Genomic DNA, 134,496 nt, shown 5'->3' with positions numbered 1-134,496 from the left:
TATCGACCAAACTCTTAGGGAGTGTTCTGCTCATCATCAACTCTGATCGTCAATGCCTAGCTACGACAGAACGGAAACATGTAATTTCCTCCCACAAGACTTCTAAAATATGATGTTGGATGTGCTTTTGAATGTATAATGCTTATAATTTCGCCTACAACCAATGTCCAGACAACGGGAAACCAAACTACTCTTTGGAAGAGCCATTCCTTTATTTGGGTTCTTGAATAATCCCTTTATATACATACTTAACAGTTAACATACCAGCAAAATCATATTATTCATTAGACAAAGAATAATTTTTTTTTTTAGGATTCTTTTCCAAATTTTAATTAAGTTCTTCATCACATAACCTATAATTATAATTTAGACGATTCACATTTCATGTATTTTAAAAATATATGATATATATATTGCTATAAGTCTATAAGATTATATTACAATTATTTGACAAAGTTATCGAACACTTGGAAAAAAAAAGAGAAAAAATCATGAGCGAGAGAACGGCGACGGTGACAGGGATCTGGAGGGCAGGATGCGACTATGACTGATGTCGTTGAAAAGGGAAGACCGCCGGGGGATCCACCAGATCAGACTGGGTTGTGGGTGTCGAAGGTGAAGGATATGACTGCCAGAGGGATGCCAAAGCCAGAGAGTGTTTTGGATGATGCGTTTGTCACGGAGAGGCTGAGACTCGAGTTTCCGAATGGAGAGGATGGGGAACCGGTGATCACAATCGAGGAGGAAGTGATCGAAGCAATGCACGGGTTGTGGAAGCGTTGTATGATTGTGAAAGTGTTGTGGAGTCATGTACCAGTTTCGGTCTTGAGTAAGAAATTGAGAGAGTTGTGGAAGCCGTTGGGAGCTATGAACGTCATGGATCTACCAAGGCAGTTTTTTATGATTCGGTTCGAGTTGGAAGAGGAGTACATGGCGACCTTGACAGGAGGGCCATGGAGGGTATTTGGTAATAACTTAATGGTGCAAGATTGGTCACCAACGTTTGATCCATTACAGGATGATATCGTTACTACACCAGTGTGGGTGAGACTGACGATCATTCCGGTAAGTTATTATCAAAAGGCTATCTTGTTGGGGGTTGCAACAGGGCTAGGGAATCCGCTTCGGGTGGATATGACTACTCTGAATTTTGACAGGGCAAGGTTTGCGAGAGTGTGTGTGGAAGTAAATCTGTCCAAGCCATTGAAGGGGACTGTGGTGATAAATGGAGAACGGTACTTAGTGGCGTATGAAGGGTTGATGAAGATTTGCTCATCTTGTGGCTTGTACGGACACTTAGTCCATGCTTGCCCTACGGGAAGTTCGCAATCAGCTGGAATTAACGGTACTAAGGGGAATAAACCAATCGCTGAGTTCCCGTTGGTAGTCAAGCCGGTGCCGGAGAAGACCCCAAACCATGGGAATGGCGATGGGTTTACGAGTGTACGACGGAAAGGGAAGCAGTTAGCCCCCTCTTCGGGGAAGCTGGTTTTCACGGCGGGAGTGACCAAGGGTGTATCGGAGATGAATATTCAGGGGATCGCGGTTCACGGGGATCTCGCGAACTCGAACAGATTCGGTGGATTGGGAGAGGATTCAGGATCTTCTGTGATAAGGGAAGTTGCGGCTTCGTCGGGAGAGAATAAGGAAAATGAATATTTCCCTAATCAAGGGAATAAAGGGTGGAGTACCCCACAAGATACGGCACAAAATTTTCGATTGGATCTTGATAAAGGAAATAACGGGAATCGGAGTGGGCCCAAAGGTAAAAAGCTTGGGGAGAAAAAGACAAGGGAACCCAATGGGCCGAAACAGAAGCACGGGATTTCAACCAGGTCCATGCGGGGATTAATTTTTGGGCCTACTCGAGGTAAAGAGAGTTTATCCGCATCTGGGAAACGGTTAAGAGTGGAAGTTGATAATATGGGGCGATCCGGAGGTGCGTTTACGGGTGTTCGGGACTCACAATCTCATATCAACAATGATTCACAGGTTGGTATGGATATTGCTCAGATTCAGGAGAACGATGGTCGTAGGGCGGAGCGAGTTCTAGGAGAGAGTGAAGCAGGTGGAGGAACGGTGCTGGTGACAGCTTAACGGTTTTCCCCGGTGGTTTGGTTTGCTTATCGACAATTATCTATGAATTGTTTATTATGGAACTGTTGGGGGGCGAATAAACCTAACTTTAGGCGAACGATTCGGTATATGCTGAAGAAATATAAGACTGATATTCGTGCATTATTTGAAACGCATGCTGGTGGAGATAGAGCAGGACAAATTTGTCAAGGGTTGGGCTTCGAAGATTCATTTCGAGTTGATGCCGTAGGTCAGCGGGGAGGATTGTGGTTACTATGGCGGTCGGGACTTGGGGAGATGGAGATTCTTGAGTCCTCGGAGCAGTTTATTCTTGCAAAGTTGTAGTCTGGGGTAGAGGTGGTTTACATGGTTGTAGTGTATGCTGCTCCGTCTGTAAGTAGGCGAGCCGGTCTGTGGGATAAGCTTAGCGATGTTATTAATGCTTTAGATGGTCCGCTTGTCATTGGTGGGGACTTCAATACCATTGTTAGGCTTGACGAGCGGACATGAGGGAATGGCAGATTATCACCGGATTCGGTTGCGTTTGGAGAATGGATCAACAGTTTATCATTGATCGATATGGGATTTCGGGGTGGTAAGTTTACATGGAAGCGCGGTAGAGTGGAGGATACATTTGTGGCTAAGAGACTTGATCGAGTTCTGTGTTGTGCGGATGCACGGTTGAAGTGGCAAGAGGCATGCGTAACCCACTTACCTTTTCTTGCCCCGGATCATGCACCCTTGTATGTCCAAATGTGTCCGGAGGTGGTTAGGGATCCTAGCAGGAGGCCATTTAGATTTGAGGCGGCATGGTTGACGCACACTAGCTTTAAAGAGATGTTAGCGGCGTCGTGGGATGGTGGGATGCAAACGCCATTGGCCTTGAATGAGTTACGGATTAAGATGAAAAGGTGGAATAAGGATGTATTCAGAGATATCCAGAAAAAGAAGGAATCTCTAATGGGGGAGGTAAAAGTGATTCAAGACGCCTTGGAGGTTGATCAAAGTGATGACTTGCTGCGCAAGGAAGATGGTTTGTTAAAAGAGTTTGATGTTGTGTTGGAACAGGAGGAGGTGATATGGTTCCAAATACTTTCATACCTCAACTGTTATCCGTCGAAGACATAATCGGATTGAGATGTTGCGGAATGATGAGGATAATTGGGTCTCGGGGTCGGAGGAGCTAGAGTCTTTAGCGGTGAACTATTACCAGAGGCTCTACTCGATGGAAGATGTGCCTACGGTTGTGGATAGTCTTCCGAGGGGGGGGCTTTACCGCATTATCTCAGGTTGAGAAGGTGGGATTAACAAAAACGTTCTCTCCGGTAGAGGTGGTAGAAGCAGTTAGGACCATGGGTAGGTTCAAAGCCCCAAGACCAGATGGGTACCAACCTGTTTTTTACCATGAGTGTTGGGATGTAGTTGGTGAGTCGGTAGTACGGTTTGTTCTGGAGTTTTTTGAGATTGGAGTATTACCGCTGGGTACGAATGACGCTTTAGTTGTGCTTATCGCCAAAGTTGCTAAACCAGATCGAATTACCCAGTTTTGACCTATAAGTATTTTTAATGTCTTGTTTAAGACCATTACCAAGATGATGGTTATTAGGCTGAAAGGCGTGATTGCTAAATTGATAGGTCCGGCTCAGTCAAGTTTCTTTACGGGGAGGTTTAGTACGGATAATATTGTGGTGGTTCAAGCGGAAGTTCACTCCATGCGGAAGAAGAAGGGGAGAAAAGGGTGGATGTTGTTAAAGTTGGATCTAGAGAAGGCCTATGATAGGTTTCGGTGGGACTTTCTTGAGGACACCTTACAGGCCGCATGTTTTGATGATGGTTGGGTGAGCTGGATTCTTCAATGTGTGAGTGGTCCCACTATGTCTATTTTATGGAATGGTGAGAAGACGCAGTCGTTCAATCCGTCTCGGGGGTTGTGGCAAGGCGACCCTTTATCGCCGTATCTCTTTGTTCTTTGCCTGGAACGGCTATGTCATATGATTGATTGTTCCGTGGCTGTTAAGGAGTGGAAAAATATACACTTGTCGCGGGGAGGACCGGGTTTATCCCACATATGTTTCGCGGATGATTTGATATTGTTTGCTGAAGCTTTGGTGTTCCAGGTTCGGGTTATTCGCCGGATTTTAGAGAATTTTTGTGTAGCCTCGGGGCAAAGAGTGAGTTTAGAAAAATCAAAAATTTATTTTTTGGAAAATGTCTCGAGGGAGCTTGGAAAGATGATAAGCGATGAGAGTGGTATTAAGGCCACAGTGGATTTAGGCAAGTATTTGGGGATGCCAATTCTTCATAAACGAATAAATAAAGATACATTTGGGGAGGTGCTCGAAAAAGTCTCTTCACGTCTTGCGGGTTGGAGGAGTCGTTTCTTGAGTCTTGCAGGAAGAATCACTCTCACGAGATTGGTTCATGCTTCGATCCCGGTCCATCCAATGAGTATAATAGCCTTGCCTAAATCAGTGTTGAATGGGTTGCATCGAATATCTAAATCTTTTTTTGTGGGGCAGTATGGTTGGGGCTCGTAAGCAGCATCTGGTGTGTTGGGATAAAGTTTGTACGCCACAGAGTGAGGGGGGTCTGGGAATTTGAAGGGCTGTGGATATGAATTGAGCGCTATTAGGAAAGGTAGGTTGGCGATTGTTACATGATCATACAAGTTTATGGGCTAAGCTTTTAAGTAGTAATTACAAAGTGCGTGAAATTACATAGCGGGGTTGGATGGAAGCGAGAAAGCCAGGATCCTCAACATGGAGAAGTATTAAACTGGGGCTGCGGGAGGTTGTGTTCCAGGGGTATGGCTGGGTAATCGGGGATGGCCGTGGGGTTGCGGGAGGTTTTTTTGGACAGATAAATGGTTCACAAATGTACCATTACGGGACAAGACAAATCGGGACCTACCGGCTGGACATGAAGATCTGTGGGTGTGTGATTTTTGGCGAGATGGGTCTGGTTGGGTATATGATAGGATTATGCCTTATGTTCCACATAATATCCAACTAGAATTGAGTGCGGTGGTGGTGGACCGAGTGTCTGGGTCGCGGGATAGATTGTCAAGGATTGGGGCTGTGGATAGTCGGTTCTCAGTAAGTTCAGCGTATTCGCTACTCACGACATCAGAATTTTTAATACCAAATATGCGGTCTTTTTATGACCGATTGTGGAGAGTTATGGCGCCAGAGCGGGTAAGAGTGTTTCTCTGGTTGGTTACAAACCAAGTTATTATGACTAATGTTGAATGAGTTCGACGACATATTGGGACTTCTAGCGTTTGTCAAGTATGTAAAGGGGGTGAGGAGACGATTATGCATGTTTTACGGGACTGTCCCTCTATAGCTGGGTTGTGGAATCATATTATACCGCCACGGAAGAGAGCAGAGTTTTTTCAGAGTTCGCTGTTGGGATGGTTATATGGTAACTTGGGAGTTGCAGATGGTGGGGAGTCAGGGGGTTGGCCAACGATGTTTGCTATCGGGCTGTGGTGGAGCTGGAAATGGAGGTGTGGCTATGTTTTTGGGGCTGTAGGTAAATGTAGGGATAGGGTGAAGTTTATTAAAGACCTAGCAAAAGAGGTGGGAGTCGCATATGATGTGCACCATCCACGGGGTCCAACAGGGGAGAGAGTTGAGCGCATGATATCATGGGTGCCCCCAGCCGGGGAGTGGATGAAGTTTAACACGGATGGCGCGTCAAAGGGAAATCCAGGTTTGGCTGCGGCAGGAGGAATATTGCGGGACAGGGCAGGTCGTTGGAGTGGGGGTTTTGCCGTGAACATTGGCTCCTGCTCGGCCCCTTTAGTTGAGTTATAGGGTGTCTATTACGGTCTGTATCTAGCGTGGGGGAGGCGGGTCTCGAGATTAGAAGTGGAGGTGGATTCAGAGATTGTTGTTGGGTTCTTGACTAAAGGAATTGGGGATTCTCACCCTTTATCCTTCTTGGTGCGTCTGTGCCATGGCTTTCTTTCAAGGGACTGGATAGTCCATTTTTTCACATACGTATAGGAAAGCTAACCGTCTTGCAGATGGGTTAGCTAACTATGCTTTTACTTTACCTGTAGGATTTCATTTGTTAGAGTTTGTTCCACCTTGTGTGATGCTGCTTTTAGAGGATGATGTCCGAGGAACTGCGATTCCAAGGCATGTCCGCAAATAATGTTTTTTGTACTTTTTCTGTTTGAATAAATTCTAGGGGGACTTCCAATCGGCGCCACTGGCTCACCATCCAGTCATCTCTTGTTACTCCCCTGTCTTCCAAGCTTGCTCTAGGTCCAGTCTGAATATACCAAAGGTTCAACGGACTACCAATCTGATACTCCGGTCATGCTTCAGCGTCATCCCCTTTTCCCCTCCTCTTCTCACCCGGTGGGTTTCCTCGGCGAGCTGATTCTCTTGAGCCCACATCCATTCTCCGCCAAATATGAGCCTTTGACCGCCGCGCTAGCACTAGCCTCCGTTCTGCTCACCGGCTTCCCTTGAAGTCAAACCCAACATCTCTTTGCTCCTCGAACTTAGATCCCCTCACCAAGTGTTCTACTTGGATGCAGCTGGACGGGAGCTCTGTTTTGACACTAGAGATGCGTAACATCTGGACAAGGTTTTATCATACAAGAAGTGTACTCCATTTATCCAGGTCTGTCCCAAATTTCTCTTTCTCTTCCTGTAACATAACTTTTTTTGAATCCTTGGAACCAATTGTCCGAAGACTGCAATTGGTATGGAATCACTCACTGTTGCTAGTTTGGAACAATAGTTATTTGCGAAACCTGCCTTTAGAATCATATAGGGACACATCTCAAGACCGCCAATGTTTGCTAGTTCACCGGAATGTTTTGAACTTTTCCTATTCGTTTCATGTGATTCATGAGCCCTCTCAATTGCTACTTTGCCACACCTAGCATGATATAAGAAGATCTAGGAAGAGCAACATTATGATCTCCTCTCCAAGAAGAGGTGATTACCGACGCTTCCTTCATCTTCTCTCCATTAACACCCATGAACAAAAATCTCGGTTTGGGATGAGCATCGATCGATGCAGGTTGTGCATCAGTCGATGCAAAGTCGGTTTTTGCGGGACGACTTAAGTGAAACGCTAGCTTGGTTGCGTTTTGGGTTTGGGGAACACTAAGAGTCGAGTATAAAAGGTGTATCTCGAACTCCTTGGTCGGGTTTGGTTGTTTTTGGTGGTAAAAGAGAGAAAAGAAAGAAAGAAGCTGTTCTTAAGGTTTTTGGAGATTTTCCTCATAACCAAGCGGTGATATGAGTTTTTTTACCATCTAACTAATTCTTTCGGGATGCCGTCGAGTAATCCACTAACCGAGTTTATAATGAACTTAAAACAAAATCTCCTATTTATTATTTGGGAAGCACACAACTTCTTTTTTTTTGTAGACTATATAATAGTTACAGGTTATAAAGTTATAGTTATTATTGATTTATTAGTTGGTTATAAAATAGGTTATATAGATTTGCTTTATTACTCATACACAAGATTTAGGGGTTAAAATAATTACTTTACATGCATTATTATTAATTACTAGCAATGAATACATTTAAAGAGTATATTCCAAAGAATAATACAACTTTAAAAATAAAATCTTTAACAAAAAATTTCTCTATTTAACACGTCTAATAGAGTATATTTACACAACCATATATATTGTTAGGCAATTAAAGAAATAGAATAGAATCTCCAGAATTAATTATATCAAGCAACTAAATTTATAATTTTGTAATCGATTTTATTTGGTTCTTCGTCTCACTTCTTTAGATTAACCATTAGTTATTATAGATATAATACATTATAAATTTCAAAAATCTCAAAATATTATAAATATACATTTAAACAATCTTAAACACTACATAAAACAAACAAATTAACAAATAAATATAATTTGGAATTTTAAAAAAATAGTTTTGAAAAACTTTGCTCGCGGGTTAAGTCCTAAAATTAACAATCAAAATAAATTTATACAAATTTAAACACTACATAAAATAAACAAATTAACAAATAAATATAATTTGAAATTTTTTAAAAAATAATTCTAAAAAATTCACTTGCGGTACACCGCAGGTTAAAATCTAATAATATTTAAATGGCCAAACGAGAGTGTTTTAGTAAATTTTGCACATGAGGTAAATTAATCTCTAACCTAGAGTTATACTAGAAATTCCCTTTAAATGGAAAACCGTCTATTGTAGATCCGAGTGTTTCGGGGAAAAATATACCGTGAATGATATTTCATTTTTGTGTGAATTGTTCATCATATTGTAGTTTTATTAAAAATTCGACCTACAATTAGATGATATTTCTAATTAGGAGGGGTGGTGGTGCACTTGAACTTATTCAGAGACTGACACTAACGTAATTAAGGCCCAACAGTCCTCAGCGCTTATGGCCTTTTTTGGAGGTAAAAGTAAAATATACATTCAGTTGTGCCTCTTGCTGATTGCGCTGAGCCGCTGAGCCTCTAGCATTAGCAAGTGCGGCATCACTGTATATATTAGCTGGTTATGGTTACGTGATCTACAAGACTATTTCACCTATAAAGATCACTCCAACAACATAAATACTTTAAATTTATGAAAATTATAATTGACAAAGAGAGAATACAATTACAACTTTAATAACTTATTGTTTACAAAGACAGAATACAAACACAACCTGTAGATTTTATTCATCTCCTAAAAAACACTGAGCATCAAATTTTGAGTATGACGATCTTGTTCAAGGTTAGGAACATTCTTCACTTGATGATCTTCTCTAGATGATGTTGATGTACTCTGTCCTAGTAGAGTTGTAGGAGTATAGATGTAGGAGCATATTTTTTCTTCGTAACATCAAACCTAAGATCGATTCTCTACATGGTCTACAAAGTAGTAAACTCTATGCAGGTCCGGCCTTTCACCCATTCTGATGAAACATTCGTATTGGGCCTCAACATTTCGAAGCCCATTTTGCAGGAATTTTTTTTCAAAAAAAATAATAATAAGGCCTCAAAACCCCCCAAAACTAGTAAAAAGGCCTCATCATTTTTTAAAATGTCCAATAATAAGCTCCAAAAAAATCCAAAAATTAGTTAAAAGGCTACATAATTTGAAAAATACTACATAATTAATAACATAGATTTTAAAATTAGAAAAAATTATCAAAATTAGCAAAAAAAAGTCTCCATAATTAGCAAAAAAAGTCTCAAAATCAAAAAAGTTAATAAATAAAAATTTGTGAAGGTCCCATATAGTTAGCAAAACAAATATCAGCTAATATTATTTTTTAAAAAGAAAAAAACCTTAAACTTTTTTCTTTTTTCGTATTGGGCCTCGGATTTCACCGGACCGGCACTGACTCTATGATCATTTAATTATAAAATAAAAGAAAAGTTTAGTAAAAGAAAAGTTTAGTAAACTGTTGCAAAGTTTAGTAAAAGAAAAGTTTGTTACAAATCCAATTATAAAATATCTTCTTCTGTATTGTTCAATGTACCCGTATAATACACTTTGACTCTGTATCTATACTAAAGATAGATCATGTTTCTGTAGAAGACATCACAATGGGCCTCGACACAACCTCAACAAAGGCCCAAATCCAGTCAAGCCCACATGTTCAAACACAAAAAAAGAAGACAATGAAGACAATGACTCACCCTGTCGCAGTCACGCCTGCAAGCAAGAAGACCGTTAGTACGAAGGTGATAACGATGTCCTCAGATAAGAACAACTGCTCAAATAAGAACAAATATGCACCTCTGCAATCTCTGCAAAGCACAGAGGATGACTCACCCCTAGACAGTTGTATATTCTAGATTGTTCTCAAGTAGTGTATATAAGAATCTGTAAACACTCAAAAGATAATTAATCGAAAATCAAGTTTGCTTGACAAATTCACCCTTTTCCTCTATGTTCTTTCATGGTATCAGAGCCATTCTAAGCTCTAACAGACACTCTAATGGCTTCCTCATACCCGTTCCCAAACAATGTCCATGTCTCGAGTTCTGTCACTCTTAAACTCAACGACAGCAACTATTTGTTGTGGAAGACTCAATTTGAGTCTCTCCAATCGAGCCACAAGCTCATAGGGTTTGTCAATGGAGCTGTTTCTCCTCCAACTAAGACACGTCAATTTGTCCAAGACGGTGTCTCCAGTGAAATCACCAACTCGCAGTATGAATCTTGGTTCTGTACCGATCAGCTTGTCATGCCGTGGCTGTTTGGAACTCTTTCTAAAGAAGTGTTAGGTCATGTTCACAGCCTCACCACGGCTCGTGAGATTTGGCTCGCTCTCGCAGAGAACTTCACCAAGAGCAATAATGCCAGAGAGTTCTCTCTCCGACGCAGTCTTCAACTTCTGTCAAAGAAGGAAAAGTCTCTTTCTACCTACTGTCGTGAATTCAAATCCATCTGTGACTCTCTTAGCTCCATCTGCAAACCAGTTGACGAATCCATGAAGATTTTCGGCTTCTTGAATGGTTTAGGCCGAGAATATGATCCTATAGCAACTGTCATTCATAGCTCCTTGAGCAAGGTCTCACCTCCTACGTTTAACGATATTGTGTCAGAAGTCCAAGGATTTGATAGCAAACTCCAGTCATATGATGATTCATCCTTGGTCACTCCTCATCTTGCGTTCATGACCGACAAGACAAATCTGTGTGCTCCTTAGTTCCAACCCAGTCAGAGAGGTCGTGGTGGTCGATTTGGCCAAAACAGAGGTAGAGGAGGCTACACTACTCGCGGCAGAGGCTTCTCCCAGCACCAGTCTGTCTCTCCGTCTCAAGGACAGCGACCAATCTGTCAAATTTGTGGCCGTATTGGTCACACGGCCATCAAATGCTACAATCGTTTTGATAACAACTATCATACTGAAGTTCCCACTCCAGCGTTTGCCTCTCTTCAAGTTTCTGATGACAGTGGTCGAGAATGGCATCCGGACTCTGCTGCTACGGCTCACATAACTTCCTCGACGTCTGGTCTGCAGGAGGCAAAAGCTTACGAAGGGACTGATGCAGTGATGGTTGGCGATGGAGCCTATCTTCCCATCACACACGTTGGATCCACCACCATTTCCTCTGCTATAGGGGAACAATTCCTTTACATGAAGTTCTCGTATGTCCTGATATGAAAAAGAATCTCTTATATGTGTCCAAGTTGTGTGATGATTATCCATGTGGAGTGTTCTTTGATTCTAATTCAGTATATATAATTGATTTAACCACTCAGAAAGTGGTGTCAAAGGGTCCTCGTAGAAAGCAACATGTTTATACTGAATTACCTGAAATTCCTTTAGCAAGTTCACCAACCAGGAAATCTCTCTTACAACATACTGCATAACAAGGTACTCAGACTCAGCCGAGGAATGAGAGGCCACTTGTTGCTTCTTAGATTTCCAGGAAATCAAAATTCAAGGACGAGCCAAGAAACATACAGTAGCCAGAAGTTAACCTCCTAGTATCCTTGCATGATCCCCAATCTGCATCAGTGAATCCCTGAAGAACAAAGTTTGAATCTGCGGAGTAGAAAAGAGCTTCTCCAACAGTGCCTTTAATGTAACAGAACAATATTATTTGTTTATTTGTTTCAATTATCATCCTGTAAAAACCCGACTCATATCCACCAATAACGTTCTTTGCTGTCAAGAAACCGCCCACTGAATTGATTAGATTCAAACTCTTTCTCCGCTTTTCCGAGAAGAGTTTGAAACTAAACTTGAAAAAGCAAGAGACTAGCACAAATTAGCGACTAAAAACAGCTCGTATTTCCGGTATCAATCTAGTAATTTTGTAAAAACAATGTCAAATTAAAGAGAACTTAAAAGAACTTTCAAACAATGACATTACGAAGAAAACAAAAAGAGTTTTAAGAAAACACAAGATAGAACATTAATTTGCTTCAATCTTCAAAGTAACGTCTAACACAATTAGGGCATGTAAGTCAAAACCAGAAGAAAGAAAAAAACAAAACACAAAAAATTGTATGGTAAGCCAAACAAAGTGATCTGGCTAAGTGGCTAACGCTTTTTGTATTGTTTTTTCTTGTCATCGGAGAGATTCCTCTGTTTTAGTCGTAGACGGTTTCAGATGCAGATCTAGTTATATAAATTTTAAAAGGCTTATACTAAAACTTTTTCACCTAAGAATGATTCCAATTCATACAAAAATGTAAATTTTTTGAGAGTTGAAACAAACATTTCTTACGAATATTTATGGGAGTTAAATTAGAAGCTGACATTGAAATTGAAGCCACAAATCAGTCATATTCAATTTCTTTCCTTCGGTTCTGCTCTAAATAAAGTTCTCAGGACTCCTGTACCAATTTAGACCCTCTAAATAAAGCATGTCCAAAGAAGGTAAGTCTTATCTAATCTCTTAACATCTATTATTGCTTTGTAACAACACTTGGACAGAAATTAGATCCTTATAGACAAAATATGTCAATATTCTATTCTGTAAAACTATGTTCCCAATGCAAGATGTATCTAAGGGCAGCCCCATCGGGGGTTGCTTATGCAATTGCTTTTGTCTAAAAAATAACAAAAAGAAGAGAGAGAAGAGAAAACTAGAGGAAAGTTGCTTGTTTGAGAAACTGGAGAAACGTTTCTCAGAATAAAGAGATATGTGTCATTTACTCAGTGGTATATATATTAATAAATAAATAAAGAAGAAATATGTATAATAAAAATAACTTTTTAAAGAACTTGATATGAAGAGGTGGTGGATTTGGTAGCCTAATCTAGATCGGCCCTAACGTAAGACCCAATAAGCATGGGCTTTTAACCATCCAATTTTTTATTTACTTTTTTAATTTCTTGTTTTTGGAAAGATAGGATTCAGCAATGATATGGTATAAACAAGTGAACTTGGTGGGTTTTTTTAAATTGTTTTCCTTCGGAAACTCGAAAGTTCTTGGTGAATCAACGGTTAATATGAAGTCATAAGCATTGTGTTCATGGAGCAAAATGTAATCTATCTAACTCTTGTCTGAAGATGCATCTATTGACATAAGTGATATACTAAAATAAAAGTAGTACAAGATATGGATCAGCAGGATTAAACCAAAGAGGAAATCTATTAAGGCAGTCAAGAGAAGGCACATGGAGCAAAGAGGAAGTTTCTGGAAGAGTAAAGACTTTCTTGTTATAAGGATAAAAGGAAGTTTTACAAAGTTTGTTAATTTCCTAAAGTTTAAAGAAAAGAAAATTAACAATTCCTAGTTCAATTAGAATTGGGAATTAGCCTATTGTGTGGCTAAGACCAATTAGTATAAATAGGGGAGGCTGGGTCTTGAGAAAGATCAGCACTTCATAGATTGAGAGATCCTAGCATTGAATCTTAAGCTTTAAGAAAGAATAGCTTGAAGATTCAAAGGAGGCTAAGAGCTTAATAGGATTAGAAAACAGAGTTAAGAATAAACCTTGTAAAAACTTATTTTCTAATAAAAAGATAGTTGTTTGAATTTCTGTTTAATATTCTGTATTAAAGATCCAAACCGTTTAGCTCTTACGTTTTTATTGTCAACATGGAAGTGATTAAGGACAGATAGAATTAAGTTTACTCTTTCGCACAAAAGAAGTGAAACCGTATATATGGAGCGGTAGTGCTTTGGGATATCAAACCAGTAAGAAGCTTATGGAAGGTTAAAACAGAACCTGTTAATGAGTTTTTTAAAAAGGTTGAGAGAAAATAAAATTAAAGAAATATAGTAGGCAATTTTTTTTTCATTGAATCGATAAAATCCAATTCATAGTCAATTCCCACTACACAAGATAACACAATTTTGTGGAATCGAATTCCGGTAGGATGTTGTAGCTAAGTGACTAAAGACACTTACCCGAACTAGACAATTCTTTTGCATCAAGATTTTGATGTGTGTTTAGTTTAAATAAAGTACAAATCTTTCATTATTGTTGGCTGTGGGTGTGATAGGTAAATCGTTAATTAGTGAAACGAGAAGCAGTTTTCTTTCTCTGGACGATTTTCAAAGCGACCAAACAAAACTTTTCTTGGTTCTCACTGTTTCTGGTCGGCGTCGACTTCTCTGACGTCGGATATTGTTTTTTTTCTCTCTAATTTCTACAAAGCTTTAGGTATTACCACCGGTAAATGATCAGGGTGGGTGATCTTTAGATGTTAGTATTCAATTGTTTCATTATCTTTTTCTTCTTTTGTGAGATTCTCCTTCTGACCATAATCCGGCGAGAGTCTCGGAATAGTGTCAGCGTCTCTCCACTCATAAATTTTTCACCCGGAATCCTTTGGTTCAAGGTTGAAATCATTTGTATTCATCACCGACTAGTAGATGACTCTGCTTTCCAAATCCAGATCTCGGATTTTGTGATGAAGAAATGAGAAAGGGGGACTCTGAATCCTGATCTGGATGCCTGTGGGGGAGTGTTCTCCAACAATTTTGCTCAAGCATCTTTCATGTCCGTTGTTGGTTACACCTTCAACGATGTCGATTTGCCTCGCCATTTTCAGATTGAATATGTTGTGTTTCTATTTGAAGTTTGGCTTGAGATTTTAGCCGTGAATCAATTGAGGCATGTTGCAACTCTTCCTTGCAATTGGTGCCTCGGATATGGGATCCAGGAATTTCATATTTACAAAGGATCAAACTGGTGAAAGGGAAGAAGACATGTTTTATAGAAAATCTCAGAATTTTTCATCTACTGTTGTTGAAGAACGTTAACAAGAAAAAAAGAGATTATGGATATATCATGGGCGTTAATTACAAGCAAAACAAACCCATCGCCTGGTGCGGGAGATGGAAATGGTTTTATGGTTTGCGATGTAACTGATGGATTTGTTTTGCTTGTAAATGGATCGCGACCTTTTGATTTTCAAAAAACATATTGGAGTTTCATGAATGAGATGATAGCCAAACAAGAAGATCAACTTAGACCGAAGACGAAGATGATAAAGGAAAATAGCAAATTGATAAATTTGTTAGCGTGTAAGGCTTACCTAAGAAGAAAAGCAACGTGTAATTTCACTTTTTCGATTATTTCGTTATACTTAAGCTTTGTTTGTATGGTTTGCAGAGCCTTTAATTGTATGATTATTGAAACATTTGTAATCTTTTACTAAAGTTAATAAAGAAGGTGTTAAAAAAAAAAAAGGTAAATCGTTAATTTAATTCAACAAGAATACCAACTAGATATTAATTTGTCAGTTATTTGGTAACATTTTTAACTTTTGTTTGTTAATTTTATTTGTTTTGTTTAATGCGTATATCTAATTGTATTATGATTTAACTCACAAGATAGTGCAGAACAATTTAGTTTTACATAATATTAATTTAATCAACTTAATTACATATGTCAATTTCTCTAATATTGATATTGTTAACAAAATATTGAAGTGATTTTTTATTCGTGTAGCAAAGAATTAATGATATTTTAAATTTAAATTAATATCTACCCAAATCTGTTCAACCATATAACCACGTCCGTGATATTTTTACTCGTGATACACGGTCGCAAAAAAAATCATAAAATCTAAACATATTATTAATATTTTAAACGTTTTATAAAGTTTAACTTTTTTAGAAATTAAATATTTATCATATTTAAAATTCTTACAAAGTATAAATATTTCTAATATTGAAAATTATAAATGTTTAAATTCTTTAAAATAAAGAAACGGAATAAACTAAATAAATTTTTTAAATTTGAATGTAAAATCAAGCTTTCTAGTTAGCTATAACGACAAATCCTTACATATATTTTTGTCAAACAAATTAGACATCATCCTTATAAAATATTTGAGTTTAGTAAGGATATTAATATCTGTTCTTGGCAAGAGTGAATTTGAAGAGTTTTTCACTGGTCCGATAATAAATGTAATAAGATAGATTTAGATACACACAACGATAAGTGTTCGAGTTGAAGCGTGATCCCGACATCTTGGTGCTTGCTAGTAAAGTTTTGGGCCATCTTGCTCGGGCAGGTGGAGCAATGACTTCTGATGAAGTGGAGTTTCAGGTTCAATTTGCTGTAAAAAGGCGTTTACGTTTTCAAATGGAATCTATAAGATCGTTCTAGTAGACAATATTTAAATTATAATTTTGAAAGGGGGGACGGAAGTTACGTATTCCTCCCCTTTCTATCACTGGCTCCGCTCATAGTTGCTCAAGTCTTTCTCTCTTTTTTGTACAGATGAAAACAGCTTTTGATTGGCTTTGCGTAGACAGGGTGGAATATAGTCGTTTCGCCGCCGTTTTAATTTTAAAGGTAGCCTGATTTTTCAGCTGTCCTATCTTAAGATAAGCTGCAGAAACACATGTCATTTTTTTTTTAATTACGCCGAAAGAAATTTTTTGAACAAATCAATTGGATTATGGATGGTTGAAATGATAGTGAGGATAACTTTCCAATCCAGCAGCTTAATACATATATGGCTATTTTCTTGCAACATTGCAGGAGATGGCAGAAAATGCTTCTACTGTATTTAATGTTCATGTCCCTGAATTTGTGGATGCTATCTGGGTTGCACTAAGGGATCCCCAGTTGCAAGTGCGAGAACGAGCTGTTGAGGCGTTGCGTGCTTGCCTTCGTGTTATTGAGAAAAGGGAGACTCGATGGCGAGTGCAATGGTCTGTATTCTGTTTTCCTTTAAAATGGTCGAGTGTTTTAAATGTTTTCTGTTGGTAATATATTTGGTATGATATTTTTATGCGAGGCTTTTCTTTGTGTTGTTGCAATACTTTCATTTTCAATCCTGTTATGTGGTTCCACCCTCGTTTAAGTACTACTTTGCATATTTTATTGTGTAAATGCAATTTATATTAGCTTTTTATGCTGCGGTCCCCCCCCCCCCCCCCCCCCCCCCCAAAATGATGAGGTTTGAATATATATTCTTCCCATGGTGATACATTTTGAGCATATGTAACATGATCAGTGTAGTCTCAATGTATATCAAGTAGATGGGAAATGTAACGAACCCTATCTTGCTTTCAAGGTTTCTAACGGACTTGAAGCTTTTGTCAATTTGAATTGTGTTCTCTGACTTGCAGACTTTCTACTGGATTTAAATATATCATTGCCAATGCAATGCTTCAAACTATCAATAGAAGTTTCCATGTCTGAGCTAGCTGATCCTCTCTCCATTTGGCTTTTACAGGTACAATCGAATGTTTGAAGCTACACAGGATGGGTTGGGCAGAAATGCCCCGGTTCATAGTATTCATGGTTCTTTACTCGCCGTTGGCGAGCTGTTGAGGTAAATGCAGAAGCCATTATCTATTTTGAAAGCATCCCATTCTATTAGACAGACACTTAAGTTTGATTTTCCGTAGAAGAACTTGTTTGTCCCCATGATGCTCATTTTGTTTGTTTGTCATTGTACTGTAGTTTCCATCGTTAAAGAGATAGATAATTCATATATATTCCTCTACTTTAAGTGTATATCTGAACAAAAGGATCTTGAAGACGAAAATTGTGTTGGTTTCTGTTAAGTAGATTGATTTCATGCCATATTTGGTGTTAGAATTTATGGCTTAATGCTAGAGGTGGTTTGCAGGAATACAGGTGAGTTCATGATGTCTAGGTATAGAGAAGTTGCCGAAATTGTCCTCAGATACCTTGAACATCGTGATCGTCTTGTTCGTCTTAGCATCACCTCGTTACTGCCTCGCATTGCTCACTTTCTTCGTGACCGCTTTGTTACAAACTATTTAACGGTAAGTGACTGAGAAATTCTCTAAACCAAAATACCAAAATTGATCTGGAAACGTGACATGAATTACTTTCTTGCAGATATGCATGAATCATATTCTTACTGTGTTGAGAAGACCGGCTGAACGAGCCAGTGGGTTCATCGCCCTTGGGGAAATGGCTGGTGCTTTGGATGGTGAGCTTATCCACTATTTGCCGACAATTATGTCTCATCTGCGGGATGCCGTGAGTCAAATTTTTTTTTGTCCCTTTAAAGTACGCTTTAATACTTTTGAATTAAGTATCATCTTGGGTCTAATAAGTTTTGAAAATTGAACTAGACAAGTGATTTGTTGACTATGTTTTCCCCTGTAGATTGCCCCACGTAAAGGTAGACCTTTGCTTGAAGCTGTGGCTTGTGTTGGTAACATCGCGAAGGCAATGGGATCCACAGTGGAAACTCATGTTCGAGATCTTTTAGATGTTATGTTTTCCTCTAGTCTCTCTTCTACACTTGTTGACGCTCTTGATCCGATAACCATCAGGTAAAGTTGAGCAAAAGAAGTTTGTTATTACCTGCATTAATGTGTATACTTTTAATGCTGAAAATTCTTGGGGTCTCAGCATTCCTTCTTTGCTGCCAACGGTACAAGATCGGCTTCTAGATTGCATTTCGTTGGTTCTTTCAAGATCCCCTTATTCTCAAACAAAGCCTCCTGTTCCTGTTGTCCGAGGTAGTACAGTGGGCATGGCACCACAGTCTTCTGACCCTAGTTGTTCAGCGCAAGTTCAACTAGCCCTGCAGACTCTTGCTCGTTTCAATTTCAAGGTCGCCGCTCTTTGCTGATAACATTTTCGAAAGAATATGATTTATATATTGTATCTAAACCTCTGATTTCTGCAGGGGCATGATCTTCTTGAATTTGCTCGGGAGTCAGTTCTTGTTTATTTGGATGATAAGGATGCAGCCACAAGAAAAGATGCTGCTTTGTGCTGTTGCAGACTAATTGCAAATTCATTATCTGGTGTCACACAATTTGGCTCAAGCAGGTCAAAACGAGCAGGGGGGAGACGAAGGCGCCTTGTGGAAGAGGTGTTATATGAATACTGAAAACCCATTACACTTTTTCTTATTGCTTGTCTTTAATTTGGCCTTTTCTCATTACAACAGATTTTGTTTTTATTCTTTTCCAAGTCTGAACTCCAGTATGTTAAGTCTGCTTCGTGATGACATTTGTAATTTCAATACTTGTAGCGGTTCCAATTTTCTGCTTACCTGAGAAATGATGTTTGGGTTCTGCAGATTGTGGAAAAGCTTCTCAGGACAGCTGTTGCGGATGCTGATGTAACTGTTCGCAAGTCTATCTTCGTTGCTTTATATGGCAACCAATGTTTTGATGATTATTTAGCACAGGCTGATAGTTTGACTGCCATTTTTGCTTCCTTAAATGATGAGGTATGTACATGTTATTTGTTTGAATAAAGTAGCACCTCATATGGCATAGTGCAATTCTATTCTCTTTCGGATCTTTTAATCTGTCTCTCTTGGGTGAATGACGGATGACTTGTAATTATATTGCTTTTTGTAATTTGATTTCGTGGGTTCATGAGATTAGTACCTATTACAGAAATTTTGGTTACGAAGATGTAGCTAGATTTTTGGTCTACTAATTGGCTTCTATTGTGCCAGAAAACAGTGTTACTTAAGTTATACTGCAAAAGTGCAGTTGAGATATTTTAATTGGATGATTTGTGGATGGAATGAATGCCTTTTGTTGGTGGATGCACGAAATGCATCCTTGTGACACCCCTGTCAACCTGATAGAATACTTGGCTTATGCTTCACTCCACCTGGCTACTGCATTAGCCATTTCAACTCATATATTACAATATCTTTGTTCAACAGGACCTTGATGTCCGAGAATATGCCATCTCAGTTGCTGGGAGGTTATCTGAAAAAAATCCAGCATACGTACTTCCAGCACTTCGTCGCCATCTTATACAGCTGTTAACCTACCTTGAGCTGAGGTAACAACAACTTTCTTTAGTTCATATAATAAGATTCGTTTCCGATTAATAAGTATCTGTTGCATTGACTTCAATTGTAATGTCAGCAGTGCAGATAACAAGTGCAGAGAAGAGAGTGCGAAACTCCTTGGGTGTTTAGTTCGAAATTGTGAACGACTTATACTTCCATATGTAGCTCCTGTCCAAAAGGTTTATTTTCTCTTCACTTCTTAAATAGTATGATTATTAATTTATTATTGTTGTTCACGGGGGTTGTAACTCTTGTTTTCTAGGCACTTGTTGCAAGACTTAGTGAAGGAACTGGAGTGAATGCTAACAATAATATTGTCACTGGAGTTCTCGTAACTGTTGGGGATCTTGCAAGAGTGGTAAGTTGATATATAATTTTGGTAAAGTTTAGTTTCTACATTAAGTGCCGATCCAAACATAACTGTGTTTTGGCTGCGCGATAAAGTTGCAGTCATTATTTTGACTATTCATATCTGTGTTGGCTAAGAGTATTTCAAAATTCAGTGGCCTAGTCAGTAGTAGGTATCTAATATTGTTTTTTTTTTTTTTTCTCTAAGTTGACAGAATGTTGGTACTTTATATTCTTTCTAGTCCTGTTATTTATTGTGTTTGGCTAAGACATTCCCCTCTTGGTTTTTTTTTTTTTTTTTTGCGTTGCTTGCTCAGGGTGGCTAGCAATGAGACAATATATTCCGGAGCTGATGCCTTTGATTGTTGAAGCTTTAATGGATGGAGCTGCTGTAGCAAAACGTGAGGTGGCTGTTTCTACCCTTGGTCAAGTTGTTCAAAGTACAGGGTATGAGATATTTACCTTCTTTTAGGACTTAAAACTTCCTTTTTTGTTTTATTTGATAATGGTACTAGGTTATTTTGAACATACTAATTTTCTTGTAAATTAAGAAAATTGTGTACTATCTTGATTGGCAAAAGCCTGGTTTGACTAGATTGAAATACTGGATTTAGTGAATTTTTGACATAATCGGTGCTTCTATATTTTCTGGTTAGCTAGGTAGCAACCTGAGCTATCCTTAAGCTATTGCTCTGTGTTAATGTATATATCTTCTTTTTTCTTTGTCATCATGTTAATGTTAATGTATATCATATGTCAGAATTGGTCATATGTTTTATCATTTGGATTACTAGGAGTGAGAAATCTAGAAATTATAAAATTATTATCCCAAGCCAGTTCTTCCATCCGCGGTAGATCTTTGTGATGGTTTATTGTTCGTCTTTCCTGAGATTCGTCTTTCCTGAGATGGCTTAGTATTCCCAGAGAAAGAATATTACCTTTCTGTGTTGGAACTTGTCATGAGTTGTTATTCTCTCTTTGTCATGCAATAGGATTGATTTACGAGTACCTCGAACAATATGCTGCCTAGATATCTAATCATATATATAGTTCATGTTTATGAGGTTGTAGACATTCGTAGATAGTGAGGTGATCAACTTGCATGCTGCATTTAGTAGCTTGGGATATGGTTGTCATGTGCTAACCATTGTGCACATAACTAGTACAAATTGAAGGGAGTTTAGAAGTTTACAATCCTCCCTGCATGTTATTTATACCTCTCATTTCATTGTTAACGTAGGTATGTTGTGACTCCATACAAGGAATACCCATTGTTGCTTGGCTTACTTTTGAAACTGCTGAAGGGTGACTTAGTGTGGTCTACCAGAGGAGAAGTGCTCAAGGTAGTTTCTAGAGAAATAATTTTTATTCTAGACTATTCTAGTAGTTCTTTTTTGTGAGAAACATGGTTATATCTACAGGTTCTTGGAATTATGGGCGCTTTGGATCCTCATGTGCATAAACGTAACCAACAAAGTTTATCAGGATCACATGGTGAAGTTCCTCGCGGCACTGGGGATTCAGGTCAACCTATTCCATCAATTGATGAGTTACCTGTGGAACTCCGGCCGTCATTTGCTACATCTGAGGATTATTACCAACGGTAGTTCTTAATTTGTGTGAATTATCGCAATTGTAGTCTGAATTGTGCTCATATCACTTTCCTCGTTGTCATAGGTTGCTATCAACTCGCTTATGCGAATTCTTAGAGATGCATCACTTCTTAGTTATCACAAAAGGGTTGTTAGATCTCTGATGATCATTTTCAAGGTAACACAAACCATCTTGACTGTTTTTAGAATAAACTTGTGTTGGAATTGCAACGAACAAGTTAAAACATTATCACTTCTTTGTTTTTGCGAGGTCAGTCAATGGGATTGGGATGCGTGCCTTACCTGCCAAAGGTAGCTGTATAGAATATTGTATCTCCGGCAGCTTTTCAATCCATGCTATCTCTGTTTTACGTTTTGGTAATTTGTTGGATTGGGTCCACCTCAGTTTTTGAAGGTTTTACCTGAGCTTTTTTCACACTGTTCGAACATCTGATGAGAACTTGAAGGACTTTATTACATGGGGTCTTGGGACTCTAGTTTCCATTGTGCGCCAGGTATATACACCTTAAAATTTTCAGTTATGGTCAAAATACGATCGACTTGTGAAAACTCATAGCGTATGTTATTTGTCTACAGCACATACGCAAGTATCTGCCAGAGCTGCTGTCACTAGTCTCTGAACTATGGTCATCCTTCACCTTGCCAGGTCCCGTCCGCCCCTCTCGTGGTCTTCCGGTAAGTTGTATGCGCCTAGAGTATGCTATTATTATTATTGATTTACGGACATATATCTTATGAAGAGTACTTCGCCTCTCTTATTGATAATCAGGTTCTGCATCTACTGGAACATCTTTGCTTGGCACTTAATGATGAATTCAGAACTTATCTTCCTGTCATCCTTCCATGTTTCATCCAAGTATTAGGTGACGCGGAGCGGTTTAATGATTACATCTACGTTCCTGATATTCTCCACACGCTCGAAGTGTTTGGCGGTCAGTAATACTTGTCTTGTTTCATATCCTCATTGTCATTTGTATTATTTGGGCATGCGAGTTCTAGTAATTAATGGATACATTTTTTTTTATCGGAAGGTAAAGAGGTTCCACACTATCATATTGTGTAGTGTAAGATGATATATGTAGTTTGATTATGATATGCATACTTTGTTTTAGTATAGTATCTTTTGATAGTCAGGTTGTTCTCTCCTGTAATTTCTATTTTTTCATCATGGCCAAACTCTACTCTGATGGTTGACCCTAGTCCATATGTGCAGGAACTCTTGATGAGCACATGCATTTACTCCTTCCTGCCCTTATTCGATTGTTCAAAGTAGATGCTCCTGTACCTATAAGACGCGATGCCATCAAAACTTTGACAAGAGTAATCCCGTGTGTCCAGGTTAGGAGCTTTGTTTATTTATTTTGCGTTATTTATTATCTTCTTTCCTTATGCTGATCCAAAAAAAAAAAAGCTTCTTACACCACCTTAGGAGCTTTGTTTATTTATTTTGCGTTATTTATTATCTTCTTTCCTTATGCTGATCCAAAAAAAAAAAGCTTCTTACACCACCTTTTTAATTATCGGTATATATCCTCAGGTTACTGGTCATATCTCCGCTCTCGTGCATCACTTGAAGCTGGTATTAGATGGGTGAGTTATGCTGATTTCACTACCTGGAAATAGTGCATTGTTTGCTTTTTCGCAAGGTCTTTCGACAATTTGATATGTTCAAATATCCCTCCAGAGATTTTAGCAACACTACTCAATTTGATATGTTCTTCGTTAAATTTAAAGAAAACTTAAACAGGACAGCCGTTAATTGAGTCACTGGCTATAATGAACAGCAAACTTGTTTCCTGTAGCTATGGACTATGGATGTGCTTATTGAGTGCTTGTGTTTTAGCTTAGGCAATAATAGTGTTCAGTAATGAGTTGACTACATCTTCCCAGACTAGAACAAAAAGTGCTTAGGTCACCATTTCGTTAGTGATTGCACCTCTTAGCCATTCTACTGGAAGGATGTAAAACACGTTTTTTTGTTGCTAAAACCATAAATCGAACAATCTGTGGGTGTTCATGGAAACATGATATGTAACTTTTATTTAATCTATTATTAATCCAAATTTCTGCTTTATACTCTTTCGTTTAACCTATATTATGGTAGGTTGGATAAAGAATCATACATTTAGAATAAAACCAACCTACCTTTATGTGTGATCCTGTTGCTTGTTCCTGTCACTTGTGCTTGATTATATCATTACTCTTCTTAGGCAGAGTTTATGGAACATGATGAGAAGCCTCTTCCCATTGATATTCGTCTTCTGGGGGCACTAGCTGAAAAGGTTTGCGTCATGAATTCCCTAGTTAAATTAGCTTTGGTACCTCTTTTAGTATCATATCAAGCATTCATCCGATTTTCTTGGTAATGGTGCAATTTCCTACTTTGTAGTGTCGTGTTTTTGCAAAAGCTCTGCATTATAAAGAGATGGAATTTGAAGGTCCACGATCCAGGAGGATGGATGCGAACCCAGTTGCTGTTGTCGAGGCTCTTATACACATAAATAATCAGTTACACCAGCATGAGGTACACTGTATTTTGTATCCTATTTCGCCCATCTCACTCACTATCTTTGATATTTGTCATTATTGATGGTTTGGGATTCTTTTTCATAGGCTGCTGTCGGCATACTAACCTATGCTCAACAACATCTTGATGTGCAATTAAAAGAATCATGGTAACATGAATTTCTGAATCATGATGCTTATTTTGGGTTCTGTTTGATAGGCACGCGGAAACAAGATTGTGGTAGCATTCTTTGATCCTAATCAGTTGAAAAGCGCTAACGTGTTTTTTTCTAGGTATGAGAAGCTGCAGCGGTGGGACGATGCACTCAAAGCGTACACTTTGAAAGCATCTCAAACATCAAAGCCTCATCTTGTATTAGAAGCCACACTAGGTCTGTGATCACCCACATTATTGGCGGGATTTACTGGGGTTTTTTTTGTCTTCTGTAATGTTTTTTCTAAGTAGTTATGTGGGCATTTCTGGTCGATATTCAGTTAGTAGTTCAAAGAGAATTGTGGCTCACGACATTTTTACAAGTTAGCAGAACAAAAACTCAATGCATATTTTTCCAATCTAACATTTTCAGTTGAACATAGATATGATGCTTCGTTTTTCCTTTTCATGAAATGTCCTGAGTCTATAGCTTATTATTGACCACGATGTAGGACAAATGAGATGTCTTGCTTCCCTTGCACGATGGGAAGAACTCAACAATCTCTGCAAAGAGTACTGGAGTCCTGCTGAGCCATCTGCGCGTTTGGAAATGGCACCAATGGTTGGTAACTTCTACTTATGCTACATTTGGTGATACAGCTACATAGTTACATAAATATCTGTTTGCAATCATACTAGGCTGCAAATGCTGCGTGGAATATGGGAGAGTGGGATCAAATGGCGGAATATGTGTCTCGTTTAGATGATGGCGATGAAACAAAGCTTCGGGGTTTAGCATGCCCTGCTTCTAGTGGTGATGGGAGCAGTAGTGGCACATTCTTCAGGGCTGTTCTGTTAGTTCGAAGGGAAAAGGTACACTTAAACCTTGTACTTTAAATCATATCTGGCTTACTTATAATCTATTTGCAGACACTAATTTCTGCATATCTGTGTCTGTGGATATTTTTCTTTCCTTTTTAGTACGACGAGGCTCGTGAATATGTGGAAAGAGCTAGAAAATGTCTCGCCACAGAACTTGCAGCGCTGGTAGGATTTCTTCCCTTTCTGGCAGTATTCTCGTATGAAGTTTTGTTGTGAATAAAGGGAACAAAAGTATATCAGGAAGAGTATTTGTAATTAGTCTCATCCTTTTCCATTATGTCCTTGAAATTTATTTGAGTACGCCATGGGGTGTTGGAAGTAGGAAGATATCTTTTTGACTTCTTAGTTACATGTTGAGCTCTATATAAACAACATTTTGTGCATGTTATCGTTGGCTCCTGCTATAGAAGCATCATATGATCACCACAGGTACCTTGTTAGTCGCTCACTTAGACTGAAAAACTTGTAAATATCTCTGTTTTTCTGTATTTGCGCTTTCTACAGGTTTTGGAGAGCTATGAGCGTGCATACAGCAATATGGTTCGTGTTCAGCAGCTATCAGAACTAGAGGAGGTTAGATCTCAATTATTGATGATCCCTTCTCCTGGATACCCTCCCTAACCACCTAGGTTTGAAGGGGAAACAGGAGAAAAGTCTAAATGTTTATTTGATCATATTTTGTATACATATACATGATGAATTTTTCTTGTTTTTTTTTTCTCCTGTTGTATCGATAATAGGTAATTGAATATTATACGCTGCCTGTGGGAAATACTATTGCTGAAGAACGGAGAGCTCAAATCCGTAATATGTGGACTCAGCGGATTCAGGGATCCAAGCGTAATGTGGAGGTATGTTATTTCTTAAGTTACCATGTTAGTTGAACCACTGAGTGAATGACAAGTCATTTAGTATTCTAAGCATCAAATATTGCGATATGGTGACTTTAGTAAATGAATCTTCCCTACGATCAAATTGAATTTTTTTTTAAGGTTTGATGTATTAATTTTCCTTCTGTTGATTTATATAAAGTAAAGTAGCTTCTCACTAGACTATTAGTCAGAGCCTGAATCATCATAGGCGCATAAAAAACTATCCAAACAATGAAAGTCACTGGCATTTTATGAAGTGATCTCAGTTGTTCTTTATAAATATGCTTTCTTATTTTTTTTACATTCCCAATATTGCTCAGGTGTGGCAAGCACTTTTGGCTGTCCGGGCCCTTGTGCTACCTCCTACAGAAGATGTTGAAACTTGGCTCAAGTTTGCCTCGCTATGTCGGAAGAGTGGGAGGATCAGTCAGGCGAAGTCTACTCTACTCAAGCTCTTACCGGTCTTGACCTTTTGCCTTTATGTTTTAGAATTTTCTCTACCGAGTGTAGCTTAACTCTGTTATGTTTAACTTAGGACCTCATTTTGTAGTTTGATCCAGAAATATCGCCAGAAAACATGCAATATCACGGACCTCCACAAGTGATGCTTGGATACTTGAAATACCAATGGTCACTTGGAGAGGAACGTAAGCGCAAAGAGGCATTTACCAAGCTGCAGGTATGTCATACACCAAGTAGCTACTAGCATTGTCTGGGGTTTATTACTCTTTCTCACATTTTCCCATATTTTTCTTGGACGGCCATGTTATGTCTTCCCTCGATCTAACTTTAAATTGTTTCTAGATTCTGACTAGAGAACTCTCAAGTGTGCCACAATCTCAATCTGACATACTGGCCAGTATGGTATCTAGCAAGGGCACAAATGTGCCACTTCTGGCACGAGTAAATCTCAAACTGGGAACGTGGCAGTGGGCTCTTTCTTCCGGTTTGAATGATGGGTCTATTGAAGGTGAATTGTAGTTGCTTTTGACTGTGTAAGTGTTATCAAACTATTTCTGACCATAACACTTTGGTGATGCTCTTTTCCAGAAATTCTTGATGCGTTTGACAAATCTACCCGCTATGCTCCTAAATGGGCTAAATCATGGCACACATGGGCGTTATTTAATACAGCAGTGATGTCGCATTACATTTCAAGAGGTCAAATTGCTTCCCAGTTTGTTGTTTCTGCAGTCACTGGATATTTTCATTCTATAGCATGTGCAGCAAATGCCAAAGGAGTTGACGAAGTTTACAGGTAAAGCGTATGCATCCATGGCTTTTCCATCTTACACAAACCAAACCCGTGTCTTTCTTTCCATGTTGCTACTTCCCTCATACTTGTTGACGTGAGGAGTTGTTTTACCATACTGTTGATCTGTTAAATTATTTTCCACTTCTGTCTCATTTCCATAGGACATACTGCGTCTTCTCACGTTGTGGTTCAACCATGGAGCTACAGCTGACGTCCAAACAGCATTGCAGATAGGATTCAGTCATGTCAACATCAACACCTGGCTTGTTTTACTGCCTCAAATAATTGCTAGGATACATTCAAATAATCGTGCTGTCAGGGAACTGATACAGTCTCTTCTCATCCGCATAGGCGAAAATCACCCACAGGTTTGCAGTTTTACAGAAACTTGATAAATCTTCATCATTATTACAAATCTATGATAGGAATTAAGATATATACATGAAGTTTTACTCTTGCCATTTTGATCGCATGTTTACCTAAATCGGTTTGGATGCATAATTTATCCTTGACAGTTGTTCTCCAAATGTTCTCAGGCACTTATGTATCCCCTTCTCGTTGCATGTAAATCAATAAGCAATCTCCGGCGAGCTGCAGCTCAAGAGGTAGCTGATAAAGTTCGCCAGCACAGTGGTGCACTTGTGGATCAGGTTAATAGTCATCTCTTCTGTTTGTCAATTATATTGAATTTTTTTTTTAACTGAGCTAATTAGTGACCCCCTTCCCTTACCTTCACAACAACGAAAAAAACAGGCGCAACTTGTATCACATGAACTTATCAGGGTTGCCATACTTTGGCATGAAATGTGGCATGAAGCACTAGAAGAAGCTAGTCGCTTGTATTTTGGTGAACATAACATTGAAGAAATGCTGAAAGTACTTGAACCTTTACATGACATACTCGATGAAGGCGCAAGTAAGGACACTACGACCATACAGGAAAGAGCATTTATAGAGGTAGGGATATTTCAGTCCCTTGATTGGGCATTTGGGTGTGTGTTCACATTATTTATAATTTCATCTTTCTCTAGCACGGGTGTACAGCATTACTGCAGTATCTAGTTTTTTTTTTTTTTTATGCAATGTTACTTCTTACTTGTAGTCATATTTTTTCCTTTCGGGATTTAAAGAATTAAAATCAACCATGTTGCCCTTGATAGAATCAGATTATTACTGCGTAGACTGTTTCATGTCTCACTTATTTCAGTCAATGTTATTTGTTAACTTAACAATGTTCTTTAATGTCAGCAACTAAAGTTAGTATATTGTTGATGCAGGCATACCGTCACGAACTACAAGAGGCACATGACTGCTGTCGCAATTACAAGAAAACTGGCAAAGATGCTGAACTTACACAGGTAATCAGAAATTTAAAACAAATTGTCTGATTAGTGTTTGCAGTCTTCTTATGAAAGGGACGGAATTGACATGTCTTTCTTTTCAATTCTTTATCTTTATTAGGCTTGGGATCTTTACTATCACGTTTTCAAACGGATTGACAAACAGCTAGCCAGTCTCACGACATTGGATTTGGAAGTAATAAGATATTCTTTTCTTTGGTTCCCTCTCTCCTTTCTTCTTTGAGTTCTAATCTGACTGGCATGTTACTTGTTGGATAGTCTGTTTCTCCTGAGTTGCTGTTGTGCCGTGACTTGGAGCTAGCAGTTCCTGGAACATATCGTGCAGGTAACAACAGACTGAACTGCCAAGGTTTGCCTGAGCTGATTTATGTTATTAACCTGGCTTTGTTTCTTACATCCATATTTCGGTTTTCTTCTAATTAGATGCCCCCGTCGTGACGATTGCATCGTTTTCACGCCAACTTGTTGTCATAACCTCTAAACAAAGACCAAGGAAATTGATTATTCACGGAAATGATGGTGAGGACTACGCCTTCTTGTTGAAGGGACATGAAGATCTAAGGCAGGATGAGCGTGTTATGCAGGTAATTCTCCAAAAAAATCAATTGTGCATTGTTTTGTTAATTCAGCTTGAAGAATATGCAAATGAAGTTTACAGTTCTGCACTTCACATATATTCAGTTTTCAGCTACAACATGACATCTATGCCTTTCCTCTTATTTGTGTTTCAGCTTTTTGGTTTGGTGAACACTTTGCTTGAGAATTCCAGAAAAACAGCAGAAAAAGATCTTTCCATCCAACGTTATTCTGTAATACCACTATCTCCCAATAGTGGACTGATCGGATGGGTTCCGAACTGCGATACCCTTCACCATCTTATTCGAGAGTACAGAGATGCGCGAAAGGTTAGTCTTGCAATCACTAAGGTTTTTACTCCTGAAACTATCTGCAGTGTACAGTGATTCTTACACATGCCTTTCTAAAATTTTCAGATCATTCTTAATCAAGAACAGAAGCATATGTTAATTTTTGCTCCAGACTATGACAATCTACCGCTCATAGCAAAGGTTGAAGTATTTGAGTATGCTCTAGAAAACACAGAGGGAAATGATCTATCGAGGGTACTCAATTTCCTTAATCTAGTAACTCTATTTTGGGTAAATTACCTAATCTGGAATACCAAGTTGCTTAATAGTCTCCTTTTTGGTAGGTTCTCTGGTTAAAAAGTCACTCGTCAGAGGTATGGCTGGAAAGAAGAACAAACTATACTAGAAGTTTAGCAGTTATGAGTATGGTATGTAGTTGATTTCATCCTTTGTTCTCCGCTTGTGTAGCATCAAATTAAAATTTTCGGGTGTTTTAACTCGCTAATAAAATGAACTCCTTGCATTACTTTTGTGTCAGGTTGGTTATATTCTTGGGTTAGGTGATCGACACCCAAGTAACCTTATGCTCCATAGATACAGGTATATAAAACTGAAAATAAAAGAAGTTTACATTACAATTACAACTTTTGGTTCTATTTTTTTATCAATGGTTTTAATTGTGCAGTGGAAAAATCTTGCATATCGATTTTGGAGATTGTTTTGAGGCTTCTATGAATAGAGAGAAGTTTCCTGAAAAGGTATTCATTTTTATGTTTTCCTCGTATGCATGTTTGCGAGAATTGTGAATATCAAAGAACCGATGAAAAGATTGGTTAAATATTGGTAGGTTCCATTCCGGTTGACAAGAATGCTTGTCAAAGCGATGGAAGACAGTGGCATCGAAGGAAACTTCCGCTCAACCTGCGAAAACGTTATGCAAGTTCTGAGAACCAATAAAGATAGTGTAATGGCAATGATGGAAGCGTTTGTACATGATCCTTTAATCAACTGGCGTCTTTTCAATTTCAATGAAGTCCCTCAATTAGCATTGCTCGGTAACAACAACCCCAATGCTCCTCCTGCTGTTGTTGAGCCTGAGGAAGAAGATGAAGATCCCGCGGATATGGACCTTCCTCAGCCACAAAGAAGTACCCGAGAGAAGGAGATTCTTCAGGTTTCTTTTGAAAATCTTTTATCTTATTTTTTTTTACAAAGGGGACTTTTTTATTAATTGGATTCTTTTGGATTATTTCAGGCTGTGAATATGCTTGGAGATGCTAATGAAGTTCTAAACGAGCGTGCAGTAGTTGTTATGGCACGTATGAGTCACAAGCTTACAGGCCGTGATTTCTCGTCTTCTGCAATTCCGAACAATCCCATTGCTGATCATAATAACTTACTCGGAGGAGATTCACATGAAGTCGAACATGGTTTGTCTGTGAAAGTACAGGTTCAAAAGCTAATCAATCAAGCGACTTCCCATGAAAATCTCTGTCAAAACTATGTTGGGTACGTTCCTCTACACTCCTCTTTTTTTTTTGGTTTTCTTTTCATTAGCATAAGTTTTGTTATATTAAGTCAATTTATATTTAATAGAAGTACAAGAATCCAAAAGATTATTCATATTGATACACAGAGAAAGAGAACATAAACGCTGGAATTTACAGATGATCTATTATGCAAAAATGTGAGGGCTTGGAAACTAAATTGTGAAGCTTATTTTTACTTTTGCAGGTGGTGCCCTTTCTGGTGAGGTGATGGGTCATCTGTACATTTATTATAATGTAAATAGGCATTTGTAATATTCAACTAAGTTGAATTTATATGGATTAAGATTGAGAATAAACCATGTTCTTTCTAATGTAAATAGTTTATTAGTTTGCTAGTGTGTATAATAAGATAATGTAGCGTGGATGAATAAAAAAGTGGGTAAGTCACATTTTTTTTACCATCTATCTTCTTCCGATAGAATTAAAAAAATGGTACATATCTTTTATGAAGTATATAGTGCAATTTTGTTGTGTGGGTTGGTAAGTAACTCAAGTTGTTGGAATCTAATCTTTTATTAAACCTGCCAAAACGAGACAATTTGGTATTACACTGTTAAGCTACCATGAGTAATGATGTTCTTGCATCTATGAATTTTTTTTCTTTTGGGGTCTCTTTATATCTATTATTGTTGATTGTACCAATTTAATTCGGGAATGGAGACAAATTACGAGACGTGGAGTCTCGCGCTACATTACCATTCTCATTGCGGCAAATTGTAGCAACCACACACACACCTGACAGCCTCAGCGCATTTTAGCAAAAAACCTTTTATGCGTGCTAAAAAACGCTACCAATAGTTAAAACAGTGATGATGATAACTCTGCCACCGTTGTCTCGCAACCACTTGCTTCAAATATTTTTTGACACAACACACAACAAACATAAATATTTCTCCCCGATTAAAGAAAGAAAAAAATCCAAACAAATAGAATTTTGCCGTCTTGAGTTTATCGTAGACTCTCTCTAATATACGCTTCTTCTTCCTCCCTGGATCATGAATCTTTCTTGGAACTGAAGAAGAAAATCGCAAATTAAAAGGAAAAAAAAAAAAAGATAATGGCTGCTTCTCTGGAGATTGTTAAATTCTGTGTATCTTCTCCTGTTTCGATTTCCCGCCATAAGACTCCCGTTAAATTGGAATCTAGGAAAAGGGTTTTCAGATTAGCTGATTCCAGGACTTGGGTTCGTCTCGGTAGATGTGTTAGGGTTCGTTCATCTGCTCTTGACGGCGATAATAAGTCCAAAGGTCTGCCCTTTACTTCCTTCTTCTCTTGCTCAATTGATGTAGCGAGTAATCAGATTTTTTCACTCTTTTAAGACAGGATTGGTTTGTGATTAGATCTTGTAATCCTTTTTTGGTCAATCACTCACTAAAAGCTCTGTATTGATTAATGATATCTACTTGTTTCGTTATTGTTGTAAGTCAAAACATATATCTTTGGTTTGGGTTGTTTCTTACTAGTACTACTAATTGTCTATGAATTGGTTGAATCTGGAGTTCGATAGGAGATCAGATTTTGATTTGTTTTTGTTTTGGTAGGTGAAGAACCTCCAGAGTCTTTGTTTATGAAAGAGTTGAAGAGACGAGGTATGTCTCCTACCTCAGTGCTTCAAGACTATGAAGTGGACCAAGATGAGATCAAAGCCGGTAAAGATACTGGAAACAGCTCTAAAACGACTGCAACTACTCCAGCGTTTGATCCAAGCTTGCTAAACCAGAGAGAGAGATCATTGGCTTTAAACAGCGAAGGCCTTGAGGTCAGTTTAACACTTGTACCTGCTTATTCATATATAACAGTATGTTCTTTATATCTCCGTAGTTCATAGCAGCTTGTGTAGTTATACTAGAGTTTGATTTTAGGAGTTGATTGGTAGAGGTCCCAATCTTACTTGATTTTCTGTAAATACGAGAAATTGGACCATAAGTTTTTAGAAACATGGAAGCAAATTACATAGTTGATGAACATTAGGGAATTTGTCAAGTATTTATTTGTTCAACCAAATAAAAGAAAAGCATGGTCTAATTCTTGCTACTTAAGTAGATTCGGTATTCCCCATCTGATTTGGTCGCTGGTTAAGCATTTGATCAACCTGCAACTCCATCATTAACTATTGAGATGTATCGTTTATTGTTGTTTCAGGGATTGATTCCGCGGGCTAGAGTCTTGCTGACAATTGGAGGAACTTTCTTTTTGGGCTTTTGGCCATTGATAGTCTTGACTCTTGGTGCCTTCTCTGCCCTCTACCTCGTAAGTATTTACTTTACTTCATTATAATTCTTGAATCTTAAGAAAGAGTCGAATGTATTTTGGCCATTTTGGTGAAGAGATCTCTTAACTCTGAACCAAAACCAACTGCTACTGACATGTTTCAGAATGAGCTTCTAAGACTAAGGTTTTCATTTCCACAAACTGATTCTGTAATTTTTGTTGTTGTTGTTGAAAATGTAAAAGTACTTTGGAGCTGATTTCGTGCATGACGGAAGTAGAACTCCGGTCTCACCACCACCGTACATTGATCCATATTCTCTACTGGAAGATGAGAGGATATCAGGGATTGATCCTCGTCTAAATTAGCAGCAACAAATTGTTCTTTGTGCTCTACGCAAACTAGTAGTATATATATAATATTATTGGGGCTCTATAGTCTACGTATATATTTTTATTTACCGCCTTTCCTCTTTCTCTATTTATGCTTACGGATGTAAAAAGAATTGTTGCTGCTTCTTCTCTGTAAGGGTTCAAAAAGTTTCAATCTTTCATCATTTGTCTCACTTCTTTGAAAAGGCAAAATTATCTCTCTACACCTTGCTTCAGTAGAAAATAAAAATGACTTAATCTTGATTATTTCTCAGCGATGATAATTGACATTATATCATTTTCATCTCAAAGTTCATAATAATACGTGATTTTGGAAACAAGCTAAATTGTATTCAATTTTATTTTTGATCTCACCCTAACAAAAGGTTCAAGTTATATCATTCGATTTGATCATAGAGATAGAGAAGCAAGACGAGTCAACAACACACAAAGGAACTAGATAATTGAGAAATCAAAATTATCTGTCTACACCTTGCTTTGCTTCATTAGAAAATTACGTAAGCTTGATTATTTCTCAGCGATGATAATTAAAATTTATATTATTTTCATCTCAAAGTTCAAAATAATCGTGATATGGGAAAAAAAGCTAAACTGTATTCAATTTTACTTTTGATCTTACCCTAACCTAGCATATATTCAAGTTATATGATTCGATTTGATCATAGAGATAAAGACCGCAAGAGAGAGACGAGTAACTAGATAATTGAGATAAAATGGCTATTTTCACAAGCAAGAGACAGAAATGTAGGTTTAATGCATCAAGTTTTCGAGAAACACACAACTAAGAACTCGTAAGAGTTTCGAGCCCATTCCACAACACGAAATAATAGAAAAACCAACACAAAATCCAAGTTTTATAGAAACACGCTTCTTAGTATTCCTCTCCTTCATCATCCTCATCGTCACCACCTTCAGCACCAACCTCTTCGTAATCCTTCTCCAACGCAGCAAGATCCTCACGAGCCTCAGAGAATTCTCCTTCTTCCATACCCTCACCCACATACCAGTGAACGAAAGCACGTTTTGCGTACATAAGATCAAACTTGTGATCAATACGGGAGAACACCTCTGCAACACTCGTGGAGTTGGAGATCATACATACAGCTCTCTGCACTTTGGCAAGATCACCTCCTGGGACAACAGTTGGTGGCTGGTAGTTGATACCACACTTGAATCCAGTGGGACACCAATCCACAAACTGGATTGTGCGCTTGGTCTTGATGGTGCCAACCGCTGCGTTCACGTCCTTGGGGACAACATCACCACGGTACATCAAACAGCAAGCCATGTACTTTCCGTGACGAGGGTCACACTTGGCCATCATGGAAGCTGGCTCAAAAGCACTGTTTGTGATCTCAGCAACTGAGAGTTGCTCGTGGAAGGCTTTCTCTGCAGAGATGACTGGTGCGTAGGAGGAAAGCATGAAGTGGATTCTTGGGTATGGGACCAAGTTGGTTTGGAATTCAGTGACGTCAACGTTCAAGGCACCATCAAACCTCAGAGAAGCAGTCAAGGAAGAGATAACCTGAAACCAAATAAAGAGAGTACACAATTAGAAACAAAAGAACAGCAAGGTTAGTGTTTAAAGGGTTATTTGATGCTGGCTGGTTCTATACCTGAGAGACAAGACGGTTGAGGTTGGTGTAGGTTGGTCTCTCAATGCTCAAGGAACGCCTGCAGATGTCGTAGATAGCTTCATTGTCGAGAAGGATAGAGACATCAGTGTGTTCCAAGAGCGAGTGAGTGGAGAGGACACTGTTGTAAGGCTCAACAACAGAGGTAGAGACCTGAGGAGATGGGTAAACTGTGAAACCCAACTTGGACTTTTTGCCGTAGTCAACAGAAAGTCTCTCAAGGAGGAGAGATCCAAGACCAGATCCAGTCCCACCACCAACAGCGTTGAAGACAAGGAATCCTTGGAGACCAGTACAGTTATCAGCGAGCTTCCTGATACGGTCCAAGCACAGATCAACAATCTCTTTCCCAACTGAGATAAGATTTCAAAAGCAAATCAGTTAGTTAATACACAATGGAATCAACAAAATATGGTTGATGGAATGAGATATAAAAGGGAAGAGTATATCATACTGGTGTAATGACCACGGGCGAAGTTGTTAGCTGCGTCTTCTTTACCGCTGATGAGTTGCTCAGGGTGGAAAAGCTGACGGTAAGTACCAGTCCTGACCTCATCGATCACAGTTGGCTCAAGATCAACAAAGACAGCACGTGGGACGTGCTTCCCTGCACCGGTCTCACTGAAGAAGGTGTTGAAAGCATCGTCACCTCCGCCAACAGTCTTGTCACCCGGCATCTGGCCATCAGGCTGTAAAAATCCAGATACAAAAACACCAAAATCAAAAACCCAAAGACATAGAAGCAACGATGAAAAGAGAAATTCAAACCGAATCCACATTTTTGAAAACCAAAGAATCGCATCTCGCATCAACCAAAGCAATATAATAACAAGACGTCGAAATCAAACACAGATCTAAAGAGGTTCTCGTTCATCGAATAGTTTTCAAAATAATAAACGGATCTTTTCATCAACGATACCAAAAAAATTCCAAGAAATCGAAATCAAATACAGATCTAAACAACTAGGTACTATATAGATCCGCCATTTTAATTATAAATCCGAAAAAAAAATAAGAGAAATGCAGCACCAAATATCTCAGATCTAAAATTCAAACCACTAGAAAACTCAGAGCCTAAACGGAATAAAGGTTGAGGAAGAGGAGAAGAGACGAACCTGAATGCCATGTTCAAGGCAGTAAAGCTCCCAGCAAGCGTTTCCGACCTGGATACCAGCCTGACCAATGTGGATCGAGATGCACTCTCTCATTTTCGTTTCGCGGAAGAAAAGATTTAGAAACTAGTTTTACAGATGATGAAGAAGACGAAGGGCGTTTATGAAGACGCTCTTCTTTAGATGCTTTTCAAAAAAAAAAAAAACTGGATCTAGGTTTTACGAAGGTGTGTGTATTGATGCTGTGTACATTTTATAGGCGAAAGTATCCATCTGTATGTAACGGCACGTATATGACACGTGTAATGATATAATTGGTCTGTTGTTTAACCACGATTTGCTGGTATCCTCGTGATCTGCGTATTTTCTAATTTTGAATTTTGCTAGCCTTTATGACCGTTTCTTTTGTATTTTTGAAATAACAAAATCCCTTGAATTGCGCGGATTTTAACCGGAAATTTAATTGGAATTGAACCGGATCAGACCGATACCTAGAGTAAACCGAATTGATGAGGACCACTGGACCAAAATCTTCGAAAGAGGAACAAAAATTTCGGAATCTTTTGATTGAATAATAATGAGAGCCCTGGCGGCTGCACGGCCACCGTTTGCCGATTTGCCGAGTCTTGTTCGTTCATGGCTTCCACCTTCCAGCTTCAGGACGTTTGCTTCTGTACCTTCGGATTCAGACCTTAGGAATCAATCTCGCGGTGGCCTTCCTCGGTTCTTCTCCGATGATCTTCCGTCTTGCAAGGTATACTCACTCTCTCTCTCATGTTCTTGTTGGTCCATTTGAATCTGTGGAGAACTCAATCTTAATCATAGCTAGAGTAAATTAATCACTGAGCATTTGAGAAATTTCTGCTAATTCACTGTAATTCTATCAGATGATGCTTTGTAGTTGAGATGATTTTGGTACCATCGTATTGGTTATTATATATTCTTGTCACTTATTTTGCGTGAAATGGTAATATTAAGCTTCTCTTTTTTTGTATTATAGGGTGGAAGTGTTCGTGTTCAAGGCTCTGAGTTTTGGCATATGGCTAAAGTTCTAAGACTGAAACAGGAGGACAGGTATTAACTACATTCAAATACGTTACTGGTATTTCGCAGTGTTGCATTCATGAAAGCCCTTTGTAAAAATTGAGTTCTTGCCTCAAATTCTGTATTTTGTTTGCTTGCATCCATGTAGCTAGAAGTTTGCTTCCATCTAAACTGTGTGTGTATGTATGTATATGGATAGGAACCAAAGAGTGATCCTTTTAGCAAGATCTTAGTAACCATTTCATTTTATGCATCTTTGCCATGATGAATTCAGTGGTAAACCAAAGAGCCATCCTTTTAGCAAGGTCTTATTAACCTTTTTATGTATCTTCTTTGACATGATGAATTCAGTGGTTATTTATATGATATTATCAAAGTAACTCTTAGATAAGATTAGGAGAACATATTCTTTGCTTTAAAATCACTTACCAGTTACCACTAGAATTTGGTAAATGTAAGTAATTACTTGCACCCTTTTTCTATGCAAGGGTAGAACTCTTTAATGGCAAAGGAGGCTTGGTAGAAGGTTGTATACAAAGCATAGACAAAACTGGAGTTGATTTTATCGCACAAGAAGATCAGAAGGTGATTCTTCCTCAGGGCATGCAGTGGCAGGTGTTTGCAGCTTTTGGTATGATATGGGACTGCTCGTAATGTTACGATATTGCCAGATTTTTTATTCTCTGCATAGCTCGGGTCATGATTTCTTTAAATATGTGGGTTTTAGGCACTCTGAAGGGTGGTCGAGCAGATTGGCTAATTGAGAAATGTACAGTAAGTATTTACTTCTAGACTTCTAGTATCTCTGTTCTAAGTCACCTGTGAATATCGTGCCACTAAATATGTGTATATGCTTATATCAGGAACTTGGAGCGAGTAGTGTCACCCCACTTTTAACAGAAAGATCTTCCATAATCTCCGAAAACCGGGTTGACAGATTGGAACGCGTTAGTTTTGCTGCGGCTAAGCAATGTAAGTAACAATAATATCAGGTAACATACTAACATTTGATTAATTAATCTTGTTCCTGTTTTACCTTGGTATGATCACAAACTATTTGCCTTATCTTTTACTCTCACAGGCCAAAGGCTACATCAGATGGTACTGAACCCTCCAATCAAATTTGATACCCTCTTAGATCATGTATGTTTCAACATCTCTCTAAAAAGACACTCTAAGATTCTTGGTTTCTAAACTTGACATAATACCTTTTGGTGTATTCTAGATTTCCAAGTCGAAGTTATGTTTGGTTGCTACAGCCGAAGCTACACCTCTCCTTAATGCAGTAAACTCGTCACCAAAAGAAACCAGTGGAGTATTAATCGTTGGACCAGAAGGCGGTAAGAAACCCTTTCTTCAATACATTATCTGATGTGGTTGTCTTCTGCAGAAGCTATCATTTTTTAAAAAATTACTGGTTAGACACATAATGAACAGTAGCTACACAAGTCTGGTAGACTGGTACAATCTAACGTCAACAATGAAATTGGTGCAGACTTCACGAAGAAAGAGGTGGATATGATGTTGGAAGCAGGCGGTACAGCGGTTGGACTTGGGCCGCATCGGTTGCGAGTTGAGACCGCAGCTATCGCTCTTCTTGCAACTCTAGTGATGTGGTCTGACTCTCAAGAGCCGGTCTAAAAGCTGGTTAGGCTTTAGTATTTGTTGCCTTGTCTTGTGTTCTGAGATTTTTGTTAGGTAATGTCTCTGGATTTCATTGATAAAAACAAAAAGGATTGTTGAATATTATATAGCCAAGAAAACTTCGATTACGAGATCTGATATATTTGTTTCCATACACTGATTATTAAAGCACTGCCAAAAAAATTGATTACTAATACGTTGCACAGCTCATGCTAATGCATGCTGAATACATAAACACCGAGGAAAAAGCTTTATTTTTTTGTCGTCAAATTGAAAAGTTAATCAAGTTGGCGGTTGGGGTACGGAGTCCATCCAACGTGGGAGCACAAACTGGGATAACATGACGACTCCATTGCAAAACTCTTCCAGGTACCCTGCAGTATCTGAATTGTTTATGCGACAACAATCACCTTCACAACTACTCCTATCATCTGATTCTTGATGAACAATAAACTCTTCTGTCCGCAAGTTACCAGATGCCAAACAACGGTCTTGACGTAACCACAGATAGTCAATACCAGAATCAAACGGATTCATTGCCAGTGGGAAACAGTTGACATCAGATAAAACAGACGGCTTGTTAATTTCCCAAATCAGCTGCCACCTTTCACTGATATCTTCGTTATTCAGCCTCCATACACTCAATCTTCGATATATAGCTTCGATGAAGATAACATCTTCTCCTGAAGTAGTCAAGCATCTCCGAGCTTTTTTGTTATCCATGCCAGGAAGAGGTATAATCTGGCATTGATCATCTGCTTCAGGGCCATAAAAGTCATGAGCTATAAACCTATCCCACATATAAAGAACCCCGTTGAGAGAATCAAAACCATAGTTGCCGACGGCTCGGGTGGAGAAAAGTTTCTTGATAGTCCATAAACCTGTCTCAGACGAATATACACAAACTCTCCATAGATCAACCATTTCCATTTGGATCGTTCTAACCATTTTGAAGCTCGAAACGATGCCGGTGAACATACTTGTTGAACCAAATTAGGCTTTAATGCATGTGATTGGAACCAAGGTGGATTTGTAGATGATAAACTCAGGTTTTGACCTCTGTCACATTTCAAACGCAAATTCTGTTTTTAATACTCTTCTCGATATAATTTAACCATGTTTATGTTAATTGCAGAACCATGTTTACATCTTCAGCGTGGTCCCGATTTTTTGACTCTTTGCTGAAAACCTTCAACCATAATTTAACCATGTTTATCTTAATGGTTTTGGTTTGTGATTGTTGTACAATGAGAGGATGTTTGAGAGTTAAATTGAAAATTGTTTTGGTTTGTTTGGTTGTTGCTTGTAAAACAAGTTCTCTGATTTTTCAAAAAAATTGGCAAAGAAACTTGTTTAGAACTTTTACCATTTGGAAGGGATAAATTTTATTCAATCTTAAAAAGTTTTTTAGCTTAAGAATTTGTATTTTTTTTGTAATTATAATATTGCTAACAAACTTGTTAAGAAATTTACCATTGGAGATGACCTAGCTCATCTGAATATTAAGTTCTTACAACTCTGCAAACAGAAGAAGGAGAAATCTATTGGACAGATGAAACAATCGACATTTACAACAAGTGTCATCAATTTCAAAACCCCTAATTAATAATAGCAAAAGACGAAAAACCTGAATTTTTGCACCAAAATCAAACTATTTTCTAAGAAAAATTGAATCTTTAGGCCAAACAAAATCGAGAATAGCCAGAAAGGTAGATCCTTTATGTACGTGTGAGTGTGACCCTCTGGCGAGCATGATCAGAGATGCGTAGGAGGAGGGACCAGAGCAAAACAGAGTTTACCTCTTCCAGATCGGAAAGACCAGAGAGGAAAGAAGTCGTCAACCTGAAACCCATTAGCAGCAACCACATGGTTCCAACCAACAACAAAGACATAATTCCAGTTTCCACTCATCTTCCACTTCCTCAATTCAAGGGCGTGCTTTTTCATCTGAGGATCAATCAAATCAACACTCACACCTTCTTTACGAAGCTTCATCGCTTGTTCATCTATGATCCTTGTCTCTTCCTCTGTCAAAAAGTCTGGATTTTTAACTTGCTTGAAAGGAACTGAGAGACGTCCTTGAATTTTACCGAGATCAGTCTTGTACAGTTTCCTCGTTGAGATCAACTTCGGATTGTATCCCTTCTCTTCTCTCCTCATGATCACTTTCAAAAGCCAATCCGGTGGACTCGTTTGAATTGGTTCCGCCTCTAGAGGACGAACGATTCTGTGTTTCTTGCGACTTCTGATCTCCTCCTGATCTATCGTCATGACGACGTTTCTTGAACTGGGTGACGCAAGAAGAAGACCAAGGTTCCGATTCTGATGCATTAGGGTTTTGTAGTACCGATCTCTGTTGTTCGATCACACGCGTCCATGGTGTTACCGTCTTGCGAGAAGAAGGTGATCGGCGAACTCTCTTCTTTCTCGGTACTTTATCCCCAAAGATTCTTGCTTCCATCTGTGTATCTTCTTCGCCAGTGGTCTTTGATTTGTCATGAGGACCGAACTCTTGATCGTAAACCATGGCAGCGACATACAACAATATGTCGAGTTTGGACTGTGAAAAAACCCTAGGATCATCGGAGTTCTCCATTGTATTGTCTGAGAGAGAGAGAGAGAGAGAGAGAGAGAGAATGAGAATGCGCGTAATAGGAAGAGAGAAGCGTTGTGTGGTGTATATATATGATGTCACACTAAATCTACTAAGATCTTCTAATGTTCTCTGACCCTTTAGTCATATGACCGTTGTGTGATTTTGTTAAAATATCATGTGGCTAGTCTAAGAAAAAATTACCAATGTATTAGTAAATATTATTTAAATATTAATAAATATTATCCCCTACATGTTTTCAAAATTATTTTCAAAACCTATGTATTATAATATAATAAAAAAATATAACATGAGAAGTAAAAAGATATATATTTAAATCAACATTTCAAAAATATAAATAATATTATTTCTTATTGTTTAAAATTTTTTGACCATAAAAAATTGAAATTAATTTTGAATAATAGATATTGGAAAATCTTTAAAAACCAATTTGATGGCATCTTAAATTTATTTTAAACTATAAAATATTTAAACTTATGAAAATAGTAATTTTCAGTTTTCCATATAGAAATAGAAAATTTATGATATATAAGACTAACGTATATTAAAGATTCCTTAATTTCAAAATTAACATATGAAAAAATATAAAATCTTATATATTTTTTAATATTATTTCTTAAAGATTTCGAGGGACGGGTTTTTATAGATAAAAAAATGTTATACCCCTTATGGAGTATGGCTACCGGATGGGTTTGACCCGCTTAAGAATTTAGGTCATTCGTTTCGAGAAGTTTTAATCTTTTTGATGGTTTTTATCCGTTTCATAATTTACAAGTGTTATACAATTCTGATTAATCACTAATTCGGTAAACATTAGATTCGGATATGTTGTTTTGTGAATCTTAATTTTATGCTGAAACCTTTATTATTTCAAAAATCACAAACTGAATGAAACCAAACTGATATAAGTTTGAACTATAAATGATTTAACAAATAATTATATCTATAAATGTAATTCTATGTGTACATAATATATTACAAATTTTATAGTAAACATAGTTTTTGAAATCAATCACGCACGTATGTGCGGGTCCGTACATAGTAAACCCTTAAAACCAAAACATAAAAAGCTTTTCAGTGAATCAGATTGTAATTCTTATTTTAAACAAATTTAAATCGAACCAAAAGGATTTTTTATTTTTTTGTTTTTAAGATTCGTTTACCCATCATGTTTTTTTTTTCTTTTGCATATGCATGCTGTGACAATAACAAGAGTCCACCCAGAGTCATTATTATTTTTTTTTTTAATATGAAGCCCAAATGTAAAATATTCATGTACAACAAAATCTGGAACACACTTTTAAACCTAAAGTTTCCAACTCATATATCACCTAAAACTCTCTTTACATATTTTTACACAATCAATGATACAAGCTAACGTTAAGTATACCTCATGCATGTCCCGTTCTTCTGCCAATGCCAATAGGAATCACTTGTTTCTTCTTTTGATTTGAATATTCGAATAAACACAACTCTAAAATGAACAACTGCAATTTTACAAAAACAAACTGTTACAAATGAATAATCGCAATTTTTCGTAAAACACATAATTAAATTTTATTTTACAGATTTTTTTTAAAAATTATTCAAAAAGTATGATTAAAAAAACACAATTTTTAGTGGCATTTATTCGGATTGCTATTATATATAAATTATGTTTGAGAGAGGTCGTAAATGTTTGGAAGATTTTAAGTGGTTTTTATAAATTTTAGTTTTTAGTTTTTAGATTTTGAAAAAAGTAATTATAAACTTATGGAAAATTGAAAAATTCTAGATCAAAAACAAACTATTTGTTTAATTTTTCAGACTTGGTAGATCACTTTTTTATCTTCTTTTGAATTTAAAATTTTTCGCTGAAGACTTTATGAGATCATTAGAGAAGGATTCATTGGCAAATATTTAGGAATAAGTAGAATTAGAAAGAAAAAACAACGCAATGAAAATATCAAATCAATAGAAGGTAAAAGAGAAAATTACCGTTGATATAATTCCCAATGAGAAGCCTTGCCAACGTCAACCTAGAATCACAAGTAAGAGACTGTGGTCTATGTAAATAGGATGCATAACCAAAGATAACATCGCAGAGCTAATTGACCTTATATACTGATAGTAAGCTAGCGATTATGTTATGATTATAAACCAAAATACATATTAAAGAGAAAAAACAAGCTTTTGCAATAAGCAATTGAAATTTGAAAAGTTACCAACTCCCTAAGAAAAGGACAATCAATTTGGTGGACGGGGCACCGAGTCCATCCATTGTGGAAGCACAAATTGGGATAATATAATGGGATATACATCGTGAGTAGCTTCCATATACCCATTACAATCACATGTGTTTATGCGACAACAGCCTTTTGTACACGGGCTAGCAAATGGGTGAGATTACTTTTAAAACTTCGTTGGCATTTAAGATCCTCGATTCTGACCTTTTTGGTTATTCGATCAAGAATAGACCAAGTCTTGAGGGCAAAGACATCGTCTGCTAGTGTAAGCCATGTTGTTAGCTTAAGAGGCAAGTGCAGAGAAATGAAATCCGCGGTGGCGAGGGCTTCGCTTAAGCTGACTAAGCCAACACCAATGGCATGTGCACTGTCTGATGTGATATAGGGATCACGAGCAATGACTCGCATACCAAGACCCTTGGCACGGCGAGCAACTTCCGTCCCAACTTTGCCTAATCCCAAAACTGCAAGGGGCTCTCCCACATGTTTGTTCCTCTCCAACTCTCCTGCATTGAACTAATTAATTACAGACATTAATTAAAAAGACCATGATGGCATAATCCATCAGAAGAGAGTTCCACTAGTCCACAGTCACACTACCACACACAAGCTAAGAAGAATCAGAACCAGACTTTTTTTTGAACTGTAAATTTTTATTAGTTTTACTTAAAATTTTGTATATTTATTATAAAAGTTTTAAACACTAATATATATATATATATATATTTATGTTTATTATATATAAATTTGATAACATACATTGTACCTTGGTGACTAATAACAACACTAATACAAATTACCAAAATACATATTGTAATCAACCTAATTTCTATATTTTTAAAATTATTTTCGTTATTGTTCTTTGATCATTTGAATTTTTTTTTGGAACTGTAAATTTTTATTAGTTTTACTTAGAATTTTGTAGATTTATTATAAAAGTTGACATTGTGTGTTTTTTATTGTTGTTGTGGAGAGAATTGAAGATGAAGACGAAGTTGAACTTGATAGAGAAGATAAATGATTCAATTATCGTATAAAAAAATAAATCGAGTCAAAGCATTTTGAGTTGGCATTTTGATTTTGAATGGTAATTCACAAATGTGAAAATGGTAGTAAAAGAGGTGAAAAATTGGTTCAATGATAGATGACAGATATTGGAAATTCATTATAACGTACACATTGCACAATAATCAATGCATCTAAGTGTCTTTCTTTATTTCTTTTTACGTCTTTATTAACTTTGTGAATTGTTTTTTTTTTCTGTTTTTACATTAGATACTACATTGATATATCATAATACTAAGATTAATTATATATATATATATATATATATATATATATATTGTGTCTGTTAACAACATACACATTGTACCCTAGTGACTCAATAACAACACTAATACAAATTATCAAAATACATATTATGATCAACCTAATTTCTATATTTTTTTTTTTTAAAAATTGTTATTGTTCTTTGATAATTTGATTTTTTTTTTGGAACTGTAAACTTTGATTAGTTTTACTTAGAATTTTGTAGATTTATTATAAAAGTTGACATTGTGTGTTTTTTGTTGTTGTTGTGGAGAGATGTGAAGATGAAGTTGAAGTTGATAAAAGAAGAGAAATGATTCAATTGTCGTATAAAAAATAAATCGAGTCAAACCATTTCAGCTTTTGATTTTGAATGGTAATTCACAAATGTGGAAATGGTAGTAAAAGAGGTGAAAATTTGGTTTAATAATAGATGATAGATATTGGAAATTCATTATAATGTACACATATCACAATAATCAATGCATCTAAATGTTCTTCTTTCTTTCTTTTTCACATCTTTATTAACTTTGTGAATTGTCTTACCAAGTCAGACCCTTTCACATCATCTTCTTTCACTTCTTGATAGTCTTTCATGTCATCCACCTCTTTAACTTCACCACAAGAGCCAGACCCTTCCTTGTTTGATATAAACACCAAATTTCTTCTCTTTTTTAACAAAACAAGAGAGTCAAAAGCTTTTGGTTTCAAGTAAAGCTTTTGGGAAGGATGAAGAATGGGGTTTGGACCTTTTGGTGCCATGAACAGGTTTTGGGAAAGACAAAGAAGAGGTTTTGATGAAAGCTAAACCAAAGATAACATTGTGTGTTTTTTGTTGTTGTTGTGGAGAGAAGTGAAGATGAAGATGAAGGATGAAGTTGATAGAAGAAGATGAAGTTGAGAGAAGAAGACCAATGTATCAATTGTCGTTTAAAAAATAAATCAAGTCAAAGCATTTTGAGTCTTTTTTTGTTTTGAATGGTAATTCACCAAAGTGGAAATAGTAGTAAAAGAGGTGAAAATTTGGTTTAAAGATAGATGATATAGATATTAGCAATTCATTATATAACTTACACATATCACAATAATCAATGCATCTGATTGTCCTTCTTTATTTCTATTCCACGTCTTTATTAATTTTGTGAATTGTTTTTTTTTTTTTACATTAGATGCTACATTGATATATCATCATACTTAGGTTAATTTTTTTTATATTTTGTGTTTTGTTAACAACATACATTGTACCCTAGTGACTCAATAACAACACTAATACAAATTACTAATGTGTTGCGTTGGTATAGGTCATAGTGTATGTTGTTTCAAAAATTAATGAATTAAAAAGTATCTAATTAAACCCTTAAAACCAAAACATAAAAAGCTTTTCAGTGAATCAGATTGTAATTCTTATTTTAAACAAATTTAAATCAAACCAAAGGATTTTTGATTTTTGTTTTTAATATTCGTTTACCCATAATGTTTTTTTTTCTTTTGCATATGCATGCTGTGACAATAATAAGAGTGCACCCAGAGTTTATATATATATATATATATATATATATATATATATATATATATATATATATATGAAGCCCAAATGTAAAATATTCATGTACAACAAAATCTGGAACACGCTTTTAAACCTAAAGTTTCCAACTCATGTATCAGCTAAAACTCTCTTTACATGTTTACACAAGAGTGTGTCGTTCATCAATGATACAAGCTGACGTTAAGTATACCTCATGCATGTCCCGCTCTTCTGCCAATAGGAATCACTTGTTTCTTGTCAGAACTAAAAGATATGAATATTCGAATAAACACAATTCTAAAATGAACAACTGCAACTTTACAAAAACAAACCGTTACAAATGAATAATCACAATTTTTCGTAAAACACACAATTAAAAAAAATTTACAGATTTAAAAAAAAAAATATTCAAAAAGTATGATTGAAAAAACACAACTTTTAGTAGCATTTATTCGGATTGTTATTATATATAGATTATGTTTGAGAGAGGTCATAAATGTTTGGAAGATTTTAAGTGGTTTTTATAAATTTTAGTTTTTAGTTTTTAGATTTTGAAAAAAAAGTAATTATAAACTTATGGAAAATTGAAAAATAAAATGCTAGATCAAAAACAAACTATTTGTTTAATTTTTCAGACTTGGTAGATCACTTTTTTATCTTCTTTTGAATTTAAAAATTTTCGTTGAAGACTTTATGAGATCATTAGAGAATGATTCATTGGCAAATATTTAGGAATAAGTAGAATTAAAAAGAAAAAACAACGCAATGAAAATATCAAATCAATAGAAGGTAAAAGAGAAAATTACCGTTGATATAATTCCCAATGAGAAACCTTGCCAACGTCAACCTAGAATCACAAGTAAGAGACTGTGGTCTATATAAATAGGATGCATAACCAAAGATAACATTGGAGAGCTGATTGACCTTATATACTGATAGTAAGCTAGCGATTATGTTATGATTATAAACCAAAATACATATTAAAGAGAGAAAAAAAAAAACAAGCTTTTGCAATAAGCAATTGAAATTTGAAAAGTTACCAACTCCCTAAGAAAAGGACAATCAATTTGGTGGACGGGGCACCGAGTCCATCCACTGTGGAAGCACAAACTGGGATAATATAATGGGATACATCGTGAGTAGCTTCCATATACCCATTACAATCACATGTGTTTATGTGACAACAGCCTTCACTACTAGTCCACTTCTCTGATTCTTGATGAACAATAAACTCTTGTGTCTGCAAGTTACCCGTTACCAAACAATGGTCTCTTTTACGCCATAGGTAGACGATATCAGTATCAAATGGATTCATCGCAATGGGAATAGAAAACGAAAAAGACCATGCCATGTTGATTTCCCGTGAAAGTTGCCACCACCCGTTCTCGGAGTTGTCATTCATCCTCCAATGCTTCAATTTTTGACCTCGTCGTACAATGTAGATAACATCTCCTCCTGAAGTAGTCAAGCACCTCTTACCATTAATTTGGTTAAATTCACTAGGGTCAGGGAGAGGTATAACTTGACATTGATCATCATCTTCAGGGCCATAGAAGTCAAAAGATACAATGACCTCATGTTTAGTAGAAATAACTCTTCGTTCCCACATGTAAAGCGTCCCGTTGAGATTCACGGGAGGGTGGTTAACGGGACGAGAGTTTAAAAGTCTCTTCAATGTCCATAACCCTGTCTCGGACGAATACACATACACTCTCCGTACAAACATCCCCCGGTCTCTAGCTTCAACATTTTGACAAGTCCTAACGACTTTGAAGCTTGAAACGACGCCGGCCTCGTCCACACGCGTTACCAAACCCGTTGCGGCACATGGACATGGAGGCGGAGGTATTTCAACCCATTGTTGTTAAACTGGATTACCAACGAAGGATTTATAACTGCGAGTCGTGCTCTCAGTGACGTCAATCCAACTCAATCCGTTGGAAGAAGCAACGTAGAAGTATTTAGTGGTAGTAGGGAGATTCGGATTCGTGATATAAGAAGCTAAGGGTTTGGTAAGATTCCATTTCATGCATCCATGAAAGCTTATGGCTTCTGTAATGGGATGAATATTTGGTATCATGATCAACCATGACGAAGAGGAGTTCCGGTGCAAAGAAGTGAAGACGAGGTGGAAGTAGGACGATTCTATGACTGTTTTCCAGCTTTTGCACACCAGTTTGAATCCCGCGATGCTTCTCAATGGGAACATCACGAATATCTCCACCAATATGGCATCTGGGATTGTTCTTACTTCGGTCTCCATTGGGATTTTGCTAAAGCTCGTACAAGTCTGAAGATGGACAACAAAATATGGAATTAGTAATGGCTTGGATTAATTTGGGTCATATATATTGAGGTTATATATAGATTGTTGGACCAGCCCTGCTTTTAAATCAAACAAATTCCACATTTGGCTTTTACTTATTTCTGTTTTGCTGTTTTAAAGATATATATCAATAATTAGATAAAATTATCAATACATTTTAATTAGATATACTAATGTCACTAAACAATACTATTATTCTTAAATAAAAATTATGAAACATATCTTCTCACTTTATTTATATATTTTCAAATAAATATATAAATTTATTTGCATTTATAGATTTGAAGACATTATAGATTTTGCATTTATATCCTACAAAAGGAGTGACAATATACATTTATTTTTTATTTTTGGTAGGAAGAGGGAGGCTAGCCTCACAATATACATTTATTTGCATTGTCTATTAATTTTGCATTGCTCTTTCCCATTAGAATACCCAATACTGTACATATGATCTCTTGGAGTTTATAGAAAGAGAAAAAAAGTATAAGATAGGGAATATAAATATAATTTTGGTCAGAAATTATATGGTGATATTCGTATGGTGTAGGCACAACACAAACATGTACAAGTAATTTAAGAATGTGATTTGAGGAAAACATTTGACCATTTAACAAGGAGACGATGGATATTAGCATCCATGCGAGTGCCAACTCCACCCCACACTAACATGTCAGCCATGTCTCCCATCGATGACCCGCTCACTTCTTTCACTTCTTCGAACCCAATTCTTCTGTAAAACCTAACCAGCTGATATAATGAAATATTCGGCTCGGTTCAGTACTTAGGTATAAGTTAAACCGAATGGAAGTCCAAATCAATTCGGGTTTAGTTCCATCAAACAACCAACCGGGTATGTTGACTCTAGGGAATATACAACCAGAACCGAGTTTAATGTAAAACCCCTAAACCCATAGAAACCAAATTGACAATGGAACCGAATTGAAAGGTTCCATCTTAGATTTGGTTCGGTATAACCAAACCAAATTCTCAATTTCGATTGAACGAGTAGAGAGAGAGAGAGAGACCTTGGAATGGTAGAGATCGGAGTCGTAGATAGCGAGAAGCTGAGCAGTGCTGCAACCACAGTCGTAGCCATGGCGAATAGCTACAGCTCCGACGTATAAACCAACTCCAAGAACAGACTTATCCATAGCCATCGTCTCTTTCGTCAGTCTTATCGTGTCCAAATGCAGAACCAAGCCGCGTCCGAACCATGGACGCACCACTCCCTCTGCTCTTCCCACCTCATCGCCTGTGTCTGCGTTCTTCCCCGTCACTCTGAAAAACGGTCCTAAAGTCTGGATCTTTAAGTCTAGCTTTCGCGCTCTTGATGACGTCAGGATGTCTGACATCGACGGTATGGATTTGGGATCCCCTAGGGATTTGTACGGTGAGAGATTAAGTTTCGGTGGGCTCAGAGCCATCTTCATTTCTTCTGTGTTTCGTTGCTCCTGAAAGAGGTTCAGATATATAAATTAGATACAATGAATGGGGATAATATAGGTAACAAGGACGACACGTGGCGTCCACCTAGAGAACCGAACATTTCTAAAAGGGAACACTTTTACTGACAAGGAAAGCTCAACTATGGAGAACATGAACAAGGCTCACGAGTTTTGATTGCTCTTTGTGAAGAATGTGTGTATTGGGATGTATTTGCTACTGTCCTTTTGATCTGGTTTCTGCTTCTTTGGCTTGGAATTTGCCTTTTCCTTCCCGAGAATCCTGATAAGGGTTTGGTTATAAAAGTTTCAGTGGGGATTAAGCAAGAGACTTGTGAGGACAAAAAACTAATGGAGTAGGCTTTAAAATGTTACTGTGAACTGACCTTCGTTTTGAAGGTGTTGTGGAAGAACTAGAGCCAGATTCTTCGTTTTGAAGTCTCTGAGCGAGATGAAAATCAGAGTGTTCTTGTCGTTCCTCAACAAAAGATGGTGGTAACTCTATCCCACACAAGACGCATTTGTAGCCATCAACCCAAAATAACGGCTCCGTTTGGGGAAATACTGAAACTGCTTCGGTGTTTTGTGCATTAGGATTATCATTCATTGAGTGGCTCGTATCTGGTTTGCATTCCTTGTGTTTTATGAGAAGAGCATCTCCTTCCAATACTTGCCTCCTTTCTTCTTTTTCCATACATTCTTGATTTGTAATTACCTCTTCGGAATCGATATGAGACCGTTCTTCATATTCGACAACATCCTTCAGATGGCCATAGCTTGTCTCATGGGAACCAAAGGATAAACTCCCGCCCTCGTTGTTACTAGCATCTATGTCAAATGACTCAATATCATCCAGATCTTGCCTTGAGGAATCCTTTTGAACGATGAACTTTGTAATAGTTCCTTGTGAAGGATCAGAATTGCGGATTTCGTCAAGGAACTGAGACATGCGCAAGCCTGCGTATACGCAGACCGAATTCTAGAAGTTAGTAGATAGGCTAGTACATTTAATATTATGTTTCTAAAGAAAGAAGAACAACCAACACAATGGAGCCGCACCTATCAACCTTACGGAAACAGGAAGTTCCGCCTTCAACAGCTTTGTAGCATGCTTTAGTATATCATCGCTTGAACATGTGTACCTCTGCAGGCTGACAGCTCTGCTCCTGATCTGAGGATAGCAGATTGTCACGCTTTGAGCACAAAGATGGATTTCAAATAGGAGAAATAATATAAATTTTAGAAGAGCACCTCAAAGGAGGCAGTTTTTAGTTTGAGTGTCAATGTCCTTGCTGTTAGACCCTCCTTTTTCATGTCCTGAGATAGCATTTCTGCAATTTCAGCTGCCCAGTACAGAAGAGATAACAATTCAATAGAAATTATGTCAAAGCAAATCTTTTACGCCAAATATAGATTTGGTAAACGCAAACAGGTTAACGTAAGATTGCTCACTAGTCACTACCCCACGAACATACTTTTGATTTCAAGTAGTCTTGTTAAACAATCCTTTATTCTGTTAAATTTCTCTAGATTACTCATAATTGGTTTGCCTTTGATTACTGAGTTATGTAGGTCTTATGAGAGGAAAAAAGAAAGAGGAATACGCTATCTACTCACCCAGCTTTGAGTATAGCAATCTTTCATCTCCTGTCGCAGAAAATGTCCTCTCACTGCTAATACTTTTACGAGACCTAACCCGAGGGGTGTCTGTTCCTCCAAGCCCCAGTCCAACCGACAAAAAAAAGTCTACAAAATTTTGCCGAGCAAATCAACAAAGAATGATAAGTTAACATGACTTGATAAGTAATGCCTACAAACAAACATATTGTTCGCTGGAAAGGAACAGTAAAAAAAAGGAAGCAGGAGATGCTGCAACCTGCTGAAGACTGAGAGAACAGAGCATAGAGAAGAGATCCCTTCTGCACCATCTCCTCACATGTTTTAATTCCCAAAGCATCCTTCAGAATATGTTCAGTAACCTTACCAATTCCACCGATCTGTTGACCAATTTCCAACTGAATTAATCAGACTAATAGATATAGAAACACAGTATCTTTTCCAAGCAAAAAATTTCAACTACTCTAACCGAATTTAGTTTTCAAAAACCTAGACTAATTATATTAGAACCTCATAAAGAACCAACCCCCAGTCGTCACAAACAATGCGAGGTTTTTTTTTATCCTGTACCAAACAGAAACTAAGTTCTGGATGGCTTCTCTACTACAACCAATACTCAAAGTTTCTACTGGATATAATCTAGCCAGCGTAAAGGACTTCTATGTAGCAAACTAAAGGATCTGGGAAATAAGTGGAGTGATAGTTTATCTTTATAGACTTGAAGAGAAAAAAAGCTTCCAACGATTTGACAGCTAAGGCAACAATACGGGAACAAATACCTTTCTCACAGGAAGGGAAGATATGAATGTCATGACAGTTGATCGGTCATTTTGTAGAACAAACTGTCCATTAGGCTTGTTAATGTCTGAGCAAACCTGAGATATAGTAGCCCTAGATTAAGAAGACAATTTTTGTAAATAGTAATTTAGACCACACTGAAGATGTAACATGATAAATAAGAAAAAAGATAAATTTTGGAAGAAGTATAGGGGGTTATGCACATATGAAGAGAACCTTGGCTAGCAAGCGGTTTGCCGCTACTCCAGCACTGCATGTCAGTCCAGTCTCGGAATAAACAAAAGATCTAAGCTCCTCTGCAATCTGAACAAATGATGAAATAAAGTATGCAGCGTCAGCCAAACATTCTCTCAAAGAAAGATACACCATCACAATAGAATGCAGCTCATGAGCTCACACTTACTTCTGCACCTGAAAGACCTCTTTCTCGACAAACATCAGTTATGTCAAGGTAGGCTTCATCCAAGCTTTCAGCAATGAAGTTAGGATCATAGTTCCCAAAAACTAAATGAAAAACATATATGCAAGTAAGAGCAGAGAAAGAAGAACAGCAAGAATAAAGCTACACATGTCAAAAGAGGAACAACTAACCCTTTCTTGTTAAGTCACTGTAGCGAGTATACTTAGTGAAATCAACAGGAACAAATATCAAATCTGGACACAATTTACGAGCAATGAAGCCAGGCATTGCTGCACGGACACCAAACTTCCTAGCCTAAGAGAAATAGTAGAAATTTAACTATGAGTACAAAATCGTGAGCATAAGTTGTAGCAAACTGTTTATCATCCACCAGTTGAAAAAAACAGAAAAATACCTCATAATTAGCGGTAGAGATCATGGACAAGCCTCCAACAGCCATAGGCTTTCCCTTGAGCGAAGGATCACTCAAAGTTTCAACAGCAGCATAAAAAGCATCCATATCAACATGCAGCCAAATCCTGGATAAGTCACGCGTAGCTTCTAGCTCTAAGACCCTTCTATCAACCACCTTCAAATAGTAAAGCTTATAATATAGTTTACGGCTAACAAAACAAAAATGAAAAGATTACAAAAAAAAAGTATTCACTATCATAGACAACTATTCCTCAAAAAAAAGATGGGTTTTACATACCTTCTGATAATTAGATAAATCAGAAGAAGAGAGCTTTGCACATCGATCACGCATGTGATCAATCTTTTGTTTCATATGAGCATCTTTACGTTCCTCATTCTGAAAATATTTAGACCCTTTACTCATTTCATAGACAATCCTCTGGACTTTCTCCTTATCAACTCCCTCCATTCCTACCAGATATACACAGACAGACACATTGACGAGTTTTAGAAACTTAAAGATGCAAAAAAAAAAAAAAAAAAAAAGTTAAGCAATTGAATCTTCTCATCTGAACCAAAAAAGCAGAAGAAAAATATTCTAAAGACAAGTCAATTTATCAATACATACGAATTGATAAATTCTCAAGATTTTTAGGAGTGATTCTACTCAGGACGACAGATTAGTGAAAGAAGAAGAAGAACCCTATAGGGAGGGGGAAACAAACCGGCTTTGGCGTTGGTGAAGACGGTGTTGTAGGATTCCCATGGACGCGACGAATTGTTGGTGGATGATGATGATTCGCCATTATCCATCTTCCTCCTCCCTAAGTCTTCTTCCTTCTCTACGAAGCTTGAAACAGTCTGGTCGCCGAATATTTTTTTTTTATTTAGAAGGTGTATCGGAAAAAACCCGCCCGATTCATATCCGAACCGATTCGAACCGGTACTTTTATTAATTTGAATAACCGAAATATTTTGTTTACGATTTAACGCCTCAATTTTCAGCTTTCTACCTTCAAATTTTAATTTGTCTCAAATATTCCAAAAGGATCCATCGTAGCAATTATGTTTGTTGTTCAATTTTATTTTGTTCTCCTCCTAAAAAGTGTTAATCTGGATTTTGGTTTCAAATTTTCGGTTTTTCATAATTCTTTTTTTGTTTTTATAAATCCAACTTTAACACCTTTAAATACTTTTAATCTTTAGCTTAAAATTTATAAAGTCATTTATCATTTGAACAATTTGTGTATTCGTAGTTTCTATTAGGATGACTGCATATTATACCAACAAAATCAAAAATATGTAAGAGTGCACTAGATTAGTTTATAAAATTTCATCTTGTATCTTGTAGGATGCCCGATGACTATAATTAATTTTTTCACTCCAATCCGTCTGTAAATATTACACTAGTGATGCATTTATTTTATATATAATACTCTACTATATTTGATGAGTTATGGTAACAACTATAACGTGATTGTGTGACTGTAGCGATTATAGCTTATTAAAATATAAATTATATGAAAATAGCTTATTTCGTTATATTAGATTAAATATGATTTGTTGTTTATAATCTAGTTAAGTTTTTATGTTTGTCTGATTTTAATTTTGTAATTTTATATTTTTAATGATTAATTAAACTTCATCTTTTATTCTTCGTTCAGTCAGAGTGGAAGAGTGACACTGTGTGGTTAATCTCTTTCTCCTACATAAACTTCTCTTATTGATGAATATTTTAGTTTTGGTTTAATTGAATTCTTATAATTTGGTTTAGAGATTTTCAGTTTGATGATAAAAGGATAAGCTAAATCATAAATCTCAATCTCTCCATGGCCGGAATTTGCAGATAAATTAAAAATGGAAGACTATACGTTTAGTATATCTTTCAATCAAAATGATATGGCGACAAACAGATACATTTCAAAATTTCAAATTTTGGTTTTGATTGATGGGAGGATGAACTCTTTAAAAGAGAACTCAACTGAAATTAAACGTTTTGATCACATATTAATTGGGTAGCTCAACTGAAATTAAACGTTTTGATCACATATTAATTGTGTAGCTTATAGAAAAATAATATATGAAAATAGCTTATTTAGTTATATTAAATTAAATATGAGTTGGTGTTATTTAATAATCTATTAAGTTTGTAACTAAAAATTATGTATGAAAATTATTATTTTAAGTTTTTTCACAATATGAGATAATACGAATTAGTACAAAATTAATACAAAATTGATTGGAATATAGAACAAAATTTAATTAATCATTAAAAAAAATACAATTGAAATCAGACAAACATAAAAATTAAATGCAAGAAAACAGTTTTCTAAGACATAATGTACCTTTAACAATAATTTAAGAAAATTTATTTCTTGTTTAGCTAAGATAATAATAAGATTGGGAAATTCTAGGTCATTTGGTGATCTTTGTTCTCTCCTTGATAATGAGATCTGGATATTGATTTCCATGATGATTGTATTGGAACTTTCACCATTTCTTCATGTTGGTTTGGTTGTGCTTTTTTTCCAGAATCATCTCTATCATTTTCAATATATACATGAAATGCTGGATCATTTATCGATCGAATTATAGATCAAGTAGCTCATATCGAACTTTGAAATATATTCATTGAACATACAATAAAAATTCTATAAATTAATAATTTTAGGACAATGACATTTTATTAATTAATATGTATTATTTAATATTGTAAACTAATGATTATTAATTATAGATATATTTTTTAATTGTTTAAATTTTTAAAATTCTGAATTGAGACAATATTAGCAAAATAAGATTACGCTTTCAGATGTTTGTAAATTTTATGGTTTTGGAATGAAATTTTTAATATATAGAAAAAATTATTGACAAGAAATGACAAATACTATAGACAAATTCTCTTATACAAATGACATACATAAACTCAAATTTATGAAAATATTAATTGTCGTATTTTAATAGTCTATCAAACTATCAAAATGATGTATATCTAGAAACTGAAAACTTTAAAAAATTTTAGCTATTTTTATGGCATGTTATAAAGTATTTTATATAATTACAGTTTGAAAATACAACACAACAACTGTTTTATAGATATGAATTTTAGGAGAAGTATAAATAATTATATCAGCATATATATATCCTATGGATAAATAATAATACAAGAGAACAATTCCCTAAACCTCTTGTTTCTAGCACATTATCAACATGCTCTAACCCTAGCCGTCTTTAAAAGAAAAAAACAAAAAAAAAACAGAAACCGTAGTTTCCCCACCATTTCATTCTGATGTTGTCGTTGTTGCGAAACGCTGCGGTTGCTAAGGGAAGACTTTTATAGGGAAAGGATTTCACTACGAACCCTGCAGTTGGCAAAAGGAGACTATTACATGGAGGAGGAATGAGGAACTTCTTTTCCGAGGCAAAAGATTTCACTTCGAACGCTGCGGTTGCTAAAGGAAGACTCTTGCACGGAAAGGATTTGATATAGACAAACGAAGCAAGTGATTGTCACCACCGACTTCATCTTTGTTTTGGAACTTTTACGATGATTCTACGATTATAAGATAAGTATTCTTTCATAATTTTATAAAGAAGATAAGATCTAATTGGCTATTAGTAAAACTTTAATAGTTGATGTGCCATTGGTTTAAATTTCATACAAATTTTTGGATTAATCATTAATTTTTTACAACATAAAAACAAAAAAATATTAAATATTTCAAAACATGTAAAATTATATTTATGTTTGTCATCTCGTTTGGTGAATTGAATTAATTTATTGAAAACCTAGTTTAATGGCTTGATATAAATAAAGTAGTGAATATTTGATCTAAGTTTATTATTTTGACAATTGTTTGATCTCTCATCATTAAACTTAGATGATGAATTATCGTATGATGTTGTGATTAATTAGACATCTAGTTTAATTTAATGATAATTTAGAAATAGTAAATGGTGATGATTTGTTGATTTATTTTATTTATAAACTATGTTATTTGATCATATTTTCTTGGCATTACTTCTACGAGGTGTTTTAAGACCAAGTATTTGATCATAAAAATTCATTAGTTCCTTGGAACAATATAAAGAACGTAAATGACTAAAAGTTTATAAGTGAATATATACAAACCAAATTTATTCAATTATGACTAAGATTATATAATAGAAAATAATATCATTCATGGAAATATATTAGATAATATATAATTTATTAATCACAAAAATATTGTTGTCATGTAGACACAATATAGTGACAAATATGTTTTTAAAATATTATAATCTTATTTTGGTGATTGTGTAAAATTATGAGATGTTGATGTGAATTATATCCTATTGGTTTGGTCTATTATTTAAAGTGAATATGACTTTATGCTATAAAAGAAAAGACAAATGCCACATTAATGATGAGAAAGTTAATATAAAAGTGGCCAAGATGTGAGCATGATATATAAAGTTGCGGTCAACGTGACTAGTTTCTCCACTAGAAGTGAATAATAAGTACAAGAGTTACTTATTTCATATATATATATATATGTATATATATATGACGATGAAAGAAGCTAGTGTGAGACAATTTCCACTATTCTACTATAATAATAAGAATTAATAGAAAAAGTATTAAAATCTCAGGAAGAGTATAAATACTATTGTCTATGGAAACACTATTTGATATTAATGTGTTATAGTCTCCCAAATCTCCAAGTTAAAAGGTGTAAGATATAATATGTGACCTAATTTGAGAATGTTATTGATTATAGAGTGAGATTCAAATCGAGATTGATAGACATAGAGTGTCATCATCTCGAGGGGAAGAATTAATGAATTCCACATACGGAGGTGATGAAACAGATATAAGATTATGTTCACACCCAAAATGAGTTTAATCACTCATATGATAGAGCAAATCTTGAGGATTTGAAAAGTAATCATGTTGAGATAATAAGCAAAAAAAATACTTTGAAATCATAAGTACTATTACCCAAGGCAATAAAAAAGAAATATATTAGAGATTACATGCATTATCTAGAAGATAAAATGCTTTGTGAAAATCTCACTGTTTTGGTATGACCTGTTGAGCCATTCCAGTTCAGTAGCGATGCGAAAGAATAATCAGAAATTTCTGAAAATATTCATTAGAGAACAAATTTTCTAGTGATTTCTTATGTGTGCTGAGTTACAAAGTAAGCCGATTATATGGCTTTCACCGACCCCAGGAATTTGGATAGTATCAATTTTCTGGTACGTATACAAAGAGATATTGTGGATTGATCATCCACCATATATTGTTGTTATAAACAAGCAACCTTGAGTTTGCAAGAGTATTTAGTTAATTGACAATGGTAGTGAAACCAAGCTATGTAATTGACATAAATGATTCTATATGTCAATAAATTCGCATCGGACCAACGAATAATCATGAGTACTCCCTAATACAAATGGTTTGGTCAGAAACCAGATATATCCCATCTAAAATGTGTTATACATATTGAGTTGCTCCACCACAGTGATATAATATGGGATTTAAAATAATGTTGGATATGAATCTCTTTTGAAAATTGAATATCTCGAGAATTTGAGTCAATGCAGAGACTGTTGTTTCAGTGAGTCAGTCTTTCCAACATGAGGGGAGGAAATAAACAGCTGGAAAATAAATATATTGGAAGAAATTATCTTGATCCTCGTACTAAAAAATATGCACTAGAACTTGAGAAGATAATTTATTTGCAAAATTTAGCAAAAATGCAAGAAGCATTTACTGACCATGATAGTGACAAAGTCACACATATACCAGCTGTGCTCCAATTATTATTAATGTCCTAGAAGGATAAGATCAACTGCTAGTAAGTCTAAAGATTGCATGAAGTGTGATAGACTTATGGTTCCAAATATAAGCATCCTCAGAAAAGAAAAGAACATGAATTAATATGGCACCGAGGAAGCAAAGAGTTATAAAAAATCTCTAGAAGAGATGTAGACATGAGTAAGAAAGAGATTCAGGTACCTGAGAATCATAATGAAAAGAAATCTCAACAAGTTGAGTCATGTCTAGAAATAAAAGGAAAAAAAAAAAAGCAAATCGACGTCGCAAATATGTTTGCATGCAATATTGCAGTTGATGATATTATGGATACAAATCGAGGATCATAAACCGCGGTTAATAGAAAGTTATATTGAAAGTGTACACAAATAATGATTGGCTAATCATGGAAAGATTTAACTAAAAATGTAGTTAAATATTCTCTTAAAGAGAAAGTATGTGGACTAGTAATCCCTACACTAGAAAGTGTAAAACTAGTGAAACATAAGTGGATCTGTATGAGAAATACAGTATGTGTAGTAGTACAATGATTTTCAGAAAATACTTATGAGAGATGTATTCTCTTTCCTGGAAGCAACTATTTAGATCCCTTATGAGTTTGACAATAAGACAAGACTTGATTTAGTCTATCCAGAAGGTTTTTAAACTGTTAGAAGTATTCCTTTAAGGGATTATATTGTTAAAAGCAATAATTTATAGCCCTCGAGTACGTTATAAAACCGAGAAAAAGTCTTGATGCATTTTGACACCTTTGGAGAGAAAAGGATGAGAATCTCTATGAGAATAACCTGGATGTAGATCATTGTTGTTGATCTTAGGAATCTCATAATGGGTTGAAAATAAAGCGGGAACAAGCTAAGAGAAGACTTAGGGTTGTGTAAATTCGAGATTGAACACTAATTGTAATTGTGTTCATGAAATATATTTAAGAAAGTTGAGGATGTAGGCAATTGCTGAACCTTGTTAAAAGAAAAAATTGTATGTGTCTCTTGTCTCTTCAGCACTTACAAGTGGTTCTTGTTAAAAGAAAGGTACAAGAACAAGTGCAAATATGTTGATGATGAAAATGTTATCTAATCTCCAGTAGAGATTTCACATACCAAGGAATATATGGAGAAATAATCAGTGATGAAATATTACTCCTGAAAGATGGAGAAATCAGATTGTATAAGATCAGATATTTCATGAAATTTCTTGAGGTTACAGATTTGACGTCTGATGAAAGAGATGTTATCTCAGGATGCTTACATCATCTTACATAGAAAATGGTTGTGTAGTACCATACTAAGAAGAAGAGTTGAAAAAGGGTTTTACAAGGAGATTATGAATAACTCCTATGAATAAGATGATTGTTTGGAAGATTGTATGTAAAAAAATATTTGGACTTAAAATTCAAATAGATCTTCTATATGAAAGGGGTTCAAATGACTTGAAGTTCAATGACCCAGTAGAATATATGACTTGAAGTCCAATGACCCAGTAGAATATATGATGATTATATGAGTTTGTACCTAAAAGCGTTGTTTATAACAGTTCAGAGAGTTGATATATATGATCATAATATATAACCTGAAGATGATGCTTTTAGGGGGAAATATATGATCATAAGCGTGGTTTCACTCTTTTTCCCTTATCATGGTTTTTATCTCATTGGGGTTTTCCATGAAAGGTTTTTAACAAGACAACAAAAGAACATGCGAAAGATAAACACCTGACAAGGAATATTATGATTCCAATGGTGAAAGACTATCATCTTCAAATTTTTTGACATACATTGATGAGATCGTGAGAGACAAAAAATAATGATCACGATGAGTCATTTAAGAGACCAATATCCTGCAGAAGAATGGTGATGTACGGTGATATACATGTTCTACAAATTTGTTCAAGTGAAGATTTGGCGAACCATTTACCAAGGCGTTTCCAACCACTACTTTCAAGAAGCTACTTCATCATATTGGTTAGGTCATCTCGAAGATTTCAAGTGATTTACTCAAGAGAGGAAGTAAAATCGCGCTGCACTCTTTTTCCCTTAACCATGGTTTTTCCCACTGGGTTTTCCTGTTAAGATTTTTAATGAGGCAGCATCTCATATGTGCATTTGATACTACATTTTTATAACAATCATCCAAGGGGGAGTGTTATGAATATTGTATTATGTGAATGTCATTATCGGTCCATTAGTAGAATTAGTGTATAACATAAAACCCTAATATTGTGTCACTATATATATGTTATATCCTATGGGATAGATACTAATACAAGAGAACAATTCCCTAAACCTCTTGTTTCTAACATTTATGATATTATTGGGACCATATTTTACATGAAGATTTTTTTTAAAAAATATGATCTTATTATCTTATCGAATTTCGGTATTTTTTACATTGGCCCGACTTGGGACCAGCAAATTTTTTTAATTTACAGTGCTTATTAATTTATAGAGGTTTTATTGTATGTGGTCAGAATACTATAACTCTAATTTTATTTTCACTATTTTGATTTATTGACTGTAAATAATAATAAAATTAATAATTTACTACTCCCTCCGATTTTTTTTACTTGTCGTTCTAGAGTTTTACAAACAAATTAAGAAAACAAATCAATGTTCTATTATATCATTTCTTTAATACATTTTTTAAATTTTTTATTGGTCAAAGCATTAAAATAGTTAGGATAAAATTGATATTTTTACTAAACATGCATTGAAAACTTAAAATGACAAGTATTGGAAAACAAAATTTTAACTTGACAACTACAAAACGAGAGGGAGTAATAGATAATATTGTTTTTAGTGTAATATTTAGTTTTTTGGTTAAAAAAAAGGAAGAAAAACAAAAGTTAGTGTTAAATTTACACCAAATACATTCAGATATAGTGCTAGCTAAGATACCGGTATTTCTGGGTTTAATTGTCAAGACGTTTCTCTAACCAAAGAGGTCCAAGACTATAAAGTTTCCTCAAACTATTTTTATTGGTGATAAATTCTTTCCACCTTTGTAAAGGTATGAGTATGACACTCAAGAATGAGTCACGTGTATGAATATGCAGTCTTCATTTGGAGAGCAACACTTCAGCAACTCCTAAAGAAAAAGATCACATAAAGTTTTGTAGTAAAATATTCTTTGATCGGCTTAACAAGTTTGGACATCTCTCGGCTGAGACGCACAGATATACTTAAAATAATCGGTGGTAGCTAACTGTATATGATAATTTACATATACTTTATTTTGTTTGATGCATATCATCACATGCAATAACAATTGGATTTAAGACTTGTGTTTACTTTGAAAGTATATCAAATAAGTTTGGTAATACGATATGAGTTTGTTCTTGTTTAGTTTTAAACTCACTAAATCAAGCTCAAAGAGATTGCTGGATTAACTTGAGACGCAAGAAACGCATTAGAATGCTTACTAATGCTTTTGTGTGTTTTATCTTGTGATGCAAACAGGTATGGAGGTTCTTGAGAAGATACTGCTAGTGAAAGGGCACTGTAATCTGGTCCCGGTGGAAACAATAAAGGATACTACAAAATGTGTCTAACAGATAACAGTTTAAAGAATATAGCAACTGGAAACGCCGTGGACAAGCTTATCAACGAGTAGCTAGACAGGTTCAAGCCACATCCTTGAGTGGAAACACAGACGGTTTAGGCTATTTCGAAAATTCTATCTCCCATGGAGACGAGAGACTACTAGCTTCAAGTCACTTCTCCACTCCACTCCCTTGACTCTGTCATTGCATCCACAACCACAAGACTGAGCTTGGATTCTGGTACTCCTTCGCTTTTCGAAAATATAGAGAAAGGGAAGAAACAGATTCAACCAAAACTTTAAGCAAGATTTTTAAATTACTGAGCTGTCTTGTTTTACGAAAAAAGTTTCATAAACAAACAAAAACTTATCATCATCATCATCATCATCATCATCATCATCGTAAATTCGTAATCATTTGTTGGCTTTGAGCCATTCAAGAATCCGTTTCTCAGACTCACTGAGCTCTGCTTCTGTCTTTCCCTTTATAGATCCTTCAACAAACTCAAAATAGTCCTTATAATTCCTCTTGTAATAACCGTCCAATCTCTGTTTAATTTTTCCCAACATGAACGGAAAAAAAAAGATATCATAAGAAAATTTCAGACAAAAGATAAACAAAAAAATGCGTTTGGGTATATAACTTTTTTTTAATACCTCCTTATCATTCTTGGCTTTGTTTTCCTCAGTCTTCTTCAAATACTCTATAACATTTCTTCCCCCAAAGCACAACATAGTTTAGGTACAAGTAACAATCAAAATGTAAACAACACAATTAAAAAGCATGTAAAAATTACTCTGGAGAAGTTGATCGCTGGTGGTCAAAGCGGCTGCGATGAATGAGGAAGAGGAGAAGAGGACGTTTCTGCGTCCTAAATCAGCGGTTCGAGCGGCTAAAGAATCGCGTTTGGTATCGTTTCTGCGTACAGATGGAACATTGTAAGAAGCATATTTGTTAACCGTTATTGTTAAAGCCATGAGAATGCTTTGGCCTACGGAACTCATCTTTCTCTTCTTCTTCCTGACCAGAGGATAAGATTCTCATTTTGTGTCAGTGTCTTCTTATCTTCATTACAGAGAAACAAACAACCAAACAAACAACTTTTTATTTATTTTTAAAAAGTCCCTAATTATGTAAATTTACAATATAAACCCTTAAATCTAATTCAAAAATAGAATTCAAATCCAGATAGAAAATTTGTAGAGACAAAACCGGTTTAATAGACCGATTCTGGTTCGGTTCGAGATTTTGACTGTTACAGTACTCTTTACACATCTTCTTCATCTGACGATAGCAAAAATGACAAGCAATCCCTAATTTCGCCTTAAAAATTCCCAAAAAAAAGCTTCGTTCTTTTTAGTCATCTTCTTCGTCTTCGTTGGTAGCTGAATCGGAGATGGCGACTTCTCTGGTTTCTCCTCTTACTTCACAACTCAACCATGAAGCTGTCTGTTCCAAGTTTGTGCTAACCAAATCGCCGTTCATGTCGGGATCCAAGCTTTTTTCATCGAACATGCCTTGCTCTACTGTTCCTAGACGCACAAGAAGATCACACTGCCTTGCTTCTGCTAAAGATATGAGCTTTGACCATATCCCCAAACAGTTTCGAGGAGACAATCTCAAAGACGGAGGTTTTCCCTTCTCTCTCTCATCTTTCTTAGCTTCTCTCCTTCTGATAGATTTGTTCTTAGGTCTCCAACTCTGAATTGAGTTACAAAGTTTTGTATTTTTCTTTGATTAGCTTACACGAAGTACCTGAGATAGGCCTTTAGTGACCATTTAATCTGCTATCATACTAAGTGTTAAGACGATGAATCGATGCAGCAAAGATTGTTTCTTTGGGGTTTAGTTCTGTTTGCAAATACGTCGACGTTGTTTATCATCTAAGTTTGTATAGCAAATCTCTCTGGGCTTTTGTCTTCTCTAATGTCTTAACCTGGAGTTAGTTAGTTTCAGACATACTAATCTCAGAAAAGTGAAAGTATTTTGTTCTTGATAAGCTGTTGTTTGTGTAATGGAATGGCGAAATATGTTATCATGATTGCTACAATCCTTGGTTGGAATGAAATTTATGCTTAGGAGAACTCTGTTTTCTTTTGTGTTCTATTTATATTTGATCTGACATATTATTGTTTTACTTCGCCTTTTTCTTTAGTGATGCAGAACTACAAGAATGTACCGCAGTACTTTTACGGGCTTAATCCAGCTCAAATGGATATGTTCATGACGGAGGATAGCCCTGTCCGTCAGCAAGCAGAAAAAGTTACAGAGGTTAATTTCTATTCACAGTTATGAATATGGAAACAACTAAAGAAGAGGTGAACAAAGTTGCTTTCTCAAATATATGAATCTGGACTTGTTTGTTTGTTGTGCTACTTTGTTAACAGGAAAGCATCTCGTCTAGAAGAAATTATTTGGACAATGGAGGGATATGGAGTATGTCCGGTATGAATGCAGCAGATCCTAGAAGATATAGTATGAGTGTCCAGATGTACAGAGGTGGAGGTGGCGGAGGAGGATCTGCAAGACCAAGAACTGCTCCTCCAGATTTGCCTTCTTTGCTATTGGATGCTAGGATATGCTACCTTGGGATGCCAGTAAGACTGTCATGTCTCTAAAACTTGTTATTAAACCCATTTCTTTGCTATTGTGTTTCCTCTCCGCTCAGGCAATATATCTTGCTCTTTTTCTGTATTTTGCTTGTAGATCGTACCTGCTGTTACTGAGTTACTCGTTGCTCAATTTATGTGGCTAGACTATGATAACCCAGCAAAGCCCATCTACCTATACATAAATTCACCTGGGACACAGGTCAGTACAATAAGTTTGATAACATTTTGTTTTTTTTCTGGTAGTTTTCTGGCATTATTCCGATATGCTTGTCACATATTATGAGATATCAATTCGGATATTTTCCTCTTGCTTTTACCATGTAGAATGAGAAGATGGAAACTGTTGGATCAGAAACAGAGGCTTATGCAATAGCTGATACTATCTCTGTAAGACATCTCACTAAACTATCTAAGCATTTATCTATATTCTGAAGATAAGTTCTTCTAGAGTGTTTTCTTTGCTGATTTGTGTCACCTTTTTTTATGGTATAAAAGTATTGCAAATCAGATGTATACACTATCAATTGTGGCATGGCTTTTGGTCAAGCAGCAATGCTTCTTTCTCTCGGGAAAAAAGGTTACCGTGCTGTACAACCACATTCATCAAGTACGTCTCTATTCTTTTAAATATTTGTACTCTAACTTTGCATTTAGATCGTAATAAACATATGCTATATATGTTGCCCACTTGTGTAAGCTTCTAAGTTTTGATGGTTAATGGTGCAGCAAAATTATATCTGCCAAAAGTAAACAGATCGAGTGGAGCTGCCATAGATATGTGGATAAAGGTGGGGCTCACATTCTTATACCTTTCTGTGTAATTCCCCTCAAGTTTCTTCACCTGTACTGTAATGAATGATCCTCTGGCAGGCCAAGGAACTTGATGCAAATACTGATTACTACATCGAGCTATTAGCTAAGGGAACAGGGAAATCCAAAGAGCAGATCAATGAGGACATTAAGCGACCAAAATATCTCCAAGCACAAGCAGCCATTGACTATGGAATTGCAGACAAGATAGCTGACTCGCAGGATAGTTCCTTTGAGAAACGGGTAACTTTCAAATTGTACTTTACATTCATCTGCAACCAAGTCATATTTGTGTTGCCTTCATTCATGCTAAAATGGAAATATATCTTGGTTTAGGATTACGACGGGACTCTTGCGCAGAGAGCCATGAGACCTGGAGGAGGCAGCCCAACCGCTCCAGCCGGACTAAGATGATCAATTCCCACCAGAAAAGAAGAGGTTGATTCTCGATTTTCCTTGTCACTCTGGGATATGTAGCTCTTACAATCTATAAGCAAAACACATGTAGTAGTAACATACAAAAGTGTTGGCAAAAAGGAAAAAAAATAACATTAGTTCTCTTAAGTGGAAAGTTATTTGCGGTATACATATATCTCTCTAGATGCAGGGTTTCTCACACTCTGAAAAAACCAAGTCTCGGGTTTTCGGGACTTTCAGAAAGAGGGGAAGAATCTGTTGAGGTTGTAAGGCAATGCGTAAAACTCTTCTGTTCGAGTATCAGTGTGGTAGACTATGAATTTCTCCCACCAATGTCTTCCACTGTCTCTCCGCACCGAGGCATGTCCATAGCTATGAGTACAGTCCAACAAGAACGCTGCCATTATCCCAACAGTTGCAGCCGAAGAGAATATCACTTGCATTATCACATTGAACTTTGTTGTTGACAACACCAGACACGAATCAGTACACAGGACAAGACCAATAAAAAAAAATGATAATGAAGGTTTCTGTTTCTCTTGGACACTTACAGCAGAAGTACGGGTGTGGACAGGTCCACGACCAGAGATGAATAGATATTCGGTGAAGTATTGTGCCACAGAGAGACCGATGAAGATGGAGAAGCCGAGGATAAATTTAGTCCTAAAGCTGTTTAAGTTGCAGAATTGAAGAAGGCCGAGTCCTGCAGAAGCTGTTCACAAGGTCATCTGCTTAATCCAATAATTTTTATAGAAGCTAAATGGATAAGAACGAGTTTTGTTTTTTAAGTTATACATACCAACATAGGCGAATAGAACACAGTACACAGCTGCAAAGATAGGTAGTGGTATAGATGCAAGAACAGCCCCAAACTTCCCTGTTTTTCACCAAACTTAAGCAGTCGATAACGAAAAACTAAAGACCAATTGTTTCGGAGTGACTTCACGAGTTTGAGCATTACCGAAAATGGAGAAGAAGATCATGAAACCTGCAGATATCTGAACCACTCTTCTGCTCCCAACCTTCGTTAATCCTAGAAGCCCTGTATTTTCACTACACATGACAAGAACAAACCAAAACATAGTTTAAGAGTCGAAAAACTAGTTTTCTTGATTGAAGAAAAGCTTCAGAGCAGAAAGAGAATGGTTTCCATTACACCAAAGCTGTGGAACCAGTTGCTGTTCCAAACAGTCCATCCAGCAAAACTCCTATGCCCTGTTTTTATTCAATTCCCACAAAGCACACACATCGGACTCAGATACTAACATTCTTGAAATCAAACCTTATATAACAATCCGTTTTACCTGCCATCCAATGCCACGGCTAAGTACCGAGGGAGGGATATGTGTTGCGCTGCCAAATCTTGAAGCAGCGATGAAGGATCCTGTAGTCTACTCCATTGAACAAAAGACAAGGTGATCTTTCAGAAAGATACGTCATTCCATAAACCTAAAAATGTGAATTGAAATGGTAACAAAACCTCAACAATCGCCACATAAGTAGCTGCCATCATTGCGAATGCATCGCTTCCATGAAAACTTGGACGTCCCCATTGCAATGGATATGGAACTCTCACCCTAAGAATGTAAAAAATAAATTGTCAAGAGATTCCTGTGTTTGTTATTGAAACAGAGGAGATCCAGTGAAAGATGGAAGATGATCAGACCATGGAGAAGCACTAATGAGACCTGACCGGTCTGTTCGACAACTGAGCTGCGTATTATCAGGTCTTTTGTCGTAAGCTCCAGCTGCAGTCAGAATCTCTGCGTAAGCCCAGACGATCGCTATTGTAAACAGAACAGCGAATTGCTCGCATATCGATCTTTTACACTTGAACAAGTGAGGAAGATACTGACGAACATTCATACAACCATTGTCAGAGACTTATGAAATGATAAAAGGTTTTACAGAAAATCTCACAAAATTAACCAAAAAACCTGAGATAAAATTATCAGTATGATCAATGCTGGGAGTCCAACTTCTATACATCTCGCAAGCTGTAACAGAAAGACTTTATTAATCTCCTCGCACCGACTCACCCTAAAAAACTCCTAAACCAATTCGACTATGTTTCTTGCATTTAATCTTACCTGAGGAAACGCAAAGGCGACAAGGCCAACGCCTGTGAGAATCACGAGAGGAGCAGCCGAAAGAGGAGTAAGAAACCTGAAGTAGTTTTATAGAAAACAAAAACGAAAAAAATCTTTAGGGTTAAAAGGGTTTCTTGTTCTACAAGTAGTTAGACAAAGCTTTAATCTTTTTTTCTCCGGACCTGACCAAGATCCTCCACAAACCGAAGAAACCCATAATCATATGACATATAGAAGCAATGATAAGAGCTCCTTGAATTGCTCTCATTGTCTCCTCAAATCTCTGAAATGACCACACAAACTTTTGAGTGTTCGATTTGCAAATATCTTTAAAGAATGAATGAAGATAACGGATTGTGATCTAACCAGGTGAGGGTGGAGATAGTAAGTGAAACGGTAAGAGAAAGTGATGTAAAGAGCAGGTATGACGTAAGCATAAGAAGCTCCGATTACGACAGGGAGTCGACTCCCGAACAAACTCTGTAGCAACGTGTTTATTCCGGACACGAACAACACTGTGTTGATCACTTCTGCTTTCTCCACCTGAAACGTCGTACGTTGTTTATACTGAGAGACTACTCTGTTTATGAATTTATAAGTAATAATTTAGATGAGATTAGCGTTGTACTGCTTACGTCGCCACCACCCATGAGAGGGACGAGTATGGAAGGTATGATTACAGTAGCACCAAGCATTACAATGTAATGTTGAAACCCGAGAACTATGCCTTCCGCTGCATTATATTTTAATCATATCAAACCTCATCAATCTGTTAGTACTTCTAGCATATACATCTTTCATAAGTCTACTGCTATAAATAAACTATTTACTCACTAAATGATATAAAAAAAAAAAAGAAAAAAAAAGTGCATACGCCAATTTGGAGAGCTCGATACACAAAATTGGACTCCTGGAAGCTGATCTTTAACTGGAAATGGTGCAAAATCATCGTTCTTTGTCGCCATACCTATTTGTTGCTGATCTCTCTCTCTCTCTCTCTCTCTCTCTCTCTCTCTACTCTCTTTGTGAAAGCTATAAAATTTACATTAAGGCTTTGCTTAAAACAGATTCAGAAGTGGTAATTAAGCGTTAGGCGGGCAACTTTGTTGACTCTTTGTTGCTTTTCTTAATTTATGTTCTTGTGTCCTCGTGCACGTAATTAACCACTAGCTAATGCAATATGTAGAAAAATGAACCGGATTAGACCACTGGTTTTGACTTAGCCAGAATTTCTCACTTGTCTATTTTATGTGAAGAATATGATGTCTAGTGTTACAAAGTCTTTAAGTAGCAAATTATTCCCATCGTAATGCCAAAAAAGTAAACAACTAACTCCATCCACCACTTATACAATTTCTTTTTTACCAAGTTCAAACATGACTAATTGGTATGACTTATCGTTGGCTTGATCAAAATAAAATTAAAAATCGATAGATTTAGCGACGTTTAATCTCAATTTAAAGTATATAAATAATACATATGACTATATATATGGGCACAACTATGATAATTTCAGAATAAACTTTTAAGCGAAACACATTTTTTTATGAATTTTGTTGCAATTGTTACTTGAAATTATTATACCTAGTACATATATATTCACATCATAAATTTCTGTGGGCTCATCACTTTACCAGAGTTTTTTAAGTTCTTACAATAAAAAGGCAGTGCTAATTGTTTTGTATGGAATTGATTGCACATTTTTATTTTGTTTACAATTTCAACTTTTCTGGGCCAATTATCGATAAACTGAAATAACATTTTGAAAAGAAAAATTATCACAACTACCTCCACCATAAGTTTTTTTGAATCAGTGCTAGTCTCAACTCTCAAAAAGATAATTTTTTCAAGGAATACTATGGAAAAAATGGGAAAATAGCATTTTTGGAAGAAATAATCGTAACTACCTCCTCCACCACACACTTTTTTTTTTAAATTACATCTATATCAATTCAAAGGTTTGTATTGTATGTTCAGATTACGTCTAACTCCTCAGCTTTTTTTTATTTCTTATAATCAAAACTAAAATTTTGTAACAAATAAACCAAACTGTTCATGTAAAACTAAAATTTTACTTTTGGTTTTGGATGAGTAAAATTTCATGATTAATCAAAACAATAATACTACTTAAGAAGAAAATATTAATTAGTATAATATTTTAAAAAGGAAACGTGTTTAAAAGGCCGTTTAAAAAACGCGTTTTAAAGCTTAATTGGTGGTCTAAGCGGTTTGCCCCCATCAGAATTGACGGAGGTCCGTTAATTGCAGCACACTCGCAATTAACCCTAACTATTTTTTCTTCTGCTTCTCAGGAGAAAGAACGGAAGCGTCTCGAAATCTGAATCCAGAGATTAAAAAAAAAAATCGAAATTGGTATTGTCGAAGATCGATTCTTTCTGATAAAAATCTCATCTTTCTGGTGAATTCATCTGTTTCTTGTTTCTCGATTGTTGGGCATGAGATTAGGTTTCCATTCTCAAAGTTAGGAATTTTTTTTCTAGGGTTTGAGTTCTGCATCTTTCCAGTGATGTGAAGAAGTTTTGGAGTTTGCTATTGCGTCGTAGTTTCTGAATTACTGATGCGGTTTAGTTTGATATCTACCTGTTAGGGTTTCCAAGGAACAAAGGATTAGGGTTTTACTGAGACTAGGTGAATCTGCTTTTGGAGTCTTAATTTATTAGTTGTGGTTGTGTAAAGAGAATGGATTGTGGGTTTACAATTGAAGAAACCATTTTTTTATGGTAGCAATTTTTGGTTTCGTGACATATGGATTTTGTTGCAGAATCGCGTAGTTGCATTTAGAAACCGGGATGGGTGCTCCTAAGCAGAAATGGACACAAGAAGAAGAATCAGCTTTAAAGTCTGGCGTTATAAAGCATGGACCTGGTAAATGGCGCACAATTCTCAAAGATCCTGAATTTAGCGGAGTCTTGTACCTGCGTTCCAATGTAGATCTTAAGGTCATGATTGTTTCTTATCCTCCTTTGTTTCAACTCCACGATGCTGCTGTGTGTTTTTTTTTTGATTTGTGTATGTGTCTTTATCTGATTTGGGTTTGGTTTGTTTATTTGTATTGGGGGGACAGGACAAATGGAGAAACATGAGTGTCATGGCCAATGGATGGGGATCGCGCGAAAAATCTAGGTTAGCAGTTAAAAGGACGCTCTCCCTTCCTAGACAGGAAGAGAACTCACTAGCCCTAACCCCTTCTTTGCAAAGTGATGAAGAAATGGTGGATGCAAAGCATTATTCAACTACTGGCTCCTCTGCACTGCAAGTGCAAGTTTCTTCTACTCCTGCTCCAAGGAGACCTAATGTAAGGTTAGAAATATGTCTATTTTGTTTCCTGTATTGAAGAGTAGTTGCTTTGTTGCTTATCTCCGGGTGGTATTTCTGACGTTGGATAAATCTTAAAATGTATGGTTTGCCGTCACTTTTTCTTTTTCTTCTGTGAAGTCGATAAGTGTTGCATCACATTTATGTGATATAGGTTTGTTTTCACACCTACTCTAACCTCTGTTTAAATTGTCTTCACTGGTTTAGTACCTTTATCCTCCTCTTTCAGCTTTTTACCGTTAGCATGCGAGCTGTTTGCTCCATCTTATTGTGTAAAGTCCCACTTATGTTGATGTTTGTATCATTTGAATCTATTGTACACACAAATTGTAACTTTTTAAAAACGTTGCAGGTTGGACAGCCTTATAATGGAAGCAATAGCGACCATGAAGGAGCCTGGTGGCTGCAATAAAACAACAATTGGTGCTTACATTGAGGTATTCTTTCTCATTCTTGCATCTTATTTTCTCATAGAAAATATGTATCGTTAAATTGTTCCTTGCAGTTAAATCGCATCGTCCTACATTTCAATTTGATGATCCTCAGTGGGTTGATGATATGTTGTCGACAACTAGCAATTGTGAAGTCATTGCGGATGAAAACCAAAGTGTAGCCGTTGGTTGTGTCAATAGAATATATTCTTCAATATAAGCAATGCATGGGATCAGTGTTACTGAAAGGCAATGGCTACATCTTTATCTTCTCCACTCCTGGATAGACGAATGTGCATTGAATATACTGACTCATATTAAGCTGAAATGTCTAGGAATCCTTCTGTAATTACTAGAATTATTGTGATGGCATCTACTTATGTCTAGATATATATTGGGATATCATAAGACTAGATTTTGTATTTATTTCAGAAACATGTTGGGCATTACTTTGTTTATCTAATTATTTGATTAAAGCATGGGAAAATTGAACTCTCCATATACACTGATCTTTGTTTTAGTTCCTTGTAAAAGACTGATTTAGAGAATTAACTGTACCCATGTTCCTTTTATTCCCTTGTGTATAGGATCAATATCATGCTCCACCAGACTTCAAACGGTTGTTGTCTACCAAGCTGAAGTACTTGACAGCTTGCGGTAAACTTGTGAAGGTAAAATCTAATACATTTATCTAATGCATTTGCTGCATTGCAGGATCATGGCATATATTTTTGGTCTATTGAATAGTATGTATGACTTTTTGTTTTTGTCTTTTGAACAGTAGTATGCTTGCTTTATAGTTGTTAGTAGAACAGTTCTATTGATCCGGGTCCTTTTACAGGTTAAGCGCAGGTATAGAATTCCAAACTCCACTCCGTTGTCTTCCCACAAGAAAAAAGGTCCAGGGATGTTTACAGGAAGGCAGAGGACGTCTTCTCTGCATTCACCCAAAACAGACAGAGATGAAACGACTTTTCAGACAAGGTCACAGGTTGATGCAGAGTTAGCCAGAATGAAGAGTATGAACGTACATGAGGCAGCAGCAGTTGCAGCACAGGCAGTTGCAGAGGCAGAAGCTGCCATGGCAGAGGCTGAGGAAGCTGCAAAGGAAGCAGAGGTAGCAGAAGCGGAAGCAGAAGCAGCCCAAGCTTTCGCTGAAGAAGCTTCAAAGACATTGAAAGGAAGAAACAACTGCAAAGTGGTAAATAATCACCTTCTTTTATTTCAACATATGAAATCTATGACAGAGAAATACTTTGCAAATCAAAAAATGCTTGTATTGAAAATGTGATTCGACAGATGATCCGTGCTTGAGATGATGGAAAACGAAGAAGAAGAAGCTAAAGGTGAAGAGAGTGGCCTTGTGTTTATGTTGATGATCCTCTCGTCTTGGGAAGTCTTTTTAGTAGTAGTAAGCAATTAGTAGTATGTATGTGTCCGTTCCTTGTTTCTTCACAGTTTACTCACTTTTGTATCCCTCCTCTGTTTGGATTTGTAAACTTTTCAAATTTCCAATTAAGTTTTAGGAATCTTCATGTACATATCAGAGGATCTTTTCCAAGTCCAATTATATTTTTGCTCTTACGTCCATTGTGAATTACAACTTAGTTATAACTTCTAAACCAATACACAAAACCCCAAAAAAAAAGCAAAAGGAGATTGGAGGCAAATCAGAGAGTAATTGGACTTTACTCAAAACCAAAGGAACACAATCTCAGTTACTAAAGCCATTGTAATGGTCACACTTTACTTTACAGCCAATATAAGATCTTTCAACTCACTATAAAGTGCTACAACCTTCTTTGGGCAACCACAGTAGCAACAATACCACACACAAGTCGACTTACTCTGCTCATTCCATTGTTCCTGACTATACCGCACGATTAGGGTATACTTTGGGTTTCGGTTTCACTTCGATTTCATTAACACTTCGAACAAAGATTGTGTCTGGTTCATGCCTGCAAAAGCACAACACTCAGTATCAGTTAAAAGCGAGATCAATCCAAAAGCAAACACAATAATATCTCGAAAATGCTATCCGTAAGTCTAAAGGCAAGGAATTCAAAAACTTTAAGGTTTTATGACGACAAAAGATTAAAGAGTGAAATTCTTACGGTTTGTCTCCCTCTTCAAACGTGTAACTAGAAGCAACAGCCAGTAATCCACCATCTCGGCTGAATGAAAGCGCCGCAATACTTGTTGGATACTTAGAGTACTGCAAACAAAAAGTAGCAAATTGATGCTGTGTCTCACTAACCATAAAACATTGAAAGATACAAATATCAAAAGCTCTTGTGATTGCTAAACCTGATATAGCCTCTTCTTGTTGTTACCATCCCAAATGTTGACGAAACCATCACAACCTCCGGAAGCAAAAGTGCCATAACTACAATTTATAAACCCTCAGGTTATTAGAAGCGATAGAGTTGGGCGATCGGGACAGATAACTTGAAGTTTCAAATTTTCTACATATGTAGTATCCCAGAACATACTTTTACAGAATTTGTTCTCAAATGAACTAGTAGCATTCACAATACTCTGAACTAGCCCTAAAAATCCATATATTCTCCACTAGATTTTCATCTTCTCCATTCAAACTAACAAGTTCTGCTCTTTATCTAATAAACTGTAACTTAAGGCCCACTTCTGTGAAAAAACTAACTGATGCAATCAAAATGCCGAAAGGAAACAATCAGGTTTCTTGTTAAGATAAAGACTTACATCGGATGGAAAGCAATCGCATTTACAGGGTAGACAATGTCCCTACCATCCTCTGATTTCCGGTGACATTTGAAAGCATATCTGACATATTCAAATACAGTTAATGAGATTAATAAAGATATATGTAAAAGCCATATCTACCAGAAAAAAGATCAGCAAACAAACAAGAAGTCATAGACTACCATAGTTCGTCAAAAAGATGTAAGAGGAGACACATTAGGGACATACTTTTTAGCTTGAGCAGCCTCTGATAGATCAAAAAACTCCATTGAAACCCTCCCTTCAACAGAGCTAAGAGCATATCCTGTAGAATATTATTGAAAACAAAAGTGTGTAAGAAGAAATCAAGGCTACTGAGTATACTTGGCACAGAACAAAAGCAAATTTGACTGTTGGAAAAAAATCACAGAATGGGAAATATCAGCCATTTAACCTGATCCACTGGGATAACAACGAACACATCTTGTCTGGTATTTAAGAGAGGACTCTCTTCTCTGCTCAGGCTGGGACAAATTTCTGAGATCATAAATGTTGACATGCCTTCCTGCTGTTGCCACTACCAATCGATTTCCAACTAGAGAAAGAGAGTTAACACGCTCAGGTTGCTGATATGTACCGATCTGTGTGCGCTCCATCCCACTTGCACCTCTTGGATCCCAACATTTAATCGTTTTATCCCAACTTCCAGTGATTACTTGCCCTATGAACATCACGTAAAAAAAGGTGTTCAAGTAATGCTATAGGATGATTAGAAAGAACAACAACATGCTAAAAAGGATTCTGAGTTCCAAATAAAGTTGCAATACCGTTGAAGAATATATATGCCCTCAAACAAATGCACTAAAATAGCCACTCTTAACAAATTTCATCAACATTAACAAATTAACAGAACTAATTTTTTATCTAGCTATCAAAAGCATCTAAGTATCAACATGGTAAGAGTTCACTTAATCATCAAGAACATCATGACCACTTAACCAACCTGCAGCATAAGAATACTCAACACATCGCACTGGCTTATCATGCGTCCCCAAGACGTCCTCTTTGCCAGCATTAAAGTCAATTCTGAAGTATAATAAGAGAAACCCAATTATTTAAAAATCCACAAAACATTTCCTAAACACGATTGTACTCTCTCTCTCTCTCTCTACATCAGCAGTTTCACTATTTCTCAATTAAAATAGTAAGAGAACAAATTAAACATACCTTCTAACTTTAGAATCGGCGCAAACACTGAATCCAGAAGAATCATCATGGAAGCAGCAATCGAGTACCGCTCCACCATGTTTGAACTCCCCTCTCAGCAAATCAGCGTTCGCATCATACAATCTTACACTCTGCGAATCAAAAGTAACAAAAATCAAAGAATCAGATTAAAATCAGATCAGAGTTCCAAAGAGTAAATAAGTTTAATGTTTCAGAGAAGAGAGATTAGGGATTTTAGACTAACCTTATCCCATGAAGAGACTAGTAAATAATCGCTGCTATTAGAAAATCGAAGATTAGAAATCCCATCCGACGGCGGATTCGAGAGCTCGCGACCAATGGCCGGCATCATAGTCATCCTCAAGAACACGAATTTTTAGGGTTTATGCTATAGACAGAGGGAGAGGGAAGGAGAGATTTGAAGAAAATGATCTGTTTGAATTTCAAATTCTTTCCCAAATTAAATCTATGATCTATACAGTTTTTTGTTGGGCTATGAATTAGGCCCATTTACTGCACTCTTTTTTTTTTTTCTCAAAATATACTTATATTGATTTAAATCTGATCAATACACAGTTGCTACGAATTAGGCCCATTTACTGCACTCTAATGGGCGTTCAAACAGGCTACGTTCAGTCTCTCGAATACACGCGAACATTTCTGCGTATTTTTGTTATTATAAACTGTTCATGAATTTTATAAACTAATAATACATTGGAATTGTGAAATAATGATTATTTACTTTAGAAATTGTTTCAAGAAACAAAACGAATTGTATTGACTAAAAGTGAATTCTCTTGGATGATGTGAATGTGTTTGATGATCTGACCTAATGACATATGTCAGAGATAGCCTAATCTGGCCACATCAAGTCTACAGAAACACGTCGGTATTATAAGAGTAAGAAAGAGCAATCTCATGTAAATACCATGGAATAAGGTTTTATCTAGTACATGATTAGGCAAAACTTATACCAGATTTTTCTTATTTTAAAAATTCCCGCCTAGCACCCATTACGGTTCGTAAAATCGCTAGATCCGTCCTCTCCGCCTTGATTAATAACTAATTCCTGCCTAGCATCGATTATCCGATTATACCATCTAATCCGATTAATTCCTGCATAATTTTGTATATACCGATTATTTTTGGAACCAAATATAAATCATATATATATATATATTTTTTGTTATTTAGACATTTAAATGAAGTGTTTATGATGTTTTACAATAACTAATGTACAAACTTTTAATTAAAATCATACTTTTTTTATTAAAATATGTTTTTATGTTTTTACCGTAATTTTAAATACAATACTATAGTTTTATATTTTATTTGGTATTTTTCTTTTCACATAAACATAATTATTCATATATTTAATACTATATAGTTTTAATTTACTATTAATTTAATAAAATAACCCAAAAAACTAGTCCTTGATTAATCCCCGTTTAATCTATGATTTTCTTGCTAAGCGCTATGCCCATCACGACCGCTCGACTACCGCCTAACGATTTCTAAAATAGGGTGTACTAGTACTACTACTAGTCTTCTTCTACTTTGCTTATTTCACTAGTAAGATATATCTCCGAACGAATGGTAGAGAATTTGCCATTTGTCCAAGGAACGACGCCACGCCACAACACCCACAGTCCCACACCTACAAAGAATCTTCTTCTTTTTAAACAAAATGGTAATGTTGTTTGTTAAGAAAGAAAAAAAATTTACCTTGGCTCCTTTTCCATTATGTATTAATGTATGTAATTGATAGATATATATATTTTTTTTGATAAAATTGAAGTTTATCAATTAATGAATTTTACAGGAAATAATATTAATGATTAGGAGGAAAAATATGATACTTAATTAAAGAAAAGATAAACCAATGAGACGTGTACGCGTCTGATTCAATGCCCCACAGATAATATATAAGTTTTTTTTTTTTGGCAGTGAATAGCATTTAACCTAATAAGTAGGTTTTATTAGGGTTAACTTAACCTCTTCTTAACAAGTGTCGTTTTTTTTCTTTCTCACTCTCACTATATGGAAATTTTAAAAATTTTACTTTTCTTTTTTTACTTTTCCTTTTCTCTAAATACTGGATTTTACACTAAAAAGATTAGAGATTAAGCTAATGGAGAATATCCCGGGATTATATTTTTCCTTTTTTACTAATAACCCCTATTTCAATTGCTATCACAACACTGAACAAAGAGTTTACCGACTTAAAAAGTAAAACTAATAGTATATATGTGTCCACACAGACACATAAAACATTATCTTTCTTTTTTGTTAATCACTCCAAAGTTTCTTAGGGTTTTTAATCAAAAAAGAAGAAAAACTTGTGAAACGTATCGGAGAAGTATGGATCTTAAAACAACGCTCGATCAGTGTCCGCCGTTGAGAAAACTCACCTCTCTGAAACACAGATTCTTACAGCCACTCAATCAAGACGATTTGACAAGTTACGAACGACCAAAGCGAAAGTATTCTTCTCTTCCTGGTAATGATGACGGCCAAGAAGATCCTTCTTGGAAACGCATACGCTTTAAACTCCGTCGAGAGAAGGAAGACGACGCCGTTTTCGTTGAGTCTCCTAGGTTTAAACAATTGACGATACGACAGCGTTCTACTAGTGACAACTCTTCTGATACGGTGAAACACGGAATCGAAGAAGAAGGGTTTACAAGCGATGCAGTTTTCTATAAGCCGTGGTTTGATAGTTTACGATTAAAACGACAGCGTTTCGGTGAAGATCAAGATCCTTCTTCTTGTTCTCCGTCTGTAGATGACATCGCTGCTCTCACTCTCATCCAGTTTTCCCGTGATAATCGGCAATCGAAAACACAAACCCTAATACCTCAACCGCAAACGCACACGCAGACGCAAACGCAGACGCAGACGCAAACGCAGACTCATACAACTCAACAACAGACGCCTGTGAAGTCTGATCTGTTCGAGTGTTCAGTATGTGGAAAAGGTTTTACTACGTATCAAGCATTAGGCGGTCACAAGGCTAGCCACAAGGTTAAGCAGCCACAACCGCTTCTTGAAAACGCAGGAGCAGACGCTGGAGATAAAACGCGGACAAAGATGTTGGCCCCTTCTGGGAAGATCCACAAGTGTTCTATATGTCATGTTGTGTTTCCGACGGGACAAGCACTAGGTGGACACAAACGACGTCACTACGAAGGCGTTCTCGGCGGTCAAAAGTTGAGTCCCGATAGTAATGGGAGCCTTGTAACAAAAGTGTTGGATCCAGAACAGAGTTTAAGTGTTAGTGACAACGTTCTTCTCAGTGGTAATTACAAACGTAATCAGGACGAGGTTGTTCACAAGTTGAGTCCCAATAGTAATGGGAGCCTTGTTACAAAAGTGTTGGATCCAGAACTGAGTTTAAGTGTTAGTGAAAACGTTCTTCTCAGTGGTCACAAACGCAGACAGGACGAGTTTGTTCCCTGTGTAGACAAGTGGAGTCTCAGTGATGCGAGTGTTGCAAAAAATTTGGTGAATCTAGAGCTAAGTCTCGGGGAAAGTAATGGCCTACTCGGGGGTCAGAAACGTAGTCAGGATGGGGAGGTTGTTGTTGGAGAAAACAAGTGGAGTCCTAGTTGTAATGGGAGTGGTGTAACAAATGTGTCGGAACCAGAGCAGAGCCAAAGGAGATTGATAGATCTTAATAGCCTGCCGTCACCGGAGTTTGATGAATCTGGAGTCAGAGATGTCGAGGAAGTTGATAGTGCAATCATGTTAGCGAACTAAAGCCTTGTCAAGAAATGTTTTTATTTCAATTCTATTATTAGGATTAAGGCTTCTTACTTTGTTGTTTATGATTTTTGCACATGTTCATTCATCCGGTTTATTAAACAAATCCATATTAATGTAGTTTAACTAACCAAGATTCTGTGTTGAGTACATTTGAGTTTGCTACATCTTCCAGAACACACAGAAACTTAATTGGGGCCTTTTAGATTAAAGAAATCTTTAAAAAATTAGAACTTTAAAAGAGTTAATGCTTAAAAACAGAGTATGTTAAACTGTAACGCCAGAAAGCAATCGATACAAAGTTTGTACTTGATAAAAAAAAAAAAAAGGGAAAAGTCAGTAGGGAGAAAAAGGAAAAGAAAACAAAAAAAAAGTAAAATAATAACTAAACTTTTATGTAATTTAGGAAAACTACTCCAGTCAAGAAATAGAAATCGAACTTACACCTAAAGATATTCTGAGACCTCCAGCAACAAAACCTAACCGACTATAAAACTAGTATATATATGAGTGATCCGTCAAGGAAACAGTCAGCAGTACTCAATTCTATAACTCTGGTTTGTTTACAAAAGTCTCCCAAGTTTTTCGTAGTCACCAAGGAAAAAAAGTAGGGTTTTTTTTTATCTGATCGATATCGGAAGAGAAGAGGTATGGCTATCTCAACGCACTTGAAACAGATCTTAACGAAGGCGAATCAAGTTTCTCCGTCGATGTCTGTGGCCGATCTGAAGAAAGAAGTAGAACTTTGGATGCAAGAAAACAAAGACGGTTTACCAGTCGAAGACGATGTTTTCGTTGAGAGCTTTTTGGAAACGATCGAACGTAATTGTTCTGCAACTCGTGATCAAGATCCGAATTCGGAACGCAGAGCGATAGAACACAGATTCTTAGAAGGAGTAGGAGGAGAAGAACAAGGGTGTGGTTACGACGGCGTTTCGAGTGAGACGGGTTTGGAAAGTAGCGAGCGGTCTCAAAGACAGCGTTTTGGTGATGATGAAGATTGTTTCTCGGAACAGAGTTCATCCTTCTTGGAAACTAACCCGCGAGAAGAAGAAAGACAAGGAGGGTTTGCTAACAACGATGCTTTCCTTGAGCTTTTGGTGGAAAATATTGAGCGATCAAGACGAGGGCAAAAGCGTTCTTCTTCTTCTTCTGATGATGATGATGTTAAAGATCCTTCTTCCTCTTCTTCTCTGTCTGAAGATGAAATCGCTGCTCTCTTTCACAAACGGGATTCACAAACACAACCTCAAACGCAACCCCTACGGAAGCCGAAACGGCAGATGCTGCACAAGTCTGATGCGTACAAGTGCAGTGTCTGTGGAAAAGAGTTCTCTACATTCCAAGCTTTAGGTGGTCACAAGGCTGGCCACAGGATTAAGCCGCTTCTTGTTGACGGTGGAGAAAAAACGAGGCAAAAGTTGTTGGCACCATCTGGTAAAATCCACAAGTGTTCTATTTGTCATAGAGTGTTTCCCACTGGACAATCTCTCGGTGGACACAAACGCCTTCATTACGAAGGCGCTCTCGGAGGTAACAAAGACAGCATGGACGTGGAAGCCGTTTCCCAAGGAGACAAGTTGAGTCCTGGAGGTAATGTTGGTGTTGTAACACATGTACCTGACCCAAAGCAGAGCCTAGAGGGACTGATAGATACGAACAGAGTGCTGTCGCCAGGAGACGTTGAGAGTGCAAACGAGCTTCGACAAGAAGAAGGAAGTACCAATGCTAACAGGATTCAGTTTTTTAACTTTTTTTGAACTGTTTACAAATTCTAGATTAGATTTTTTTTTTCTGTTCTTCCATAAAATTCTGGACTAGGTTACTTTATGTTATCTCATACCCCTGATGTGGGACAGCTTTGAACTCTTACAAGTGTTGTAAATTTTTTTTGGAGGTTCCCCACAAAAGCAAAAGGAACAATTAGAGTTGAGGTGAGAGTGTCCTCTTTTTAACAACTAGAAACGAGTAAATGACAAGACATCTTAATATGAAAGAACGCCAACAAGTCTAGAAAGACAATCAGTAATTCATCAGATCATACATTACTACATCTTTATATGTACACAAGCCAAAGAACCATTAGAAAAACTTCTGTATACAAAAACTAAGCTTACTTACTTTTAGAGGAATTACCTGAAATCTTACAAGAAAAAAAACAAACGTAGAACTAAAAGAGCAAGAAAGGGAGAGATGATAATCCGCGAATGTCACCTTGATCTTGGTTTGAAAACGATAAGGTCGGGATTCGTGGAAGGAAATGGCCCGTGTTAGCAACTCTGTTCTTGGTGAGTAGTGTAGTCAAAAAGAACAAATCTGTTCTCTTGAGGAATATCAGTTTTTCTACAGTTGTGAAGTCAAGCTGCTTGTGATTGGTATCCGACTTAGTTGTATTACGTGCGTTTTCATGCTACAATCCGTAACCTGGTTATTGCGTTTACACCAAAGCGATGTCAGAAATGAGTGGAGACATCGCAAAGTAATCTAAACCCGAAACAAGAAACCAATTACAAAGAGAAATGAAGATAAAGACCCTTTACCTGCATAGCTGCTACTCTTGATAAGCAACCTTGACATCTTTCAAGCAAAACCTTTTCCTTAGCAGTTACATTCACAGTTTCGACCATTACAGAATTCATCTCATCCACCTAAACGGGCATAGATGAGTTTAAACCATAAAAACAAGGGTTGTGACAGAATAACTCAAGATAGGTAACACTTCAGACCCAAAAGGTTCAATAGACTCAAAAGATGTGTTTTAACTTCGAAAAACCTGAGAGAGACAGAGAATTTATTGTACCTTCAACGTCAGTGAGAATATGGAAGATGACATAGCTTGCATTACATCGACAGCTGAACTAACAGCATGCTTGAGGTCTTGGATATCAACCTAAACAGTTCAAGGAACATATTAATTTTTTTAAAACCCTGAAGTTTTTAGATTAAGCAATCATATCAAGGTTTATAACCCAAAATTACTAACCACGGTTTTCCCAACTATTGGTAGACGAAGCGTGCTGGCTTTCAAGGATTCGGTTGCTCCTGACAAAGAACTTGAATGATCTCTATCCAGAAGAGACCATTCTTCTAGAAAACCCATCTACATTTAAATAAACACAGCAAACACGTTTAGTATTTACTAATACAAAAAAAACAACATACATAATCTCTTTATATTCTATTATCTGCCTCTCCTGTAGGGATTTACTATTACTACAGTTTTCATTTCAAAAATAAATAAAATCTCATGTTTCTTATGATGATTCCTTGTCAAAGATTCAAAATACTGTATTGTGGGATGATTCTAAGCAAGTAAGTATACCAACTTCTAAACGTAGATCTAAGTATACCAACTTCTAAAGGTAGATATAAAAATCTACCTACCATACATAAATAGTTAATTAGAGTCCAAATTTATTTGCTAAACACGTTACAGGACAGATACCATTCTACATAATTGAGTTATATCCAAAACTTTATATTCTTCTTACGGAAAGAAGGAATCCCTAAGCTAAATTCCATAGAATAACTGTCTTATTTCTCAAAAATAGAAGAAAAAAAAGAAACGTCTTAATTGGGACATTGGCCCTTTAAAGTAAGAAATCGCAAGAACTTAAAAGAGATCAAATTCTTACCTGTCCCCTCAGAATAGAAGCCAGTTTCAATTTCTGCCTTAGCAAAAGCAACTTGATTCGTTTTAAAGTGACACTGTGCCGCAGTTCCGAGATTGATACCCATGCATTCCACAGGTTTTTCTAGCAAAGAGAAAAAGCAAGAGAGGAAATTTACACTTTGTATTACGACAGAAACCGCTAGAAATAAAGACTTAGTTATAAGTAAAACCATGTTCTTGAAATATTAAAAAACTCATGGTTAATCTTCAAATTGTCATATAATATCTGGAATGATGGCACTAAGGAGCCTAAATGATGTGTTTCCATAAAAGCTCACTTGTAGCACCAAGATCCTACATAGAGCTGAACAAATCATACCTTTTCTAAATCTGCTGCATTGGCTAAAAGTATTTACATCCCAGAAGGGGCACAAATCCATAACAGTCAAGTTATTCACCACAAAAGGAAATGAGAAACTCAGAACTAAGCCATACCTCTGCATTCAATCTTTGCACCATAACAGTAGAGTCTGCCCTCGCATTGACAAACCGCCACTGTAGGTATCGGTTATATAGAAGCCTCAACAAATGTGCATCCATAACACGATCTTCCCCAATTTTCCCTCTCCTAATGTCAGCAGAGAAACTGAGAATTGAAGGCGTGTTGTTGCGGTTATAAGCGTTCATTTGATCAGAAACTCCATTTCTCACTCGAGAAGGACTAGAAAGTGCCCTAGCTGGAGATGATGTAGTTGTCGCCCAGAGCTTACTTGGTGAGGCAGAGCGAATAGCAGAACCTCTTATAGGGGAAGCCATACCACGAGGAGATGATAAAGGAACAGCATCACTAGAAAACCGTTTCGAAAGACCAAATTTTGATGATATACTACTGGCTTTCAAACCCGGACTAGAGGATAAAGGGGAACCAGGATCCTGCAACCGCCTTAACCGGCTATTAGTCTCTTGCCAGAACCTAGCAGAAGCCATAATATTGCGAGGCAAGCTCTTCGATTTAGAGATTTCCCCATTGACACCAGAGCCACATTCCTGAACACCATTAGTGCTACCAGAAGAAACACTATCAGTATCAGAAGCAGTGAAGTCGCAGGAGACACTAGACGTCAGACCATTGCTAGGTCTTCTCTGGCTATCATCTCCAGTTTCCAAATATTCATCCCTACCTCCCAAATCTAAACTCAACCTCTCATTAACAGAAACCCTAGGGCTGTCATCAATCATAGAATTATGCAACATTGACCTCCCAACAAACCCAGATCCAAGCTTTCCTCTATCACTGCCACAATCTAAGCTTCTAGAAAGCGAATTCGGCACAACAGATTCAGAATCCCCTCTCCTAGAAGCTCCAGGCCACCGTTGCTGGTCCACAGGCTTCGAGTTCTCTCTCTGATCTCGAACCGGCGTCGATCTCCGCCGCTCCGGAGTAGGCTTCCGGTGAGAAACAGGCGTGGAAGTAGTCTCTTTCTTTTTACTAATCGGAAGAGAAAAGGCTTCACCTTGAAACGAAACAGACAAACTCCTAGTGGAAGTGATGAGCATCTTCGTAGCCGCCGACATTTCACTACCTACAGCGACCGGAGCCGGAGAAGGTCGACGACGGTCCACGGATTGAGACCGTTTAGGTAACAAAGACGGCGTTTTGACGGAGTTAGAAGCGGAATTCGTGGTGGAGCGAGAGAGTAAAGGCGACGGAGATGGGTACCGCTTACTTGTTCTGAGCACCGCAGAGGAAGAAGAAGAGGAGGAAGAGGATGTGGTAGTGGTTGTGGTGTTGGAAGAAGCAGAGTGAGAAGGAGAAGGAGATAAGTAGCGAGAAGGGACTTGTTTGCCTCTGGGTCGTCTCTGTACGCCATTGTTGGTAACGGGTTGAGGTTTATCTTGTCGATCTCGAGGTGGGTTTCTTTGGTCAGTGGTTGAAATCGCTGCAGCCACCATTCTCGTCGGAAAAAAACTATTCCTTTTTTTCTTTTGTTTCTTCCTTAGTGATCCTCACATTGCATTCAAGAGATTTGTGTGTTCTTCCCCCAAAACACTGACCCCAAAGTTGAAAAATTTCAGAGATTTTTTTGGGTACAAATCGAAGAAGGATTTTGGGATTTGCTTTTTTTTTTTTTTGGCTTCACAGCCGAAGAAGACGAGAGAGAGAGAGAGAGAGATGGGGAGAAATTGCAAGTGGGGTTTGTGAATTTGGGGTTTCCTGAGAAACTTTTTTCTTTTTTTTTTTTTTGTGTATGAGAATGAGAGAGCTTTCTCTAGCTCCTTAGTAATATGTTTATTTTAATATTATTAATTTTTTTTGCTTTTTCAGAGGTTTACATCAACTTTAAAAGCTTCGTTTTGCCCTAAACTATATATGTTTAAATTCTAATTAATCATTTGGTTTGGTTTTGGATGTTTATTCTTAATCTATATCGTTTTTGTGGCATTTTCTACTTTCTAGTTCCCACAGTAAGGATATGATTATTTTTTAATAAAAAAAAATCTCTCTAATTCCTTTCAAGTTTGAAGCACTTAACAAAACTAACCATGATTAATTTCTGCATATTTTTCTTATAGACAGAAAATGAGGAAAAACAATAAAAATGAACTAACTTTTTAAATATGAAATGTTTGTATGTGTTTAGGTAGAAATATATAGAAGTAATCGCATGAATAAATCAATAATTTTTATACATATGGAGAATCCAATGCAAAATTGAAACTATTCTCTGAAAATAGTTATATGAACTCAAAAAGTTTTAGTTTGTTAAAAGTTTCAGTATATAATGTCAGAAATCTGTGTTATCTCACATACCATTAGCTAACTTAACCATAATTCATAAAATAAAACTTGAATTTGAGTAGAGATTTTTCCTCTTCCAGCTATCGTGATTGTTTTATGGCATAAAAAAATAAAAAAATCCATCTATGTATAGTTGTTTTAAAAATCCACTTATAATTCGTTATGTGTTGCTTATTGATATTTATACATCATGTTGTTGAGATTAATTTAATCATCAAAAACCGTTTATAGAAAATATGGGTTTTATTTATCTTCTTTATGCTTTTCGAAAAGTTGATTTGAATATTTGCATGTGCTCAAATTGATACTTTTCTTAGAATTGTCACTGAGGATTACTTTTGGCTCTCTTTTACTTAAGAGAGCATTTTCTTGGCTTTCAAAGTTTGTTAATTCACCGCTAGTATCTTTATCTTAAGTCTTAACCGATAAATATATACACAAATTAATATAAGCAAAAAAAAAAAAAAAAGAAGAAGCAAAAATGGAATAAAAAATAAAAATAAGAGAGAGATATAAATAAGTGAATGAATAATGATAATTTACTAGTAATTTCTAGAATATGAACCATGAAAGCTGACAATCAAATACGTCGTCGGCAACTCGGCATTATCCAATTCTTGCGTTTCAAATATAATAACGATTACTCCCCCCCCCAAATATATATGCCTAATGAGAAATTTGAGTTTATTCTTCTTTATGAAAAAACAGTATGTATTTTTACGCATTTGTAGAGACATTGATGTGTATATATTATGATTTAGATCCATATCGAATTCTATATTTCTTTTTTTATTATTTAAAAAATCCACTAAAATAAGAAATACGTCTACTCTTGAGTCTTGATTGGTTTGGTCGTCTACGGTCAAGATATAGTCAACTAAATAGAAAAAGATGAGAGTCAATTTACTTAATTCCAACTTTTTCTTGAAGGAAGAAACTTCAAACTAGTATGTATGTGTGCGAGAGAGAGATAAATAAATAGTAGTAATTCAAACTACAAGCAAAGTAATGTATTGTGCAATTGGTATTAAGGAAATACTAATTGAAAATCAAAGAGATGTAATGTCACTTTTAGCTTCCATTAATATTTTTCTTGCTTTGGAGTGAGTATTAGTTAGTCCTTATTTAGTCATTTTTGCTTAGAGTCAAAGCTTTCTTAAACAACTCTCTTAATTTATAGATAACCAGGTTTATTATAATTTATCTAACGTTCCTTTCTCGACATCATATTTACATGCACATATGGTGGACTATGTGGTAAACTGGTAATTACGACTATCAAATATTAATAGCTTTTCTTATATATATGACAAGGGTAACTATATTATATTGTAGTAGTATTAGACTGTTAAATCATTTATTCAAAATTTTATCATTACTTCCTTAGCTTATTTTTTGTTTATAACTATTTTTATGAATAGAGACATAATTTCACCCAACATAATTGTTTTGGAGGGTTGGATTTACTATACGATATATATTAATACTATAACAAATTAGTTTATTTTCCCAAAAAGTACTTACCTTAATCGATTCGAAAGCAGAATACGGACGGCACACCCCCAAAACTCCGGGATTGTGTTCATCTTGTATACGTGAACGAAGAAGGACTTGTGTATATTGTATCAAACTATAAATTAAGTAATCCATATTATATAATCAATCTTACAGCTAAATTAAAATAAATATAATGGTTAAACCACTAAACCGAAAATGTCGAATAAGGTGAGGGGATGACATCTCTTTGATTGTTATTAATTGGAAAAAGGGAAAAAGGTCTTTAAGTTAAGACCCATATCTCTCTCACACAAACACAAAACACTCTCTAACTACTTTGACAACTTCATTACACTAAAAAAGCAATAGCGTACAGTGCAATGATTTTCTTTTTATTTGCATTGAGTTTTCATTTCTTTTTTTTTTCTTTTCTATAACTCACCAAAGCACACTATAAGATTTGAACATAACTTATTAAACGGTGATAGTGATAATACAAATCATTAAACTATATACGTTCTATCAACTTTTTTTGTTGAAATGTGGATGAAAAAATTTCTCAGGAAAAAAGTTATATGCAAGTCTAGTTCTAATCCATAAAATATTAGACCAAAAATCTAGCGACCAAATGCCAGTAATTGTTTGCAGTTTGTGAGAACTTAATCAAAATATCCAAATTGTAACATTTTTAAATTTATTTCCATCAATAGACAAGTCAATCCAAATTTAGCAGTTTTTTTCTCTCTTTCTTTCTTTTTTTCTTTTTTTTAATAGTTATATACTGTATTGACGAGTTTTAAAACCACCATAAAGCATTTAGCTTAAAAGTAGTTTAGTTTTGAAAGTACCTTAAATAATTTAGCTTTAAAGTTGTTTTTAACTTATATATCCATAACAATATGATCACGATGCAAACTAGACGATTCGTTAGATGTCATTGTTGGAGTACTTGTAGTTGAAATTATAAAAGAGATCTTTATAAATTCTTAACGTTAGGTCTGATTTATAACTACACGCTTGTACTGTGGTAGGTTTTTGGTTGCCTTTTTATTAATAAGCTTGTTAAGCCCCATATCTACTTATAATTAATTTTTTAAAAACGAAGTCACTTATGGATTTAATATTAAATTGTTTATCAGCCAAGTTTCTTAAGATCATGTGACTTGAAGCATACTCCATAGATTATTGACTAATCATTTTATATATTCAGTTGAGAGACCAATATTAGTTAGCCAACTTTGAAAGTAATTAAAATATAAAAACCCTTTTTGACAAACAAGTAGTAAAGTAACAATTATAGATTTTAATATTGGGTCACCTTTCTACTTTCCAGACTTGGAACATCCTTTCCACTTAATCCCAACACATTCTTCTTCAAAAAAAGCTATTTTCAAAGGATCTTCACGTTATTTATAGATAATGTGTATTGTTTCTGTAATAATTATACTCACTGTATACAACATTCCACTATATTATGAATAGTCTCGAACAAGCTTAGTTTCTTTAATAAGTATGTAATGGTGAGAAATACAAATTTTTAGTTAATCCCCAAATAGAATATTCTCTATATTATATTAAAAGGATAGTTCTTGAGATTATCTTGCATCTCAAAACTCAATATTTACTCGATTATTTATGGGGTTTGCACAAAACATGATACACATGGAGAGCTGGTGTAAAAACATTTTAAAATTGTCCATCGTAATTAAGTAATTATGTAGTACAGTAGTAGTATTATATTTATCTAATTATGCGTGCCCTTGAATCAAACTTAAGATGTGATTTTAAGTACTTGATTTTTAGTTGTTCCCAAGTTTCTTAGAGGTAACGTTTCATCACATATATATAGCACACGAAAAAGTATGGAAAGAAGAAGAATAAAAAATATAACTAAAGAAGAAATTTGAGCACGAGCTAAATTTGATGGTAATTGTAGTATAACCAACAACCCATACATTTACACTTATCAAAAATTCAAATATTGGTTATATACATTACTTAAGAATTGGTAATTAATTGTTTTAAGTTTTAACGATTTATTTCAGTTAATCCGTCAAATCAATTTTAATGTAATCGACACTTTTTTTTTGTAATTATTTAACTTAACTAAATGTTAAATAATTCACCAGTTACCACTTACCACTATCAAATATCAGTCGAACATCTCCATCAACAACTTTTGTTTCCTCCATTTTTTCAAGTCTTTATTTACTTGAAATTTCTTAGAAAAGGATTGTAAATAGTTAAAAAGATACTCTTTTTTTTTTTTCTGTTGTAAATTTCATAAACTATATATTATCAATACAAATATAAGTAGTTAATAAAAATGGGTCTAAAAGTCCATAGAAGTTCCATGGAGATCACAACTTTTCTGCTCACACTCTAACTTGCCCCATCTTGCATCCACTCTCTCGCAAGGGAACACCAATTTCCCCAAACTGCAAAACCAATTTAAGAATCACATTGCTTTGAGATATGCAAGAACGCTCCCACAATAACCTCGCTACATTTAACATTAATCTTCTTTACAGTGTTACCTTCTATTTACGGTGTTGTGTACATGGCAAAGCCACTGCGAGAACTCCTCCTGAGATCCAGCTTGTGCGGGATTTGATCTATTATGAACATAACCGAGAGAATAAGTGATCAAAATCCACTACAGTAAGTTGCAATGAGGTAAGAGAGAGCATTACCTTAGGATCTCTTTGAAGTGATCCGCACATTCTCTACAAGGGTACATTCGAGAAAGTATCGACATCTACAGAAAATGAGGTGGTCCATTATTAGCTTTCACAAGAAGAACACTTAAGGAGTGCAGGTTCTTGAGAATAAATGATCGAAAAAATTAAGCCTTAAAGTCTATAAAGTAAATAAGATGATAGACAAGGGCAGGAAGAGTTGTACCAGTTCTTTAACATCCTTCTTTTGCTGCCTTGTTGGTTTTTCTGGATACTGATAGGAAAAAGGAAACATTCGATTCAGAATACATACTCTAGTTTAACCAATTCACATCTACTTACAAAACTGCTAGAGGTCTCATCGAAGTAGTAAGTATGGAAATGACAAAAACTGAACTAAAATAATTTGTTTCACTTTGTAAAACCAATGAACACAGAGCAAACTAAAACAAGAACCAAAGGCACGCACTCGCCCAAAGACTTGCCAATAAACAATCAAATCAATACGCAAAAGAACCTCTAAGTCTGTTCATCATCCCTCATGGGCACCAAGGAAAACAAATGGATAGCCACGGGTGTTCAAGGGAAGTGTAAAATACGACTAATTTGAGAAAAAAAACGAAAGCAAGACTGAACCTGCGCAGCAAGAGTGTGCAAAAATGTCCATGTAGCTCTCCCAAGATCCTCTTTAGTCACAGGACCTATAGACTTTTCCTGAAAAGAACATGAAGTAAGTTTGGTGTTTCGTATCAACAAAAACCTATTGCTGTATGGACCAAATTCTTGTCAATGAGGGGCTTAATTTTATGGCTAGTTACACAAACTCCAAATCATCAAGTATCAAGATAATGTAAATGAACTAAAGTATCTAAATTTCAACCATATGTTTGGTAAAGAAACCAAGAGAGACGATTTCTGACCCAGCTAAGGCAGAAAAGGTTCATTGGGGAATTTCATCGAACACATTGGTGATCATAATAAGCAGATGAAAGGTTTTGAAAAGTTGCAAAAAAACAACCCTAACTTGTTGGAACCGGAATAGATTTGTACCTTGAAAGGGAGTTTCTGAAGACTAGAGGAACTGTTGGTTGCGATTGGTGGAGAAGAAGAAGAGTCCACGGAGATGATTGGGTTTTGGACTGTGGACGACGAAGGACGACTATTTTGGATGCCGATGAAATTGGAGAGGTGAGTTTGGACGCAATTCGATAGTTTCTCGAAGGTCTGGAGAAGTGGCTGCCATGGATTCTCACCCATTTTGCTTCTTTTGTTTGTCTGAGAATTTACTAAAGAGAGACAAAGGAAAGGACTGTGTTCAAATTGTTCGCAAGTGTTTTGTTTTCTTGCTTTTGTTTTATCTTAAAAGGCAAAATTTAAATTATGTTAAAAATATTACAAAGAGCAAATAAGTCAATTGGGTTCATAGCTCAGTGGTAGAGCAATTGACTGCAGATCAATAGGTCACCGGTTCGAACCCGGTTGGGCCCTTCTTCTCTTTTGCTGCTGTCCAAAAAATGTTTTTTTTTTTTTTTTTTTTTTTTTGATATACAGATATACTTGATTACGGGACCCGGTTACCCACTGTGTAATCCAGCTTGATAATTAAAATTTATTTACATATCCATCACTTTTAAGTTGCAAAATGCAATGCTTTCTTAGTAGTTTTGCCAAATTTAACGTCTATTATTCAATTTTGTTCGTAGTTTTATAATACTTTCCACACAAAGATTTGTTATCTGATAACACATTCATGTAATCCTTAACAAAAGAAAACTTTATTACATACACGCTACAACTGTTACCAAATGAAATTTACACATTATTTTCTTTGAAACTAGCTAGATTATAAGAATCTATATGTTTCTATGTTCTGTTCCATTGCACATTAGTTTCCTCCGGTAGTTTCCTCTTTCTCGGCCTTAATCCATGCAGCCTGTGCGAATGAGAGAACCAAACAGCAAAAACAAGCTCAAATGATTGTTAGGAAAAAAAATCAGAATTGTTTTTTCGAATTGCAGCAGAAGGATAGTGTACCTTCTCTCTTTCAAGTTTTGACAGACTCGGTCGAATCGAGTTCCCGAGATCTAAACCACCCCAAGCTTCTTGCATCTCTCTATCCCTTGCTTGTCTTCTTGTTGACAGTGGTATTGCTTTCTCTGTCTTCTCGGTTTCAGGTTTCGTTTTCTGCTTATTTTGGTGCAGGCTTGAGTCCCCAAGTCCTAAACCGCCCCAAGCTTCTAGCATTTCTTTGTCCCTCGCTTGTCGTCTAGTAAGAATCGGTCTTCTCTCTTCTCCCAAATGCTCAGTAGCTTCTGTTTTCTTGATTTCGAGTCTCTTCTGGCTATTGATCTTTGACTCCCCAAGGCCTAAACCACCCCAAGTTTCTTGTATCTCTATATCCCTCATTTGTTGTCTGGTGAGAATTGGTTTTGCCGTCTTCGTGCTTTCAGGTCCCTGGTTATGTTTTTCCAGTGTTTGGTCCAAGCTACCTTCATTATTGTTCACTGAGTTTTCCGTCTCTTCTAATTCAGTTTTGAACCTCTGCTTCTCCTTCTCTAGCTTTGGAACATGTTTCACCAAAATTTTGTCCAAACTCTCATAATCTGAGTCTGTTTTTGCTGCTTGTTTTCTCCTTTGAATCCTCCGATTTCCATAAAATGCTTCTGATGCAACTTTTTCTCTTTCCAACCTGTGAACCGGCTTGACCAAGATCTTGTCTAAGCTTTCTTCTTGACCCTCAGCTTTATTGTTCAAGTCTACGTTTTCTTTTCCCAATTCTTCAGCCGCTACTCTTGAAACTGTTTCTAAATTTCTTGCATCAAGTTCTTCTTGGTTTCTCTTCTTTGCATCTTGGACTTCTTTCTCTAGCTTGGAGACATGTTTTACCAGACAACTATCCAAGCTGGGAACTTCAGACGAACTCTCTTTCTTTCCCGGCTTCTTCACATTCTCATACATTTTTCCGCAGTTCCTTATAGTTTCTCGAACGTCCTTCTCCAGTCCAGAAACATGCTTTTTCACTAGCAAACTTTCCAAGTCCTGGATAGGATCCATTGACGTTTTGTTTCTGCTTGAGTTCTTTTGGTACTTTCTAGAATTCATTCCTGCGTTCTTCTTGGCCTCTTCGACCTCCTTCTCAAGCCTTGAAGAATGTTTCACAAAGATGCTTCCCAAATCTGGAACAGGATCACTTGCAACACCTTGAGGAACCTTTCTGTCTTTGTCAGAATTTTCCTTTGAATCCCTTTTGGCTTCATAGACTTCTCTTTCTAATTTGGTCATGTGCTTAACTAGATACTTGTCCAAACTCGGAATCTCTGTCTCTGTTCCATTCCTTGTTGTTTTTCCTTCCATTAAGGACCCGCACTTAGAATCTCTTCTTGATCTTATATCCATTGAAGAAGAATTCCCATGGTCTGAAACGGTAGGTTCGTTGATGCTTGTGGTATGTCCCCTCAAGGCCTCATTTAAACCACAAGTTGCTACTACAGAGGCAAGACTTGAAAGATGATCTTCTTGTAAGCCCTGAAGCCTCTCAAGCAACATATCCAACAGCTTCTCTCTGCTAAACTTTCCAAAGGACTGTCGCCTTTTGACTTTTAGCTGTCTCGTTTTGAAAGATGAAGTCTCCTCACATTCAGCCACTTCTTCATCAACCTTGTGTAGAATGTCGAGTTCAGAATCTGACTCTGTGTCGCATTCTGAAGACATCTCAGTGATCTCATGATTATCACGCACCTCAGGATGCTCGCTGATTTTCTTCAGAAGGTCTCTAAACTCAGCTTTACTGACAGAGGGGGAGTTTGCAAGCCTAGCAAATGCAGTTTTGACAGCAGCAGCTACTTCTTTATCCACATCAAAGGCAGTGTCGAAAGACGCAGTAACGGTATGAGTAGGAGATCCCCTTCCATGTGTTCCTGACGTTTCGATACGATATTGTTTCCTCGAGCTATTTGGTTTATCATGCATTATCACTCCCATCGCAGATGCCGCTTCAAAAGCTTCCACTGCAGCCTTTTCTGCATTCTCCATCAAAGTTTCTGCTTCTGTACATGGAATCCTATCAACATGAAAAATCCTATAGTTAAGAAAAGATAAAGAGGTACCACAAACAATCTCCTAGATGTTAAATTACCTAGCAGCTCGAAGTATTCTACACCAAGGTGCTTCAACGAGAGCAGCCTTTCGGAGCTCCATGGCTTTACCAGCAGCCTCTCTCACAGCCATCTGTTCCCTTACAATCTTACAGTAGTGTGGATTAGAGTCGCCAAGAGTCTCATCAAGCGTCTGGTTCATTCCTCCAACCTCCTATACAACACCATAGAATCAAACTCAATATTCAAGATTGAACTAAAATGTAGTGCTAGTTGTTCCCAATCAGTGAAAAGTATATATAAACTAGAAAGAAACATTACCTGTAGCTTCTTAATCTTCCTATTCAAGTATGAATCCCCCTTTCTACTCCGAGGGAACCAGCCAAGAGGTGAGGTTTTACGTTGAGAAGAAGACCTCTTTGATTGTGATTTCCTAATCTCTAATGATATCTCTCTTGGTGATTTGTTCTGAAACGAAGACAATACCATAACAGGAGAAGCACGTAACAACCTTTAATTAGCGATCAATCAAGTGCGAGTAGCCTCTAAGCACCATGACTAAGGACTTGTTTCAATAGTGAAGAGGTATCATCAAATTCAAGTAATTAGGTATGTTTAAGCATAAATTCCACAATACGAGAGCCTAAATTACCAAAACCCTAATTTCTACTCAACAGCAAGAAAATAAAAAAAAACTCAATCATATGGGAGAAACAAAATCGATTAACCGGAATGAAATTGGATCTGTGAACCGAAACTGAAATTACCTTGCAAGATTTCGAAGGGGAAGAAGAGAACTGAAGAGGATCGGAAACACCGACGGCGGCGGTTTTCTTGTCAGAGAGTGAAGAAAGACATCCCAAATCCAAACAACCGAGATCCATGGCGGCTTTGATCATGTTTATCCTCAAATTCGTTGTATCAACTTACTAATAAGCGAAAGAAGAAGAAGAAGGATTCAGATTAAGCGTTGAAATCTTTGGAGAAAAAAATTCGATTGGAGAAGACGAGAAAGAGAGAGAGAGAGAGAAAGGAGAAGAACGATTTGATTGGTGACTCTTCTCTTCTTTTTCTTTTTAATTGAGTTTTTGGGAAAAATGATTGAGAATTTCTTACTAATGCCCATTTTTTTTTTTTTTTTTTTTTTTTGTCAACCATTGGGCCACAACTGGCCGGCCCATTAGCCAAATTCCTACATTCGTAGGAGCCGGGACTCGATCCCGGGTGTGATAGTGCCCATTTTTTTATATCCCTCTTTAAAAATACCCTTTTTAATGATCATTTTTAATTATATTTTTCTTTATTTTTTAAAAACAATTTTGCCTTTATTTTATAATTTTACCGACAATTTTATTCTACTTTCTCCATCGTCGATTTCTCCGTCGTCGACCTTTTTCGTCTTCGTCTCTTCTTCTCCGGAGACATCTCTCCTTTTCCGGTCGGATCTCTCCTCCGCCATTATCACTGCTTCTCCCGTCGTCATAGTTCTCTCTTTTACTTCGTCGTCTCTTCTTCTCCCATCGTGTAAGTATTTCTCCCATCGTGTAAGCTTGTTTCTATATTTTTAGTTTTGATTTCAATTTCAATTTTGTGTTAGCTATTAGATTGTTGTTTCGATTTCAAATTTGATGTCAGAATTTTTTTAGGTCTTAAGCACTTGCTCTTTAGATCTGTTCGTGATAATAAAGTCCTTTTCTCCCATCGTGTAAGCTTGTTTTTGTATTTTAGTTTTGATTTCAATTTCAATTTTCTGTTAGCTATTAGATTGTTGTTTCGATTTCAAATTTGATGTCAGAATTTTTTTAGGTCTTAAGCACTTGCTCTTTAGATCTGTTTGTGATAATAAAGTCCTTTATTAGATCTTTGGACATCTACTGTTATTCTTTGATATAGTTGTTCGGATCTCTCTTCTTTTAATGTAGTTTTGTAATTCGTGATATTGGTTTGTTTTCTCAGGATTTTGTTTGGGTGTACAAATGATTGAATTGTATTCAGTATGTGGTTTGTGGAAGTTGAACAACAACATTCATTGGGAATTTGAGATGGATAGTGAAAGGGGAGCTTCTTTGATTAACATTGATGAGAATATTAGATTTAGTGAGTTGGTAAAGATTCTATTAGAAGATTTTGACATTGATATTCAGGCACAATGTTTAAAGCTTAGTTATACATTGCCTGCTAAGTCTGCTACCATATGTAGTATTCCTATCTTTATTAGAAATGATAGGCAGCTTGAAGCTTTTAAACTCAAATATGCACAAAGTGGATGAGTTCTTCATCTATGTGTTACTGTTGAGGATTTTTGTGAGACTGTAGAGCATGTATTTTTAGTAAACTCATTCTCTTATTCTTTCTAATATTGTTTTAGAAAAGTAACTGATTTGAGGAATGTTTCTTTATCAGGGTCAACTTAGCTCTACTCCTTTTATTGAGAGTGTTACTGCTGTTACTCAAGTAACTTTCTACTTTAGAATTTTAAATTATTTCTTGCTTACAAAACATTTATAAAATTCTTTGAAAACACTTGTAAAACGTTTTAAATACTTTACAAATCTTTTCAGGATCAAACTAGCTCAAATCTGTTTGTTGGGAATGCTATTGATGTTTATACTCATACTCAGGTAACTTACAATGGTATAAATGTTTTAATTGCCTTTTCAACCCGTTTTTAAAAACCTTTGAAAACAGTTGTAAACCTTATTAAATCCTTTGAAATCACTTGTAAAACCTTTTAAATACTTTACAAATCTTTTAAAAAACCATTGATTTGTACTTTCAGGGTCAACCAATACCAAATCCATATGCCGAGAGTGTTCCTCCTGTTGCTTCTTCAAGTCAACATACTGGCACTGCTGATGATTTTACTGCTACTCATACTCAGGTAACTTACATTTAAACGCTTTAAAAAACCTTTTGAAAACAGTTGTAAACCTTATTAAATCCTTTGAAATCACTTGTAAAAACTTTTAAATACTTTACAAATCTTTTAAAAAACCATTGATTTGTACTTTTAGGGTCAACCAATACCAAATTCATATGTCGAGAGTGTTCCTCGTTTTTATTGTTCTCCTGTTGCTTCTTCAAGTCAATATACTGGCACTGCTGATGATTTTACTGCTACTCATACTCAGGTAACTTACATTTAAACACTTTAAAAAACCTTTTGAAAACAGTTATAAACCTTATTAAATCCTTTGAAATCACTTGTAAAACCTTTTAAATACTTTACAAATCTTTTAAAAAACCATTGATTTGTACTTTCAGGGACCAATACCAAATCCATATGTCGAGAGTGTTCCTCGTAACATGACATCCTCTGTTGGGTATCCATCTGGTTCTTCACACTCAACAGGTCTAATCGATGTTGATTCACTGTTTTGTGGAAAGTTATTCAAAGACAAAACAGAAATGAGAAGTCAGATGCGGATGTATGCAGTCAAGCATAGTTTTGAGTTTCATACTTTTCAGTCAGAAAACAAGAGGTATGTTCTTAAATGTATTGATGAAAAATGTAGTTGGAGGCTACGTGCAACTAAGGCTAAAGCATCAGATAGCTTTGTTGTTCGAAAGTATATTAGTCAGCACAGCTGTGACTCTGCTTTAAGGAATGTTAATCATCGCCAAGCATCTGCAAGGACTTTGGCTGGTTTGGTTAGTAACCATTTTGCAGGAGGAAAGCTTCCTCTCAGACCCAAACAGCTCATGGAAATTTTTAGGAATGACCATGGAGTTGGTGTCTCATACTCAAAAGCATGGATAGCTCAAGAACATGCATCAGAACTTGCTAGGGGTATACCTGCTGATAGTTATGAGGTTTTACCGAGTTGGTTTCACATGATAGAAAAGAAGAATCCAGGTACTATCACTTACATCAAAGCTGATTCTGATAATAAGTTTAGATATGCTTTTCTGGCTTTTGGTGCATCAATTAGAGGTTTTAAGTTGATGAGAAAAGTTATTTCTATTGATGGCGCCCATTTGAAATCAAAATATAAAGGGACTTTGCTTGCTGCATCAGCTCAGGATGGTAATTTTCAGTTGTATCCTGTTGCTTTTGCCGTTGTTGATTATGAGAACGGTGCATCATGGGATTGGTTTTTGCAGTGTTTGAAGATTATTATTCCTGATGAAAAGGATCTAATTTTCGTGTCTGATCGGGCTTCTTCAATTGCAACTACGCTTTCAGTAAATTATGTACATGCTCATCATGGGATCTGCACTTTCCACTTGCAAAAGAACCTGGAAACACGATTTAGAGCTTATGCTTCTCTTCTTCCAGTTGTTCATGATGCTTCAAGAGCTTACACTCAATATGATTTTGATTATTTGTTCAGTCAAATTACCAGTGGTGATCCGGATCTTGGAGAATATCTTTGGCAAGCTGATATTAGGAAATTGTCACGTGCATATTCTCTTTCTAACCGGTACAACATCATGACATCTAATTGTGCCGAGTCCATTAAATCCAGGTTAAAAGAGACTCGCGAGTATCCAATTGTCTGCCTGTTTGAGACAATCAGGTCTATTTTGACTAGGTGGTTTAATGAACGTCATGAGGAGAGCTGTCGACATCCATATGTTGTTACTCCAAATGTTAAGAATAAGATGAATGAATTTTATAATAATACTACCCGCTGGCTTGAAGTTAGTCAAGTAAATGAAAATGTCTTCGAGGTTAAAGCAGGTTTAAAGACAAATGTGGTGAATTTGGACACAAGGAAATGCACATGCTGTATGTTTGATATTGACAAATTCCCTTGTTCACATGGAATTGCTGCTGCCAAACATGTCAATCTCAATGAAAACATGTTTGTTGATGATTATCATTTCACTGAAAGGTTATAACTCTCTTCTTTAATTGGGTTTTGAAAAGGTTGCTAAAGTAAGAGATCCGATAGGTTTTTACAATGTTTTAAAAGGTTTTATAAGTTATTTATAAGGTTTATAAACAGTTTAAAAAAGGTTTTACAAGGTTTTACAAGGTTTTTCAAAGGTTTATCAAAGTTCTATAAGTCTTATCTTCCTCTTTTTTTATTTTACAGATGGTGTTTAGGATATTCAAAGAGCATTCACCCAGTAGGTGATATGGAGTATTGGGAGATTCCAGAGAGTGTTAGTACTTCTATTCGGCCACCTTGTACTCGTGTACCTAGTGGCAGGCGAAAGAAAAAGGTAATAGCTAGTTCATGGGAGTATGGAAAGGCTAAGATAAATTCAAAACAATACAAATGCAGTAGGTGCGGTCAGTGTGGACAAAACAAATCTAGTTGTGTAGCTGCTATCTAACTCTCTCTCTCTTTAATTCAACTTGAATTTGTTCTTTTTAATAAAATATTTCAGTCTGTGGTGTTGTAAACTCCATTTTCTTAGAATTTTTTTTTCAGATTTTACTGTTTTAAATCATTATAAACAACTTGTAATGCCTTTTAAAAAAGCAAGTCTTACTGTTTTTAAATCATTTACAAACAACTTGTAAAACCTTTTAAAACCTGTTAAAAACCATATATACTCTTGTAAAACCCTCCAACGATTAAAAACCATATATACTCTTGTAAAAATCAAGTCGCCACACTCTCTCTCTTCCCCTTCCTCTTCCCCTTCCTCTTACTCTTCTTCATCTCTCTCTCTTCTCTCTCCCTGCAAAAACCCTAATTTTCCTCTGATTTCACCATCTTAAGTCTCCTTCACTGCTTCGTAATCAAACACCAAGCAAAACCCTCCAACGATTTTAGATGATTTGAAGAGATATAGACGAAAAAATGGGGGAAAAGCCCTAAAAAGGGAGATAACGAACATCGAAGGAGATAAATCAAGATACTATAAAGGATTTCGCAATTACCCCAAGCCCAGAGAGAAACAGCGTTCCACTTTTGATTTCGAATCGCTTAAGTTTCTTTTGTGGAAGACAATTGAAGGGGTAATACGCAAAGAGTCGCTTTGAAGGGGTAAGATTTGAAGGGGTAAGATTTCGAAACCGTAATTGATTGAAGGGGTGAAACGCGAAGCGTCGCTTTGGTTCGGTTATAATTATGTATTTGCGAAACCGAAGGGTTACTTTTTGTAAACAAAAGTGACGCTTCGCCTATTATAAATACTTTTTGCTCTACACATCAAACCTTTGTCTCACGAAAACTTAAAAGTCATCTCTCAGATTCGACAAATCCTATTATCTTCTTCCTTCAATCTGCTAGAAATGTCGCATCTTTCTTCAAGCCATCTAAGGATTGCGTTGAAATATTTGAACAAGGATGATTCGATAAACGTCACAGCAGGTAAACACATACATCTTCACATTAGTTTTGTTTTACTGTTAAGGATAAAAGAGATTGAGTGTGTTTGCCTTTTTGTTAGTAATTGTTGATGACAACATTTTCCAATGGGAGGCTACCTTAATCGGACCGGTGAACACCCCAAAGGGGGAGTGTTTAAATCGAGTCTTCATTTTCCGCCTGATTACCCAAATAATCCCCCAAAGGTAATCTGTTTTGATTATACACCCTTTTATTTAGCAAGTATGTGTAATAAGACTCCTCTTTTTGCAGCAACTCAAAATTATAATTTCTTGATAATGCAGGTTTTTTTCGTCACAAAAATTTGCCACCCAAACATATCAGATAGAGGAGGCATTTACCTAAGAGTGTTGAGGGCTATCTATTGGCAAGCCATGCCGATTACTTTGTTCTTCAAGGGATTAGTGGAGAAGTTGATTGAACCAGATGTTGATGATGAGGAGCAGGTCAATGAAAATCTTGCCAACCTTTACAAATCTGATAGGATAAGGTTTGAAGCAATGGCTAGAGAGATGACAAACCAATACGCTGGGAGAGGAAACTGATGTATGAACTTGAATAGTTCAAATCTATTTTATAAACTCTTGAATAATATATTATGTATTTGTTTGTTTTAATAAAAAATTTCAGTCTGTGGTGTTGTAAACCCCATTTTAAAAGATTTTTTTCATTCAAATTTACTGTTTTAAAACCTTATAAACAACTTGTAAAGACTTAACAAAACAAATCAAACTGATATATATCATTATAAACAACTTATAAACCTTTTAAAATGTGAATTACGTAAACAACTTGTAAAGCCTTTAAAAAAGCAAATCAAACTGATATATATCATTATAAACAACTTATAAAACCTTTTAAATGTAAATTACATAAACAACTTGTAAAGCCTTTAAAAAAGCAAATCAAACTGATATATATCATTATAAACAACTTATAAATCCTTTTAAAACTTACGAAAAACCAGATATACTCTTGTAAAACTAAACTGTTTATAAGATTAACACCATTTAAAAGGTTTTACAAGCGAAAAGAAATAAATTAACATTAAATAGACAATTTTTTATAATCCACTTGCAAACTAATCATTGAAATACTTTTCCATTCATTATTCTTCTTGATGTGAGCATGTTCATATCCTGGATATTTGCCAATTATGCAAATTATGGATTTTCCTCGAAGTATTTGTCCCTGTACTCCTGCAAAAGAAAAGAAAAATTTAAGTTTATATTAAATAACAGTAAAATGTGCATAAAATCTAACAAAAGTCGAGGTTCACTAACCTTTAATGTTGAAAATATTCGGGTACCAAGGTATCTCATTTGTGGAGTAACATCTTTAGAAATTTTGTCAGGATGAGAAATTAACATTGCCTTCCTTGCTACTTTACTTACATCTTCTTTAGTTTTCAAATCCATGACATAGATTGTTTCTCACTTATTCCCTTGCCAAAGATACTACAATGTAGAACATCCAAATTTTGTTAGTATTTAACGCCTATGATAACAAGTATATGATTTTTTCAAACTTACTTCATCCATTGACGAAAGCACAATTTTGATGTCCTTGGGCTTAGTCCAACATTTTATAACTTTCTCGATTTGTTTCATTTCTTCGTCACTTATATTGTTCTCCTGCGTAGTAGGTGTTTGCACTAATACAAACATAAGAAATAAAATATTATATGTCATTTTCAAAAGGGCAAATCATCAATAATAAAGAATTCAACAACTTACAACTGCCCATTTCCTGGCTGGTGTGATCTTGTTGTTGGCTTGGGACTTCTTCTTGAGTCGGAGCTTCTTCTTGGCATGTGTCTTCTTGTTGATTGTGAGCTTCTTCTTGGCATGGGTCTTTTTGTTGTTTGGGAGCTTCTTCTTGGCTTGAGTCTACATCAGTATCTGAAATATTAATACACTCTTCGTCATCCGATATAACAAAGTACGCTTCTTCTTGGTTTGAGTATACATCATCAACACTGTTAGGCTTCTCATCCTGTATAAATAATTATATTTTCATTAACCATATGTAAATTATTTTCAAATATGTTTTTAGAAGGTTTTTAAAATTTGTCGATCATTTCTAAGTAACACATACCTTATCATTATTCATATCCTCCTCGTGGATCATTTTCATTAGTATCCTGGGTATTTTCTTCAGGAATAACACTTGGGTCCCCTCTCAAGTCAGTTTGTTTCTCAGGTTGATAATCTTGATTCTCTTCTTTAGATACCTAGAAATATTGTAAATTTTGTTTAATACTATTTAAAACACTAGCAAAACCTTTGAAAACGATTATATGATTGTGTTAAAAAATAGTTTAAACACTTTTAAAAAGATTTTAAAAAGAATTAAGTTTTTTTTTCAAACCAGTTAAAATTATTGAAAACCCTTTCAAAACCATTGTTAACACTTCGATTTTATATAATTTTGTTATAAAATCTTTAAAACACTTTTAAATGATTTTAAAAGGAATTAAGTTTTCTTTTCACTTACAAATTCAGTTGGAGAAGCTGGTACTTCCTCTTCTTCAAATTCGGTGGCAGAGGCTCGTACTTCCTCTTCTTGAAAACCAGTTGCAGAGGCTGGTACTTCTTCTTCTTGAAAAGCAGTTGCAGAGGCTGGTACTTCCTCTTCTTCAAATTCGGTGGCAGAGGCTCGTACTTCCTCTTCTTGAAAAGCAGTTGCAGAGGCTGGTACTTCCTCTTCTTGAAATGCAGTTGCAGAGGCTGGTACTTCCTCTTCTTCAAATGCCCTTGATTCCCACTGTGGTGTTGAAGCAGCAGTAGTGACACCCACATGATTCTCCAGTCTCACTATTCTGTTGTGAATAAGTTGACATGTTTTTAAAATCATGTCAATTTTTCCACTACAAGATATTCTTTTAAAACTCTCGAAATCCCTTGTAAATCCGTTGTAAAGTCTTGAAAACCAGTTTAAACACATTGTAGATCAAAATTACGTTAATAACACTTTTTTTAAAAAGTTTACAATGTGTTTTAAAACTATTGGAAAACAAACAAAAAAAAAGTTCTAGAGAAGTATTAGTACCTTGCAAGACTCAAGAACAAATTTTATTTCATTGAATTTTGGGGAAGATGTCTTTTGCCATTGCAAGATCAGTGGGAGATGTTGAGTTTGGCTTGAAATGCTTTCCCTAACACCAAAATGTTCCCCTAGCTCGCGAACTGAAGATAACAACCAGATTTGGATTGCATATGGAAAGCCAGCCATTCCATACTGTGTCTTTGCCAACGTTCCCACAGTCATTTGTTTCACGCCTATCACTAATGATTCGTAAGCAATTTCACCCCAATGATACTTGCAATACTTCTCAAAACTACTGGCTCTCAGCAAATTCTTTAAGGGAATTTGAACTACTGGATTTTGTGCTATCAATATCCTCTCCACTAGTAACAAAGCACCTAATCAATTTCTTTCTACAGGTTTCATGTCTTTTCCTTTAATTTTCAAAGTATCAAGAAGACGTTTGCAGGTCATTTTATCATTCATCCACAAATCTTTTTTCGATTTAACAGTACTTGATGCAACAGTACCTACCGGAAGGCTTGTTGTAATGACGAATTCCCTTAGCGAAAATCGCATAGGTTGATCATCAAATGCAAACCAGAGCTCGTTTTTCGCAGACTTAATCCTCCTCTGTAGTAAGTGGTGGACCAGTTGACTCGAGAAGTTGATTTCTTTCCGACTAACAAATTCTATAATTGGACCCAAGAAAGACTCCTCTAACTCCCTGAACTCTTCTTTTTTTTAATGCTTTCTTTACAGTCGCCAAAATAGCTTCCTCAGAAAAGTATTTAGTTACTCTATTTAATGTATCTCCCTCTGTGCCTCGCGTGATTAATCTTTTTGGGAAGCACAGTTTCTTCGCAGAATCTTCAAAAATACTCATATCGCAAAACCTGTCAACATTATTTACAGAGAAGAACATATTCATGCCATGCACTCAAGATCCCTTATAAATCCTATTTTAAAATCAATATAAAACTTTTTAAAGACATTGATAAATTTCCAACCTTCGTATTCCGAGTTCATCAAAACATCATAAAAAATCAAATTGAAATAGAAATTAAAGTCAAAACTATGTTCCAAACCAAACTTACAGATGGGAGAAGAAAAGACGACAAATTTGAATAGAGGTCTGAGAGGAAAAACGAGGGAGAAGAAGAGTCTGTAATTCGACGAAGAAAATGGCAACTTGAAGTCCTCGCGTACCCAATAAGCCAAATCCTAGTTTCAATCTGACGACTTCGTGTCTGCAATCCAACGAAATCGAGAACCCAATTTAAGCAAATAAAGATTTGAGTGAATTTCACGATTTTCAACCTCCAAGACGGAAAACTGTACTTTTAGAAAGAGGAACCCGTGACTTTTTGGGATAATTGATACAAGGGGGGGTTATATTTTACAATTAGGCTTTCACCCTTATTATAAGAAAAACATTGTAAAACCCTTTTAATATTTTAAAAGGGTTTTATAGTATTAAATCCATTTAAAAGGTTTTAGAAGCGTTTTAAAAAGGATTTTAAAAGGTTTAAAAGGGTTTGTTTTTTGGTATTTCAATGAATTTAATAGGATTTACAATAGTTTTAAAAGGATTTTGTTTTGGGTATTTCAATGAATTTTATAGGATTTACAAGAGTTTTAAAATGTTTTTAAAAAGATTCGAAAAGGATAAACAACGTTTTAAAATTCTGCAAACATTGAAATACCCTAATTACATAACTAAACATTGAAATATATTGCCATTCATTATTGTTCTTGATGCAATAAGCTAAAGCTCCATTCCTGCGATCACGTTTATATACCAGCAAGATGCAAACTTCCATTATCCTAGTTTTTTTTCTATTTCTGCAATTCTGCAAATATAATATAATTAATGTTAGAACCTTTTAAAATACATTGCAATACCAACCTGTTAATCCATTTAAAACCAGTTTAAATAACCATGTAAAAACCTACACTGACCTGCAAAGATGTCAACTGTGACAACCCGTCCCGCGGACCCCACTAGCCCCCGCTAGCTGCTCCAACAGACAGTCCGTGGACCCCACTAGCCCACCGCTAGCCGCCCAAACGGACTCCAAGCTGGTCCTGCAGGGCATCGATCCTAACTCCTCACTGGGCAAATGGAACTATTCATCCAAATCCACAGTAGGTTATTGGTGCGCCAGACGTTCCTCGAACCTTGGTCCCCACCCTTTAACAACCTTCCCACAGGACAAGCTGTCACGAATTGATCTGGATTGTCACTTGGTTTACGCTTCTTCCTCTGTAGTGCCACAAGAAAATCACAATTTTTTGTAAACATTAATAAAATGTAAAACATTATAGTACTTGATACTAACCTGTTTTCTGTTCGTAACATCATCATCACCATCATTGGTTTGCTTAGACTCTCTCTGCAGTTTTTTAAGAAAACATTGTTTAGATGATTTAAACCTAATGAGATACTTAATGAAATCTTTTAAAATACTCATAACAACTATATAAAAAATTAATGATTTACCTGTTTTCTCTCTCTCAACACTCTCTTCTTACTGCTTGCTCCCTTCTCTTTACCCATGCTTTTATCTTTTCCACTATCCTGATCTTCTTGAGAAAGAAGATCAAAATTTGGTGTAGAAGGGCGTGGAGAAGGAGATTTATCCTTCAGAGATGATAACAATTGTTGTTTACAACAGGCTTTGGTGTTTACAAAAGGGTATTTGGAAACTTATAAAAATACTAAATCAATGTACCTTTGGTATTTCTTCAAAGTAATTACCACCATCACCTTCAGTTTTTTGGGTGTTTTCATCGTCTCCAGCGAAGCTCCCATCTTGTGTGTTTGACGGACGGACAGAATCTGAAGACGGGCTATCTACGAAATCTTCTCTAGGAATATCTCCATCAATATTTTGTTTGCCAGCCTGCAACAAAACAAAAGAACATATAAGAACTTCATTTAAAAGGTTTTACAATCTGTTTTAAAAGGTCTAGGTCACCTTTGACACCAGTTTTTTAAAACATTGTAAAACTTTTTAAACACCTTGTAAAACCATTTAAAATCCTTTTAAAACACATTGACCTTTGAAAACCCTTTTAAAACAGAAACCTTTGAAAACCTTTTAAAACCCTTTTAAAGTCTTAGCAAAGACTAATTAAACCTTTTATAAAGTCGTTTACAAAAGATACTGACCTCTTCATTTATAACTTCTTCCTTTCTATTTTGTCCATCTTCATCTTCGTGAGACTGCTAAGGGAAAAGAAAAAAAAGGAGCTCAGTTTAAAGAGTTTAGTGTCCAATGTATGGGAAAATGTGTAAAAGTGTTTTTAAAAGGTTTTACAAGAGTTACAAAAGATATTGACCTCTTCATTTATAACCTCTTCATTTCTATTCTGTCCATCTTCATCTCCGTGAGACTGCAAAGGGAAAAGAAAAAAGGAGCTCAGTTTAAAGAGTTTAGTGTCCAATGTATGGGAAAAGGTGTGATCTTGGAATCTTACTCCTTTATTCTTATCTTTCTCTGATGTGGTTTTGACAGCTTCTTCAATTGCTTCTAGTCTTTTATTGAAGTCTTCTAACATAAAGAGGATAATGTCAAGTTTTTCAGAATCTGACAAATTTTTCTCTATTTTCTCATGTTTCTCAGAGACTGACATTTTTTCCCCCATTTTGTCACCCAACTCTCCCATGGCATAGTAAATATCAACTAATTTAGAAGACCATTATTCTTTCTTCAATCTATAGCCTTTCATAACCAAGCCAATAACTTCTTCAAAATCATTGTCATCTTCATCAACCAAATGCTTATATTCTTGTGGATCTCCAATTATAGTTTTGACTTCAACCTACAAAAATAATCAAAATCCATCAAAACAAAACTCAGCAAATGAGATAACCAATGAATAATCAAAACTACACTTTTAATAGAATTCAAAACTTACACAAGTTGCTGACGTAATAACATCAACAATTTCATCATTCCTTGCATATCGAGTTGAATGCCAGTTGAGAATCAGTGGATACAATGTTTTGGAAAAATTACATCTTCTCCCAAATATATCACCAAAAACTGGAACAACACTCAAAGCCCATATATATAATGCCAAGGGAAATCCCTTGACACTATACTGACCTTTTGACCAAGAAGCTTTATTCAATTTCTGAATGCATGTAGCAAGGATGTTATATGCTTCTTTGCCCCATGGTTGGGCTGTATACATATCAAAATTTGAAGCATGCTGAAGCCTAGACAGTGGTATCTTCTCTAAAGATCCTGGTGTCATCAAAATACCTTCTGTTAACACCACTGCAGCGAGGCATTCCTTTTCTTTGTCATCCAAAGGTTTTTCACCCTCTTCTGGTTCTTTAAATAGTCCATATTGGAGTTGAGATAAAGTGTAGTCTCCTCTCACCGCCCAAGAATATGGTTCACTAATTGGATCTTTGCCGTTATTCCTTGGTTCTCTATGAATAGATTTGCAAACACTTTATAATTACTTGTTGTAAGAAAGAACTCTCTCATGGAAAACCTAAGAGGTTGCATGTCCATTGTAAACCATAAGTTTCTCCCTCTTGTCTTTAGCCTTCTCAGCATCAAGTAGTGGAATAATTTCCCAGAAAATTTGATATCTCTGGCCGAAAGATTGATGATAGGCCCAAGGAAGGAAGCTTGAAGCTTCGAGAAAGATACATTTCCTAATACTTTTTCAACTTTGTCAACTAGGCTTAAGTCCGAATGTTGACATATGTTTGCTCCACCAATTGGTTCAAATCATATATGCTTTCTGGTAGTTCAAGGGCTTCAAAATCACTGGACGCCATCTGTTAAAGAAACACACTTATTTAGAGTTTTCAACGGATTTACAAGAGATTTAAAAGGGTTTTTAAAAATCAACAACACACTTTATCGATCTGAAGTCGTCTTATCAACACACTTTATCGACATAATTCAACTACGACCGATCTGAAATTCATATCAAATCCAAATTTACAAGACTTTACTAATTCCAAATCCATATCAAACACATTTATCTATCTGAATATCTGAATCTGGATTTTGAAAATGGTTTAACAAGGGGCTTTTAAAAACTGATTTACGAGAACAAAAATCCAAATTTGAGTTTACATATTCCAAATCGATATCAAAGAAATTTATCGATCTGAATTCGTCAGATCTGAATTTACGATCGAAAATCAATTTTCAGATTGATGAATATACCAAAGAAAAATAAAATCTTAACCACAAACCTGAAAAGAGTTTACGATCCGAGGAACACGAAACGAAGATGAGGTTGGAAGGGATCGCCGCGAAGAAGGATCGAAATCACGAATCCAGAGATCACCGCGAAGAAAGATCGAAATCACAAACCTAGAGATCACCGCGAAGAAGGTTCGAAAATCTCCGCGAAGAAGGTTCGAAAGGTTCGAAATCGCCGCAGTAAGTTTTCTTGTGAATCGTCGGTTGAGGAAGAAGGAGAGAACGACGGCGAAGAGAAGAAAATTAGGTTAACTTCATTAAGGGCAAAATTGTTATTTTCAACCGAAAAAGGGGTACCCTTATAAATGGACCCTTCCCAAGGGCATTTTTAAAAAGTGGAAAGGAAAAAGGGGCATTTTTGCTTTTCCCTCAAAATTATACAATATGTGGAAGTAGCTGTTACAACGTGATATTTGGCTTTTTCGTTTTTTATTGAATTGGTGACTCAACTTTTTTTTTTTTGCCCTCAAACGGTTCGTTTTGGGAGGAATAATCTCATGTGTGCATGTTCACAATAGTAACGATACTCTTTAGTTTATGAATCGACACGTGTTCTTGATTTATTTTGTTTTCCAATCTCTTAATGTCATATTCACTTCTTCCATCTATATTAACATTTTTTTAAGTACATTTTCTGTTCTACCATTGAAATTTAACTTATTTTACAAAATTAATCTTCTCATATTTGCACAAAAAAACAATAAGTTACATATGGAAAATCAAAATCGATTACACTAATAATATACCTAATTTATCTTTACCAATAACTAAAAAAATCAATTAAAATCATATATTATCTCTTTTAATAACTAAAATATTCCTAAAATATCATCACGAAATCAGTTTATTTTTTCCTTCTTTACTTCAAAGATTTAAATGTTTTAGTGAAAAAAATAATAATAATTAAAATCATAATAACTAAATATTACAACGGGATATTTGGCTTTTTTGTTTTTTTTTTCACTTTTACTTTTTTTTCTCTCTCAAACGGTTCGTTTTTGGATGAATAATCACATGTGTGCGTGTTCACAATAGTAACGATACTCTTTAGCTTACGAATCAACACGTGTGTCTTCATATTAGATTCATTTTTGAAGTACATGTTGTTTTTCAACTATTGAGATTTAACTTAGTTAAAAACTTATTTACAAAGTTGATCCCTTCATATTTGCACAAAAAAAACAACAAGTTACATACGGAAAATCAAAATCAATTACACTAATAATATACCTAATTTATCTCTACCAATAACTAAAAAAATCAATTAAGTTCATAAATTATCTCTCCCAATAACTAAAATATTCCTAAAATATCATTACTAAATCAGTTTTTTTTTTCTTTTTTAACTTCAAAGATTGAAATGTTTTAGTAAAACAATAATAATAATTCAAATCATACTAACTAAATATTTCTACAAAATCTTGAAATACTGCAAATAGAAACTAAATAAATCACACACACGACTATTAAATTAGATATTTCTTATGTAAATATTAAATATTTTAAATTCTTTCATAATAATTTTTTTTGTTTGCTCACTAATATTTACTCGATTTTATATTATACATAATACTATAAATAACTTATTTATAGGAAATATGTAGGAGAAGCTCCCATCGATACATATGCCTGCTCACATCAAAAAATGTCCACCATTGTTTTGGAGTAAATAGGCGGCGGTGCTGCGGCGGCTAACCTAGTTACCATCTCTCGTCCTCCAAAGAAAGTCACTTTTTTTTTTCTTTTTTTTTTTTACTACTAGTAGTTTTAAACCTGTGAAATCTTAAAACATACAAAATTTTATTTGATTCAGTGTTCATCATATCGGTTTTTCAGTATGATTTCGTTCTTCACCAAATTTAGGAGCGTAATCGGAGTTACGTGTATTGTATTTTAGGGAAAGTGCAGTGTATAACCCAAAAAAAAACTATAATTCAATCACTAACTATACTAACCATCAAAACCTTATATACTCTATATTTTATATATTAATTACATAATTCACCTTTTACACATTTCCAACCACCACAACCACCCCCAGTCCACCACCATCTCTTACCACCGGCGACCACCTCCGGCCACCTCTGATCACATTCCGGCGACCACCTCCGATCACATTCCGGAAACCACCTCTGGCGAACACTCCGGCGACTACATTCCGATGACCACCTCCGGCCACCACTCCGACGACCACATTCCGGCCACCATCTCTGGCCACCACTCCGACCTCCGGCCACCACTCCGACCTCCACTCCGGCGACCACATTCCGGCAACCACCTTCGACTACCACTCCGGCGACCACATTCCGGCAACCACCTTCGACTACCACTCCGGCGACCACATTCGCCGGCCACAATTCTGGCCACCATCACCACTTGGGTGTAATATGGTAATCTCACAATATCCTTTGGTTACTCACCTAATTTCATCTGATATATAGCTATATTCTTAATTATATTTGCCATTTTGGCTAGTAGGCAAATTCACCCTTGTGTTTATTCTCTCTTCACTTTGCCATTCTATGCTTCATGTTTTTTTTTTTTTTTTTTTTTTTTTTTTTTTTTTTTTTTTTCCCATTTAGTGGGAAGACAAGAGAACAAAAAAGCAAACACATTAACTGAGAATCATACGACATTAATTGGCTGATACAAAACATCTTATGACATCGTTGCCAAAAACTGTCTTTCTCCTCACTCGTTTCTTTTCACTTTGCTTGTGTTTCCTTTCACCGACAAGATTCGATCGGATTCTTTTAACTACACGAACAAAGTCCATGTATCCTCACAAACCGGCCAAATTTCTCATTTAACTTCAAAGTTCCAAATATATTGCCATTTATATACTATAAACTTCTACTATACGAGAAATGTTTTTAGAGATTTTTGTGAAAGATCAGTATTTGCGAAATGCTCAAACGTACAAAAGAACTAAATTTATTTAAAGAAGAGATTAATGTTGGAGAGTAAAAGAGGAGTATTACTTCCTAGTAAGATCGCCTGTGAGGGAAGAGATCATTCTCCATGTCTTCATAAGCAATAAGATCGTCCTTCAAATCATCCCCATCGACAAACATTTGCCTCACAGCCAAAGCCAAGCTCTGATAACTCACTCTCTTGTACTTGTCTAGGCTTACGCGTTGGCAAATCGAACGCCCTGGTCCCTCTAGCTAGCACAACGGTAACCGGAGGAACCACGAATGAAACTAGATCGTCCTCCACGTTAAGACCAAACCTTGGAATGATCTCCCAGCCCCTCTGATGGTGGATTTGCTATTATTATGGTTTTTCGAAATAGATTTGGGCATGAAAGAGGTGTCGTGGTGTCACGAGGTTGTTGTGTGTTGGTGTTGCTTTGATGAAACCTTCTTCGCAAAGAGTCTTGGCTTTGTGGCTCAAATCTGTTCATAATGAGTGTAGGGTTTCAGGGTTTTTGTAACTTAGAGAAGACTACAACTCAAAGTGTTTTATGTGTTCTTTCTATGCTAGGGACTAGGGACTAGGGAGAGAGAGAAAGAGAGAGATAGAGAGAGAAGGGTAAATATCTTACTATATTAATTGGGAAATACAAATATGAAACTAACCTTAAAATATGTAAAAAATTAGTTTCAATTGCTACTAGAAAATTTTAATTAAAATTAATTAACTAAATAAATATAATTAATTAAAAAATAGAAGACGCTGAGAGATAAAAGAAATCTAGATAAGTAAAAAAAAATCTATTCAATTCAAAACTAATTTGTGCTTGAAAAAATAAAAAAATATAAAAATTAACAGCTAAGATTTTTTTCAAAATACAGATAATTATTAGTTAAAAAATATATATTTTTTCTCTCTAATAAAATTATGGACGAAAATTACTAAATATTTAAAAATATATAAACCAATCAGAATTTCAAAATTAAGATTTTATACCCAAGTATACAATAAAATTATTTTTAATAACTAGAGTTCAAATATTTTATTAAGATTTAAAATTATGATTCTCCTATCATCTTTCTTTTATTTTATTTACAAATTGTTTGGAAGTTTCATATAATTCTTATGATTAATAAATATGCAGAATTTTTTTTGCATATGTTGTGACTTGAAATTTTTAAATCAAAGATATACTACTTTTTTTTTTAATATAAAAGATATATTACTTAATCTATGGAAAAATGTTTGTTTTAATTTCAACATTGGTGGGTTGGTAAAACTAACTTTTTTTTTATTGACAACAACTAAACTTAATAAATTTAACTAAACTATATAGTTGATAAATTAATAAATCTTATTTTCTCACAATTATAATATTAAAATTAATACTTCATATTTCATAAAATATTGATGCAAATACAACAAACAAACAATATAAAATTGTAATATATATCAAAAAATAAAATACTATAATATTTTAAAATAATTAGTATTAAAAATACATATATAGATTTATAGAACAATTAAAAAAATATTAAACTAATTTTTTTAAAGAAATATAAAAATAAGTTTTATTATTATATTCTAATTTTTTTTTAAATGTTGATTCGTGCTTTAAGCACGCGATATCTCCTAGTTTCATTTAATTTGAAAGTACATCTGCAATTTGGACTTCTAGTTAAACAATGGATCCTTTTAATAAACAATCAGTTTAATATTTAATCATTCAATGAACAATTGGATTCACGTAGAGATGTTCGCATGCACATGCATATGTATCAAATGACACTACAATGCTAGCTACAATCTATCTGTGTCACTGTGGGAGCAAGAGCTGTTACTAGAAATGTCTAAAGGTTTTACTAATTTACTGAACATTTTTTTCAACCCAATTTGTTTCTTTCAAGCGCAAGACAAATATGCAATTATGCATATGAATACGAAGATATATTAAAAGTAATAAATATTTAGAAAGGTGGTCCACATGGTTTAACAATCGACGTTGTTAAGGTGGAAACGTTACACAACCCTAAGAACAGGGGTTAGTTTATTTATTTACTAGAATTTGTCCGGCTTTATACTTAAAATATTTTTTATCAAAATAAATTATAAAGCTCAAATATAATCATTTAAATGAATTTAGCCATAGACTGCATATTTTAACTTTCTTCCAATTTTTAGTGGAGCGACAAAATGCAGAGGGTGAGAAAATTTCTTTTAAATATTTACTGGTTTTGATGAGATTAGTTATTATATGAAAAAAAAAAAACTGTAGAGAAAGGTGGGAAGGTGAGGAGAAATAAGTGGAGTTAGAACAAACCAAAATATGTGTTAAATTGTTTTATTTTTCTTTCTTTGCTCGATCATTTTTTGTTATATATATATATATTTTTAATTAATTTGGTGTTGCTTACATATCACAATTTTATTGGTGCATTGACTTATGCGTTATAAGATAAATGATTAATGCAACTTTTGGTTTCTTTAATGAAAAAATTAGAAATTATTTGCTTAGTTAATTTTGTCATGGTATATGATGAGTAGTTTATGTGTCTATTCAATGTAATATATAATCATATATTTAACAAACAAATAATCAGAAGCTTTGAATGATCTCGAAAAACCTAAATACAAAACTTGAATATCTTTTATTATAATAAAGTGAAAAGTAAATGTTTTTCACTTAGAAAGAGACAAAAAAAAAATCCTCACTCGCACCAAACACTAAGGGTGATCCAAACACCAAAAACCAAACTTCATACTACAACAACGTCCACAGTTGAGGTAGAGTGTCCACAAGCATTGGAGTGATCAGGTGGTGTACAACCCAATATCTGATTGGATCCAAGGGTCGTTTCGGTGGGCCGATCCGAGGAGTATATTAGTTGATAAGCATACAATATCATTCCGAGACCATTGAGTATCTGTCTCATTGAAGCAAACAAAATGAAACAAACGTTACAAATCAGAACATTTAATTAATGAGAATCAATCAATAAAATTAAGTATTCATGGAGAGGAAAAAAAAAAGACTTACAAGGACGTAGATATCAAATTTGTAGATCAAAGAGAAAGAAGTCCAAATTTCAGCGTTAATAAATCTAGCCAAAGACAACCACACGGGTACGTACTCGTAGGTCTTTTGTATCAGGAATAAAAAAATATAATCAAAACACATAAATAAGTAATAGTTAGTAATCAATAAATGAGAGAGAGAGAGAGCATACCATGTAAATTATATAATCCAAATTTGCTGATGAAAGGTTGCAAACAATACCAATGAACGTATGTCGATCAGATAAACTTTCAATTCCAAAAAGAGAAATCGTGTAAAAAAATAGCACAAAAGGAACCGCATATGCAAGACACCACAAAGTGTTGCGCCTCTGGACATGAAACATCAATAAAAATCATTAAAACATATACAATATGGTATGAGAGATATAATAAAGGCATTAAAGATGGAACATACAAGTGATTTGTCGCTGCAGTAGAACATATAAACAACCAAGTAGATAACTTCGATTCCTAAACCAACGCCATTACTAGTGGTGACGAGTATACCATCTTTGTAGATAAGAGGAAGACCATACAAAACCCACAAACTATATTTTGTCACCAACCCCACATGACGATACGGTGTATAATCCTCCACCGATTTCTTCTTGTAAATCTGTATAAACTTTGGGCTGTGTGTGGACATAGACAAATGTTTAAATATGAAATATGTCAAACAATACAGATACAAAAAACACGATTTTGTTTTTTTTCTTGTTTTTTTTTAAAAAAAAAAGAAAAAAACAGAAGAAGAAAAGGGATATTACAGTTGTGAAAGGGAGATCAAACTGGAAATAACAGTCCCTGCATCAGGCCAGAGAAAAATTGTGAGTAACAACTTGGAAGCTATATGTAAATTAGGATAACTTCTCCGAGCTAAATTATGATAAACATCATACACAGTTATATGTATATGAATACACGACTATACAGATAGAGATATAAACATATTAACTGCAAGAGAGAGAGAGAAGCAGATCATACCAATAATTCCGATGATTGTACGAATTTCTTTCGCGCTAACCATCCTGAAATCTGCGGAGGGATTGGTGAAGTTGACGAAAAGCAAAAGAATGCTTAATCCCGCGAGAGAGCAGTTGGTGCTTCTTAAGAGTGTTTTGAGGAAATTTATAATCTAAGTTCATTATACATATATACCCATATATATATTTAAATACGTAAACCACAACTACTTTTACACATGGTTTCCTTGTAGTTGTGGAGAATGGAATTAAATATTTAAAACTCTTGTAGGATTAGGAATTAATTATACAAGCCTTATCCTATGATTAGAAAAATTATAGAAACAATTTTTTTTTTCCTTCTTTACAGCAGATTTGTTTTTCTTTTTTAAAAGCCTTTCTTGGAGAGAAATAGGGAGAGAGAAAGAGAGTGAGGGGAACTAGACGCAGAGCCAAAATAAAGAGAGAGTGATTCTTTTGGCCGTCATAACCAAAAAAATAGAGAAAGGTTATTAGGTATAAACCACATTTATCTCGTGAAAAACAAAAGTGTACTGAGGAAATTTATAAATTTGACCACAACTCACACATGGTTCTTGGTGGAGAATGGAATTGAACTTTTAAAACCCCGATAGGATTAAAAATTACTTATACAACCCTTATCCTATGATTACTAAAACTAAAAACTAAACAAACCATTTTTTTCTTTTTACTGCATTGTTTGTAATTAATTGTTAGATCTTATTATTCAGTGAGATTGTATTGCGACCCCTAATTAAAAAACTGTATCCAGCCCAAGAAGAGAATCTTCTCTAAGATGTTTTCTCAATATTTTTGTTCTTCTTTTACGAAAAAGTATAATTTAATTCGAAATGGAATGATTTTTCTTTCACACAATATAAAACAGTTTGATTCAACATCTCTAGTATATATATACACTAGAAATTTACTCACGCAATGCGCCAGATATATTTAAGGTTTTTTTTGTTAATTATAAAATATAATTAATTTAGAAATTTATTTTAGAAATAGACTTTTATAAAAAGTTTATTTTTAAAAGGTTTAATATGTGTTCCTTTATAGATATGGTTCTTAATGTTTTGACGTAAAATAAAATAAACAAAATATACCATAAATATTTTTGATTAAAGTAATTAAATCCCTCAAAGTTTTGTGTTTTTGGATTTTATTGTTTTGTGATAAATTATTAGGTTCTTCGAGCATCTCCAACCCCACTATATTTTAAAGTCAATACTCTATTGTAGAGTAACATTTACTCCAACTCTACTCTATATCTTATTCTAAATTAGAGTAAATGGTAAGATTAATTTATATTCAACTTTATTTTTTACACTAACTCTATTTTAGACTCAAATATAGAGTGATATATTGAAAAAAAAAACTATGCTCTATTTTAGAGTAAAAAATAGAATTGGAGTAAAAACTATGCTATATTTTAGAGTAAAAACTATGCTCTATTGGAGATAGTCTTACCACCCATGAAGTTTGTGTAAAGACCATATATTAGACATTCAGAATGAAAATTTAGTATTGAAAATAGTTTACAAATATTACCAGATAAATCTCATCTTTCCCTACATCATTTTCCAAAGTTTTAATATATGGATGCGATCAAAACTTATATAATGATTCGCTAAATCTATATAATTAGAAAATTATTGTAAAAATCAGTAACCATGAATATAAATGAAACAACCCGACCCGTTCTTTTTTTTTTATCCTATTATCTAGTGATCCCATACTCACTAGCAATCTACCCCAATCAATAACAACATCGGATAACAATAATAATCCAATAACCAATAACCATTAAAGAAATAACATGAAATCAATTCCAACAATAATCCAGAACAGAAACAAATCATAAACCAGCAATCCTAACAACCGTTCTAGACAACTAAGCTCCACTCTAGCATCTTAACACAGACACAGAGTAAACAACCGAGCCTCTAGAACATCCTCCTCTTCATAGCCTTGATTCCACGATCGCACTTTGCTTTTACCTACGCCACAACACAAAAGAGAGCGTAAGTATTATCAGAAATACTTAGTGAGGCAATCCTTCCATCTACTGGGTTACACACAAGCAATAAGATCTCTCATGCCACAAAAAATAACAATAAAACAAACCATGAACATGCACCAAGCAACAAAACATAAACCGGATTCTGTAGAAGGGTGTCGACCGACACCAGGTAGTGTTGACCGACACTGGTCATCTGGTGTCGACCGACGCCACAACTGGTGTTGACCGACACCTGCTCGATACTCCCAAATCCTTAACGGTGTTGACCGACACCTCCACATGATGTCGACCGACACTCGCTAAGTCTCTGAGTCGTCCTCGCGTTGGTTTTGACACAAGAAAAAATTTAGGTTTAATCTAACAATCCTAAAATAAAGAAAGATAAATAAAAAGGCAAGAACCACACGATCTAAGCACGCGATGCAAGCATTCGAGTACAAGATCAGGTGAAGTGATCGGATCAAGTAGTCAAGGATGAACACCTCGAAGGTATACACGAAGATGGTGATCGAGTACCAGTTAGGGTAAGGGGTCGAGTTATAAAATAAAGCTAAATAATCAAGATAAGAAAACTCCTAAGGATGGGGTAATCGACTCGTAAGTGTTCATGACCAATATGGGATGTCCTACATGCCTCAATCAAATATTCCCTAGACAATGAATCTCTTAAGTCTTGCTAAAACACTCTCGTGATAGAAACAATCAACCTTGGTCACTCCCCTACCCAATTCTCGTTGGAGAAACATGACCAAGCATGCATTACAAACCGATTCATTATTGTCAATAAACTCCTTTCACATCTAATCTTGTAGGCTAAGTGAGTAACTCTCTAGCATTGATTGATTCAAGCATTTCAACAACATCTCTTGATGGCAAAACATCCGAGATCTAGTCTCAACCTCTCAATTTGAAAATAGCATTAAGAACACCAATCTAGAAAATAATTTCTATAATATAAACAATCAAGCTAAAACATCCTAACTGATCAAAAACACATATTTGTCTATCCCATCCCTAGAAACTTTGTTTCACTACTCAGATCTCATAATGGAAAACATAGAAACACAAATGAACGAAAATTGCATTGTAATGAAAATAAAATAAAAGTAGAAGAGTACAAAATCAAAATCTAGAAAGAAAATGCAAAAGAAATAAAAACGAATCCTAACAAAGTGGAAAAGTGTTTGAAGCTCTCGCTCTCTGTTTTGAGTGTCTGCGGCGTGCTAGGGCGAGAGGAAGAAGAAGAGGGTTTATATATTGAAACCCTTTTAACGTAGTTGTTCAGTCCTGCCCGAGGGTCTGCTCGATGCGGTGCACGAGGATCAAGTCGGGTAGATTCTTGGGTAGGTTTTCAGGTTGTTCTTCTTTCTCTTGGATCCTCTTTGATCGGGTTGAGGTTAAGACTGTTCTTCTTGCACAATAGCTCCTTCAGGTACATGCTCGGGTTTGATCTTGTTTTTCCCCTTTTTAGGCTTTAAAGCACCTGTTTTCATCCAAAATGCACAAATGCAAGAATGCAACACCCTAAATGGCCTAAATGCAAATTTTGTACAGTTAATGACCTAAAAATGCTAAAGTTAGGGTATATATAATGCATAATATGGACAAAAAAAGGTGTCTAAAACATGTAAATTAGAGAGTTATCAAGAAGATATTTTGATTAAGATTGGAGATTGCATGATTCCCACAGACTTTGTGGTATAGAAAGTGTCTTAGAAGATATTTTGATTAAGAATGGAGATTGGATGATTCCCACAGACTTTGTGGTATTGGAGTATGGCAAAAGAGCCTAGTGATCCTCTCATCTTAGGACGCTCATTCTTGGCTACAGCTGGTGCCATCATAGATGTGAAGAAGGAACACATAGCCCTGAGTGTGATGTGAAGAAGGAATACATAACCTTGAATGTGGATGATTTGGTTATGACCTTTAAGATGCACAAGCTAAGAAGGGCTCCTACTATTGATGATCAGACATTTTCTGTGGAGATTGCTTCTAATGATGATTCAATCATGGAGCTTCTTGGAGACATTACTGTTGGGTAAGTAAAAAAGTTGGAGGTTTTTGAGAATGTGAGCAACGTACCAAGCTGATAAGCTTGAGGATTAGAGTGGAGATCATCTAATCAGTACTAGAGACCATGATGAGGTTCTGATCCATGACAAGTTGGTAGAAGATGATGTTTTTGTAATGGAAACAAGGATTGCTGATATAATCTGCAAAGAAGACGTAAAGACACGAGTTGTAGACTTAGCATCGATCGATGGTACCTTTGCATCGGTCCACACAACTCCACGAGTCAACCTAGATTTTTCCAAAACCGAAGATTTTTGAGTTGATTGCTTAGCTGCAAGTCGTAGACTGATCGTGAAGCTGAAATCTCACCATTCCACAATGTAGATTCCGCAGGTAAAATAAAGGTACACATTTCCTTCACTCAAGCCTCCTCATATCATCAATAAGCCTTTCAAAGGTACAAAAACTGTTTTGCAGTTAACCAAGTCATGGAATTATTATAGAGTGCTTGTTTCTTCTGTTGATGATTTTGCAGGCCATAAAAAAAGTCCACCCATACCTAAGTCCTGCCCTGGTTCTGTTCCTCGTGTCATTGGTAAAACTCATTCATCTAACTCTTATACACCACCTTGGACGACGAGGCTATTCTCTGGGAAGCGTTCACTGCCATGTTCTGATCCACCAGACGTATGAGCTCTGACATATCCATCCTAATTGATGTGTTTGGTTTTTGTCACTTCAATCTTTTACCTCAAAATACCACACGACTACTGCAAGTGCACAATTAATCAATTGGAGTATCTAAGGATCGATCCCACAGAGAGACTTTTTGTTTAGAGAATCCTTCGGAAGAGAGGTAAGGCTAGGACTCTATAAAAATGGGGTAAAATAAACGAAAAAAGCAAGTAAAATAAATGAGAAAAGCGTTGGACATCAAGGGAAATCGCATGGGATCGATGATCTATCTATCTAGGAAAGTTTAGGGTTAGTTTTTTTTATCTAAGCCTCGTACTACGTAACACGAAAGAACCATTAACTGATATGTCACAAGCTAACTGTCTAAGATCCCTATACTTAGTTACACAACTATCGCAGGCAACGAATCATAAATTAAAGCATTTAAAACAGGTTCGATTCTAATCCATCAAGTTCCATAGGTAAGTGGTATGTGCTTCTTACAACGCGACACACATCTAAGCTAGGTAAAGCACATATGCAAGTTTTTAGCGACGCACACACACTTTAGATAATAGTTAGTTCATGAGGTTAACTTAAAACATTAAGCAAAAACTTAGAATTAAAGTATAGAATAAACATAATATAAATCTAACAAACCCTAAAGATTGCCACCTAAACTAAGATCATCTCCCCCCTTTTGATTATCCCTTTAAACTCATCTAGAAAACTACTCTAGCATGTTTAAGGGAATCATCAAAGCAAGATTGAATAAACTCATAAACATAAAAGAATAAATAGAGAAAAGGGTTTTAGATATTACTTCAATGGTTGTAAAGAAAATTGTAAAGATCTTCTTCCTTTAGAAAACTAGAACAAACTATGGAACAAAGAAAGAGAAAGAGTTGGTGAACTTCAAAACTTAAAGAAAGGAGCGAGAGAGAAGGCTTCTGGTCGTCAGCTGATCTTCTGGTCGTCTTCTCATGGCTGCTCAAATGATTGCACACTCTAAATCCTAGGACTTAGTTGAGTATTTATAGGGTTTTGAAGGCTTAGGGTTTTGTAAGGGTGAAAACGTCTTTTTTTGTTCAGTGCATGGCAAGGGGCGGCTAAGGAAGGTTCTGGACCGTCGTGACTCCTCTGGACCGGGCTTCCATGCAGGTTGCTAATCGAGCCGTCACTAAAATCGACATGGCTTCAAACTTATCTTTTCACCGGTTTATGACACTTTCTAGTAAATCTGGCATATCTTCCAAATGGCTGAACGAAATAACTTGATTTCATTTGGAGAAGAAAGATGACTTTTGCATCTTTCCATAGACACCAGGATGGTCAAACTGTGAGTTCTAAAATTTCTTCAAAAAGGGCTCGTACCATAAAGCTCTGAATCTGTCCTGAAACGTATTTTTCTTGTCTTTTGGTCATTTTTGCTATAAAATCTAAAAGATTTGATAATAGACATTAAAGTCTTGAAATCATGTCAAACTCTTCCTAAATGCATATTAAAATCATAGATAAAAGGGATAAAATAATAATGTTATCAACTCCACTAAACTTAGACTTTGCTTGTCCTTAAGCAAACAATCAAAATAAATCATGAAGAAGAGGTTTTAAAAATCACCGAAATTCACTTATCTTTAGGGATGGGGTAAATGGTTCAGATATAGTACTTTTACTTTAATTAAATTATCAATCCACAATAATTTACTTTAATCAATTTACTAAGAATGTACAAAGATGTTTAATCTAAACCTAAACAGGAATTGTATTTTTTCTGTAACAATCCAAACTCAAAGTAAACAAAGACACAACTAAAAAAAGTTTTAAAATCAAGATTAAACAAGTGAACCTTGGGCAAGGTTAAAGACTTGGGAGATAGCTAATTGATAACATCATTATTTTACCCATTTTAGCTATAGTTTTAGTATGCATTTAGGAAGAGTTTAATATAATTTCAAGGCTTTAATGTCTATTATCAAGTATTTTAGGTTTCAAGAAGGTTTTCGGGTTTTATAGCAAAAAGGACCAAAAGGCAAGGAAAATACGTTTTAGGAAAAATTCAGAGCTTTACAGTACGGGAAACTTTTGAAGAACTTCCAGAACTCACATTTCGACGTAATTGGTGTCTATGAAAAGCTGAGATAGTCATATTTCTCCTCGAAGTATAATCAAGTGAATCCATTCACTCATCCGGAAGTTGTTCTGGAATCTGAGACTGAGAATTTTACTGTGAAATGGTAAGGCAAATGAGTTGTTAGAAAGTGAAGTGGGGGAGACTTCATAGGAGATATGTGGACGGAGATGAATAGTTTTTGATCTTACATTGTCGGATCATCTGGAAAAAATTAGCCAGATTAAGTAATTCATATATGGACTAGGGACTAGTCAGAGAATGCAAATAGTTTAATTGGAACAAGTAGTATAAGTATGGTTGGAGAGTTGAGATCAAAGACAGCAAGAGATTGGGAGTGAGGTGTTATCGCGAAAGAATTGTTTGAAGATCAAGAGACTTCGCGGAAGTACTTATGACTATGATGACTAGTCAACATGTTTGAGGGTCGGGTACCACCAAGGTTTTCTGGAAGTTGGAAGAACTGCTCATAATCTTAAATACTCATGCTTGACGGTAATACATTGATGGGAACTAGGAGAGCTTTCAGTGATATTTCTGTTGTGTTGGCTACGGGAACCCTAGAGGGTTCGTTGAGTTGTGGTTGTTGCCTATGCGAACTTGGGGAATTTGCCAAAAACACGTCTGTGGTAGACGGTTGGTATGTTTTGAGTGCAAGTATGACATGGTGATGTTGTACATAAGGCACATGAGGTTGAAAGGGTTCAACCTCAAATTTGGTTATGTGGTGCCGATGGTTTACTGAAACTTTGGAATGTGAACACTAGCGAATGCATTGCCACATATGACCAGCATGAGGACAAGGTATGGGCTTTAGCTGATGGAACCCAGTTTGTCTCATGTGGTGCTCGGGGTACAAAGTTTCCATGAGGCGGGGATTTGGGAAAGGTTTCCTGGAATAGAAGTTTCCAAAAGTGGAAAGTTTTCAAAAAGTGGAAAGTGCTAAAAATGGAAAGTTTAATGTGAGTTAGAATTTGTCCATTTTAGCGGTGGAGAGCCTTGGAGAGGCTTGTGTGGCCTTAGTGGCAGACTTTTGAGTCATTGTGCCCGTGTGTGGCAGTCTACTGAGTCATTGTGTGGCCTTTGTGGTGGGCTGTTTAGCGAGAGTGCCTGTTTAGGCGGTCCTTTGGGACAGATGGTCTTTGTGACGGCCCTTTGGGACAGATGGTCTTTGTGACGGTTCTTCAGGACAGATGGTCTTTGTGACGGTTCTCCGGGACAGATGGTCTTTGTGACGGTCCTGTTTAGGACATATGGTCTTTGTGACGGTCCTATTTAGGACAGATTGTTTGGTCTTTGTGACGGTCCTGTTTAGGACAGATTTTTTGGTCTTTGTGACGGTCCTGTTTATGACATATTGTTTGGTCTTTGTGACGGTCCTTTTTAGGACAGATTGTTTGGCCTTTGTGGCGGTCCTGTTTAGGACATTTTTTTGGTCTTGTGGCATGTATATGATCCTTGTGTGGTCATAAGGTATTCCAGTGAGGGGATATGTGGTTGGTAGGACATTGTGTTGTCTTACGCGAGCCACGGGAAGGGAACCTGGATAGGGATACGACTTAGACATGTTCAGAATTGTTTGCTCGCGACTCTTGGGGAACTTAGGTTCTCCTAGTACCGCCATATTCTGATATTTTGTGGCTTTGGAGTATGGTTGGTATATCGACTTCGGATGACGATCCGGGGGCACGCTGTAGGGTGGCAACCCGAGAGATGAGTATTGGATTTTTCTTATATATTATGGCATGCAGGCTTAGGCCCGATGAGGAGCCAACATTATGGCATACAGACTTAGGTCTGATGAGGAGCCAATAAAAACTCAAGCTTTAGGTCTATGAGTAAAGGAAAGTCCAAAAGTCGAGAGCAAATAATGCCTGTAGCGTGAGTCTATCGCCTAGAGGTGACCTTTCGTAGTTCGGTCGGAGGAGTGCGGGCCGTAGAGACGGTTGCAAGGGAGATCCTTGACTGATGGTTGGTATTGTTAAATTAGAGGAGTTGGTAAGCTTTTTAGGGGAAGCGAGTCAAGAAGCTTAAATTAGCGGCTCACAAGGCGTTCGACGCAGTGAATTGGAATATGCGGACGTATGGATGATTGCAAGGGAGATCCTTGACTGATGGTTGGTATTGCTAAATTAGAGGAGTTGGTAAGCTTGTCAGGGGAAGGGAGTCAAGAGGCTTAAATTAGCGGCTCACAAGGCGTTCAACGCAGTGAATTGGAATATGCGGACGTATGGTACTTGTCTGTTTTATTACGATCGTATGGATGATTCACTGTGAACAATTGTTAAGTGGGAAGCTACTTTGTTTAGCTATCTTGATGAAGTTTCCTTATTTTAAATAAAAAAACAAGTTTCCAACTTGCCTCGTGTTTTGGTTATGTGGTTTGGTCCGTGTTCCAGCTTGGATGAGTGTGTTGTCAGAGTACCACGGTCGAGTAGGCCAAAAGTTCTTATAAAAATCATGACGAGTTCTAAGGGTGAAGCCGAGGTGCTATCGGTGGTAGCCAGTAAGTGAGTCAGTATGAAGGCTGTTGGTGGGACAACAGGTTTTACTCAGGCCCGAGATGATCTGTTTGCGGATTTGCTAACAAGGCAATTAGTGAGGATTGTTAACTTGTGGTCATGGATGGCATGACATTATAGAGTAGGAATATGGGTGGACATGTATGACTTTGCAATGGCGTACTTGGATCACGAGAGATAGATTTGGGTCAGGAGATGCTTATTGACGTTAAGACTTGTTTTCTCTAAGGACATGTGGTCCTGAACAACTCCTGAGGAGATGATTAGTTCTCCTAAGGGGACTTGTTCTCATGGATATCGATAGCTTGAGGGGCTGTGGCCCTGATAGTGGCAGAGAAGATGGTGGTTCTCCTATGGAGATGAATAGTTCTCCTGAGGGGATGAATAGTTCCCCTGATATCAAGATCTCGAGGATTGCGGTCTGAGAGTGAGACGGTATGACTCGAAGACGGTGGACTGAGAGTGAAATCGGTATATCTCGAAGGTGTTGACCTTAGAGTAGATGAGTTGGGAGCAAATATTGTCTAGGACATAAATATAAGCATAGTGACTGAATGTAGAGCTTGAAGGTTGATGGTGGTTCAATCTCAAGACTTGTTTGTGGACCCGTTTGGTCAGGTTGTGGTGTGAACCACTGCGACGATGGAAATGTATTGTAATTGGAAGTGTGATGTTGTCAGATTTGAGGACGAATCTTTTGTTAGAGGGGGAGAATTGTAACGCCCGTGTCCAAAAAAAAATTAATATATAAATGATTTGAGTTTATGTCGGGAACTGAAGTTGAATCGGTTTAGTCTGGTTGGTTTAGGAGGAGTTGTTAATTAAACCAAGCTCAATTATATATGTGATCATGGTTTAATTGAGTTTTGTTTATTAAACCGAAAACTAAAACAGCCTAAACTATAAGCCCTAATTTACTCTTTTAATATAAAAAAGGGAGCGACGAGCTTGGGGGACGGACGATGAGAGTATACCCTAGTGAACGCCTCTGGTCTTAAGGGGGACACGGGGTGGAGGGTCGTGGTGACGATAGAGATGATAGGGGAGAGAGAAGCTCGGTGGTGGTATGAGGAACAGAGGGGATGAGTTCGGTTTGGTGTTAGAGTAAGAGCCATGTTATGTTGTTCGTGTAGGTTGCCGCCGTTTGTGAACCACGAGACTCTCGTTGTGAACAACCTGTGTCTTTGCGTGTCACGTCTTCATCGGAGGGTAAACCAGTGTTGTTGACAAGGTATCGGCTACCTCTTAACTCTCGTGTATGTTGTTGTGTTATGTGAGTCGCTGATTTGTGAGTCGCTGATTTATGAGTTTGGTGGTCGTGGATTTGTTTATTGGATTGATCTTTAGAATCGATTATTAAAGTGATTACGTAATCGTAAGGAGGAAGTGTTTGTATTAGTCAGTGTATGTATTGGCTTATGTTGATCAATGTTTGGGTAAAGGGATAAAAGACGTAGAGCCTGGTTTGGTGGTGATTTGATGAGGACAGGGGTGAGCCGTGTATATCAGTATATGTATACATGTAGGCATCTCCTTCTCCATGGAGTTGTTTTTGTGTTCGTGTTGTCTTCCGACTCAAGAAGAGGAGAAGAAACGTGAGTCCTAGAGCAAGGGATGTTGTGCTGTGGTTGGATGTTGTTGCCAAAAAGGAGAGAGAGACGGGATGGAGCATGACGAAAATGAGAGGGAGAGACGCGGCGGAGGTGGGGAAGCCTCTTGTGGGTCTGGATAGTCATGTTATGGCTGTGTAAAGCTTCTCTAGTGATGGGAGAACAGAGCAGAGTGAATAGAGCTGAAGAGGAGAAAGAAAGTGAAAGAAGGTTGGAGATAAAGGCAGTGTGGAGTAGCCGACTTTGGAGGCTCGCCGGCGCCGGATCCTATATTGGTTTGGAAAGGTGATTTAACTGGCGTGATCTCCGTCAAGCCAAGAGTCCATAGCATCTGAAATAACTTCATTCGGAGTTGATCTCGAGGAGTTATGTTCGTTGCTTCCTGGACAAGTAATTCGCTGAAACTGTGAAATTGGGACTAAGTATAAACCCTAGAAACTGTTCCGAAATGGCTCTTTCTAGGCGGCATTTGGCGGTTCAAAGGTTGTCTGATCGAGACGAAATTTGGTAGAGAGACTCGTGGTAGTACGGGCTTTATATCCACGGTAGAACTTCGATTTGAACGGTTAGTTTATGAATTATTCGAGTTTATAAGCTTTTGTATGGATTGAATTGTGTTAAGTTGTGTTGTTGGTTGAACCAACAAGCTCCGTTTGAACTGGAACCTCTGTAAGTTTATGGAGCAAGGTCATGGTGGTTGTAGAACCAAGTTAGAGCTCAGGAGTGTCGGGCTAAATCTAAGAAGGTGAATCGATGGATTTGTTGGAGAAGTGTTTCCGAGGCTGGACGGAATAAAGTATTCCAGCCCACCTCTCTTGTTACTTGGTAGCTAGGGGGGGTTGGTTGTGCGACTCAGTAACTAGATAAGATGGTGTTTGGAATACGTGTTTAAGTGGCTTGTTCGGGTGGATCACAAAGTGGTCAGTTGAATGAGGAATCAGAGTTGATTGTTGTTCATAGCTTCAGAGCATGAGTTTGTTTGATTTAGTTAGTTTTTCTGGAAGTTTTTTTGTAAGGAGCGGTTGACGTCGGTTGTCAAGTTTGAATTATGGGGTGGTTCCATTAAGATTGTTTCTCGTGTGTCCGAAGTGAGGATTAGGAATCCGGGTGCGGTCGTTTCATTTAGCTACTCTTTTAAGACTGTTTATCTGCTCTCTATATTTTTTATTTTTGAAATTTCACATTTGAGATTCATTTAAATGTTTAGGTTGTTGTTTATGCTTTGTTTTGCTCTACCTTATCAATAATAACTTACTAAAAATATTAAATTTCAATGACTATAAACTAAACATCCATAAGTTCAAAATTTATCTTAAATGTTACATGTTATTTATGAGAATGTGTTGCAATGAAGGGAATATTGAAAACTAAGTGATGACGACAATGTTTTACTAAATCTTACTATAACATGTACTTTATACTACTACTATGAGTTCTACTTAGTGATTTATATAAAGAGTTTTGATCAAAGTCTTCAGATATCAGCGGCCAGATAGTCGCAAATTGTGTCTCTAATTGGTAGCAAAAGAGTGACAAATTGAGATAGTCCTAATATAGTGGCAAACCAGTCGCAGTTGGTAACCAATTTAAGACTACCATATATAGGTCACAAAATAAAAAGCTTTAATCCTACACATTATGATCAAAAATCTTTATATAAATCACTAAGTAGAACTCATAGTAGTGGTATAAAGTACATGTTATAGTAAGATTTAGTAAAACATTGTCGTCATCACTTAGTTTTCAATATTTCCTTCATTGCAACACATTCTCATAAAGAACATGTAACATTTAAGATAAATTTTGAACTTATGGATGTTTAGTTTATAGTCATTGAAATTTAATATTTTTAGAAAGTTATTATTGGTAAGGTAGAACAAAACAAAGCATAAACATCAACCTAAACATTTAAATGAATCTCAAATGTGAAATTTCAAAATAAAAAATAGAGAGAGCGCATAAACAGTCTTAAAAGTGTAACTAAATCAGGTGTTAGTCGCAAAGTCTTCAGATATCAGCGGCCAGATAGTCGCAAATTGTGTCTCTAATTGGTAGCAAAAGAGTGACAAATTGAGATAGTCCTAATATAGTGGCAAATCAGCCGCAGTTTGTGACCAATTTAAGACTACCATATATAGGTCACAAAATAAAAAGATTGAATTCTACACATTATGATCAAAACTCTTTATATAAATCACTAAGTAGAACTCATAGTAGTAGTATAAAGTACATGTTATAGTAAGATTTAGTAAAACATTGTCGTCATCACTTAGTTTTCAATATTCCCTTCATTGCAACACATTCTCATAAATAACATGTAACATTTAAGATAAATTTTGAACTTATGGATGTTTAGTTTATAGTCATTGAAATTTAATATTTTTAGAAAGTTATTATTGATAAGGTAGAGCAAAACAAAGCATAAACATCAACCTAAACATTTAAATAAATCTCAAATGTGAAATTTCAAAATAAAAAATAGAGAGAGCGCATAAACAGTCTTAAAAGTGTAACTAAATCAGGGGTTAGTCGCAAAGTCTTCAGATATCAGCGGCCAGATAGTCGCAAATTGTGTCTCTAATTGGTAGCAAAAGAGTGACAAATTGAGATAGTCCTAATATAGTGGCAAATCAGTCGTAGTTTGAGACAAATTTAAGACTATCCTATATAGGTCAAAAAATAAAAATCTTGAGTTCTACACATTATGGTCAAAATTGTTTATATAAATCACTAAGTAGAACTCATAGTAGTAGTGTAAAGTACATGTTATAGTAAGATTTAGTACAACATTGTCTTCATCACTTTGTTTTCAATATTTCCTTCATTGCAACACATTCTCATAATTAAAGAACATGTAACATTTAAGATAAATTTTAAACTTATGGATATTTAGTTTATAGTCATTGAAATTTAATATTTTTAGAAAGTTATTATTGATAAGGTAGAGCAAAACAAAGCATAAACATCAACCTAAACATTTAAATGAATCTCAAATGTGAACTTTCAAAATAAAAAATAGAGAGAGCGCATAAACAGTCTTAAAAGTGTAGCTAAATCAGGTGTTAGTCGCAAAGTCTTCAGATATCATCGGCCAGATAATCGCAAATTGTGTCTCTAATTGGTAGCAAAAGAGTGACAAATTGAGATAGTCCTAATATAGTGGCAAATCAGTCGCAGTTTGAGACCAATTTAAGACTACCTATATAGGTCAAAATTGTTTATATAAATCACTAAGTAGAACTCATAGTAGTAGTGTAAAGTATATGTTATAGTAATATTTAGTAAAACATTGTCTTCATCACTTAGTTTTCAATATTTCCTTCACTGCAACACATTCTCATAAAAAACATGTAACACTTAAGATAAATTTTGAACTTATGGATGTTTAGTTTATAGTCATTGAAATTTAATATTTTTAGAAAGTTATTATTGATAAGGTAGAGCAAAACAAAGTATAAACATCAACCTAAACATTTAAATGAATCTCAAATGTGAAATTTCAAAATAAAAAATAGAGAGAGCGCGTAAACAGTCTTAAAAGTGTAGTTAAATCAGGTGTTAGTCGCAAAGTCTTCAGATATCAGCGGCCAGATAGTCGCAAATTGTGTCTCTAATTGGTAGCAAAAGAGTGACAAATTGAGATAGTCCTAATATAGTAGCAAATCAGTCGCAGTTTGTGACCAATTTAAGACTACCATATATAGGTCAAAATTGTTTATATAAATCACTAAGTAGAACTCATAGTAGTAGTGTAAAGTATATGTTATAGTAATATTTAGTAAAACACTGTCTTCATCACTTTGTTTTCAATATTTCCTTCATTGCAACACATTCTCATAAAAAACATGTAACACTTAAGATAAATTTTGAACTTATGGATGTTTAGTTTATAGTCATTGAAATTTAATATTTTTAGAAAATTATTATTGATAAGGTAGAGCAAAACAAAGCATAAACATCAACCTAAACATTTAAATGAATCTCACATGTGAAATTTCAAAATAAAAAATAGAGAGAGCGCGTAAACAGTCTTAAAAGTTTAGTTAAATCAGGTGTTAGTCGCAAAGTCTTCAGATATCAGCGGCCAGATAGTCGCAAATTGTGTCTCTAATTGGTAGCAAAAGAGTGACAAATTGAGATAGTCCTAATATTGTGGCAAACCAGTCGCAGTTGGTAACCAATTTAAGACTACCATATATAGGTCACAAAATAAAAAGCTTTAATCCTACACATTATGATCAAAAATCTTTATATAAATCACTAAGTAGAACTCATAGTAGTGGTATAAAGTACATGTTATAGTAAGATTTAGTAAAACATTGTCGTCATCACTTAGTTTTCAATATTTCCTTCATTGCAACACATTCTCATAAAGAACATGTAACATTTAAGATAAATTTTGAACTTATGGATGTTTAGTTTATAGTCATTGAAATTTAATATTTTTAGAAAGTTATTATTGATAAGGTAGAGCAAAACAAAGCATCAACATCAACCTAAACATTTAAATGAATCTCAAATGTGAAATTTCAAAATAAAAAATAGAGAGAGCGCATAAACAGTCTTAAAAGTGTAGCTAAATCAGGTGTTAGTCGCAAAGTCTTCAGATATCAGCGGCCAGATAGTCGCAAATTGTGTCTCTAATTGGTAGCAAAAGAGTGACAAATTGAGATAGTCCTAATATAGTGGCAAATCGGTCGTAGTTTGAGATCAATTTAAGACTATCCTATATAGGTCAAAAAATAAAAATCTTGAGTTCTACACATTATGGTCAAAATTGTTTATATAAATCACTAAGTAGAACTCATAGTAGTAGTATAAAGTACATGTTATAGTAAGATTTAGTAAAACATTGTCTTCATCACTTAGTTTTCAATATTTTCTTCATTGCAGCACATTCTCATAAAGAACATATAACATTTAAGATAAATTTTGAACTTATGGATGTTTAGTTTATAGTTATTGAAATTTAATATTTTTAGAAAGTTATTATTGATAAGGTTGAGCAAAACAAAGGCATAAACATCAACCTAAACATTTAAATGATTCCCAAATCTGAAATTTCAAAATAAAAAAATATAGAGAGCGCATAAACAGTCTTAAAAGTGTAGTTAAATCAGGTGTTAGTCGCAAAGTCTTCAGATATCAGCGGCCAGATAGTCGCAAATTGTGTCTCTAATTGGTAGCAAAAGAGTGACAAATTGAGATAGTCCTAATATAGTGGCAAATCAGTCGTAGTTTGAGATCAATTTAAGACTATCCTATATAGGTCAAAAAATAAAAATCTTGAGTTCTACACATTATGGTCAAAATTGTTTATATAAATCACTAAGTAGAACTCATAGTAGTAGTGTAAAGTACATGTTATAGTAAGATTTAGTAAAACATTGTCTTCATCACTTTGTTTTCAATATTTCCTTCATTGCAACACATTCTCATAATTAAAGAACATGTAACACTTAAGATAAATTTTGAACTTATGGATGTTTAGTTTATAGTCATTGAAATTTAATATTTTTCAAAAGTTATTATTGATAAGGTAGAGCAAAACAAAGCATAAACATCAACCTAAACATTTAAATGAATCTCAAATGTGAGATTTTAAAATAAAAAATAGAGAGAGCGCATAAACAGTCTTAAAAGTGTAGCTAAATCAGGTGTTAGTCGCAAAGTCTTCAGATATCAGCGGCCAGATAGTCGCAAATTGTGTCTCTAATTGGTAGCAAAAGAGTGACAAATTGAGATAGTCCTAATATAGTGGCAAATCAGTCGTAGTTTGAGATCAATTTAAGACTATCCTATATAGGTCAAAAAATAAAAATCTTGAGTTCTACACATTATGGTCAAAATTGTTTATATAAATCACTAAGTAGAACTCATAGTAGTAGTATAAAGTACATGTTATAGTAAGATTTAGTAAAACATTGTCTTCATCACTTAGTTTTCAATATTTTCTTCATTGCAGCACATTCTCATAAAGAACATATAACATTTAAGATAAATTTTGAACTTATGGATGTTTAGTTTATAGTTATTGAAATTTAATATTTTTAGAAAGTTATTATTGATAAGGTTGAGCAAAACAAAGGCATAAACATCAACCTAAACATTTAAATGATTCCCAAATCTGAAATTTCAAAATAAAAAAATATAGAGAGCGCATAAACAGTCTTAAAAGTGTAGTTAAATCAGGTGTTAGTCGCAAAGTCTTCAGATATCAGCGGCCAGATAGTCGCAAATTGTGTCTCTAATTGGTAGCAAAAGAGTGACAAATTGAGATAGTCCTAATATAGTGGCAAATCAGTCGTAGTTTGAGATCAATTTAAGACTATCCTATATAGGTCAAAAAATAAAAATCTTGAGTTCTACACATTATGGTCAAAATTGTTTATATAAATCACTAAGTAGAACTCATAGTAGTAGTGTAAAGTACATGTTATAGTAAGATTTAGTAAAACATTGTCTTCATCACTTTGTTTTCAATATTTCCTTCATTGCAACACATTCTCATAATTAAAGAACATGTAACACTTAAGATAAATTTTGAACTTATGGATGTTTAGTTTATAGTCATTGAAATTTAATATTTTTCAAAAGTTATTATTGATAAGGTAGAGCAAAACAAAGCATAAACATCAACCTAAACATTTAAATGAATCTCAAATGTGAGATTTTAAAATAAAAAATAGAGAGAGCGCAT

At 35.8% G+C, this 134,496-nt stretch overlaps 21 protein-coding genes, 1 non-coding gene and 6 pseudogenes across 38 annotated transcripts; 15 read left to right on the top strand and 13 right to left on the bottom strand.

The window, feature by feature from the left end:
- Positions 1–543: 543 nt before the first annotated feature.
- LOC147928776 (uncharacterized) lies at positions 544–2,097 on the top strand. Its single transcript, XM_087486268.1, has one exon. The coding sequence runs from the start codon at positions 544–546 to the stop codon at positions 2,095–2,097; it is 1,554 nt and encodes a 517-aa protein (XP_087342394.1).
- Positions 2,098–2,655: 558 nt separating this feature from the next.
- LOC147928775 (uncharacterized) lies at positions 2,656–3,204 on the top strand. The gene has a single exon (XM_087486267.1). It carries the CDS (start codon positions 2,656–2,658, stop codon positions 3,202–3,204), a length of 549 nt encoding a protein of 182 aa, XP_087342393.1.
- A 13,293-nt stretch (positions 3,205–16,497) lies between these two features.
- LOC147928774 (serine/threonine-protein kinase TOR-like) lies at positions 16,498–20,144 on the top strand. The gene is made up of 11 exons (XM_087486265.1): positions 16,498–16,667; positions 17,195–17,293; positions 17,594–17,753; positions 17,830–17,973; positions 18,103–18,226; positions 18,273–18,556; positions 18,632–18,820; positions 19,031–19,183; positions 19,634–19,755; positions 19,845–19,944; positions 20,028–20,144. The coding sequence occupies exons 1-11, from the start codon at positions 16,498–16,500 to the stop codon at positions 20,130–20,132; spliced, it is 1,650 nt and encodes a 549-aa protein (XP_087342391.1). The 3' UTR covers positions 20,133–20,144.
- Positions 20,145–20,441: 297 nt separating this feature from the next.
- Positions 20,442–21,720, top strand: LOC104744005 (serine/threonine-protein kinase TOR pseudogene; annotated as a pseudogene). Its single transcript, XR_015580822.1, has 3 exons — positions 20,442–20,560; positions 21,354–21,456; positions 21,535–21,720. The product of XR_015580822.1 is annotated as a serine/threonine-protein kinase TOR pseudogene (transcript).
- Positions 21,721–21,781: 61 nt separating this feature from the next.
- LOC147928773 (serine/threonine-protein kinase TOR-like) lies at positions 21,782–23,320 on the top strand (annotated as a pseudogene). The gene is made up of 7 exons (XR_015580821.1): positions 21,782–21,883; positions 21,982–22,017; positions 22,121–22,220; positions 22,303–22,401; positions 22,496–22,658; positions 22,940–23,064; positions 23,264–23,320. The product of XR_015580821.1 is annotated as a serine/threonine-protein kinase TOR-like (transcript).
- A 540-nt stretch (positions 23,321–23,860) lies between these two features.
- Positions 23,861–27,693, top strand: LOC147928772 (serine/threonine-protein kinase TOR-like). The gene is made up of 14 exons (XM_087485776.1): positions 23,861–24,008; positions 24,116–24,250; positions 24,340–24,401; positions 24,526–24,623; positions 24,898–25,007; positions 25,085–25,258; positions 25,367–25,432; positions 25,772–25,840; positions 26,008–26,118; positions 26,460–26,600; positions 26,690–26,818; positions 26,944–27,109; positions 27,190–27,397; positions 27,556–27,693. The coding sequence occupies exons 1-14, from the start codon at positions 23,946–23,948 to the stop codon at positions 27,626–27,628; spliced, it is 1,605 nt and encodes a 534-aa protein (XP_087341902.1). The 5' UTR covers positions 23,861–23,945; the 3' UTR covers positions 27,629–27,693.
- LOC147928771 (serine/threonine-protein kinase TOR-like) lies at positions 27,629–31,572 on the top strand. The gene is made up of 15 exons (XM_087485775.1): positions 27,629–27,762; positions 27,931–28,044; positions 28,148–28,351; positions 28,672–28,752; positions 28,856–28,930; positions 29,014–29,080; positions 29,179–29,339; positions 29,487–29,660; positions 29,748–29,876; positions 29,966–30,049; positions 30,160–30,221; positions 30,307–30,379; positions 30,469–30,795; positions 30,877–31,130; positions 31,356–31,572. Exons 2-15 carry the CDS (start codon positions 27,937–27,939, stop codon positions 31,372–31,374), a joined length of 1,818 nt encoding a protein of 605 aa, XP_087341901.1. The 5' UTR covers positions 27,629–27,762; positions 27,931–27,936; the 3' UTR covers positions 31,375–31,572.
- Positions 31,573–31,997: 425 nt separating this feature from the next.
- On the top strand, positions 31,998–33,945 carry LOC104742539 (uncharacterized). The gene is made up of 4 exons (XM_010463553.3): positions 31,998–32,418; positions 32,713–32,930; positions 33,314–33,421; positions 33,626–33,945. Exons 1-4 carry the CDS (start codon positions 32,229–32,231, stop codon positions 33,746–33,748), a joined length of 639 nt encoding a protein of 212 aa, XP_010461855.1. The 5' UTR covers positions 31,998–32,228; the 3' UTR covers positions 33,749–33,945.
- A 530-nt stretch (positions 33,946–34,475) lies between these two features.
- LOC104742538 (tubulin alpha-6 chain) lies at positions 34,476–36,878 on the bottom strand. Its single transcript, XM_010463552.3, has 4 exons — positions 36,522–36,878; positions 35,861–36,095; positions 35,389–35,759; positions 34,476–35,297 (listed from the first exon to the last, which is right to left on the bottom strand). Exons 1-4 carry the CDS (start codon positions 36,612–36,614, stop codon positions 34,644–34,646), a joined length of 1,353 nt encoding a protein of 450 aa, XP_010461854.2. The 5' UTR covers positions 36,615–36,878; the 3' UTR covers positions 34,476–34,643.
- Positions 36,879–37,039: 161 nt separating this feature from the next.
- Positions 37,040–39,346, top strand: LOC104742537 (uncharacterized). Of its 5 annotated transcripts, none has more exons than XR_015580623.1 (8): positions 37,040–37,272; positions 37,519–37,592; positions 38,051–38,193; positions 38,290–38,336; positions 38,426–38,554; positions 38,644–38,705; positions 38,788–38,902; positions 39,058–39,346. XR_015580623.1 is itself a non-coding variant. In XM_010463551.3 (8 exons), the coding sequence occupies exons 1-8, from the start codon at positions 37,096–37,098 to the stop codon at positions 39,201–39,203; spliced, it is 873 nt and encodes a 290-aa protein (XP_010461853.1). In that variant the 5' UTR covers positions 37,054–37,095; the 3' UTR covers positions 39,204–39,346. The 5 variants fall into 5 exon arrangements, 3 of the variants coding, with proteins under 3 accessions (XP_010461853.1, XP_087341899.1, XP_087341900.1); XM_010463551.3 differs by having other exon boundaries at positions 37,054–37,272; positions 38,426–38,534; XR_015580624.1 differs by having other exon boundaries at positions 37,057–37,272; positions 38,290–38,330.
- A 142-nt stretch (positions 39,347–39,488) lies between these two features.
- On the bottom strand, positions 39,489–40,184 carry LOC104744004 (F-box protein At1g49990 pseudogene; annotated as a pseudogene).
- Positions 40,185–40,961: 777 nt separating this feature from the next.
- On the bottom strand, positions 40,962–41,802 carry LOC104744003 (putative B3 domain-containing protein At2g27410 pseudogene; annotated as a pseudogene).
- A 5,964-nt stretch (positions 41,803–47,766) lies between these two features.
- On the bottom strand, positions 47,767–49,213 carry LOC104742536 (F-box protein At1g49990 pseudogene; annotated as a pseudogene).
- Positions 49,214–49,590: 377 nt separating this feature from the next.
- Positions 49,591–54,906, bottom strand: LOC104742535 (DNA polymerase kappa). Of its 5 annotated transcripts, none has more exons than XR_015580622.1 (15): positions 54,604–54,906; positions 54,177–54,349; positions 53,880–54,053; positions 53,656–53,779; positions 53,468–53,568; positions 53,281–53,367; positions 53,046–53,141; positions 52,526–52,646; positions 52,267–52,395; positions 51,901–51,992; positions 51,709–51,820; positions 51,036–51,606; positions 50,780–50,932; positions 50,233–50,658; positions 49,591–49,954 (listed from the first exon to the last, which is right to left on the bottom strand). XR_015580622.1 is itself a non-coding variant. In XM_087485770.1 (14 exons), exons 1-14 carry the CDS (start codon positions 54,689–54,691, stop codon positions 50,634–50,636), a joined length of 2,007 nt encoding a protein of 668 aa, XP_087341896.1. In that variant the 5' UTR covers positions 54,692–54,853; the 3' UTR covers positions 49,591–50,633. The 5 variants fall into 5 exon arrangements, 3 of the variants coding, with proteins under 3 accessions (XP_087341896.1, XP_087341897.1, XP_087341898.1); XR_015580621.1 differs by having other exon boundaries at positions 50,819–50,932; XM_087485770.1 differs by having other exon boundaries at positions 49,591–50,658; positions 50,819–50,932; positions 54,604–54,853.
- An 8,615-nt stretch (positions 54,907–63,521) lies between these two features.
- LOC104742534 (uncharacterized) lies at positions 63,522–64,398 on the bottom strand. Its single transcript, XM_010463546.2, has 3 exons — positions 64,033–64,398; positions 63,893–63,939; positions 63,522–63,784 (listed from the first exon to the last, which is right to left on the bottom strand). The coding sequence occupies exons 1-3, from the start codon at positions 64,238–64,240 to the stop codon at positions 63,650–63,652; spliced, it is 390 nt and encodes a 129-aa protein (XP_010461848.2). The 5' UTR covers positions 64,241–64,398; the 3' UTR covers positions 63,522–63,649.
- An 11-nt stretch (positions 64,399–64,409) lies between these two features.
- LOC104742532 (ATP-dependent Clp protease proteolytic subunit-related protein 1, chloroplastic) lies at positions 64,410–67,219 on the top strand. The gene is made up of 9 exons (XM_087485769.1): positions 64,410–64,867; positions 65,392–65,507; positions 65,624–65,833; positions 65,943–66,047; positions 66,173–66,235; positions 66,344–66,455; positions 66,575–66,636; positions 66,719–66,901; positions 66,995–67,219. The coding sequence occupies exons 1-9, from the start codon at positions 64,633–64,635 to the stop codon at positions 67,070–67,072; spliced, it is 1,164 nt and encodes a 387-aa protein (XP_087341895.1). The 5' UTR covers positions 64,410–64,632; the 3' UTR covers positions 67,073–67,219.
- On the bottom strand, positions 67,077–70,424 carry LOC104742533 (nucleobase-ascorbate transporter 4-like). Of its 2 annotated transcripts, XM_010463545.3 has the most exons (14): positions 70,040–70,424; positions 69,801–69,898; positions 69,532–69,708; positions 69,348–69,448; positions 69,166–69,241; positions 69,013–69,072; positions 68,742–68,926; positions 68,556–68,652; positions 68,380–68,466; positions 68,232–68,290; positions 68,037–68,128; positions 67,875–67,952; positions 67,627–67,787; positions 67,077–67,530 (listed from the first exon to the last, which is right to left on the bottom strand). In XM_010463545.3, the coding sequence occupies exons 1-14, from the start codon at positions 70,128–70,130 to the stop codon at positions 67,312–67,314; spliced, it is 1,581 nt and encodes a 526-aa protein (XP_010461847.1). In that variant the 5' UTR covers positions 70,131–70,424; the 3' UTR covers positions 67,077–67,311. The 2 variants fall into 2 exon arrangements, with proteins under 2 accessions (XP_010461847.1, XP_087341894.1); XM_087485768.1 differs by having other exon boundaries at positions 67,077–67,787; positions 70,040–70,237.
- Positions 70,425–71,161: 737 nt separating this feature from the next.
- LOC104742531 (telomere repeat-binding factor 1) lies at positions 71,162–74,516 on the top strand. 6 transcript variants are annotated; one of them, XR_015580618.1, is made up of 8 exons: positions 71,162–71,538; positions 71,948–72,125; positions 72,251–72,486; positions 72,854–72,938; positions 73,048–73,181; positions 73,520–73,603; positions 73,774–74,133; positions 74,232–74,516. XR_015580618.1 is itself a non-coding variant. In XM_010463541.3 (7 exons), the coding sequence occupies exons 2-7, from the start codon at positions 71,976–71,978 to the stop codon at positions 74,244–74,246; spliced, it is 930 nt and encodes a 309-aa protein (XP_010461843.1). In that variant the 5' UTR covers positions 71,162–71,538; positions 71,948–71,975; the 3' UTR covers positions 74,247–74,516. The 6 variants fall into 6 exon arrangements, 3 of the variants coding, with proteins under 3 accessions (XP_010461843.1, XP_010461844.1, XP_010461845.1); XR_015580619.1 differs by having other exon boundaries at positions 71,399–71,584; XR_015580620.1 differs by having other exon boundaries at positions 71,488–71,814.
- Positions 74,517–74,602: 86 nt separating this feature from the next.
- On the bottom strand, positions 74,603–77,308 carry LOC104742530 (mitotic checkpoint protein BUB3.2). The gene is made up of 9 exons (XM_010463539.3): positions 77,104–77,308; positions 76,860–76,990; positions 76,636–76,718; positions 76,087–76,353; positions 75,882–75,957; positions 75,654–75,734; positions 75,240–75,318; positions 75,047–75,147; positions 74,603–74,890 (listed from the first exon to the last, which is right to left on the bottom strand). The coding sequence occupies exons 1-9, from the start codon at positions 77,215–77,217 to the stop codon at positions 74,803–74,805; spliced, it is 1,020 nt and encodes a 339-aa protein (XP_010461841.1). The 5' UTR covers positions 77,218–77,308; the 3' UTR covers positions 74,603–74,802.
- A 1,848-nt stretch (positions 77,309–79,156) lies between these two features.
- On the top strand, positions 79,157–82,506 carry LOC104744002 (uncharacterized). The gene is made up of 2 exons (XM_087486264.1): positions 79,157–80,609; positions 81,233–82,506. Exons 1-2 carry the CDS (start codon positions 79,221–79,223, stop codon positions 82,379–82,381), a joined length of 2,538 nt encoding a protein of 845 aa, XP_087342390.1. The 5' UTR covers positions 79,157–79,220; the 3' UTR covers positions 82,382–82,506.
- Positions 82,507–82,587: 81 nt separating this feature from the next.
- On the bottom strand, positions 82,588–86,655 carry LOC104742529 (QWRF motif-containing protein 2). The gene is made up of 6 exons (XM_010463538.3): positions 84,730–86,655; positions 84,257–84,376; positions 83,605–83,721; positions 83,422–83,511; positions 83,162–83,269; positions 82,588–83,045 (listed from the first exon to the last, which is right to left on the bottom strand). Exons 1-6 carry the CDS (start codon positions 86,185–86,187, stop codon positions 82,965–82,967), a joined length of 1,974 nt encoding a protein of 657 aa, XP_010461840.1. The 5' UTR covers positions 86,188–86,655; the 3' UTR covers positions 82,588–82,964.
- Positions 86,656–90,771: 4,116 nt separating this feature from the next.
- On the bottom strand, positions 90,772–92,539 carry LOC104742528 (FAD-linked sulfhydryl oxidase ERV1). Its single transcript, XM_010463537.3, has 6 exons — positions 92,260–92,539; positions 91,846–91,923; positions 91,436–91,483; positions 91,225–91,289; positions 91,069–91,146; positions 90,772–90,969 (listed from the first exon to the last, which is right to left on the bottom strand). Exons 1-6 carry the CDS (start codon positions 92,464–92,466, stop codon positions 90,864–90,866), a joined length of 582 nt encoding a protein of 193 aa, XP_010461839.1. The 5' UTR covers positions 92,467–92,539; the 3' UTR covers positions 90,772–90,863.
- Positions 92,540–92,625: 86 nt separating this feature from the next.
- Positions 92,626–92,697, top strand: TRNAC-GCA (transfer RNA cysteine (anticodon GCA)). The gene has a single exon. It is a non-coding gene; the product is annotated as a tRNA-Cys (tRNA).
- Positions 92,698–92,937: 240 nt separating this feature from the next.
- On the bottom strand, positions 92,938–96,427 carry LOC104742526 (uncharacterized). Its single transcript, XM_010463536.2, has 5 exons — positions 96,071–96,427; positions 95,625–95,771; positions 95,345–95,517; positions 93,244–95,269; positions 92,938–93,142 (listed from the first exon to the last, which is right to left on the bottom strand). The coding sequence occupies exons 1-5, from the start codon at positions 96,200–96,202 to the stop codon at positions 93,095–93,097; spliced, it is 2,526 nt and encodes an 841-aa protein (XP_010461838.2). The 5' UTR covers positions 96,203–96,427; the 3' UTR covers positions 92,938–93,094.
- Positions 96,428–96,643: 216 nt separating this feature from the next.
- On the top strand, positions 96,644–100,769 carry LOC104744001 (uncharacterized). The gene is made up of 7 exons (XM_087482926.1): positions 96,644–96,827; positions 97,260–97,757; positions 97,865–97,924; positions 98,083–98,184; positions 98,318–98,434; positions 98,568–100,141; positions 100,346–100,769. Exons 2-7 carry the CDS (start codon positions 97,692–97,694, stop codon positions 100,587–100,589), a joined length of 2,163 nt encoding a protein of 720 aa, XP_087339052.1. The 5' UTR covers positions 96,644–96,827; positions 97,260–97,691; the 3' UTR covers positions 100,590–100,769.
- A 727-nt stretch (positions 100,770–101,496) lies between these two features.
- LOC104744000 (ubiquitin-conjugating enzyme E2 11-like) lies at positions 101,497–102,138 on the top strand. Its single transcript, XM_010465030.1, has 3 exons — positions 101,497–101,575; positions 101,687–101,778; positions 101,878–102,138. Exons 1-3 carry the CDS (start codon positions 101,497–101,499, stop codon positions 102,136–102,138), a joined length of 432 nt encoding a protein of 143 aa, XP_010463332.1.
- Positions 102,139–112,551: 10,413 nt separating this feature from the next.
- On the bottom strand, positions 112,552–113,266 carry LOC104742525 (auxin-responsive protein IAA33-like; annotated as a pseudogene).
- Positions 113,267–115,405: 2,139 nt separating this feature from the next.
- On the bottom strand, positions 115,406–117,043 carry LOC104742524 (bidirectional sugar transporter SWEET8-like). The gene is made up of 6 exons (XM_010463535.3): positions 116,818–117,043; positions 116,601–116,637; positions 116,249–116,465; positions 116,004–116,162; positions 115,814–115,915; positions 115,406–115,700 (listed from the first exon to the last, which is right to left on the bottom strand). Exons 1-6 carry the CDS (start codon positions 116,858–116,860, stop codon positions 115,533–115,535), a joined length of 726 nt encoding a protein of 241 aa, XP_010461837.1. The 5' UTR covers positions 116,861–117,043; the 3' UTR covers positions 115,406–115,532.
- Positions 117,044–134,496: the final 17,453 nt, after the last annotated feature.

The sequence above is a fragment of the Camelina sativa genome, chromosome 14, assembly GCF_030686135.1.
Source record: "Camelina sativa cultivar CO46 ecotype springtype chromosome 14, ASM3068613v1".
NCBI lineage: Eukaryota > Viridiplantae > Streptophyta > Magnoliopsida > Brassicales > Brassicaceae > Camelina > Camelina sativa.
Note: the sequence above shows the minus strand (reverse complement) of the source record. Positions and strands in the feature narration are given on the sequence as shown.

What these genes read in the sequence shown, in the direction of transcription:
- LOC104742529 (XM_010463538.3), bottom strand. Translation starts at nt 86,187, where the DNA reads ATGGTGGCTGCAGCGATTTCAACCACTGACCAAAGAAACCCACCTCGA. An exon ending in CAATAGTTGGGAAAACCGTG is followed by an intron (nt 83,512 to 83,604) that starts GTTAGTAATTTT and finishes TGAACTGTTTAG; the next exon opens with GTTGATATCCAAGACCTCAA. An exon ending in CAAGAGTAGCAGCTATGCAG is followed by an intron (nt 83,046 to 83,161) that starts GTAAAGGGTCTT and finishes CGCAATAACCAG; the next exon opens with GTTACGGATTGTAGCATGAA.
- LOC104742524 (XM_010463535.3), bottom strand. Translation starts at nt 116,860, where the DNA reads ATGGTTAGCGCGAAAGAAATTCGTACAATCATCGGAATTATTG. An exon ending in TACAATCATCGGAATTATTG is followed by an intron (nt 116,638 to 116,817) that starts GTATGATCTGCT and finishes GGCCTGATGCAG; the next exon opens with GGACTGTTATTTCCAGTTTG. An exon ending in TTGATCTCCCTTTCACAACT is followed by an intron (nt 116,466 to 116,600) that starts GTAATATCCCTT and finishes GTCCACACACAG; the next exon opens with CCCAAAGTTTATACAGATTT.
- LOC104744002 (XM_087486264.1), top strand. Translation starts at nt 79,221, where the DNA reads ATGGATCTTAAAACAACGCTCGATCAGTGTCCGCCGTTGAGAAAACTC. An exon ending in TTGATAGTGCAATCATGTTA is followed by an intron (nt 80,610 to 81,232) that starts GCGAACTAAAGC and finishes GAAAAAAAGTAG; the next exon opens with GGTTTTTTTTTATCTGATCG.
- LOC104742535 (XM_087485770.1), bottom strand. Translation starts at nt 54,691, where the DNA reads ATGGATAATGGCGAATCATCATCATCCACCAACAATTCGTCGCGTCCA. An exon ending in CAAACCGCTTGCTAGCCAAG is followed by an intron (nt 53,142 to 53,280) that starts GTTCTCTTCATA and finishes ACTATATCTCAG; the next exon opens with GTTTGCTCAGACATTAACAA. An exon ending in ATTGCTATACTCAAAGCTGG is followed by an intron (nt 51,993 to 52,266) that starts GTGAGTAGATAG and finishes TGTACTGGGCAG; the next exon opens with CTGAAATTGCAGAAATGCTA.
- LOC104742530 (XM_010463539.3), bottom strand. Translation starts at nt 77,217, where the DNA reads ATGACTATGATGCCGGCCATTGGTCGCGAGCTCTCGAATCCGCCGTCG. An exon ending in TAGTCTCTTCATGGGATAAG is followed by an intron (nt 76,991 to 77,103) that starts GTTAGTCTAAAA and finishes TTTGATTCGCAG; the next exon opens with AGTGTAAGATTGTATGATGC. An exon ending in TGAGTATTCTTATGCTGCAG is followed by an intron (nt 76,354 to 76,635) that starts GTTGGTTAAGTG and finishes TGATGTTCATAG; the next exon opens with GGCAAGTAATCACTGGAAGT.
- LOC104744000 (XM_010465030.1), top strand. Translation starts at nt 101,497, where the DNA reads ATGTCGCATCTTTCTTCAAGCCATCTAAGGATTGCGTTGAAATATTTG. An exon ending in TTCGATAAACGTCACAGCAG is followed by an intron (nt 101,576 to 101,686) that starts GTAAACACATAC and finishes TTCCAATGGGAG; the next exon opens with GCTACCTTAATCGGACCGGT. An exon ending in ACCCAAATAATCCCCCAAAG is followed by an intron (nt 101,779 to 101,877) that starts GTAATCTGTTTT and finishes TTGATAATGCAG; the next exon opens with GTTTTTTTCGTCACAAAAAT.
- LOC147928776 (XM_087486268.1), top strand. Translation starts at nt 544, where the DNA reads ATGACTGATGTCGTTGAAAAGGGAAGACCGCCGGGGGATCCACCAGAT.
- LOC104744001 (XM_087482926.1), top strand. Translation starts at nt 97,692, where the DNA reads ATGTTTCTTTATCAGGGTCAACTTAGCTCTACTCCTTTTATTGAGAGT. An exon ending in TTACTGCTACTCATACTCAG is followed by an intron (nt 98,435 to 98,567) that starts GTAACTTACATT and finishes TTGTACTTTCAG; the next exon opens with GGACCAATACCAAATCCATA. An exon ending in GATTATCATTTCACTGAAAG is followed by an intron (nt 100,142 to 100,345) that starts GTTATAACTCTC and finishes TTTATTTTACAG; the next exon opens with ATGGTGTTTAGGATATTCAA.
- LOC104742528 (XM_010463537.3), bottom strand. Translation starts at nt 92,466, where the DNA reads ATGGGTGAGAATCCATGGCAGCCACTTCTCCAGACCTTCGAGAAACTA. An exon ending in TGCACACTCTTGCTGCGCAG is followed by an intron (nt 91,484 to 91,845) that starts GTTCAGTCTTGC and finishes TTTTCCTATCAG; the next exon opens with TATCCAGAAAAACCAACAAG. An exon ending in CACTTCAAAGAGATCCTAAG is followed by an intron (nt 91,147 to 91,224) that starts GTAATGCTCTCT and finishes TGTTCATAATAG; the next exon opens with ATCAAATCCCGCACAAGCTG.
- LOC104742533 (XM_087485768.1), bottom strand. Translation starts at nt 70,130, where the DNA reads ATGGCGACAAAGAACGATGATTTTGCACCATTTCCAGTTAAAGATCAG. An exon ending in ATCGAGCTCTCCAAATTGGC is followed by an intron (nt 69,899 to 70,039) that starts GTATGCACTTTT and finishes AATATAATGCAG; the next exon opens with CGGAAGGCATAGTTCTCGGG. An exon ending in ACTATCTCCACCCTCACCTG is followed by an intron (nt 69,449 to 69,531) that starts GTTAGATCACAA and finishes TGGTCATTTCAG; the next exon opens with AGATTTGAGGAGACAATGAG.
- LOC147928774 (XM_087486265.1), top strand. Translation starts at nt 16,498, where the DNA reads ATGGCAGAAAATGCTTCTACTGTATTTAATGTTCATGTCCCTGAATTT. An exon ending in TTGCTCGTTTCAATTTCAAG is followed by an intron (nt 18,557 to 18,631) that starts GTCGCCGCTCTT and finishes TGATTTCTGCAG; the next exon opens with GGGCATGATCTTCTTGAATT. An exon ending in GAAGGCGCCTTGTGGAAGAG is followed by an intron (nt 18,821 to 19,030) that starts GTGTTATATGAA and finishes TGGGTTCTGCAG; the next exon opens with ATTGTGGAAAAGCTTCTCAG.
- LOC147928771 (XM_087485775.1), top strand. Translation starts at nt 27,937, where the DNA reads ATGTATCCCCTTCTCGTTGCATGTAAATCAATAAGCAATCTCCGGCGA. An exon ending in TCCTGGAACATATCGTGCAG is followed by an intron (nt 29,081 to 29,178) that starts GTAACAACAGAC and finishes TCTTCTAATTAG; the next exon opens with ATGCCCCCGTCGTGACGATT. An exon ending in AGTACAGAGATGCGCGAAAG is followed by an intron (nt 29,661 to 29,747) that starts GTTAGTCTTGCA and finishes TAAAATTTTCAG; the next exon opens with ATCATTCTTAATCAAGAACA.
- LOC104742526 (XM_010463536.2), bottom strand. Translation starts at nt 96,202, where the DNA reads ATGATCAAAGCCGCCATGGATCTCGGTTGTTTGGATTTGGGATGTCTT. An exon ending in GGAAGATTAAGAAGCTACAG is followed by an intron (nt 95,518 to 95,624) that starts GTAATGTTTCTT and finishes GGTGTTGTATAG; the next exon opens with GAGGTTGGAGGAATGAACCA. An exon ending in AGAATACTTCGAGCTGCTAG is followed by an intron (nt 95,270 to 95,344) that starts GTAATTTAACAT and finishes TCATGTTGATAG; the next exon opens with GATTCCATGTACAGAAGCAG.
- LOC104742532 (XM_087485769.1), top strand. Translation starts at nt 64,633, where the DNA reads ATGGCGACTTCTCTGGTTTCTCCTCTTACTTCACAACTCAACCATGAA. An exon ending in AAGCAGAAAAAGTTACAGAG is followed by an intron (nt 65,508 to 65,623) that starts GTTAATTTCTAT and finishes CTTTGTTAACAG; the next exon opens with GAAAGCATCTCGTCTAGAAG. An exon ending in ATAGTTCCTTTGAGAAACGG is followed by an intron (nt 66,902 to 66,994) that starts GTAACTTTCAAA and finishes ATCTTGGTTTAG; the next exon opens with GATTACGACGGGACTCTTGC.
- LOC104742534 (XM_010463546.2), bottom strand. Translation starts at nt 64,240, where the DNA reads ATGAGTTCCGTAGGCCAAAGCATTCTCATGGCTTTAACAATAACGGTT. An exon ending in CAGCGATCAACTTCTCCAGA is followed by an intron (nt 63,940 to 64,032) that starts GTAATTTTTACA and finishes GAAATGTTATAG; the next exon opens with AGTATTTGAAGAAGACTGAG. An exon ending in AAGCCAAGAATGATAAGGAG is followed by an intron (nt 63,785 to 63,892) that starts GTATTAAAAAAA and finishes AAAATTAAACAG; the next exon opens with AGATTGGACGGTTATTACAA.
- LOC147928775 (XM_087486267.1), top strand. Translation starts at nt 2,656, where the DNA reads ATGGGATTTCGGGGTGGTAAGTTTACATGGAAGCGCGGTAGAGTGGAG.
- LOC104742538 (XM_010463552.3), bottom strand. Translation starts at nt 36,614, where the DNA reads ATGAGAGAGTGCATCTCGATCCACATTGGTCAGGCTGGTATCCAGGTC. An exon ending in GCCTTGAACATGGCATTCAG is followed by an intron (nt 36,096 to 36,521) that starts GTTCGTCTCTTC and finishes GGATTTTTACAG; the next exon opens with CCTGATGGCCAGATGCCGGG. An exon ending in CGCCCGTGGTCATTACACCA is followed by an intron (nt 35,760 to 35,860) that starts GTATGATATACT and finishes ATCTTATCTCAG; the next exon opens with TTGGGAAAGAGATTGTTGAT.
- LOC104742539 (XM_010463553.3), top strand. Translation starts at nt 32,229, where the DNA reads ATGGCTGCTTCTCTGGAGATTGTTAAATTCTGTGTATCTTCTCCTGTT. An exon ending in CGGCGATAATAAGTCCAAAG is followed by an intron (nt 32,419 to 32,712) that starts GTCTGCCCTTTA and finishes TTGTTTTGGTAG; the next exon opens with GTGAAGAACCTCCAGAGTCT. An exon ending in TAAACAGCGAAGGCCTTGAG is followed by an intron (nt 32,931 to 33,313) that starts GTCAGTTTAACA and finishes TTGTTGTTTCAG; the next exon opens with GGATTGATTCCGCGGGCTAG.
- LOC147928772 (XM_087485776.1), top strand. Translation starts at nt 23,946, where the DNA reads ATGGAACATGATGAGAAGCCTCTTCCCATTGATATTCGTCTTCTGGGG. An exon ending in TGGGGGCACTAGCTGAAAAG is followed by an intron (nt 24,009 to 24,115) that starts GTTTGCGTCATG and finishes CCTACTTTGTAG; the next exon opens with TGTCGTGTTTTTGCAAAAGC. An exon ending in GGAGTTGACGAAGTTTACAG is followed by an intron (nt 27,398 to 27,555) that starts GTAAAGCGTATG and finishes TCATTTCCATAG; the next exon opens with GACATACTGCGTCTTCTCAC.
- LOC104742531 (XM_010463541.3), top strand. Translation starts at nt 71,976, where the DNA reads ATGGGTGCTCCTAAGCAGAAATGGACACAAGAAGAAGAATCAGCTTTA. An exon ending in CCAAGGAGACCTAATGTAAG is followed by an intron (nt 72,487 to 72,853) that starts GTTAGAAATATG and finishes AAAACGTTGCAG; the next exon opens with GTTGGACAGCCTTATAATGG. An exon ending in CAATTGGTGCTTACATTGAG is followed by an intron (nt 72,939 to 73,519) that starts GTATTCTTTCTC and finishes CCTTGTGTATAG; the next exon opens with GATCAATATCATGCTCCACC.
- LOC104742537 (XM_010463551.3), top strand. Translation starts at nt 37,096, where the DNA reads ATGAGAGCCCTGGCGGCTGCACGGCCACCGTTTGCCGATTTGCCGAGT. An exon ending in AGACTGAAACAGGAGGACAG is followed by an intron (nt 37,593 to 38,050) that starts GTATTAACTACA and finishes TTTCTATGCAAG; the next exon opens with GGTAGAACTCTTTAATGGCA. An exon ending in GGCTAATTGAGAAATGTACA is followed by an intron (nt 38,337 to 38,425) that starts GTAAGTATTTAC and finishes TGCTTATATCAG; the next exon opens with GAACTTGGAGCGAGTAGTGT.